The sequence below is a fragment of the Elaeis guineensis genome, chromosome 1 (assembly GCF_000442705.2).
Source record: "Elaeis guineensis isolate ETL-2024a chromosome 1, EG11, whole genome shotgun sequence".
Classification (NCBI taxonomy): domain Eukaryota; kingdom Viridiplantae; phylum Streptophyta; class Magnoliopsida; order Arecales; family Arecaceae; genus Elaeis; species Elaeis guineensis.
In genome coordinates, this window is record NC_025993.2 from 184,606,204 (window position 1) to 184,750,382 (window position 144,179).

The 144,179-nt window shown below is 39.0% G+C and overlaps 4 protein-coding genes and 1 pseudogene across 9 annotated transcripts; all 5 read left to right on the plus strand.

Annotated features, from left to right (window-relative positions):
• Positions 1-10,830: 10,830 nt before the first annotated feature.
• On the plus strand, positions 10,831-11,831 carry LOC109505507 (uncharacterized). The gene is made up of 3 exons (XM_019848308.3): positions 10,831-10,921; positions 11,045-11,123; positions 11,195-11,831. The coding sequence occupies exons 1-3, from the start codon at positions 10,919-10,921 to the stop codon at positions 11,632-11,634; spliced, it is 522 nt and encodes a 173-aa protein (XP_019703867.1). The 5' UTR covers positions 10,831-10,918; the 3' UTR covers positions 11,635-11,831.
• Positions 11,832-33,408: 21,577 nt separating this feature from the next.
• Positions 33,409-43,759, plus strand: LOC105040125 (flap endonuclease 1). Of its 4 annotated transcripts, XM_073250707.1 has the most exons (18): positions 33,409-33,558; positions 33,657-33,773; positions 34,003-34,061; positions 34,187-34,246; positions 34,359-34,412; positions 34,509-34,557; positions 34,663-34,710; positions 35,833-35,898; positions 36,222-36,272; positions 36,352-36,471; positions 36,545-36,629; positions 37,440-37,521; positions 39,923-40,031; positions 40,122-40,178; positions 40,270-40,316; positions 40,394-40,448; positions 43,124-43,245; positions 43,491-43,759. In XM_073250707.1, the coding sequence occupies exons 1-17, from the start codon at positions 33,547-33,549 to the stop codon at positions 43,196-43,198; spliced, it is 1,146 nt and encodes a 381-aa protein (XP_073106808.1). In that variant the 5' UTR covers positions 33,409-33,546; the 3' UTR covers positions 43,199-43,245; positions 43,491-43,759. The 4 variants fall into 4 exon arrangements, with proteins under 4 accessions (XP_073106808.1, XP_010914816.1, XP_010914815.1 ...); XM_010916514.3 differs by lacking the exon at positions 43,124-43,245; XM_010916513.3 differs by lacking the exons at positions 43,124-43,245; positions 43,491-43,759 and adding an exon at positions 42,360-42,721.
• Positions 43,760-46,997: 3,238 nt separating this feature from the next.
• On the plus strand, positions 46,998-50,286 carry LOC105040129 (uncharacterized protein C24B11.05). 3 transcript variants are annotated; one of them, XM_010916518.4, is made up of 8 exons: positions 46,998-47,133; positions 48,223-48,284; positions 48,477-48,542; positions 48,792-48,889; positions 48,979-49,104; positions 49,317-49,640; positions 49,723-49,788; positions 50,015-50,286. In XM_010916518.4, the coding sequence occupies exons 2-8, from the start codon at positions 48,239-48,241 to the stop codon at positions 50,162-50,164; spliced, it is 876 nt and encodes a 291-aa protein (XP_010914820.1). In that variant the 5' UTR covers positions 46,998-47,133; positions 48,223-48,238; the 3' UTR covers positions 50,165-50,286. The 3 variants fall into 3 exon arrangements, with proteins under 3 accessions (XP_010914820.1, XP_029117618.1, XP_073106809.1); XM_029261785.2 differs by having other exon boundaries at positions 47,092-47,208; XM_073250708.1 differs by having other exon boundaries at positions 47,112-47,188.
• A 1,744-nt stretch (positions 50,287-52,030) lies between these two features.
• Positions 52,031-54,795, plus strand: LOC105040127 (pentatricopeptide repeat-containing protein At3g56550). The gene has a single exon (XM_010916517.4). It carries the CDS (start codon positions 52,465-52,467, stop codon positions 54,217-54,219), a length of 1,755 nt encoding a protein of 584 aa, XP_010914819.1. The 5' UTR covers positions 52,031-52,464; the 3' UTR covers positions 54,220-54,795.
• Positions 54,796-58,010: 3,215 nt separating this feature from the next.
• Positions 58,011-114,457, plus strand: LOC105040126 (uncharacterized; annotated as a pseudogene).
• Positions 114,458-144,179: the final 29,722 nt, after the last annotated feature.

Sequence of the window (144,179 nt, forward strand, 5' to 3'; positions counted from 1 at the left end):
CTTTAACACATTATAATCGAACTTTACCAAATGGAGAGCAACATGATCGAAAATGGTTAGTATATTCAAAAGAGTTAGACAAATTGTTTTGTTTTTATTGTAAGCTATTTAAATCAAATGATAATAGTAGTAGAAGTCAATTAGCAAGTGATGGCTTTAGAGATTGGAAACACCTTAGTAAAAGACTTAAAGCTCATGAAACTAGTAATGATCACATTCATAATATGACCATTTGGATTGATTTACAGAATAGATTTAAAAAAAATCAAACAATCGATAAACATATTCAAGAGCAAATTAATAAAGAGAAAGAACATCGGAAAAAAGTACTATTAAGAATAGTAGCTGCTGTTAAATTTCTTGCTCAAAGTTCTCTAGCTTTTCGTGGAACGAATGAAAAAATTTATCAAAATAGCAATGGCAATTTTTTACGATTAATTGAAATGATTGCTGTTTTTGATCCAATTATGCAAGAACATCTTAGACGTATTCAAAATAATGAAATTCAATATCATTATCTTAGTCATAAAATTCAAAATGAGTTAGTAATTGCATTAGCATCTAATATAAAAAATTTAATAATTAAAAGAATTAAAGAAGCAAAATATTATTTCATTATACTTGATTGTACTCCAGATGCAAGTCATCAAGAACAAATGTCTTTGATCATACGATGTGTGAATATTTCAAAAAGACCAATAACAATAGAAGAATACTTTTTAGAATTTTTAAAAGTAGATAATACATCAGGTTTAGGCCTTTTTAATGAATTGCAATCTATTATAGAAACTCTTGATTTAAACATTGATGATATAAGAGGACAAGGATACGACAATGGATCTAATATGAAAGGAAAAAATCAGGAAGTACAAAAAAGATTATTAGAAATAAATTCTAGAGCATTTTATACACCATGTGCTTGTCATAGTCTTAACTTAACACTTTGTGATATGGCTTCATCTTGTAGTAAAGCTAAAACTTTTTTTGGTGTAATACAACGTATATATAATGCATTTGATGGTTCTACAAAGAGATGAAAAATTTTACTTGATAATGTACCTAATTTAACATTAAAGTCATTGTCACAAACACGTTGGGAAAGTCGCATTGAGAGCGTCAAAGCAATAAGATTTCAAACTTCACAAATAAGAGAAGCTTTATATCAATTAGCTGAAATTTGTGAGGATTCAAAAACAAAGAGTGAAACTGAATCTTTAGCAACACATGAGCTTGAAAATTTTGAATTTTTATTAGGAATGATTATTTGGTATGATATACTATTTACTGTTAATTTAGTTAGTAAAAATTTACAATCTAAGGATATGCGTATAGATGTTGCCATTGATCAATTAAAAAGATTAGTTTCATTTTTTGAAAGATATAGAGAGACTGGCTTTACTTCTGCCATGATTTCAGCTAAGAAAATTGCAAATGAGATGGGAATTGATCCTATATTTCGTATAAAATGTTAAGTAAAAAGAAAAAAATAATTTGATGAAAATATTAATGTAGATATTGAACAATCACCAGAAGAATCATTTAGAGTTAATTATTTTTTATATTTAGTAGATCAAGCTATCTTTTCATTGAAACATAGGTTTGAATAATTTCAATTATATGAAAATAATTTTGGATTTTTGTTTGATTTCAAAACATTAATTTCATTGGATGAAGAAAGTTTGAAAAAATTTTGTCTTAATCTTCAAAATATTTTAACAAATGGTAATCATTATGATCTTGATGGGATTGATTTATTTTCAGAATTAAAAGTTCTAAAAGCAATTATGCCAAAAGAAAACAATACTGCTATAGATATACTTAATTATATTAATGAAATAAATTGTTATCCAAATACATCAATTGCATATAGAATATTATTGACCATACCTGTCACTGTTGCCTCTGCTGAAAGAAGTTTTTCAAAATTAAAATTATTAAAATCATATTTACAATCAACAATGTTACAAGAAAGATTAAATGGTTTAGCTATGCTATCTATTGAAGAAGAATTATTGTCAAATATTGATTACAAAGAAATTATAAAAAATTTTGCATTACAAAATGTACGTAGATTAATTTTTCAATAATAATTAATATTTAAAATATATTAATTTTTAATAATTTTTTTTTTATTTGGCCCCAGGCCTAAAAAATATCAGGACCAGCCCTGCTCTCCACCCTGCAATCGTACACCGGTTTGGGTCCCCAAGTGGTACTGCGTTGGCTCCCGTTGCCACCGTTTTCCGCTGAAGCAATGAGGGTAGCTGCGATGCATTAGTAGCTAAAAACTGGGGGGATCTTGTTAACCAGGTCTGGAGGAAGCCTGATGAAGGAATGCAAGAAGGGAGAAGGCAGGCTGTAGAAGAGTGAGGGAGGCGGCTTTGGTTTTCTCACTTTAAAAGATTTTTTGAAAGTTTTTGGTCGCCAGAGTTTCTCGCTCTGGTAGCCACATGATTTTATCGACATCAGTTAAACTCAAAAAGAGGGGATGCAACTTAACCTCCACAGCATCACCATTGGTATCGGATTGGTACAAGATCATGGGGATGAGGCAGCGTGGCAGCAGCCCTATGACAACATCACCATAGATGATTAGACTACCATATGCCGGCAGTACGAGGATCCGGCATATCAGGTTACATATCTAAATTTTTTTTATAATTTAATGACTTAATCATTTATTTTTAAATTAAATTTTTTATCTTCTAATTTTATTGATAATTTTACAGAGATGATGTGCCCAGAATGCGGCAAACCAAACGAGATAGACCATGCCGCATTGTGGGGTTCGAGATCGTTTGCTCGTCACATGGAGCACATGATAGGTAATTTTTAATTTTTAATTAACATATAATTCTCTAGTTATTTAAAATTTTTTAATTAATTTTCAAATTGCAGATAGATGCTGAGAGTGGCGAGCTTCCTGATAGGATCGATATCTGCTAGTGGACCCACTAGCGACAGTCGGGGGAGTGGACGACGGAGAGCCAGGAACTATTTGTAAGTTTTTTTAATTATTTTTCATTCACAATCTGATTTTTATTATAAAATTAAAATAACTATAATTTTAATTTTTAAGATCGCATGATAGAGATTAGATCCCAGCCTACCCCTGAGGGCTCGACCGCACCCACAGATGATGAGATCTGTGATTGGGTGCTCGGTACAAGATCCTGTTATGTTAAGAGTCTAGGGTATGGGATCATTGCTCCTTCATCCTCATGCACATCTAGGATGGACATCTATTCTGCATGCAAGGCTTGACTGATGGAGGTGCAGAGGTAGGCTGCCGAGGATCGACAGTAGACTGTCGAAAATTGACAGTGAGCTCAAGAGTTGGCAGTATGCGTCGACGACTATCAGCGCTTTCAGATCCAGATGATGGAGCGGATGGCGCAGATAGAGCAGACGATACAGCTGACGAGGCAGCGGCAGGCCGACCCGAGCTCTATCGCCGGTCTGAGCTCCATTGAGCGCTCCCCGTCCCCAGCTCGTTCTCCAGATACCGATATTTGACGGCTTACTGATGTACTTTTTTTTTATTTCAAATATCTTATAATTTTAATTTAATATAATAAAATAATAAAATTTATTTATCAATTTATTATGTAAATTTTTTATTTTTATTTTTTTAATTTATAAAAAAATATTATATATATAAATTTAAAATATATATATTCATAATTTTTTTAAAAAAATATGGCTAAATTATTAGCGACGGAATTATTTTCGATGAAATATTCATCGCTAAAAATATTTTACTAACACAATTTAATTTATCAATAAATATATAATTAACAGTGATGAAAAAATATTCATCGTAAATAATATTATTTTTGATGAATTTTTTGTAGCTAATATTATTTAATTTTTTTAAATATTTTTTTTAAATTAATAGTGATGAATTATTTTTGTTGTAAAAATAATTTTTTGTGATGAAAATTTTCATCGCTAAAACTTTAGCAAATAATAGCGACGAAAATTTTTCATCATAAATACTTTTTTTAGATTAAATTTTTTTATCAATTTTTTTTAACGATGAAAAATATTCGTCGCAAACATCTTTTATTAACGATAAAATTTTTATTCGTCATAAAATATTATCAACGATGGAATTATTTGCGACGAAATATTAGCGATTAAAATTTTATCGCTAATATTATTAATGATAAAAATTAGTTATTAATGACGAAAATTTTTTATCACTAATAATCTATTTTATTATAGTGTATATATTATAATTTTTTTTATTACAAAATCGATGGCTCCATTAATACGAGTCTTTGACTTTTAAGCTCTTTTATTAAGATGGACGCAAAGAGGGGCATGCTAAACTCGGAAGCCCACCCATATTTCTTTCTCTAATATCCGTCCCATGTGGTTTTTGTTCATATTATAGTCGGTCCATGTTACATAAAAATTGAGTTGATTAGATTCAATTGATCATGGATTATTTAGATGGATAACTCATACTTTCTAACTTTTTTTTCTTTATTTTGAATTTTGCTTTTTCCATTGATACCTTGCATATCAAAATTATGCATTTCTTCTGATATGAATCTTCAACTAAATAAAGCTGGGGCATAGCATGCAGAAAATTTATTTTAGATGTAATTAAAAATTATCCACCAAATCCATTAAGCTGCCAAACCATGAAAAGCTTGTTAACAAAATTTATAATTAATAATACTTTTTTAATAAAATATTAATGCAAATCAATACTAGTTTAGTATACTAATCAAAACTATAGTATTCTAGCTAGTAAAATATAAAAATTCAATCATATCAATAGCATTAATAATATTGAGAGTATTTTAATAAAATAAAATAATGTTAGTATAAAAACATTTTTACTAATAATAATTTAAAAATAATAATATTTAACAATATACCAATATATTAATAAAATTATATTATATTTGAAACTAATAAAATAATTTATTGATAAAATAAATGTCTTATATATAAATTAAAAATATTATTTTCTAACTATGTAATAAATAAGAATAATATTTTAGAGATAATATATTTTTTCCATAAAAAATATCTCACGTGGGTTATATGCTAATTACCTTTAAAGTTTTGACATGGCTACTTGTCTTTGTGTATTCAACATATAATAATAAAGGTTAAAACAGCGAAAAATAAATCTTTCACGGATGGTAAGGTGATGAAATATCATTATTATTTATTTCTTTCCCTGATAGATCACTGATATGAGTGCCTCTATGCCATCTCTGTGGAAGATGCAAAATACAAGTATATGGCATGCATTTATTTTTCTTACGTGCTGAAGAAATGGTCAAAAACATTAACATTATATTTTGCATCACCGTTAACATTCTGTTTTTAAAATATGAAACCCGAATTTATTCTTGTTAACTTTTAAAAAATAAAACAGAGATGTTAGTTATTCTTTTTTAAATGTAAATTTTTGCAAGTGATGGTGGTAACGGCAGGGTGGTAATGTTGACCGAACATATGTCTCTTCTTTAAAAAGACAAGAAAATAAAAATTTGTCTCGATCATTATATTTTGATTTTTATCAGAAACTATGGTGATATCAAATAGGGCCAACATCTTTTAATCTGAATGTAGTTTGTACTTGTGTGATCTGAATTTTGCAAAGCCAGGTGTTGCTTATTACCAAGCGAGCCACTTGAGACGAAACGACGTGGTTGAGGAGCGCTTGGTGACACGATGTTCCCGCGAACACGCTTTTGGGACCGCATCCGGAGGCAAGCTTACCATCCGAAGCTTGCCATGTTGCCGATCTCGCACGCCTGCGAGGTGCTACTTATTGCCAATTTGGCATCGCCTGCGCCGTTCGCTGCACATGGTAGTTTCGCAAAGAACAGAGCTTCATTACGTACCAAAAAACAAAAGAAGAAGAGAGCTTCAATTTTTTTATTTTATTTTTTTGGGAAGATGATGAGGAAACTTTATTAATAAATTATTTGTGTATGGTGGGTGGTATGAAAAATCCAATGTGGAGTGTACCATTTTATGTGATTGATTCATATAACTATTGCTTCCCAACACACAAATAATACTTGCAGTCCTTTTTTTTTATTTAAAAATTTTTAATAATAAAAATATCTCTATTTTTTGAAAAAAATTATAACATCTTGTGACATATTACGACTTTCTGCATGTAGGATGCCATAATATGGCTCAAAAAATTATAACATCCTATGGTATATTATGATATCCTACATCGAATTATTACTTTCTACAAGCAGGATGTCATAATATAGCCAAGGATGTCATAATATACCACAGGATGTTATAATATAGAAAGGATATTTTTGTCCAAACACTTTTCAATGTGTATTTAATATCTGTAGTTTTACTTTTTTATTTAAAAAATTTAAATAACGAAAATATTCCTGTCATTTGAAAAAAATTATAACATCCTATGGCATATTATGATATATCCTGCGTTAAAATTATAACTTTCTGCACACAGGATGTCATAATATGGACATAAGATGTCATAATTTTTTTCAAAGAGCAGGGATATATTCGTTATTCAAAAATTTCAAACGAAAAAGCAGAATTGCATGTATTAAATGTGCGTTGGGAAGCGGTGGCTATGGGGATCAATTACATAAAACGGTGCGCTCCACATCAGATTTTTTACACTGTCCATGGTGCACAAAGAATTCCTCTTGAGAGCATAAGAGAAGTTTATATGACAGTAAATACAAAAGCCCAAAACTAGAGCCCCACTTATGCAATGAAGGCCCATAACCAAAATAACATATGAGAAATTCTTTATGCACCGCACATGGTGATTGCCTCACGCACGAAGCCGAACAAAAAAAAAAAAATTTTTTTCCGTACTGTTGCCCGACTTTATGTGTGAGCCAATCATCGTATGCGGTGTGCGTACGTCACACACTGCATGCAGTGCACAAAGAATTTCTCATTGTGCACCATGCTCGGTGCACAAAGAATTTCTCATAACATATATAAAAAGGACCCAAACCACCAAACCAATTTGTGTAAAGGGCAAATTCTTTGTATACCTCATATGGTGTAGAAAAAATGCACTGTCCCACTTGATTAGGCTATGTAGCTACTGCTTTCTAGTATATTTAATGTATGTAGTTTTGCTTTTTCATTTAAAATTTTTTGAATAACGAAAATGCTCATTCTCTTCTGAAAAAATTATGTATCTTATGGCTACATAATGATATTCTATAGTTAAATTATGACTTCCTGCATATGATATTATAATTTTTTATATAGAAATTATAAAGAGAGAATGATATTTTAATCACTGAAAATTTATGATACTTTACGATATGAATTTAATGCCTACAGTTCCACTTTTTCATTTGAAATTATGAATGACAAAAATGCCCCTCATCTTCTAAAAAAATTATGATAACTTGTGGTTATATTACGACATCCTGTGGTCAAATTATGACTTCTTATATAGGATGTCATAAATTTTCTTGTAGAAGTCATAAAGAAGAAAAGATTTTTTTATCATTGAAAATTTATAAAATTTTTAAATGATAAAAATGCCCCTCCCTTCTTTATGGCATCCTATGGTCAAATTATGACTTCCTGTGTAAGAAGTCATAATTTGACCACAGGATATCATAATGTGACCATAGGATGTTATAATCTTTTTAAAAGAGGAGAAATATGTTCGTCATTCAAAATTTCAAACAAAAAAATAAAATTACAAGCATTAAATGGGGATTGGAAAGTGATAGCTATATGATCCAATCAAATGGGACGATGCATTTTTTCTACCGAGTGCTGTATATAAAGAATTTCTCCTGTATAAAGACTGTCCATGTACAAACAACATATGCAGAAAGAACCCAAATCACCAAGGAGCAATGGCAGATTCCAACGACAAAAAGTAAAGAACAAGGAAAAGGTAGAACAGAGAAAGAACAACCATAAAGTGTAGGCCGGGTGGAGCAACAGTAAACCACCAACCGAGATTATGGCAACCACCCAAGAATTAATGTGATAACACTGAACTGTGAGCTGAGAAAGGTATCAGCATTCTATCACATGAACACTAGAAAAATCCATATAACAGACAATAACAGACAGGCCGCCGAGCACAAGGCAACTGGCAAGTTGGCCCGATGATTTTTTTTTTAATTAAAAAATATTTTCTTGAATGAAAGAGATGAAGGAAAGTAGAAAAGGAATAATTTGCATCCTCTGCGATGCGATCAGTGCACCATAAAATGCCGTATAATCCTGAATGGCCATCCAATAATATACGTCGTGTATGGCGGTCATCAATCTTTTAACGACAGTCCTCCATAGCTGCATAACATTTTGGAGTCACTATAAAGGTTCTATGGAAAAAGAAATAAGATTCTATTTTATTTCTCATCATGAGATTAGTTTATTAAGCAACGTTTCGATAGCTTCCACCATGCCAAACAGATTATGCGGCAAATTGATCCTTAATTAAACAGGGTGGAGTATCATTTTCCACATCTACCACATGGTAGGGACCATCATCTACAAACTCCTGCAGCAGCCTAGGAATTCTCCTCCTGATGATTATGGGATAATAAAGTTAGTGGCATTTTGACAACTAACAAAAAATTTCGGCAGCCAGATGTTCTCTTATTGTCTATTTCCATATAAAAAATATAATAATATTTTAGTACAATACTATATGATTTGATTCAATTATAATTTTAAATTATAATATTAATAAAATAATATCCTTTTTATTTTATTATAATATTATTTAATATTTTACTTATATTTATCTTATTTTTTAATCAAAATAATTATTAATATTAAAATAATAATATATTATAAGTCTAAATGAAGATACTAATCCCATAATAATAATTAATATGTTTTTATATGATTAATAATTTTATGATTAATAGATATAATTTTTATGGAATATATTAATAAATATATCAATAATATGTGATAATATATTTTATTTAATTAATAAATATATTTCATGGTGGTCAATGATCTTGGATTCCCATGTAATACTAAATAAATTATCTGGGGTAGCAAGTAATTTTTAATCATTAGAACATATCATACCAAATAGAATGTTCTTAGATTATTGGAATCAGATTATTCGAGATAAGAATTAATAGTGATCTAAGATCATCTAATTGTAATCCCATTTGTATCGTTATCAAATGCCATCCTAATGAGTGCTTTCCCGCGGTTCACAAAAAAAATGGGAAAGATGAGAAATAAGAATTTGTCAATGCGACTTAGTCATACCCAAGGTCAACATACATGAGATAATTGCTCTATGGATCATTAGTTTCACCTAGCCCATTTTGTTTCATCGTTTTTCCTTCTTATTTTTGTTTTGTTTTCATCTCCTTTTTTCCAAGTGCCAATTATAATGGTTCTTTGTAATTGAAAGATAACTTGTTTAATTGACAAATTGATCACTGGTGGACTCCAATAGCAAGTTCTTTTCATTTTTTTTTTTTCGCTAAAGCAATATTGAGTGCTTATATTATAGAAATCAACGTTACAAAACCATGTACCAGATTTCAGTGCTAAGAGAATAATAATTTACAGACAAAAAGCTCCGGGAATCATAAACAAGTTCTTTTCATCCTTAGAAGTATATCTTCATGCAAATTTATTCTTCTTCTTTCTAACAAAATAACATGAAAAATATGGATGTATAAAAAATTCAACATATTATGCACTTATGCTGCCAAAATCCGATTCGATGACCTAGACATGAGGAAGGTGTTAATCGATCTATTGCAATGGAAGCCGAAGCATCGATCTTCACATAAAAGGAAGAACAAAGAAGTTCAGTGAATTGATCTAGTTGGAGGGCTTTTGATGCTTACGGTGGACAAAACTTTAGAGAATAATTAAAAAAAAATAAAGAATGATATAGAATAATCTAAAATAAATGCCTGGTACTCTAAGTTTGGGGAGTCCTTGTGTCCTGCTAGGACATGATTATCCATAATCCCAAATCAAGTGAAAAGTTTTTTTTTTTTTTTTTTTTTAATGTATCTGGATCAACTTCGGAATATGAGTCCAACAAAAATTAATTCAAATTCGGATTCTCCACTGTACACCGTACGATACGATGCACAGCATATCATTCATCACACGATGGATAACCATATGAGGATGCACGTCTGTTGCACGTGATCATGCACGATCGTCTATCATATGATGGATGGGATGTACTGTATGGTGCACAACAAAAGATTCGTGCGGAATTAGTTCTCCACTATGTATGTCATATAGGTAGGCCATCATGCATTAAAAAGAAAAACCATAGCGCGACCAGAGATGCCTAATCCATTGTTTGATGTTAGCATCACATGGTACTTTGTTTTTGCGCCAAGTGTTGTCTCATGTGCCGATGCCCCACTAATGTATTCAGAGCCGACGGACACGGATAAAGTTGACGTAGCTAGGAGCTGTATCTCCTATACTCAATTAATAACTCAAATCCAGGCCAACGTGAATTTTATCTCCATCGCCGAGAAAAAAACATTGGTTCGTTTTTGTCCCTTCGTCAAACCTCGGTGAAGAATATATATATATATATCCATCATCGTTGACTCGGTGGACTCGGACATGCACCGACAACGAGAACATGGAGGCATCGAATAGAATATGTATATCCATGTGTATATATATATATATATACATATCAAGTGCCGTTGATTTTGACAGATGGTTTTCGTCCATATGTATGTCCATATGTCAGACCACACATGTGCTCACGTTTTTGTCCATCTGTCAAACCACCCATACCCAATTAATAATAGGATACATGCATCTATATATATTCATGCAAGTATATATAAGTCCAATTTTGCGGACAAGGTGAATTAATTTCTATCTCACTTTGCTAAGCGCCTGCAGAGAAGTCGTCGGACCTCCATTCGTTCTCGTCTGTGCCACCATGGTACGCTCAGATCCTCCTTGCTCTCCCATTCATCTAGAAGTTCGGAAAGATCCGCATATAGCTAGATTCATATACACGAACTCTAATGTGTCTTATATATGTCTTTGGCATGAAACGAATTAGATCAAGCAGAAGATCGTGTTAAAGGTCACCATAACGTGCAAGACAAGCGTCATCATGGCGGCTGTCGCCGAGGTTCCAGGTAGCCAGAAGCTCTACGAGTTAGATTACATTTGCTTTACTCGTCCATTAACCGAGCGGCACTTTTGGCAGGCATCGACGAGATGACGTTGGATGTGGAGAGCTGCAAGCTGACGGTGATCGGAGTTGTGGACCCGGTGTGTATAGTGAAGGTGTTGAGGAAGATCAAGGTGGTGGTCTGCATCGAATCCGTCAATCCCCACCCCCCACCCAAGCCGCCCGAAGAGAAACCCAAGGAAAAATCCCCAGAAACTAAGAAAAAGTGCCCACCACCATGTCCGACAAAGTGTACTCCACCACCATGCCCGCGGCCGTGCTGGTCGGTGCCATGCCACTGTGGCACATGCCCGCCACTATGTCCGCAGCCGTGCCGGTCGGTGCCATGCCACTGTGGCACGTGCCCACCGCCATGTCCGCCGCCGTGCCGGTCGGTGCCATGTCACTGCGGCACGTGCCATTCCGGCTACCAATCCATGGGCTGTGAAGAACCCAGTTGGTGCACCATCATGTAAAACAACGGTCCTGATTGCTATTTCGTTTTGCTTTCCTCCTACCGGAAGAAGGAACCGGACAGTACTGTCTTTCGATTATCGGTTTGTTATAATATGTTTTCCTTGTCCAGTACATGCATGTTTGATGCAATATATTGAAAGCATGTGTTGGCACATGATGAATCACATATAGTCTCTCTTTTTCTCCAGCCAAGCCATACTTAAATATAGAGAGAAAGACTCTCATATATTTCGCACAGAATATCCTGATCCGTCGTTAAGCAGCGTTTCAGGAAACCAATATTATATATATATCACTGGCACGAGCACGGGCATGCAGTGGACCTTCTGGGATATACAGAACCAGACTTGTGAACAGGATGCTAGCTTTGCTCCATTAATTAATTCCAGCCACCCCCCCATGGCTCTTCCACTTGCTCGCAGATCGAAGGAAAAAAAAAAAAAAATCCTCCATGAAAGTCCCCTATAGCGGCAACCCTCAAGTATCTGCCCATTTGTACGGTAAAATGATATCAATAATATGTGCATGTCATTTATTATTGGCAGCGATAATTTTAAAAAATGACCAGGTCAAAAGGAATAAAATAAGACTAAAAATAAGGAATGAAATAATTTAAAGTAAATTAGAGAAGCAAGTAATATGGTGCTGGCGGTATTGATAGACGCGTGATCAGACTAGTTCCAAAATTTCATACTATTCCAGCACCAGAAAATCAATTAAAGAAACAATCTCCACATAATCATAGCTAGAATACATCTAGATATACAAAAATATTTACAACACTAGACATTTCTACAATTCAGCTTTAGAATCGAACCGCTTCAATTCTTAGACTGGCCTAATCAAACATACAATGGTAGCCTGTACTACTCTCTTTCCTCTTTTGTGGTGAATATACCATTCTCTTTCACACACGCGCACACTGTAATTGATGAGGTATTTCTAATCAGCCAGAGAAAACAGAAAACAGAGTCTTTAAATTGCATCGTTATGGAATATTATTAAACTAAATAGTTGATATTATACCCAAAAAAACCTAAATAGTCGATAAAATTCTTATTGCATGAAAAGCCATATGTATTAATAAGCGCATCAGGCATCAACTTCGGGCATCCATGTGTGCAAGAACTATCGATGTCATTGTACTTCCCTCCACTTTCTTTTTATTGACAGGAGCCGATGGCCACTGCAATATTTTGTTCAACAGCAACCTTCTGGCACATTCATGGCCTAATGAATTATTTGATTGGTAACAAATGAAGATTGACACTTGTGAGCAAATATCAAGATAATTTTTTTGACAAGAAATATCAAGACTACTTAGAGGTGAGAAACACGACGAAAGTATTGGTAGTGTTTTGAGACGTTGTATGCGGCGACTACGAGCACAAGCGAGTAGTGAGTAAGGAAAAAAAAAAAAAAAAGGAAAAGACGACGGCTATGTTATATACCTACACACACATAGATATTGTTGCGGTCAATCCCCTCATTGTCTGATTGCAGGGAACGAGCACCTGTAAGAGAAGTCCATACTGACCGAAGATACCTCCGGTGAGAACCCTCTGACGGTCAAGTCAGAGAGAAGACTAGGTGTCACGCCTCCGACCCGAGATTTGAATCGAGGGTCATGGCAACCGCCGCATACTTATAGAATACTTTTTCCATAAGCATGCAAGGCATTTCATGATGATATCTTCACAAATAGTTAAATAAATTTTTCAATATTTAATAATCAAATCTTAATTTAAATAACAAATCAAAACTTAGTGTTCAAAAGAAAGTAACTGTCTGACAAAGTCAATACTAAAAAATAAAACTAAAGGTCTTAAATCAATTCTGAGAAAAATCCTAAATCAAAGAGCTAACCCCATCTCTAATCGATCTCCCAACCGAAATCCCGCATCACGCTAATTTTCTGAATCTGTAAGAAAAACATAAAACTTATCATGAGCTAAACAGCCCAGTAAGCAGTGTATACCTTTAACGGAATAATCAGGCAAATAATACTATGCATAACAATTCAATATGTAATTTCATGAAATCATATTCATACTGTCAATCATATATAAAAGTCAATTCATCATAATTTTCAATTATACTTTTCTTCTTAATTTCATCAATTTCTTAAATTCTTCTTACCAACCATGACTATGACCACATTATCCCTGTGGCAGGGTCATAATACCGCGTATCTGCTTGCGGTGGGCTGCGAATCATCTGGCAGCCAAGTCCTTTGGAACCGCTGGTCTAACTGGCGGTTTTGTCGCTGGTCTATCTGGCGACATGTCGCTGGTCTTACTGGCGACATAAATCCTCAGGACAGTCAATTGCCAACGTATATGCCCCCGTTGGCGGGGTCCTCAACACAGTCAGGTTGTCAATTCTTATTGTTTCTTATATCATAATTCTTCATAAATCATGTTTCATATTCTAATTTCGATAATAAAACATATAATCATGTAGTATCGAGATCAATCAATATAATGCATCATGAAATCAATATATTCAATCATGCTTCATCATAACATTTCAAATAAGATATTTTCATAACAAAATACCATTCATCCAATTCATGCATCGTTTCACAAATCATGTCAGAAGAATACACTATAATTTGTCGATGAATCTAGAAAAGGTGAAACATTACTTACCTCGAACGCATTCCAATAAATCCATAAAATTCTATAAATTTTCTTCCAAAAATTCTGTTCGTAGATCATATCGCGATATCCATGGTCAAACATCCACAATCCTATACAGAATCAATTTGAATAATTAGAAAGAATATGAATACCATATTTCAACGGTTTAGATTGGGTCCGATCATCTAATTTCATCTAATCAAAATCTAATTAGAACCTAAACGATCCAAAGTTTGACTATCAGATCAAATCGGATTCGAAGTGATAGGACCAAGGTTTCTTCATCGATTTCATAAAATCAAGTGGAGAGAGAAAATCAGAGGAGAGAGAATTCATGAGGTACAATTCGAATTGATCAGATGACACAATCCAACATTACGATTGGTCCAATATCTCAATTGGTGAAATCAACATGATCAAATCAAGTCATGGCTAGATCGAAATCATGGATGATCAAATCTAAAGATTCATGGTCTGATTAGGGTGGGTGCCAGTACGTTGTCTGACAATCATGGATCAGGGTTCTTCATTAGAATCAGATCAGACTTATTAAAAGAAATTTCTTCATTCACTAACCTTTTTTTAGAGAGAGAATCAATCAAGAGAGAAAAAATTCTAGAGAGAGAAAATTCTAGAGAGAGAAAACTCATCTTGAATTCTTCAGACAATATGATTCAACAAATCCGATCGATCAGATCAAATCATGCTAAGATTATCATGTGGATAATTCAATAAGATCATGAGAAATAAAATCTAAAAATACCTGATCTGATCAAAGTGGATGTCGGTGTACCATCCGACGATCACAGATCAAAAATCCATCACGAGGATTATTTAAATTCATCATCATTCTTCTCAAAATTTTAGAAATCTTAAGAGAGAGAAATAATCTAGAGAGAGGATTCTAGAGAGAGAAAGTAGAGAGAGAAAGTCTAATTCTAGAGAGAGAAAATACTAGTTCAGGCTGAAGAGAGAGAGGAAAGAGAGAGAAACTCTCTTTCTCATATTTTATTATTTATCTCATTATTTATTAATTAATTTTATTTTTCTCTTTCTTCTTTTCTTTCTTTCTCTCTTTTTTTTTTCTTTTTCTTCATGGAAGAGAGAGGAGAGAAAATCCTATTTATTATTATTATATTATTATTATTTTATTTTTCTTCTTTCTTTTTTTTTTTCCTTTTCCTTTTTCTTTTCTTTTTTTTCTTCTTTTTCTTTTTCTTTTTCTTTTCTTTTCCTTCTTCTTCTTTTCTTTTTCTTTTTCTTTTCTTCCTTCCCGTGGGTTCTTTTTTTTTTGAGCTGAAACAGGGGACCTTGAGGTCCCCTCGTTGGTGTTCCGACCGGCGACGCGGTCGGCGTGAGATGGCCGTCGACAGGAGGAGAGGCAATCCGACGGCAAGAGGAGGCCAAACCCGGTGGTCGGCGGTGACCACCGGTGTCGGAATCAAAGAGAAACGGCAAAAATGAAGGTTACTTCCGCAACAAAATCCGACGACTCCGGTCGCCGACGAGCGTGCACATCAGCACGGGAAGGAAGGGGGAGAAGAGAGAAAGGGGAGGAGGCTTACCTCCGTCGCCGGCGAAGCTTTTCCGGCGAGAAATTGGACGGCACGGCGACGGGTCTCCGTGAGAAATTTCCGACGATTGCCGCCGTTTTGCCTCGGGATTTCTCGATGAGAAGAGAGAGGAGGGTTCTCCTCCTTAAATAGAGCCGGAGGAAACTTGTTTCCGACTCCGATTGGGAGCCGGCGAGAGGAGGAAGAAGACTCCCTTCGGGAGTCTTCTCCCCTGTTTTTCTGTTTTTTTTTTTTTTGTTCGTTTGGGTTTTGGCTGGGATATCACATTCTTCCCCTCTAAAAAAAATTTCGTCCTCGAAATTTTTCTTGCTTGAGTCTTCATACTTTCTTACTTGAATCTCATCCACAAATATTCTAATTCTTGATATAAATTCATTCTTAAATCATTTCATAAGAAAAAGTCGGTACATCAAATATCTATCTGAAATGGAACCATTCATTTTCTTATTTATCAAGATCCACGTCTCAAAGATTTTCAATGTTTCAAGATTTCGAAATTATGATCTTATTTCCTGTAAAAATTAATATTCAATATCTCATGACTCAAATTAAAATCAAATCTATCTCTTGTGAATAGAAGAGGATCAATGTCTCTATTCTTGCATAAGAACTTCATTCATCATTTATTTTATTTCAAAATATTAACCACTCTTAATTTTAATCTATCATAAGATAGGAAAACATACTTCTATGAATCATTGACGATATCCCAATCAATCAAAATTTAAAAATATTTTCTCTTATTCATACTTTCAAAGGTTGAAGATTTATCATTTCAATCTCATTCTCGAACTTTTGATATTTTATTTCTCGATGCAACTTCATCATTAAGTCATTTCATAAAGATCAATATCACCATTGTTGATTGAATCAATATCACTATTTCTAGTCATCGAAATTTTCTTACTCAAACCCTCAAACTCTTAAATATTCTAATTATTGAAGCAAATTTTATCATTAAGTCATTCCATAATGAAAATCAATAACTCAAAATTTTGATCTAAATCAAAACTATATTTTTCTTATAATCAAAATCAATGTCTCTATTCTAAGTAAGTATATCAATTTGCTTTATCTAAACATTCACTACTCTTAATTAATCGATTCATTATCAAATTAATTTATAAATAACTCCAATCTATCTTTTGTAGAACAATCATCAATATCAATAGATAACCTCAATCTTTTCCATTCAGTCAGAGAAATAATAATGATCAAAAGAGTTCTAACTTCAAATTTTATTATACCCTGGAGATAATTATTTGAGTATAATAATCTAAGATCGAAATCATCATTCGATAAACAATCTCAAATTCTTCCTAATAAATAGAGAATTATAAAATTTAATTCTAGGATAGAAAAAAATTTATCTCTAAATATTCTAAATCTAAAATCAAAAATCAAAGGTCCACTCATCCTAGAATTAGGATGCTAATTATTTTTGTAGCATAGTAGGTGGAAGCACTACTTTTAAAAATCACATTAGGATATCTAAGATAATTCAAAATTTTAAAATATTATTCTTTCTAATATCAATAAATTTCTTGTATCAAACCATATCATTTATCATAATTTTTTGACTCAAAGAATCAACATTCCTGACTTACTCAAAGTAATCCAGATTACCATGCTTCCGCTGCGCACTCTGATCTAACAATCAAAATTTTTTAGCTTCACCAAAAAAATTTGATCAAATTATTTCTTTATCTTATCAATAGAAAAGATCTAAAATTTCAAATTTTAATTGAATTCAAAGATTAACTTTCGATTCTCATTCATAATTTTACTGATGTACAATAATTTTGATTAACCCTTGAGTCCAATATCATATTTAAAACCATCATATAGATTTACTAAAATCAATATGAATCAAATCTTAATTCTTATATCAATTTAATTCGATAATTTTTAAACCAAAAATCCTTATAAGTCAAATCATAAAAAAAATCCTTCGATGCTTCACCAAATTTGGACATAATCAGAATATATAAGAATTTCAAATCATTATTTTTTTTTTCTAAAATTTCTATCATCAGGATCTTCAATATCTATCAAATATCCTTTCATAACAATTATACAAGCTTCAAAAAAATCAAATCTCCATTTAATAGTAGATTCAATTAGGGACCTCGTTAACAAAAGCAAAGGAACTCCATATCAATTTCTAAATCCCAAATTTCTAAATTATAAATTCACATGGATCCCTTAATCTGAAATAAATATAAATCAGATCTTTTATCTTAATATAAAGATATCAATTTTTCATTAACAACCTCAATAAATATCAGAAAATCTCTTGATTAACTTAGATACGAAATCTTTAAATTAGAATTTCATACACATCATGTAGTCTCCAAGAGATATAATAAGATCTATTTTCTAGATCTAAAGATGATGATTAAAGATTCCAATATGATGAATATCCTATAATCTCAAAATCAATTTCATCAATAAGACATAGGTTTCTTTGCAATATCCTTAAATATGCATTCATCCTAATATGCCACTTTATATATAATCCACATACCAAATTCAATTTCGATAAATATTCCAATCAAGCATCATAAAAGATTTTTTTTTTTTTTAGCCCATTCTGGAATAATATTTTATCGTCAAATCTTTATCTTACTAATAATAGTCAACTTCTCAACTAGAAGTAATATCATAGTATTATTCTCACATCAAATTTGAACTTACGATTCACTTGAATAACCAATGATCAAATTAATAACCATAATGCACAATAAAATTTTATGTCAATCCTTTTGTGATTACTTTCGATCAAGATCTAACTAATCATATCATGATCAATAGATCATCCATCATATTTTATATTCTATATGTCATAATCTCTTGCGATCCTTTTATACATAATCTCAATGTTTAATCAAAATTTTTAAATATTTCTCCCACTACAATCATTAAAGATCTACACTATAATGTCCCTGGTGTCTATCCACTTACACCCATTCTATATCTGATTCTATGTTTCATAATTCATTCACTTATGCTCTGATACCATATTAATTATCACGCCCCCGACCCGAGATTTGAATCGAGGGTCATGGCAACCGCCGCATACTTATAGAATACTTTTTTCATAAGCATGCAAGGCATTTCATGATGATATCTTCACAAATAGTTAAATAATTTTTTCAATATTTAATAATCAAATCTTAATTTAAATAACAAATCAAAACTTAGTGTTCAAAAGAAAGTAACTGTCTGACAAAGTCAATACTAAAAAATAAAACTAAAGGTCTTAAATCAATTCTGAGAAAAATCCTAAATCAAAGAGCTAACCCCATCTCTAATCGCTCTCCCAACCGAAATCCCGCATCACGCTAATTTTCTGGATCTGTAAGAAAAACATAAAACTTATCATGAGCTAAACAGCCCAGTAAGCAGTGTATACCTTTAACGGAATAATCAGGCAAATAATACTATGCATAAAATTCAATATGTAATTTCACGAAATCATATTCATACTGTCAATCATATATAAAAGTCAATTCATCATAATTTTTAATTATGATTTTCTTCTTAATTTCATCAATTTCTTAAATTCTTCTTACCAACCATGACTATGACCATATTATCCCTGTGGCAGGATCATAATACCGCGTATCTGCTTGCGGTGGGCTGCGAATCATCTGGCAGCCAAGTCCTTTGGAACCGCTGGTCTAACTGGCGGTTTTGTCGCTGGTCTATCTGGCGACATGTCGCTGGTCTTACTGGCGACATAAATCCTCAGGACAGTCAATTGCCAACGTATATGCCCCCGTTGGCGGGGTCCTCAACACAGTCAGGTTGTCAATTCTTATTGTTTCTTATATCATAATTCTTCATAAATCATGTTTCATATTCTAATTTCGATAATAAAATATATAATCATGTAGTATCGAGATCAATCAATATAATGCATCATGAAATCAATATATTCAATCATGCTTCATCATAACATTTCAAATAAGATATTTTCATAACAAAATACCATTCATCCAATTCATGCATCGTTTTACAAATCATGTCAGAAGAATACACTATAATTTGTCGATGAATCTAGAAAAGGTGAAACATTACTTACCTCGAACGCATTCCAATAAATCCATAAAATTCTATAAATTTTCTTCCAAAAATTCTGTTCGTAGATCATATCGCGATATCCATGGTCAAACATCCACAATCCTATACAGAATCAATTTGAATAATTAGAAAGAATATGAATACCATATTTCAACGGTTTAGATTGGGTCCGATCATCTAATTTCATCTAATCAAAATCTAATTAGAACCTAAACGATCCAAAGTTTGACTATCAGAACAAATCGGATTCGAAGTGATAGGACCAAAGTTTCTTCATCGATTTCATAAAATCAAGTGGAGAGAGAAAATCAGAGGAGAGAGAATTCATGAGGTACAATTCGAATTGATCAGATGACACAATCCAACATTACGATTGGTCCAATATCTCAATTGGTGAAATCAACATGATCAAATCAAGTCATGGCTAGATCGAAATCATGGATGATCAAATCTAAAGATTCATGGTCTGATTAGGGTGGGTGCCAGTACGTTGTCTGACAATCATGGATCAGGGTTCTTCATTAGAATCAGATCAGACTTATTAAAAAAAATTTCTTCATTCACTAACCTTTTTTTAGAGAGAGAATCAATCAAGAGAGAGAATAGTTTAGAGAGAGAAAATTCTAGAGAGAGAAAACTCATCTTGAATTCTTCAGACAATATGATTCAACAAATCTGATCGATCAGATCAAATCATGCTAAGATTATCATGTGGATAATTCAATAAGATCATGAGAAATAAAATCTAAAAATACCTGATCTGATCAAAGTGGATGTCGGTGTACCATCCGACGATCACAGATCAAAAATCCATCACGAGGATCATTTAAATTCATCATCATTCTTCTCAAAATTTTAGAAATATTAAGAGAGAGAAATAATCTAGAAAGAGGATTCTAGAGAGAGAAAGTAGAGAGAGAAAGTCTAATTCTAGAGAGAGAAAATACTAGTTCAGGCTGAAGAGAGAGAGGGAAGAGAGAGAAACTCTCTTTCTCATATTTTATTATTTATCTCATTATTTATTAATTAATTTTATTTTTCTCTTTCTTCTTTTCTTTCTTTCTCTCTTTTTTTTTTCTTTTTCTTCATGGAAGAGAGAGGAGAGAAAATATTATTTATTATTATTATATTATTATTATTTTATTTTTCTTCTTTCTTTTTTTTTTTCCTTTTCCTTTTTCTTTTCTTTTCTTTTTTTTTTCTTTTTCTTTTTCTTTTTCTTTTCTTTTCCTTCTTCTTCTTTTCTTTTTCTTTTTCTTTTCTTCTTTCCCGTGGGTTCTTTTTTTTTTGAGCTGAAACAGGGGACCTTGAGGTCCCCTCGTTGGTGTTCCGACCGGCGATGCGGTCGGCGTGAGATGGCCATCGGCAGGAGGAGAGGCAATCCGACGGCAAGAGGAGGCCAAACCCGGTGGTCGGCGGTGACCACCGGCGTCGGAATCAAAGAGAAACGGCAAAAATGAAGGTTACTTCCGCAACAAAATCCGGCGACTCCGGTCGCCGGCGAGCGTGCACATCGGCACGAGAAGGAAGGGGGAGAAGAGAGAAAGGGGAGGAGGCTTACCTCCATCGCCGGCGAAGCTTTTTCGACGAGAAATTGGACGGCACGGCGACGGGTCTCCGTGAGAAATTTCCGGCGATTGCCGCCGTTTTGCCTCGGGATTTCTCGATGAGAGGAGAGAGGAGGGTTCTCCTCCTTAAATAGAGCCGGAGAAAACTTGTTTCCGACTCCGATTGGGAGCCGGTGAGAGGAGGAAGAAGACTCCCTTCGGGAGTCTTCTCCCCTGTTTTTCTGTTTTTTTTTTTTTTTGTTCGTTTGGGTTTTGGCTGGGATATCACACTAGGCAACAGTAGAAAAGAATCAGAGGCTCAGCGGGAGAGAGAGAGAGTCCAGGAGCTTCGAAAAAAACCTCTTCAACACTGTTGCCTTCCCCATTTTTATAGTAGAGCGCGGCATGATCCCGCCATTAATGGCGCAGACAACCGGAGAGTTGTCAAATCGTCGGAGGCTGTCAAAATTGCCGCGGTCTGACAAGTCGCCATGGACTGTCAAATCACTGGGACTGACCTATGTCCTAGGCAGGACGATGTCCCCAGGGCGGTCACATCGCATGTCCTTGTCAGGACAGCAGCCCATAGCAGTCGTACGACATTTGAGGGAGCTAACCGACCATACGTCGGTATTCAGCTGCGGGACATCGGGTGAAGACTCGGGGACACCGTCGGCTAGTCTGGCGCATTGTTGGAGTCGGACGTCAGCTGCCACCCCCGCCCGACAGTGAGCCGGTAATCTGGGTTCCACCGCTCGGCTAGTCTGGAACAGAATGGGCCTGCCTGACCGACACACCTTCGGTCGGATAATGTCGTGCCTCCGGTGGGGACCCTCCGACGGTCAAGTCAGAGAGAAGACTAGGCAACAGTAGAAAAGAATCAGATGCTCAGCGGGAGAGAGAGAGAGTCCAGGAGCTTCAAAAAAAACCTCTTCAACACTGTTGTCTTCTCCATTTTTATAGTAGAGCGCGGCATGATCCTGCCATTAATGGCGCAGACAACCGGAGAGTTGTCAAATCATCGGAGGCTGTCAAAGTTGCCGCGGCCTGACAAGTCGCCGTGGACTATCAAATCACTGGGGCTGACCTATGTCCTAGGCAGGACGATGTCCCCAGGGCGGTCACATCGCATGTCCTTGTCAAGACAGCAGCCCATAGCAGTCGTACGGCATTTAGGGGAGCTAACCGACCATACGTCGGTATTCGGCTGCGGGATGTCGGGTGAAGACTTGGGGACACCGTCGGCTAGTCTGGCGCATTGCTGGAGTCGGACGTCAGCTGCCACGCCCGCCCGACAGTGAGCCGGTAATCTGGGCTCCGTCGCTCGGCTAGTCGGGAACAGAATGGGCCTGTCCGACTGACACACCTTCGGTCGGATAATGTCGGCAGCTACTATCGACAATCGTCGGTCGGTGCGGTCGGTAGAGTCGGGCGTCGGTCGGATAGGTCTGAGGATGAGTCGGCATAAAAGGGGTCGATCGGTATATCCCAACAGTTGCCCCTCGCACTCCTGAGTCGGATGTCGTGCAGGCCAGCATTTTCGCGTGGGCGACGGCTTCGGACGAAAGGAGTGGATATCCATCACATCATGGTCTGACTCTTACGACCGTACCAATGAACGGTCCGACATTAGACGTTCCATTGGTGTCAGATGTCTTATTGGTGTCAGACGTCTCATTGGGAACAGGAACCGTCATTTCCGTCGTCTCCTCGGGAACGCAAACCGCCGTCGGTCAGTGAATCCTGAGATGCGGTTTTTCTATCACGTGGCAGGGGGCCATTGGGCCGAACCCGTTCAGGCGGATGGAGGCGACGTGGCTTGATCTGGGGCAGATGCGTCGAATCGTCGAATCGAGGGAAGGCCCAGATGCTGCCACGTGTCAAGATCCGTGAGATCCTCGTTGGACGTGCTCTTATCCCGACCGTCGAGGGGCACTATATATATAGGGTCATCTGTATCCAAAACTCCACTTTTCACAGTCCTATTGCCGAGACTCTGGTCGAGTGGTCCCCTTGTCTCAGGTAGTTGTCCCTTCCTTCCTCTTTGGAAAGTTTTCTCGAAGCCTTTGTCTTTGTCTTCTTATTTTTTGCTTTTTTAAAATTTTCTTCTTTCTTCTTTCTTATCCTTCTTCTTTGGGACTAGCATCATGGCTAGAACCTCTCCTCGAGGAAGTCCATCGAGGAACCCGACCGATGATTCTCGATCGACCCCGGAGGTGGAGGTTTCTTCACTTTCAGAGTCGAACGTCGATCGGCTCAGGGAGCAGTACAGCATCCCAGAGCAGTTTCGGTTGTTCGTCCCTGGGGCCGACGGTCGGGTTAACAACCCGCCCCTAGGCCAGGTGGCTTTCTATGTTGAGGACCTCTGGGCCGGTCTTCATTTTTCGATTCTGGAGTTTGTCCGAAACATCTTGGACTATTACGGACTTTGTCCAGCACAACTGGCGTTGAACTCAGTCCTGCTGGTAGTTGGTTTTGCCTTGTTGTATCGGCTTTTGCCGATCAATCCTCGTATCTCCCTCTTTCGAGCATTCTTTATTCTTCGAACCCACTCTAAAGTTCGAGGGTGGTGGTTTTTCAATCTTCAGAAGGGTCTTTCCTTCATCACAGGTCTTCCATCGTCAATTCATGGGTGGAAGAACCAATTTTTTTTTGTTTTCTCTTTACTTCCCTGGGGGTTCCCTTCCCGCTGGAGCGACCCCCTGACTCGGCCGAACGAGAATAGCCGAGTGGAGGCAGACGATCGGGAGGATTTTCTCCGACTCAAAGACATGTCGGTTTCGAAGCAAAGAGAGCTTGTTACCGGACAAGCTCTTTATGATGCCGGCTTGAGCTTGGTTCCCTGCCTAGGTACAGTTTGGCCTATTGACTGTTTCTTAGCTTTTCGTCTATCTCCAAATTTATACTAACTTTTTTGTTGAAATTGCATGCATGCTGCCGAGAATGAGGCTGACGGATGTCGAGATTCAGCAACATACGGTAAGGAAGAGGCCGGCACCTGTGGCCGGACCTTTGCGGCTGCCTAAGAGGCCCCAGACGTCATCTCCGACTGTGGCTGTGCAGCCGGAACCAGTTATCGCATTGTCGGTGCCGGAGGTGCCATCCGAGGTACAGCCCAAGGAGAGGACAACGGATGGTGCGGTCGAGGGAGCGTCGGCTGTTTCGCCGACGGAGGAGGTTCGGGTCGAAACTCAGGAGCCTGAACGACCTTCGACGGCTCACGTTGCGGCTTCGGGGGGAGCTCAATCGAGTTCGAGCTTTCCATCTCTCTCCGACTTTCGGGTCTGGGCGACCGGATGAGGGAAGGCTCCAATGGCACCGGGTGACGACACAAGGTCGGCCGGTCGAGCCACATCGTCCGACGTCCAGCTTCCCGAAGGAGCGTCGGCCCTGGCCAACCATAATTTGGCCAGGAGGTTGTGCTAGGCAACCATTCTCCCGACCGATCGGGAGATCATGAAGAGTCGGACGGTGTCCGACATGCTTTCTTCCTTCTTCCCGACTATGATCCAGGTGAGCTCCTTTTCCTTTCTCCTCTTCATTATTATTTTCCATCAATTCGGTTTTCTGATAGCCGGCCTTCCGCCTGCAGCTGATCTATCATATATCCGAGCTGGAGGCTGGGTACCTGAGGTTCGGTGACGTTCTGGCGGCCTGGAAGAAGAAGGCAGAGGTCGCCAAGGCCGAGAGGGCGACAATGGTCGAGCAGCTAAAGCAGTCGGTCAATCGTGAGGCCCGACTCGAGTATGAGATTTCCCGCCTCATCGATGCCCTGGCTGCCTCGGGGGCCGAACTTCATTTGGCCCGCGAGGAAGCCAGGCGTAAAGGTCGTATCGCTCACCAACTGCGGCACGAGCAGGATGGTCGCATCGTCAAGCTCAAGGCCGAGCGCGAGCAACTCCGGGTAGGTCTGGAGAATCTCGCCAAGGCTGAAGAGAACTTATCCACCGCCCAAGCCGACGCAGATATAGCGAAGGCGGAGGCAGAGTCGGCGAGGGAGGCTCTAGGTCGGGCGGTGGAGGACTTCCGCGGCTCCGACGAATATCGCGAGGAGCTCCTGGAGAGTGGCTTCGCCTCATACCGAGTGGGGTACGAGAATGCCCGGGAGGTGGTCCAGGGCCTGTATCCGGAGCTTGATCTTAGCAGCATCGTTCCCCCAGGGTCGGAGGGCCAAGCTGCGGAATAGGTGGCCGACCCATCGTCGGGAGATCCCACTGCCGCGGAGGAAGCCATCCCGGAGCAGGTCATTGAAGGTGAGGCGGCCCCGACCTCCGATCCTACACCGACCCGAGCGGGCACGCTGATCGCCCCCGAACTTCTCCCGGTTGAAGAAGTCGACTCCGGCGAGTAGTCGGAGCATCTTTTGTTTTTGCTCTTACTTAGTGTACTTGTAATCAGGCTTCGGCTCAATTTTATAAATTCAGTTCATACTTGAATGAAATTGAAAACTTTTCAACTTTTTTTTTCTTTATGCATCCTGAAATGTATCTTGGAATGTATGTTTCGCCGAAACACCCCCGAGCATATAAGTCGTAGGCCTGACGTACCTTGCTAGGATGTTCGGTAGGATCTCGGGTAGTTAGCTGAGACAGTTGGTAGCGCGTGCCACGGTAAAGGCAGAGCGAGCTTCGATTATAGATCGGCGTTCTGACTGTCGTACGACCCAACGGTCGAGAGTCTAAGTCGAGTGTCCGTTGCCCAAACCTGAGTCGGGCATGTTTGTCGAGTCGGGTGTCGACCGACCCTTGGGCGTAGCTCTTTGACCCGATCATCCCGTAGAGTCTGAATAGTGTCCAACGCATTCGGTTAAGATGACGATGACAAGTCGGTCATCCATTGCCCGGTTCTTTGTCGAGCGTATACGTCGCGACGTGTGATAAACGGTGGTAAACCGAATACCCTTCGACCGATCGTGACCCGATCGGTATGTCGCGAACACGATATTGGTCGCGTTGGCATTTTGCCTTTCTTGGCGGGAGCCAAGTCGGCAAGTTAGCCAGTCGTCTTGCTCGAGAGTTGACTGTGGAAGGAGCGTGGCTTCAATTTAGGAGGGTTTCATCACCATCGCCGGCCTTCCACCAACGTAGATATATCGGTTCTCGTAAGAGTCCAATATATCGTCGGCGATCGGGCCGCAGATTCCCAATGGAACGTTGGGCCCAAGTCGGGGCGTCGGAGCTCGCACTACTGGTGAGCGCCGGCCCACAATCGGAGAGCCAAAATTCTAGACTCCGGAGCTTTGAAACTGAGTTTGTATTCCGAACAAGGGAACACAGAGTTCACTGGTAGTACAATCTCAGATTGTCGGCATTTCAAGTCCGGAGAATGGCCATTCCTTCTAGAGTCTCCAGTCGGTAGGCTCCCAGCCTGTAGGTGTCTGCTATCTTGTAGAGTCCTTCCCAGTTCGGAGCCAATTTCTCTTGGTCCAGGGGCTTCGAAACTTCTGCCTTCCTTAAGACTAGGTCTCCGGGCCTGAAAAACTTCGGCTTAACCTTAGCATTATAGTATCGGGCCATCTTTTATCGGTAGGAGACCATGCGGAGTTGAGCCTCGCATCAGAGTTCGGGTAGGAGGTCCAAGTCGGCTCTCCGACACTCAGAGTTGCCTGGCTCGCAGTACTGCTCAACTCTAGTCGATGGTAGCCCGATCTCGAGTGGGATCATCGCCTCCATCCCATAGGCTCAACTGAAAGGAGATTCTTCGATCAGAGCACGGGGTGTCGTCCGGTACGTCCACAGGATGAAATTCAATTCCTCAACCCAGAGGCCTTTGGCTTCATTCAGTCGGGTCTTTAGTCCATGCAGAATGATTCGGTTGGTTACTTTGACCTCGCCGTTGGACTGTGGATGCCCGATCGAGGTTAGCCTGTACACGATATGAAATCTCGCACAGAACTTTCGGAAGTCTCGATTGTCGAATTGTCGTCCATTATCGGTGATAATAGTGTGCGGTAGTCCGAACTTGAAGATGATGAACTTCTGGATGAAGTCTTCCATCTTTCGCTCGGTGATTTACGCCAGAGGTTTGGCTTCCACCAACTTAGTAAGTAGTCAATTGCGATGACTATGAACTTTCTTTGGTCAAATGCTGGAGGAAAAGGATCGAGTATGTCGATTCTCCACTGGGCGAAGGGCCACGGGGCGACAATTAGAGTGATTTGGTTGGCGGGTCGGTGTTGTATGTTAGCGTACCTCTGACATGGCTCACACCTCCGAACCAACTCAGCCGCATCCTTTCTCATGGTGGACCAGTAGTAACCCTGCCGTAGGACCTTGTAGGTCAAGGATTTGCCCCCCAAGTGATTTCCGCAGATCCCTTCATGCACCTCTCTGAGTGCGTAGTCTATGTCAGTCGGTCCCAGGCATCTCAGCAAGAGAAGGGAGAACGACCTTTTGTAGAGTCGGCCATCCATCATTACATATTGGGAGGCCACCCACCGGAGTCATTTGGCTTCCGCGGGGTCTTCAGGACTGGTCCCGTCGATCAGATACTGAACGATCGGATCTATCCAGATCGGCTCGGTCACCAGTTGTAGCACCTCCTCGGCCCTATCGATGCTCGATTGCTCGAGACTCTCCACAAGTGTCCGACCTAAAGTATCGTAGGCAGACGTCGCAAGCCTGGAGAGTGCGTCGGCCCGAGCGTTCTCCGACTTGAGAATGTGGGAGATCTCAAAATACTTGAGGTGTGCCACGAGATCTCTCACCTTCTGAAAATATTTTGCCATGATCGGGTCCCGCACCTCGAATTCACCTTTAACTTGTCCCACGATCAGTTGAGAGTCGGAAAAGACTCTGAGGCTGTCGATCTCGAGCTCCTTCACTACTCTCAAGCCAGCGAGGAGTGCCTCGTACTCGGCTTGATTATTGGAGGCTTTGAAGTCGAATCGGAGGACGTACTCGGTAACCACTCCCTCTGAGTTGGTGAGCAAGAACCCGGCCCCGCTCCCTCGAGCGTTGGAAGCTCCGTCGATGTGCAACACCCAGGTAGACCCGGGGTCAGGTTCGGAGATTACAGCCTCTTTGGAGCTCCCGCCTTCCGATCCTTGGTCAGTTGTCGGGCACTCCGCAATAAAGTCGGCCAAAACCTGGGCTTTCAAGGTGGGTCGCGGTCGGTATTGAATGTCGAACTCACTCAACCTCACCGCCCATTTCGTCAGTCATTCTGATGTGTCGGGGCGATGCAAGATCGCCCTCAGGGGCTGGTCGGTGAGGACTACGATAGTGTGTGCTTGGAAATACGGATGGAGTCGTTGTGCAGACACGATCAAGGCGAATATCATTTTCTCCACCTTTGAATACCGAGCTTCAGCCTCATGGAGCACTTTGCTGGTGTAGTATATGGGCTGGTGAATTCAGCTCTCGTTCTCCTGGACGAGCACCGAGCTAACTGCCTCTGAGGAGGTTGCTAAGTAGAGGTACATTATTTCTCCGACTTTTGACTTTACAAGCAGTGGCGGAGAGGCCAGATATCTCTTCAGATCCTCGAAGGCCTGCCGGCACTCGTTCGGCCAAAAGAAGTTCTTTGCCTGCCTCAGGGTTTTGAAGAATAGGAGGTATCTCTCAGCCGACCGAGAGATGAATCAGCTGAGCGTGATGATCCTTCCGTTAAGCTATTGTACCTTCTTTTTGGTGTCCGGGTACCACATGTTGATGATCGCCTTTATCTTCTCTGGGTTGGCCTCAATTCCTCATTGAGAAACGAGGAACCCAAGGAACTTCTCCGAAGTCACCTCGAAGGCGCACTTAGTCAGATTCAGCCTCATCCGATGTCGTCGAAGAGTGCAAAAAGTTTCTTCGAGATCTTGGACATGATCTGAAGTCTGTGCACTCTTCACCAGCATGTCGTCTACGTACACCTCCATGTTACATCTGATTTGATCTTTGAAGACCTTATTGACGAGTCGCTGGTAGGTAGCTCCAGTATTTTTCAGTCCGAAGGGTATTACTTTATAGTAGTAAAGGCCCTTAGCGATCACGAAGGCTATATGCTCCTCATCTTCGGGTGCCATCCGGATCTGATTGTATCTGGCAAAAGCATCCATGAAGCAGAGCAGTCAATGGCCGGACATCGCGTCTACCAACTGATCGATTTTCGAAAGTGGAAAGCTGTCCTTCGGGCAGGCACGATTTAGGTCGGTATAGTCGATGCAGATCCTCCACCTCTCGTTGGCTTTTTTCACCATGACAACATTGGCGAGCCAGTTGGGATACGTGGTTTCTCTGATAAAGCCCATCTCGAGTAGCTTGTCCACTTCCTCGTTGATGGCCTTCTGTCTTTTGGGAGCAAAGGACCGCTTCTTCTACCTCACCGGCCTCATTCCAGGGTCAATGTTGAGTCGGTGAGTCATCGTCTCTGGGGGGATGCCGGACATATCCGCTACCGACCAAGCGAATACGTCAGCATTGGCCTTCAACAATTCTATTAGCTGCCGTTGCTCAAGGTCGGATAATTGGGATCCGACCCAGACCACTTGTTCGGGATTCTCCACTATCGAGATGAAAACTAGCTGTTCGGCCGGTTCGTCCCGTTCTTCCTCTCCCCGTTGGTCCAACTTGTCGGCCGTCAGGGAGTCCTTTGCTTCATTGCCTCGAGTAGAGATTTGGAAGCATCGCCGAGCGAGCTGTTGATCCCCGCGCATCTCTCCGACTCCACTTTTAGTCGGGAACTGAACCAGCAGGTGGTAGGTCGAGACTATCGCTCTGAGGGTGTTTAGTCCGGATCTTCCAAGTATGACGTTGTAGGCCGAAGGTACTTGGACGACCGCAAAGGTTAGGTGGATGGTGCTTTGTCGCGGCTCAGTTCCAGCTGTCATGGGAAGAATAATTTCTCCTTCCACCGTAACAGCTTCCCCGGCGAAACCCACCAGAGGCGTGGAGACTCTCTTAAGCTGATCAGTCGACAATCGCATTCGGAAGAAGGTTGAGTAGAACAAAATATTAGTCGAACTTCCATTATCAACAATGATCCTTCTTACATCATAATTTGCTATTGTTGCCGAGACAACAATAGCGTCGTCATGGGGAGTTTGGATTTTCCGAACATCTTCATCTGTAAAAGTAATTATATCATCTTGGCGCAGCTTCTTCATTAACTCTCCTCCAGCAGTCGTCTCCCGGTTCAGTCGTTTTGAGATCATGTTGATGACCCCGACCGTAGGCTGGTTGTTTGCTGCCTCTTCAGTCGGTTGGGGTCGTCGGTCGGGGATGGATCGAGTCGGCGGGCTCCTTCAAAATTTTTTGAGATACCCTCGGCGTATGAAGGCCTCGATTTCATCCTTGAGCTGGATGTACTGTTCAGTGTTGTGGCCGTGGCCCCGATGAAATCGACAGTACTTTCATCGGTCGAGGCCCTTTGCCTTCAAAGGCGGAGGCCATCGCAGATATTCCTCTCCTTCGATCTCCATCAAAATCTGCGCACGAGGAGCAGAGAGAGGAGTATAGGAGTCATACCTGCGATGCATCAGCCTCAGACTCCACCGTCGGGGCGATTTCGAGCTCTGTAGCTGGGGTGAGACTTGTTTGTCGGTCGGGAGCCCGCTAGGCTCGGCAGGAGCCTGACCTTTCCTTCGCTTCTCCTTCGAGCCCTTGGTCTCAGTTAGGTGCCAGTCGGAAGCTCCTTCGTTTGTGCGCATGTATTTGTACGCCGCTCCAGCAGTTCGGCATATGTCTGAGGGAGGGTCTTGTCTAAGGAGTATGTAAATCGGGACCCCCTCAACCCCCTCTTTGTGGCCGAGATAATCATGTCTTCGTTGAGGTCCCGAACCTCAAGTGTGGCCGCATTGAATCACATCACGAAGTATCGGAGCGTCTCATTTTCTTCCTACTTGAGGGAGAAAAGGCTGTCCGAGGTTCATGACGGCTTCCAGCTGGTGCTGAAATGGGCCACAAAAACATGTTCGAGCTGCCCAAAGGAGTGGATGCTTCCTGAGCAGAGGCCGGAGTACCAGGTCCTGGCAGTTTTGCGAAGTGTGGCGGGGAAGCCGACGCAGAGGAGGGCATCGGTTGCCCCTTGGATCGTCATAAGAGCCTTGTAGCTCTCCAGATGGTCAACTGAATTGGTGGAGCCATCGTAAGGCTCCACATGAGGCATCTTGAACCGACTAGGAATCGACTCGTCGAGGATAAGTTGGAAAAGAGGTTGGGCGATCTGGAAGTCGACGTCGTTCGAAGATTTCTGTCCGTCCATCTGGAGTTGGGCAAACCGATGGTCGATTTCTTCGAACCTACGTTCGTAGTCGTCAATCCGTCGATGTTGGGAGACCCCAGGGGTCGAGTCTCCCGATGAATCTGAGAGGGAGGCGGACGGTGTCTGCGGCCGCTTCTCCTTCCTCGCTCGCTCCAGCTGAGAAGGAGAGGGTCGTCGAGATCGGTAGGTGTCACGCCGTGGCCGCCTCTCCCCTTCTCGGTGGGAGTGCTGAGACAGCTACTCCTGAGGTGGAGACGGAGATCGACGCGGGCGTCGGCGGCTGCTCCTGGATGGCATCGGGTGCACCGTCGGTTGCCCCGCCGGCGAGTGCAGCAATCGGGTTGGTTGTTGTTGAAGGCTCTTGACTGCATCCGTCAGCACAGTTATCTACCGCACGATCGCCGCAATCTGCGCCTCCGTGGTCACCGCAGGATGCGGAGAGCTGGGTTTCGCCATGGAGGGTGGAGGAGAGGCCTTTTCCCGGTGGAAAGAGTGCCTCGTCGATTCGGTGGCTCTCGATCGCTGAGCCCTGCTTCTTGTCATCTCAAAAGGATTTTTCAAGCTTTATGGAGGTCGTGATCCCCCCTACCTGGCGCGCTAAACCTGTTGCGGCCAATCCCCTCGTCGCTTGGTCGCCAGGGACGAGCACCTGCAAGAGAAGTCTACACTGATCGGAGATGCCTCCGATGGGGACCCTCCGATGGTCAAGTCAGAGAGGAGACTAGGCAACAGTAGAAAAGAATCAGGGGCTCAGCGGGAGAGAGAGAGAGTTCAGGAGCTTCGAAAAAAATCTCTTCAACACTGTTGCCTTCCCCATTTTTATAGTAGAGCGCGGCGTGGTCCCGCCATTAATGACGCAGACAACCGAAGAGTTGTCAAATCGTCGGAGGCTGTCAGAGTTGCCACGGCCTGACAAGTCACCGTGGGCTGTTAAATCACTGGGGCTGACCTATGTCCTAGGCAGGACGATGTCCCCAGGGCGGTCACGTCGTATGTCCTTGTCAGGACAGTAGCCCATAGCAGTCGTACGGCGTTTGGGGGAGCTAACCGACCATACGTCGGTATTCGGCTGCGGGACGTCGGGTGAAGATTCGGGGATACCGTCGGCTAGTCTGGCGTATTGCTGGAGTCGGACGTCAGCTGCCATCCCCGCCCGATAGTGAGCCGATAATCTGGGCTCCGCCGCTCGGCTAGTCGGGAACAGAATGGGTCTGTCCGATCGACACACCTTCGGTCAGATAATGTCGGCAGCTACTGTCGGCAATCGTCGGTCGGTGCGGTCGGTAGAGTTGGATATCGGTCGGACAGACTCGAAGATGAATCGGCATAAAAGAAATTGATCGGTATATCCCAACAGGTATAATATAAATGTCTACAAATATGTCGCATGGCATTGATCAGAAGCTTAACTTGATAGCCACAGCCTATACTTTTGGTCCAGTAGCGCATGCTGGGCCAAGGTCCCAGACCAATAGCTGCCAAGGCGGGCTGAACCCGTCCCGGACCGGATTTCACACCGGAGGCGGGAAAAGAGGAGAGATTCTCGCTCACTCGGGTTCGGGCTGTATTTTTATAGAGAAAAATGATTGATCTTCTTTTGGGACTTCGACCGTTGGACTGCTCCCCTCACAATCTAAAAGCTTTACTAACTCGTTCCGCCATTTATCTGTAGAGCTCTCGAAGCGATCCAACGGTGGATTCAGGCGAAGGAAGGTGAATCGTTCGCTTGAGCGAAGGATACAACCCGTGTCCCGCTCGCTTCTTGTCCAGCGTTGGACTGCTCTATTTCGGAGACCCCTCTCTCTTTTCTTGCTGCGAAATCCACCTCCCTCTCCCCTCTCTTTAAGAGCTCCTGCGCTCTACTCCCCGTCGCCATGGGCATAAAGGTTAGAACTTTCGATCATCGACCCCTTTCGAGGCTTAATGCCTCTTCCTCTCGTTGTGATGGCTCTGTCTCTTCTCTCTCTCTCCCTCCCTTTGCTAGGGTTTAACGAAGCTTCTCGCCGACAACGCTCCCAGGGCCATGAAGGAGCAAAAGTTTGAGAGCTATTTCGGCAGGAAGATTGCCATCGACGCCAGCATGAGCATCTACCAGTTCCTCGTTCGTCAATAAGCCGCCTCCTTCTCTCTATCTGATCAGCAATTTAGTTTCGCGGATTCAGTTCTTTCTTTCCCTCCTTCTGTCCACTTGTTTTTTTAAGAGTTTTGAGTCAAAATCTCTTTGATTTTGGCACTGAAAAGAATTGCCCCTTTGTTATATGAGTTGTGGGGTTTTGGGTTTCCAAAAAAGTTTCGATTTTTATTTTCGGCAATCTTTATCTTCTGGCTAGATTGTTGTGGGAAGGACGGGAATGGAAACCCTCACCAATGACGCTGGTGAAGTCACGAGGTGATTTTGCCTTTTTAAAGAAATCCATACTGAATTTTGGTTAGCAGTCTCTACTGGTTCGTCTCAGTCGCTGGGACCTCTCTCTCTCTCTCTTTCATGACACTTGTTGTATTGGTACTTGGTAGTCACTTGCAAGGGATGTTCAACCGGACAATAAGATTGCTCGAGGCCGGAATAAAGCCAGTGTAACTTCCTCCCCTCTTTCTTGAAGGCCATGCATATCCCACAATTCCAATGGTTAATCTTTGTTATTCATAAAAGGTTTTTTCTTGCTGAAGCTTGTAAACTATATGGCAGATATGTTTTTGATGGTCAGCCACCAGATTTGAAGAAACAAGAGCTTGCAAAGAGGTATAATTTAAGAAGTTTGCTTTGGATGACTTTGAAATATTTAGGTACGCTGGGAGTTTGCGTGTGTAGCATTCGGTAAGTTATTGCATTCTACAGGTTCTCGAAAAGGGAGGATGCCACCAAGGATTTGAGTACAGCAATAGAGGTAAGTGCTTGGTTTTATTGACTGCCAATTTAGAATGCTGTGCTCTACCGGTTTGATACCTTTCTTTGTCCTATGTCAAGCAATTTCCATTTTATCCCTTTGCAGGCTGGAGATAAAGAGGGTATTGAAAAGTTCAGCAAAAGGACTGTAAAGGTAGTTTTCAGTGTCCTGCATTTACATCCCACATTTTATTTTTTAGAGAAGACAGGTCATGAATACTATTGCCTTATCCATGAGTGACCTAAAGATTCAAAATTCTGGAAGCAAGGAAATTTTCTTGTATGCAAAAATCTAGTACTCTACTACAATTAGCTTTTTGACTTTTGAACATTGACACTCAACATAGCAAATGCAGAATATTTTACCACGATGGCATGATGGTGTCTTGTTGAAAGATGAAAAGTACTGTGAAGACAAAGCAGATTGAATGTAACCATAAAAACTACCCTGCCATCGGAGGCAACGAATTAGGATCATTTTATTTCCTAGTATCAAGAGATGAGAATATTTCAGATAAAGGTTTTAAATACTGGTGGGGTGGCAGGGCATCCCATGCCCCTGAGTGTTGGTATAGGAAATGGACTGGGATAGGACAAACATCCACTGTTCCGAGTGTTAGGATGCAGGGTGTCTCATTCTATGGAAAAATCGGGATGACGCTGTCCCACAGTATTAAAACCTTCATCTAAACTTGGTGGTTGGTGCTATTATAGAACTGAGGCCAAAGTTACATGTTTAATTATTTCCAGCTCGAGTGTATCAGGCCTTACAAAATGTCATTACCAGTGAGGTTCTTTACCTTAGAAAGTGCATTCTTAGATTGGCTACTACATACAAGTTTGATACACGATCTATGTGCGGCTTAAAGCTGCTGATTCTACCGAGTTATGTGTTGGTATTGGAGAAAGGTACCAACTTTGAGTACTCTCGACTTATGACATCTCAAACAACATTCAGTAGTTCACATAGTGTATCTATTGGCCTTGCCACTGTTGTTGATGTTTGCTTCAGATTCTTAAGAAAATGCATGCCCTTGGCTTGAAGTTTGGTCCAAAGTACTATGCCATTTCATCCTGCAACTTTTTATGTCTATTATAGTGTCTATATTTGTGGGTCATGCAGGTGAATCTCCAGTTTGATACTATAATACATGTATTGGTTACATTTTGGTGATCAGAATTCATAGCAGTAATTTAATACATATGGGGTACTTCTTTCCCCAAAAGATTAAATGATATATTTATGGGTTTTCCTGAAATTGTTTGTTCCTGGCAGGTTACAAAGCAACACAATGAAGACTGTAAACGACTTCTAAGATTGATGGGTGTGCCTGTGATTGAGGTGATGTCAAAACTTGATCCATTTTGTTTATTTTTATTGAATTTGTTCATTCATGTATTTATCAGTCAAAGAGCTACTTCAACATATTTTAGAAGACTTAAAGTTGGCACGACCAGCCGGTAAATGTACTTGTCTTTTTCACATAAGATTCATTTGAACAAAATAAACACGCCTAAAAGTAAAATCCACCATACCAGGATTACAGCTAACCTGTTGGCTTGTGACACTGACAACTCATGACCAAAGACACATGCTATTTTATGCATATCAAATGTTCACCCTTAATCTAGAAATTTTCTTGACCTGCTTGCTATATTCTACAGGCACCTTCTGAAGCAGAAGCAGAGTGTGCTGCACTTTGCAAAAGTGATAAGGCATGAAAACAGTATGCTGGCTAGTGGCTACTATTTCAATATTTATAGTTATCAATGTCATGATTATTTTAACCTCTAGGTGTATGCTGTGGCATCCGAGGATATGGATTCACTAACTTTTGGGGCACCAAGGTTTCTTCGCCACTTAATGGATCCAAGCTTCAAAAAAATCCCTGTGATGGAATTTGAAGTCTCAAAGGTGCCTTATATTGTAGACAGTGTTGTACTTGTTACTTCATCTTGAACTCTCTGATCTCATGTTTAAGTTTCAGGTGCTGGAGGAGCTAGAGCTCACCATGGACCAATTCATCGATTTGTGCATTCTTTGTGGATGCGACTACTGTGATAGTATCAAAGGTATGATGGCTTTATAAATATTACAACTGGCACGACATAATATGTTCACATATTTAATCTCCTGCTCCATCCTTCTCAGCTTAATACTTCTTTTGTTTTTTGAATGAAAAGGAAGTTTTAGTAACTAGAAATTTACAACCAATTGCCAATCTGGGACAACCTACTAATTTATTTTGCCAATATCCCTAATTTAGGCCAACTAGAAGGTAAGTGTAACCACCCAAAAACACTGTGGGGTTGGGGGGATGGGTTGTGTTTCTAATAGTTATAATATAAATATAAATGAATATTTAGGTATAAAAGGAAAAATTCTGGAAATAGAATAAATGTAAATGGTGTCTGCTACTCAAACTTCAGCCAGAAACACTGCTTTTATCCTACTGAATAACAGACCCTTGCCCTCCTAAGTGATTTTTGTAACTCTGTTAGCATTCAGTTATCCTTAACACATCAATCACCATTATATTTTCTATAAATGACTCTAAGATTATTAATGAGAAGTGAAGTTACCGGCCAAGTGTTGATTCTTGGTGTATGCATGTCATTTATGTAGAGTTTGCATGCACATCCATTCTATTAACCACTCTTTAATCTCTTTCTCTTAAGCAGTGTTTGAGTTCCATCTGTAGCTTTCTACCTTGCAAAGGAATTGTGTGTGAAAGTTGATTGATTCATTGGACTGTGAACAAGCTGTTTCTGTTCTGTTGTTGTCATTGTCATGCATTTATTTTTTTGAATTTATCTTTTGATTTCACTCTGCATGCCAAAGAAACTGTATCATAATGCTGTCAATGCATGCCTTTGAAATAGGTATTGGGGGACAAACAGCTTTGAAGCTTATCTGTAAGCATGGTTGCATAGAAAACATATTGGAGAACATAAACAAAGAAAGGTGCATCTTTCAATATGGTTGCATTTTTTTTCTTTTCTGTCTGAGATGTGTTTGCCTATTTTTTTTCTTTTTATTTTTTCTGATAAAAAAATGTTCCTTTTTTTCTGGTATGTATAGAATTGTTGAATACAAACATGATGGGCCACCAAGCTAGACAAACATGAGTTTGTTCTAGAGGATATTGTTGTTATGAGTTCTTGTTATCAATGATTACACAAATTTATGTTCTACATTAGCCAATTTTTGACCTAGTGGAATATAACTTCAATATCCGACAGTTGTGATCCAGTGATTATGCTGCAAAAATATTATTTATCCATATTGAATGTATATCATATATATGAGTGTACATGCACGCATGTTACTTATGTCACTGTAGATGTATAAAGTATCAACCAACTCAGGGGAATATTCTTCCTCTATCTACTTTTCAATATGACGATCACTTGGCTGATTTGCTGGTGGCTGTGCATCTGCAAATCCATCAGAATGTCGTAGCCAATAAACATGACCAGATATTTAGTTCTTTTCCTTGTTCCATTTCACTTTTGGTCAAGTTGTGTTTCCCTTTTAAGAAGCTGCTGCTTAAAACAAAGAAGGGTAATGATCCCCATCAACTAATGGCTATTTGAAGAGAATCTCAAATATCCACTCGAAGTGGATGTCTCACTAGGATAAATTGGCTTCTGCTTATGACATGTTTAGAAGCCAAAACTTGCTCGACAATGGTTGCTTGTCATTCTTTTGTGGTCACTCCATAGCAGATACCACAGCAGATGCCTCCACAATTCTTCATCACCACACCATATTGAAACCTCCATAAGTTGCCTTGGGTCTTCAATATATATTAAGTAACTTCATGACCAAACTATTCTGAATTTTGACTAAAAGAATACTGTATGCTAGCAATATGCTGTTCATGGGCAATGGGTTGTAAAATATGCAAAGCAAAAGTTCAGTGCTGTCCAAATTTTCTTTAGTACCTCAATCGAATTACTTATAATCAATTTTATCAAGCTATGCTCCTGAATTGATGGCTAATCAAGGTTTTACAAACATATACCGGCCTGGGACTGGTTTCTGGCTGGACCGGTATGGTGCCGGGCTATCCTGTGCCGACACACGATGTGGGTCCTCATACTGGTACCATACCAGGATGGCTAGAAATCCTTTTTTTGTTTTTATTACAATTTTGGATTTTTATTTACAATGAAAATGTTTAGGCCAGCTTGCTTTGTATTCTTAATATTTATGATTCAGGAACTCTATTTGATGCTTGGGAGGTGATGTACCTGAATTACATCTGGTAGGTAGTGGCTTAGATTAAAGATTTAAGTGCCTAGGTTGATGATATTTCATTACGTAAACAGTTAATAATGCTATGTGGTTTTCTTGTTGACACCATGTGGAACCAAACATTGATGAAATTGTGCCCATGTATATGGAAAATCTTTTTATTCTTACCATCTTTGGAGGTGCTTTTAGAATAATATTTGGTAACTTTTGTTGATGCTGGGAATTGATAACCTTAAAAAAGAATGTGGCATCTGATGGCTTCAATTAAAGATTTGTCTGCCTAGGTTGATGATATTTCAGTAGGCACACACTTCACAATGCTCTATGATGTTGCAGATTGACTTGTATGGTTGAGGTTGAGAATGGTGAAATGCTTGGTGGAACACATCTACTTTGCAATAATTCTCCTTTCAATCCTTGTGGAAAAAGAATTATCTTTTGTAAAATTGTCGTTTTCCATCTAGTGTGTCATCTATTGCTACTTCATGTTTAGAAGAAAAACAATATACTGTAGCAAAATACTTTGTCATCTACAGAGTGGTTAGATGACCAGAATACCATTTGACCTTTTCCATTCTACATGAATGAGGGCAAGGGTTGCATTGGACATTTCACTTCTCTATAAATATTTCAATATGCTTTATGTTTATTGACAGCTCTTTTATAAATACTCAAATATACCTTACGTTTATTGACAATCCTTTGTCTATAGAGTGGACAAATGGGTAGATACAGTAGCTTGAAGTGTTTTTGTACTCATTGTGTGACAGAGTGAAATTGGAACGCTAGGTTTTATTTGTTCATGTAGCTTGTTTAAATTGCCTATGGAACTGCCTCAATCAGATGAGAAAGGGGTCACAGTCTCTCTGTTAATGGATTTAGGTTGCTTTCTGTAGAATCTCAGCCCAACATGCAAAAAAATGTATGAGTGCACATGTGCATCTGTTGATGGCTTATGCAAAATGGATTTTGTATTTGTTGGCTTTGTTGTTTGAGTTTCTGAAAATGCAAGACTTTGAGCAGTTGGGTAGTAACATTACAGAAATTCTCTGTTTCTCTTCTATGTCGTTAGAATTTTTTTTAAGGCTTTTTTTTTTTTTTGCAGGTATCAAATACCTGAGGACTGGCCATATCAAGAAGCTCGGCACCTGTTTAAAGAACCTATTGTGTCTCAAGAATTTCCAGAGCTCAAGTGGACTGCTCCAGATGAGGAGGTATCTAGTGATATCCACTTTAGCTCATACAGTATCTATTAGTTTGACTTCAAACTGATAACAGGATGTTTTCTTTTCCTCATCTTTTAGGGCCTTGTGGACTTTCTGGTGAAAGACAATGGTTTCAACCATGATCGAGTAACAAAGGTATCCATTCATGCCATAAAGCAGTATTTCCTGCAAGCCTTCCCTCAAAATCCTTGATATCGACTAATTTTTTTTTTTAAATATTCAATAGGCAATAGAAAAGATTAAAGCAGCAAAGAATAAATCCTCCCAAGGGCGGTAAGCACTATAATGTCATTATTTTTGTTTTCCCCCTTTTTTCCTTATAGTCTCTGACTACATTTAGAATTTTGTAGACTGGAATCCTTTTTTAAGCCAGTAGTGAGTGCATCCGTGCCTCTTAAACGGAAGGTATGTGGTACATGCTTATTGCATCTTTCTTTGTTTCTTATTTTTTCCCATCCTTTTGTAACCACAGCAAACATGTTCGAGCATTGCACCTTCTCTGCATTTAAAAGTTCTGCTGTTGTGGTGTTTAAGGTTGGCTTGGACATCTTTGAGACATCCGGAGCGTTAAACTTCATCAGAACTATTTGTCTTTGACCATTGATTTTGAATACCATTGCATTTAACAAATTTATAATTACATGGGGCCGCAGGTTGTTTTGTGAATCCTGTCCCTTGTGCAGCATTTCAAAATGTATAAGGTTGTCTTCAGATGCTTGATTATAGTATACTTTTTCAGTTTTCAGATGCTTGATTATAGTATACTTTTTCAGTTTTCCTTTTGTCAGTACTATGACATGGTTGTTACAAATAGTAAATATATTTTTTTAAATTTTTCGCTAACTAGAAAGGACGGTCACATTAGCATAAAAAAGAATTTTAGGTGACAGAGGCATTGTGAACTAGCTTTCTTAAGTGTTTATTTTGAAAAGCATTAACGTCAATGCTTGTACATATGGAAATGAAAATGAGAAACTATAATTCAGATCAGATGGCTGTATGATATTCAAGTTTTAATTTACCTGTTTGTTCATTTTTTTAAAAGTAAATTTTGTTTTAGAAGTTGAATCCATTGCATCAAAATCCTTCTGCCTGATTTCCAGTACCATTTCTTGTCTGCAATTTCTTAATCACATATTACACTTCTGCATGCATATGCAGCACATACAAATAAATAATCATTACGTGCATCAATGATCCTAGGAAAAAAAAACCAGAATGAATTATCATTCTGAGGATTTATGCATATAGCTAGTTTATAAACTAACTTTAATTTCATGACCTTCTAGTTATATATAACTTTTCCATTAACACATCTCTTAGAATGCTGACAATTAACTTAAATTTTAGAAACATGATTACTTGTGGAAGTTGTCATATCAGCTTTATATGAGAAACTCATGTGTTCAATATTACTACAATCAGGGTTAGTTCAATATCTGTATGTAGTGGTGTATGTACAGGGCCAAAGTTAAGCGATTCTTCTTAGTTTTTATAGGAGTCCAGCATAAAGTTTCTTCCTCTCATCTTTTCTTTCTTTGTAGCATGGCCAGACCTATAGATGATCCATTTCTTGAAACAGTGCCACAAGGGGTGGGTGTGTTGGAGGGTTAACATGTCGTTAGTTGTTCTGGGCCTTCCAGCCCATGATATGGAGTCATCTGGGAGTAAAACATCAGTTTAGGGGATTTATGGGTTACCTCATCTAATGCACTTATAATGACAGCTTTTGACTTGTCAATCTATGAATATTTTCCTAGGCAATAAGGTTTTTGAATTATCTGACACAACCAAGCTCATTTTTGTGAATTGATTGAGGATCAGGTTTTTTGAAGAACCACCATTTTTGTTTAATTTCTCCCTCTTTAATATACTCTCATATCTTTCTATCTGCATCTATGGCTTGCTTTTCTTCCGTAACCCGCCGCACATAAAGAGAACCTAAGACCAGAACATCCATCTGCTTTAATTTTTCCCCCCATTATCACCTGACTGCAATATCCTTCCTCATGTCTTTTCACTCTCTTGCGAATAATGTTGATTAATTTGCAATAATTCTTTTCTTCTGAAGATTAGCTTTCATGAAAGGGCAAAAAGAAACTGTCACTAATGGTGCATAAATTTGTAACAATTTTCGGACAGTCAATGGTCTTGAGGTAGTAATTACTTATTTTTGCTACCCTGAATATGTGGCCCTAGAAAAGTGCTTCGTTGGTTTACTAGGACACATCTTATATCAAGTTAAAGCTTCTGTTATGAATGAGTACGCAAGCTAGAACTGACCGCTCCATGCTCTCCTTGGCACCTGGGTAACAGAAAAGCAAATGCACACTTGGCACTCCCAGACCAGCACTCAAGTGTAGGATGTTCACTCTGCAAGTCTGTATGAGTTCGAGCACCAATACTGGCAGTTTAAAACAGCCAATGTCAGGGCTGCAAGTCAGATGCCGTGAACCGATACCTATGGGCGTTTGTTTCAGCAAATGATGCCGACAAAATTCTGCCGATCCCTAGAAGTAACTGATGAATTGTTGGATCTTATATGTTAAGATTAAAATTTGTAAAGAACATCCTTGCATGGGAAATTCCTATCATATCTTCTGCGGTACAAACATATGTAGCTAGTTGGATTATGTAATTATAATCTTTGTCATTCAACGGGGCCTCGTTGATTGGTCTATTGAGAAAGGTGGAGAATCACTTTATCAATTGTACTCAAACTTCATAGGTTTGAATTTCCAAGGAGAAAGAAAACATAATTTTTTTGCTTACGATATATTTGAGCAAGTACTTCACATATGAAAGAAAATAAAAGAGCGCATCCTCTTGAACTCATGGGCACATATAGATCTTGAAAGAACCAGCTGATTCTCATCCTTTAGCTGATGTGTGCCATAATTGTCATCCTCATCATCATCTTCTTCCGTGAGAAGATTTGTTATAAAATATGACTTTTATTACTCATGCATAGGGGGATGCATGCTTATTATGATTCTCTCTCTCTCTCTCTCTCTCTCTCTCTGTGCCTCGCTCACTCTCATGCACTCATATAAGATTAATTGTTTCTATTAAACTGCTAGGTTGGATTGGAAATACAAAATCGAGAACATGTAAATGGTGCATGGAATTCTGTAATCAGGAGTAAAAGAAATTAGATGGGCAGGGCTTCTTGTGGAGAAATATTCTCGCCTTGGTTCCATATGTATGTGATTTGCTTTGCTTTTGACTAAATATTATTTTTGCTTTTCTAAGATTATATGACATCTCTCTGTCTTGCCCATTTTTGTTTTTGGTACACTCTGCATTGTCCTTCAGTTGTTTGAAAAAGCAATAGCGCAATCTCTTGCTAAATTAGTTGCTTCAATTACATGTTTATTGAAATGGGATTTTGCATTGCCTTTTGCTAATCCTTTGTAATATTTGCCCGTCTGATTTGTTAAATACCAGGAAACACCAGACAAGCTAGCAAAGGAAACAACAAACAAGAAGTCTAAGTCTAGAGGTGGGAAGAAAAAATAGCTAGAAGTGCGGTCGAGATGTGAAAAGTAGGATAGCAAGTTCCGGTGGGCAGATCAGAAACACCGGCCTCAGTCTTTCTTGTTTTTCCTGTGTACACCTGTCGCAATGTCCTCATCGTACACCACAAGAAATTTAGAGTTCTCTCTATCGTGCCTCCGTGCGTAGAGTTTGGCAGTCTTGCCATTCATATTTGAATATTTTTTATTGCTAGTACCATACTCATGTTAGGACTGGCGAATTAGAAATTCTGACAACCGTTGAGATACCCGTGTAACTGTAGGATGCCTCTTCTTGGATGAAGCAAGCCCTCAATGCTTAGGAGCGGGAGAAATCGTGTGCAGAGAATTACATGACTTACAATAATAATCGAGAAACCAAATGGAGTATTTCCGTCGGAGAAAAACGGAAAAAACAAAATCGGATGCAGTTCATGGTGGGTGCATCCTAAGACCTCCCAAACCGGTGCACGATTTATTTCTTCTTCTTCTTCTTCTTCTTAGAAGTATAGAATGTTATGGTGAATGCTATTAAACTTCGCATTGGTTAAGAAGTGCTTCAATCACTTTTGAGACAAATCAAGATCAGGCATATAGATCTGCACTTTTCATTATAGATATTTACCTTGAACTACTGATGATGAAATGCTTTCTTTCTGAGAAGCAGACTCTGATCTACTGACAGGTTATCTCCCCTCACAGATTGTTCTTCTTGATCGTCGAGATCTATTGCTGCCATAATGTGAGAACATAAAATGCCAACAATGTCAAATCCACATGTGAATCTCATTCACCACGCCCTATCTTCAGAACTCAAAATATTGACTCTCAGCCATAAAGAAACTGCTTTCGTTGATCAACGATCAGTCCGAAGCATTTTGGGTTTTATGGTTCTTCTACTTCCTAGCACAAGGCTTGAAGAGGATTCTGTTTGACTAATAGGGGGAATTAGGGACGATCAAGCAAGCATTCGCGTCTAACCAAGCAAGTTTTTCATGTTCGCAATGTTTTAGGATGTCACTCTATTTCTTCTCATGACAACGCTGGAACATAAATGGTTTTTCTTTTTTAAAAAATGAAAAGGAATAGAATAGGATTCTGCTCATATGTATAATTATCAGGAATGTTCCTTCATTAACATTAGTTGGCGTAATTCAAGGCTTGAATTCTGGTCCTCCCGTAAATATTTTTTTTAAAAAAAAATGAAGAGCTGTATGACCCCGGAGGTTGCATTCGGGTCATCGATTCACGTAATTTGTCATTAAATTAAAATTTGGGGGTTTAGTAGATAATGATGGCAAAGTAATGAACAAAGAGGCAAACGACTGATATGATACTAAGTTCCATCTATGCTCATAAAGAATATCATATGTGCAGCCATACGTCCTCATCAAAAAATTATGTCCACTTTCCGAAACGCCCACCTCATACTCTCCCCCCTGAATGTTTATTGTGTGGTATCGCTGCAAGGCCTCATCAAACGATTTGTGAAACGCGACCAATTTGGCAAAGACATCCTGGGTTCTTGAGTTAAGACAAAGACATCCAAGGAAAATGTTTTGCCGTTAAATTGGCTGCCAATTTGGCAGGATCATACATACGGTCTATGAAGATCGCTTTATAACATTGCAATGCCTGTGCATGCGATGGTTGGAAAGATGTGACAACACTAACTCATTATGTTAAATTATTTAGAACTGAAGAAATACAAAAAAAATGATAAGTAGCCCGGAAAATAAAAATTATGATCATTTCTCCCAAGTAAAGGAAAATATAATATATGCTTATCTTCTGTCTTTCCCCCTTTTTTTTTTTTTGTTAAAAAAAAATTGTTATTGCATTAAAAGTGGGGGTGCCAGAATACAAATATAGGATCCACCAGCCCACATGAAACCAACCAACAACACAAACAGATTTGGGTGTTTTTTACCCCTAATCAGGTACATTTTGAGTTGACCCAATATCAATCTGTTTATCAACAGATGGTGTTGAGTTTAGCCTCTAGATCTGTTGGATCACTCAGGATGATGTGGTTCGGAACCAACGACATCCTAGATTGAACATAGTCGATATATGGCGGTTTCTTTATATAGTTAATTCACTTTAAAAAAAAAAAAGAAAAAGAAAAAGAAGAAACTTATAGTGAATGATGGACATGTTGGCTCATATGATTTTAGGATATATCGGCGTATTTTAGCTAGTTTTAGTCTAAATTACTTCATCACCATCATTTATCCTCAATTCCTAAGTTAGTTATGATTATGATAATATATTTTAGATTCTATTTTTTTTGGTTGTGATCTTTGAAATCTACATTTTTCTTTACTTTTTATTTGTACATGACTTTAATGAGAAACCTTAGATGGGTTGGTCAGTAGGGATGGGTTTACATAAAATAACTGGGTTGAATATGTGTTGACGTTTTGTAACGGGACTAAAAATGGGTTGAGAATTTTTCTGACCTGAGCTTGGTCCGACTTGACCCGAAGCCGACGAACCCGACCCATCGCCACGCTTAGCTAAAAAACCTGATCGATTAATTCTAAACTACCTCGAAAGATGGAGTATTCCAATTCACGTGGGCATCTCTGTTAGTCTGTCCTTTTTTTTTTTTTTTTTTTTGGGTAGAAAGTAGTCTGTCGTCGATAATACTCCAAGGATGCGCTGACTAAACAGTCCACCATCCCTGTCGATTTGTTCTACCGGGAAAGGATACAATGGAAAAGAACATGCTAAAAGATATCCCCAGTTTTTTTTTGGCACATAAAGATTTATGGACTTGATTCGCATCCTGACGCCCATCGACAAGCTCCTGCTCCATCTAATCCAAGGAATAATTCTCATCCTCCAACTTTTACATTTGCTGCCACGTTGGTAACTGTCGACTGTCATATACTTCCATGAGGTGCCTGAACAAAGTGAGATGCCCCTGCCATCTAATTGGAATCCAAACACTTGGGAATCAAAACATGAGCCATGTTTCAAAATGGGGAGGAGGAAACATGGTATATCGACACACACACACGCAGAGAGAGAGAGAGAGAGAGAGAGAGAGAGAGAGAGAGAGAGGAATTGGATAAATATTTGGAATCTAAATACAAGAGAATATAAGTCAGTGGCCGTCTGTCAATCCGGGCATCTACAGATAAAGCAAAAGAGATCGGAGTAACTATTATGGTATTTCGCTAGCTTGTGAGACTGTTGAGGGGGAAGAGAGGACTAATCGAGACACTCAGGGAAATAGTGGAAGGATTCCTTTAAGCATATCCATGTGCTCTTTTTTGCATAGGAATAATGGATATATTCTATTCTTGGTTTCGGCCTTTATCACGAGACATTTTAATATGTAATGAACAAGAAACGGAAAAAAAAGGGAATGAAAGGATTGTCCGGACTAATAGAAGATATTCTCCTCCATCACCCGCTGAGACAATTGGATGTGCAAACATGTGTTGCTTCTCCAATACAACCATTCAGTTCTTTTAAATAGACCTCTTAATGGATCAGCTTAAATCATCTATCCATCAGGAGGGCGTAGCCAGTGTTCTTTCAAACTTGAGAGCTTTTCTTCGGAGGTAACCTTGTTCTTGTATTCGGTTCAAGTCATAGCTTCAAGACGCAGAACTGATTGTAGACCCTTCTTCTTCTACGTACCCCTTCTCCTCTTGTTGTGATCATAATATTGCTGACTTGTTTGGGTTGTCTATAAACTGTTCAGATGACTTGCATATTGGAATTTTATAAGTTTTTTTTATGGTCTCGATTTTTAATTGTGTATAAGTTTCTCGACCTTGGACTTATTTAATGCAGTGCGGAAATTCAGAGGGCATTGGTTACATCAGAATATACCTGTTACTAGAAAAAATTACAAATTATTTAGTACTCAGGCGGTCTATCATAGGAGTGATTGACCAACAACAATTCACAGAGCTGGCTGTGAGCTATTTGGAGAAGGCTCCACAGTCATAGTTATGATTAAGAATGCCTCAATGCAACCAGTCCATGACCATGTTTAGAAGAGAGCATGATGCAAATGTCTTAGACGTGAGCAGCAGACACTTTTCCCCATAATACCAATGTTTTAGATGTTATTCATATTCGAATGAGTATTTTCGGTTCTTTTTATCTGCTTGCAAATGCTTCCCAAAATTCTGATGGTTTTATTGGAATAGAGAATCATGTCTAGATTGGTTGCCATAATGCCCAGTGATCTCGATTAAAGCATGTTTTGATGGTTCCCATCTGATCAATGTCAGAAGTTGGCTTGTTAAACTTCTTCCCGCAACAAGTAAATTATTTACTACAAGTATAGGTAAATATTCTATCCATCAAAAAAATTGAATTATTGACGTCTGGTCACTTCACGGAGTAGATTTTAGGGACTTATCCAACCCAGTAGATTTACAGGCCTCAAAAAATGATACATAGTCTGAACAGACATCTTATCTTATGTTGGTCCTCATTTTTGCATGAATGACGCATAATCTTGGGTGGATTCCTGTCCTAAGATGTTTAAATTGGAACCACAATCTGAAAAATTTATGACTTGGCAGGTGCTTTACATTTCCTGTCGATGGACTTGCTTGCTTGTGTCATTTCCCTTTTTGATCGGAATATGAAAACAGTCCATAATTTTTCATCATTTCACTGATGGTCTCTTTCAGGTTTTGATTTATACAAATGGATTCTATTTCAGGCGAAGCAAAATATGAGTGCTTGCTCTTTGGTAGGTGTAATGCCTACCCTTTTTTCAAATAGAAGATTATCTGATAATTTAGTTTACGTTTCAAAAAGACTGCAAGCAGTATTTTATTTCTTACAAAATAAACAGAGCAAATTGTCTTATTTTTGATCGTTAATCTTTATATGACTGGTGATATGATGCATTTGTCATCTTTTGGTGTACCATATTTCTCAGACATGGATGATACCCTGTATCCCTCGAGCTCAGGCATCAACTTGGCTTGCAGGAAGAATATACAAGGTAAGCTTCACGGTTCCAACATGGTTAATTAATTCATGATGTCTTTCCGAGTTTTTTTTTTTTTTCAGGCCTCTGTTATGTCAATGAATATACCAACATAAAGTCACTCCTAAATTTTTAACTGGGACACCTAAAATAGGAGCACCATGGTTAATGCATACCATTGTTTGGCCATTTGTTATTAAATTCAATAGAATTAAATGCATCTGTACGTAGATAGAAAGGTTACTGATGCTTGTCAAATTTTAGACTACATGTTGCATCATCTTCGAATTGATGAAAGCCAAGTTCCACGCATGTGCTTGGAATTGTATAAAGAGCATGGAACCACGATGGCCGGTCTAAAGGTAGAAGCACTAATTTTCTAAAGAGCTTTTGAGAGATTACTTTGTTACTAAAGTTTTGGCTTTCCTAATCTACTGTGATTCCTTTGCAGGCACTAGGTTTTGAGTTTGACAATGATGAATTCCATGCTTATGTTCATGGAAGACTGCCATATGAAATTTTAAAACCCGATCCATTTTTAAGGGGTCTACTCCTTTCAATGCCACAAAGAAAAATAGTATGTTGATCTAAAAATCCCCAAAAACATTAGTTTCATTCTTTATTATGTAGATAAGCGCAACTGACAAAAAATGAGGGATAAATTATTGCTTAGGCTCATCAGAAAAATGCCGAACGATTTCATCTGATGATCAAACCTAATTTATTCGTTACAAGTTTCTCAAGAGAATTATTTTCTCATCAAAAGTTTTAACTTTGTCACTCCTACAGATATTCACAAATGCTGATAAGGCCCATGCAGAAGAAGTCCTGAAAGGGCTGGGCTTAGAAGATTGTTTCGAGGGTGTTATATGCTTCGAGACACTGAATCCACCAGTTCTACCCAATGATAGCAATGAAAAGATCAATATCAATCGGTCGGATGAGTTTGAGGATCAGATACTGAGTCAAGCAAAAGAATCCAAAAGTGAATCACATACTGATTCAAGCATAGCAGATGGCTCAAAAGCCAGGTCATCACGTATTCTTTGTAAACCTTCCATTGAAGCCATCAAACTAGCTATTCAGATTGCAAATATTGATCCTCAAAAAACAGTAAGACACATACTGATTTTTGGAACTTTAATCATTCATTATTTTAACCAAGAGTTGGAAGCTAAAACTTTTCTATTTTCAGATCTTTTTTGATGATAGTGCTCGAAATATAGCTGCAGGAAAGGCAGCAGGCCTTACCACTGTCATTGTAAGCCAATACCTGCTCTGCATCAATTCAACTATGCCACAGTTTCTCTATATTAAGACAAATGCTTAAGAAACTGTATCTTATCTTAATCAGAAACTGATAATATCTAATATGCAATTGGCTAGCCGAAGTGCTTGGGCCAAAATATATACAGAAATCGAAGCCATATCTCTTAAATTAGTCTATACTGTCACTTCTATCTAATGCATGGAAGAATTGAATGCAGGTCGGGAGCTCGGAGCTGGTTCCAGGGGCAGACCATGCTCTCAGTAGCATCCACAACATCAAGGAAGCACTTCCTGAGATATGGGAAGGCTGGAAACAGTTGGACGCGGTTCTTTCATCCACTGCAGTTGAAACAGTAGTCCTTGCTTAAGACTTCATTACCTGAAGACCTACCTACAAAGATATCAAGCTAAAGGGACTGTAACATGTATCAATCAAGGAAATCAAGAGAAAACATTCAGCCATATAACTTCATGACTAATAATTCTTCAATGCTTCCAAGTTCTCTCTATTTTCTTAAACGTTTACAATCTTGCAATCTAAGAAAGGAGCTATAGTCCTAGATCCTTATGTGTGTGTGTGTGTTGGGTGGGGGGGATGGGTAGGAGACTGGATTCTTGGTGAGGAGACTTACTCTAAGTATATTTTAATTTGAAGAAGAAAGAGCTTCTTAATTGCTTGAACTTCTTCATCAACAGATTCTATCTAGATTGGTCAAGGATGCAATGTAGCATGCAATATTAATAAAGAGAATCTATCAAAAATATTATAAAGAGATACGACGCCAGGTCATCAATTCCGCAAATGTTAAGGGAATGCTTCAATTTTAATGAAGGACGAACGTTTTTTTGTTCGCCACTGAAGTAGTAATATATAAAATCGAGTCTTCTAATCACTCCAACCTTGTAAACATTTCAGCATAATACCTGTTTGCAGACTAAAAATAAAAAATAAAATAAAGAGATGAGCAAAATAAATTTCAGCTTACTTGCCAGTTGCAGATTGAAAAAAAAAAAAAAAAAAATCAAGCGGCTCTACTGTAATGCTCCAATGGTGATAAAGGACAGGGACATGTTTTTCTTTATCACTGGGGAGTAGTATATAACATTTTTCTTTTTGAGGAAAACAGAGAAATAACCATCTAGGAGAAGTATTTTATAAAGGTGAGATTGTTCTAAATCATTCTAATGAGAATACAATTGCATTGTAATGCTTTTTTGCAGATTTAAAATAATAAAATACATGAAGAATAAAATAAAATTCAGCCTAGTGGTCATTTATGGATTGAAAATAAAAATAAAATTAAGGACCTCTGTTGTCATGCTTTAATGTTAATAAAGAACAAAGACATTTTTCTTTTCTGTTTCCGAGGAGTATTATATAAAGTTGAGCTTCCTGTAAATCAGTCCAACATTAAAAACATTTCAATGTATTACCTGTTTGCAGACCAAAAATTTAAATAAATTAAAGAGACAACAAAATAAATGTCAGTCTAAAAGTAAAATGAACAAACAATTACATATTTTTCCGCCTAATAGGCATTTATAGATTGAAAATGAAATTAACATTTAAACTGAAACTAAAATCAAGTAGATTTCAGTACCTTTTGGTTTCCAGTCAAATGCTCCACCATTGAGCCGTGGAACCCTACAATTATAAGAAAATAAGTTTTTTAAAAACATCAGTTATGAATCACTTGTACAACTCAAGCAATCTGTATTTTGTATTTTTATTGAGGGATGGTATTAGTGAAAATGCAGTCTCCAAGCTTTCAAAGAGGGCAGTAAGTCTAAAATTACCATCAAGTCAAGGTCTCATCCATATATCAAGGCAAATGATGACTGGCTTTAAAATATCCTTCCAAATTGTTCTTCTTATTTTTGGTTGTAGAATAGGTTTTACCAGGGATATCCTTTGTGTTGTGCAATATATGTCTATTTTGCGAAGCAGGCGTAGCATTTGGTTGAAGGAATTAAGTGCAGAGGAATAAGTAGAGAGAATAAGATGCATTTTATGAGCATTGCATTTTATCGTAGTTTGGATTGTATTGCAAAGATCAGACCACCCTCTCAACCTTTCAAGTATTTATGGAGTGAATAAGGATAAAAAGTTGGCCAAGGAAACAAGGGCAAATCCATTTGACCATGAAGGACCTTTGGCCAACAATTAAAATTAATACCAGAGGAGAAAATAAATAAATATCAATAAGCCATGGAGGACCTTGCGCGCCCCCCCCCCCCCCCCACAAAAAAAAGAAAAAGGCGCACAAGAAAAGAGGAAGAAGATCTATGTTCCTTGACGACACCATCTCTCTTCACCTCTCTTCTTCTTGTTTATTTCGCATACGGAACACACTTCTCTTGGAAAGGAGGGATTGGGTCTTGTATCCCAGTTCTAGCGTTGCTCGGCACCCATCCCCATCCTCCGTCGAACAAGTGCTACCACTGATGGAGATGTTCTTGTTGTGAACTTGTTGATGCTGTCATATATGGGAGTTAAAGGTGATGTTTTGGCTGTAGATTTATGAGGCGTCTTGAATCCCTTCGGCTACATGCGTGTGTATTAATTTTGGAGGGCAGGTATCTGTCCTAAGTTTCGTCCATTCCCAAGGTTGATTTAAATGAACGGCAGCAGAGCATGTCCCGTTCTAAGCTGGCTTGAAGACTCGCAATGTGCCGGGCCGCCAGCCTTCTCACCCACCTCCAGGGCTGCAACAGCATGCGGCGCCTCCGAAAAATCCACGCCCAGGTCATCGTCAACGGTCTCCTCAGCAACCCCGCCGTCTCCGCTAAGCTCCTCGCATTCTGCGCCACCTCCGCCGCCGGCGACCTCTCCTACTCCCGCCTCCTCTTCTCCCACCTCCCTCCACCTCTCCACCTCGACCACTGGAACTCCCTCATCCGCGGCTCCTCCCGCGGCCCCGCCCCTATCGACTCTCTCCGCCTCTACAACGCGATGGCTCGGAGCTCCTCTGTTTCTCGCCCCGATGCCGTCACCTTCTCCTTCCTCCTCAAGGCCTGTGAGCGCTCCAAGGCCACCGCCAAGTGCCGCGAGGCCCACGGCTCGATCGTCCGGATCGGCTTCTCTTCTAGCGTCATTGTCTGCACCAATTTGACCCGTTGCTATGCTGAGAATGGGCTTATAGACGACTCGAGGAAGATGTTCGATGAAATGCCCGAGAGGGATTTGGTGTCCTGGAATTCGATGATCGCGTGCTACTGCCGCGCTGGTTTGCACGAAGAGGCGTTGAAGATATATGACAAAATGAGGGTTCTCGGTGTCGGACTTGATGAATTCACCGCCGTCGGGCTGCTCTCCTCTTGCGCGCATGTTGGCGCGTTGAATTTTGGTATCCAGGTGCAAGAATTCGCCGAGAAAAATGGCTTCTTGGGAAGGAATATCTACGTGGGCAATGCACTGGTGGACATGTATGCAAAATGTGGTAGCTTGGATGGGGCTCGCCAGGTTTTCGATAGGATGCGGAGGCGGGATGGCTTCACGTGGAACTCGATGATCGTTGGCTTGGGAGTTCACGGTCATGGCGATGAGGCGATCTCCTTCTTCGACAGGATGCTGATGGCCGGACTTCGGCCAAACTCAGTTTCGTTCCTGGGATTGCTTATGGGATGCAGCCACCAGGGCCTGGTTGGCGAGGGCATCAAATATTTTCAACTTATGAATTCCGAGTTCAATTTGCAGCCAGACCTCAAGCATTACGGATGCATGGTGGACATGTTCGGCCGAGCGGGTGAGCTTGAGAAGGCTCTCGAAGTCATAAGGAGTTCACCCTGCAGCGCTGATCCTGTCCTGTGGCGTACGTTGTTAAGTGCTTGCAAGATCCACAAGAAAGTTGAGATGGGCGAGACTGCCTTCGAAAATCTTTCGCACTTGTCGGCTCATAATGCCGGGGACTGTGCTCTTCTTGCTGGAATCTATGCCGGTGTAGGAGATAGTCAAGGTGTCGCTAGGATGAGAAAATTGGTCAAGGATCAGGGGATTAAGACTACGCCGGGATGGACCTGGATCGAAGTTCATGGTGAGGTGAGGAAATTTGTCGTCGGTGACACTTCGCACCCTGATACTAAAGAAATCTATGAAAAGCTGAAGGAGATGATCAGCCGAGCAGCTTCGCTGGGTTCTGCAGAAGAGAGATCCAAGGTCCAACCTTCAAAAGAAGATGCTGCCGTGGAGGGGTTGGAGAATGGTGGGGACTGTCATAGTGAGATGCTAGCCATTGCTTTCGGGCTAATGAAAACTTCCGAAGAGACGAGTCTTCGAATTGCAAAGAATCTAAGGGTGTGTAAGGATTGCCATTCGCTTACGAAGATGGTGTCAAAAATCTATGGTCGGGAAATCATCGTAAGGGACCGGGTGCGGTTTCATCATTTCAAGGGTGGATCTTGTTCTTGTAGTGATTATTGGTGAAAATTTGTTGTGGTTATTATGTAGTTCTTCCAGAAATCAATCACAGTTTAATGATGAGAGTTGGGGCCAATGGACAACCAAGGGACACATGCGGTAACATTTCATAAACCATGGCACAATGTAAAAGACAAAGGAGAGCCTCTCTCTCTCTCTCTCAAGACTTCAGCTATATCATCACCACAGGCCGTGTTCTTTTTCCATCAAAGTGGTGGTCGGCTGCAAGCACTAATCTAAAATCTAAATCGACAAGACTCCTTGAAAGGAACTTTTCGAGAGCGGGTTGATTGTGTCAAAGGGACAATAAGGTGATGCGAACTTGATATAACGATTCCTTTCTTGAATTAAGTTATACAATGTTTTCTGAACAATGTCTGCAGCTCCAATTGCGGCAAATTTCTAATGTTTGCTTTTTAGCGCTTGTTTGTCAAGTACAATAGACTCCTTGGGATAGAGGGACTGGGATTTACTCTCTTTTCTTTGTGGTTATTTGATGTTCCAAGGAACCAAATGAATAGTTTCTACCAATGATATTTGTAATATTTCATGACTTCTCTTTATGAAAATTTTGCCAAAGAAGATTGTGCTCTTACAATTTTATGCTATATTTTTTTGTTTATCTTTTTGGAGAAATAGTAATGGTATAAATATTGGCATATCTAATAAAACTATTACTAAACTAATCTTGAAAGTTGAGCATATGTGGCTAATTCAACCCCCCGCACCTCCTACCCCAAGCCTCTTCATTTATTAATAATTGATAGTTTGGTATTTGTTGTATTTATTTATTTATTACTTTGGATTCGCACTTGAGTCCATGATCTTTCATTTTCTTTGAACTGAAACACACATCTATAATGAATAAACCTCCTTTATCCGATCTTTTCAATTATCCAGGTATGTTAAAGTAGCATAATTGATAACGTGCCAATATACTTTAGCCAAGACTTTTTTTTTGGAGAAAAATTTCTACTAAGCTTTGGCATTAAGTAATGGCTTAATTATGCCAAAAATCTTAAATTTTTTAGGGATTTTCAATTTTTATTTAGTACGATCAGGCCATCGAACTTTTAAATTCTTTCAATTTGGATCCTGGGTCTGATTTCCGTCTGTTTGCTGTTATTGGGTTGTCATGTGATACATGTGACCTGTTTATATGGTATTCTTTTATTGATTTATATCTTTTTTCATTTAGGATTTCCATCAATGGGAAGATTAAAAAAATCTTTTCCCTCTGTAATTCTATACTCTCTCCTTTCTATTTTATTGAAATAGAAAGAAGATATTTCATTTTTAGATTGATAGAGATCAAAGCTAATATAACTTTATCTACTCTAACCCTCTTTCAACCCAACTTCACTATTCCACTCATCTCTCATCAATAGAAGAAACCATCTCTTTCACTCATATAAGATCTCCTTCTCCCTTTGTTGGTTAGCAACCCCTTCTTTCTCAAGGGCTTCTCCTTAAGGCCACTTCCTCATGGCCATAATGGGAATGTCATCTCTTTTCTGATTGAAAGTCTAATGCGTTGGACTTGTATATCCTCTGCATCTTCTATGCCTTCTTCAAGGCTTGCTTTATGTGTTTGTAATCCAATCCATTCATCTCCTCAAGTCTTAAATCTTTCATTTTTTTGATTTTTTTGTATTTAATTTAATTTTTGGCATTCTCTATTTGCTTTTTCTCTATAACCTATCTAACCGTTTATATTGTTGTTGTGTTTGGCAAAAGAGAGAATGATGGTGCGGATTTGGGATTTTCCAAGTAGATTGAGGGCTTGCAAAGGAGATCAGGTTTATAAGCTTTGGTTTTTGTTTTCCTATCGATCTCTTATCTCATGATTTATTTACTGTGGGATTTTGATTGTTTGAATTAGGGCTGGTAAAATATGATTCGACCCACCAACTTGATCCGTATTCGGTTCACCATAAATAGATTTGAATTTAGGCTATACAGGTTTGAGTCATAAATAGATCGACTCATTTAACCCATTTAATGTTTGGGTCGGATTTGAATTTTAGATATTTGACTCATGTAATCCGTTTAATATTCAGGTTGGGTTGAGTTAGATAACCTGTTTAAACCACTTAATCTGTTAACCCATTTAAGATTTGTTTAATCTATTTAATTTTTTTTTAACCTATTTCTGACTTATTTAACCCAATCTATTTAATCCATTTAAGATCTGTTTAATCTGTTAAAACCTACTTAGCTTGTTTCTGATCTATTTAACTCGATCTATTTGACCCATTTAATTTATTTAATCTTAGTTGATTTGTTTAATAAATGGATTAAGCGGATCGAGTCGGATTATCTGTTTGATAAACAGATTGGATTCAAATATAAATTTTTAATCTATTTAATAAATAGATGAATTTACTTTGACGATTTTTTGATCCGATCCGCATTGACCTGATCCATATCCGATTCGATCTGATCCAATTGCCACCTCTAGTTGGAATTGATGCTTTTATGTCTACTTCTTTTCCTATATAAGCAAGCCACGAGATAACTATATTACAGTATGACAACAAAAATTAGAGGTAGGGCCCGAATTGAAACAATCTGAAAATTTGATGATCTGATTGCATTAAATAAAAGTTTAAGATGAAATTAAAAATTTCTAAAATATTCAAGATTTTTAGCATAATTAAGCCTTAAGTAACATACCAAGAGTTCGGGTTGTATCTTCTGCGCAAAGGGATAATTGATCTTCTTTCAAGATCTTAGCTGTCGAATCCTATTTTGTACAACTTTCCAAATCCAATGGACCTGTTTCTTTATCACATTACAGATCATGAAGCAGAAGCTGTGCACAGTGCAATCCAACATCTAATGCCATGAAAGAAGATCGATCATTCTTTTGTGTGAAAGATACAATCCGTAATCATAGACCCCTCACAGACCACTACCCAAAGAAAAAAAAAAAACAAGAAGAAAGAGCGGGGAGAAAAAGCAAGTTAAGACTAGGTTGAGCTAAATTATCCGGTTCTTTATGTTAAAGTATCATAACTGGCAACGTGCCAACGTTGCTTCAGCCAAGACTTTGGCATTAAGTAACAGACGCCCACCTCCTCACAAAAGAGAGAGAGAAGAGAGAAGCAAGTTTCTTTTAGTTTTCCTCTTCTCCCTAATCAAGCTGTCTATCAAAATGCCGGATGTAGAATGACGACTCGGAGCAATTCAGGCCCACAGTTACCGGTTTTGATGGTTCTATATTGAATTCTGAAGAAAACGCTGCTTCGTCTAACGAATAATTTTTCAAAAGGGAGGGAAAACTAGGTAAATCTTTTATCCTTAGAATCCTTTGATCTCTTGGGCATAGGCCTCAAAATGCAAGTGGACCTGAGCAGTACCACAATGACTTGGGACTACAAAATATGACGATGGAAAAAGAGGAAAACAGAGCAGCTGAGAGAGAGAAGTTGGAGGGGGGAGGTGCAGTGGTTGGGGTCTGAACCCAGGGGAAAGCAGAAGCAGTGGCGTTGGTGAGAAGAGAAGGAAGCGGCATGGAGCAAAGACGGATTTTTCCTTTTGTTTTTAGTTGAAGGGTTGGCAAGCAATGAGCTACATACACCAGAGGAGGTCACTCTTTTTAGTCCCATTGCCAAGTACCTTGTCAGCTTGATAAGTTGGCCCCCTCCCTTGCTGGAGAGCATTGACAAATTGGCTCCCTCCCATTTCATAACTTCCAGCAACTCTGTACAGTTTGGGACTACGGATTTACGGTTTCTGTTTGTTCTTCGCACAACTCTTGGAACGAAGTTCATAATGCAATCAGCTGTCAACATATGCCAAAGTTACTGTACATCACTCCAACTGCTGAAATAAGTGCTGTGTTTTGGTTTTTGGAATTGCTGGCTTTTCCAGGTGTTTAAACTACCTCTATACTTGTTTCCTGTATACGAGTCTTGTTTGTTTTGGGTTGGATCCACTGTATCATGTTTTACACACTATGTATATCTTCTTCTGTTGTTAATATAGCTTTCCCTGTTCTACCAAAAGAAAAAAAGAAGACTTAGGCGAGCCCATCCAAGAACTGCGTCAGAGTTATGAAACAAACACCATTAGAGAAATAAACACAAAAGTTTTGTTTAAATCTAGTTCACCGAAGGAACCTAAAGCAATAAGCTCCAAGCTTGAAGGAATTAGCATATAAATCTAGAAAAATATGAGAATTAATATGCAAATATGAAATATTGTGAGGATTAAGTTGCAAAAATTTAAAAATAAAGAAAGAAAAGCAAAGGTGACGGGTACTACCACAAGTCACTCGTTTCCTTTATTACTCCGCTTATTTGGTTTATGTAGATGTCGCTTGTTTGTACAACATACAAAGCGGCATGTGGTGTCAATTAGGATCCCCAAGTACCATTTAACCAGTCATGGAGTTTTCATATGAGTCGTGAAATGGATTGGTGATCGAGAGATGTGATTTATACCAAAGCGTCCACATCACATATGAGGAAAATTACTTGAATTGATTTTGCATGTAATTTTGTATTTTATATTTTCACATAAATACTATTTCAGATAATAATTTATATCAAATTTATACCATTCACTGGTGTTACTACTTGTTGACCCAACTCATGATTTGTGTTAACTTCAATGAGAATGACGTACAAGATTACACTCCAATTCACTAATATTTGTCCTATCAAAATATGAATAGTTCTAATGGTTCTAGCTAATTGCAAGGGCATTGTTAATTACACAAATAAAAGAAAGGATACGAATCCAACAAAAAAAAAAAAATGCTAGGATGAAGGAACATTTGTCCCCATGTTATCATAATTCATTGATTTGCTTGGTGAATTCAGATTCATAAGTCGAAATTCATTATCTATAAACAAACTTAATTAAGTAGGATCAGGATTGGAGGGTACATCTCTAACTTATTGTAATTGGAATCCTATTTCATTTCAAAGTTGAAATAAGAGCAACAAAATCCTTTATCACTAATAACGTGTGTCATTTGGTAAAAAATTTAGTAAATTGACCAATTAGTTGTTTTATATGTTTATTATATGGTTTACTTTTCAAATAAATTTGATTTTTTTATTTATTTTGATTTAAAATTTAAAATTTTATTTATAAATTATAGGATGCATTCTCCTCATTTTCGCACGTTTCTTGGCTTATCCTACTCTTATTTCTCTTGCTCTTTGTTATTAGTTACGAGAACATAGTTCATAAAAAAGATTTAGACTTTCTAGAACATAGTTCACAAAAAAGATTGGCTTCCGATATGCCGTTCACAAAAAGAATCTCATAGGTACATTATCTAAATCGGAGTAGGGATGTCAATGAGGATCGATTTCTGAATATTTTATTTCATCTTCGAACCGAATGGGATGGTTTTAACTAAAATTTAATGACGATAGTTTTGATGATATAACTATTGTACTTGTTTTTTTCCCGTACATGACACCCTTTTGTTTGGAATCTAGCTTTAAGCTCCGCCTTTTACCTAAAAAAAATAAAGAAGACAAAAAAAATAAAGCTCTTGTTTGGGATAAAGTTCCATGTTTTGGTGGAGGATTAATCAGCCCTCAAGCACCAGACAGGCCTGCATCCACATATCTATCGTGAGCTTCACCACCGCCAACGAGTCACCTTGGAGATCACCTGTCACAAATCCCTTTCCCAGTATCATATAACTTTGAAATCCAAAATCCAAGAGCCGAAACGGAGACTCAAAAGGAAAGCCCACCATATACCTCCTTTTTTTTTTTTTACTTTATTACGTAAATCTTCCTTATCAATAAATTCTGATGGCATTTGCCTCCTTTATCATCCACCCCCCAAAAAAAAAGAAAAGAAAAGAAAGCCCACCGCCCCTGGAGGAAGATTAGCATGAATTTTCGGATAGGAGAACTAAGCTACTAATGACTATATATATCTATTTTTTGAGAAAATAATTGATAGTGGGTTTCAGTGGGTCGCTTGAAAGTGCATTCAGGCATAATGTTATCTCAAATTTCTCTGCTTTCTATGGGTCACTCCTAATGATGGCTTGGCTCCAATGGAAGATTGTTCACTAGATAGAAATTATAGCTTAATACACGCATTCTTGTAAAGCTACAACCATACGATCCGATTTAATTGTAACAGACTAATTGACAACAGGTGAGATTGTTAAGATGGAAGTCCTCATCATTCTTGTTCTAAGCAACAGCATTAAAATATAATCACTATATAAATGAACGAGCCAACATTGCAAACCCTTCCTGTTTACTCTATCTAATTCCTCAATCCTACTTTGCTATTGATGTTTGTAGTGTATTGAAACATATTGTTAAAATTTAACACTTCGAGATTCAGCCCACATTGAGCCCACGGCGAGGTTCGCGGTGAAAAATGGAGTCCAACGAGATCAAGATCGTCCCAAACGGAGCTCGAACGGAGAAGATACGAGCTTTTGAAGTCGGCACAAAACTCGAGGCGACGAAGGACCGCTGGCGGCAGGCGGCGGGCCGGTGGAGCCGCGGTGGTGCGCGGCCCAGGTGGGGCCAACGTGCGACCCAGGCACGCATCCCAGCCAGGCGCGGGGCCCAGGCGGGCGGATGGCCTAGCCGGGCATGCAGCCCAGCCCGTGCGTGGGCCCACGCACGGGCACGGCCTAGGCCCATGTGCGCGGGCCGACCCAAACCCAGGCGCCCTGCCTTGGCCCTACACCCCGGTCCATGGCTGGGTCTGTGGACCGCGTGGGCATTTCCTATGCGTTTCTCGCGGTCCACGGCACTATTCCGTGGACCGAAGCACGATCAGAGGGTCCAGAGATGTCCCGATCTTGATCCGACGGTCCAGGGGGTTATTTGGCTTTGTTTAGGACTCCTAATCCATCTCTAATCAGGGTTTAAGCCCTTTAAAAGGGCCTATGAGGCAACAGAGAAGAGGTGGTCCGATTTTTTGTAGAGAGTGCCACACGAAACCCGAAGAGAAGGAGAGAGAGGCGTGAGGCCGCTGTGAGAGAAGGAGTTGGGCTCCTGGACAGCGGACGCCGGTCACTTCAGGGGTTCAGGGGATCTTCTAAGAGAGAGAGAGCTTTTGAGAGGAAAACTTCTAGAGAGAGAATTGGGTGTACAAAGGTTGAGGGTGAGGTCTCCTCTTGTAAAATTTTTTTTTCATAGTGAAGTTTGCATGCTCTGTGGAGGCGAGCCCTTTTGTGGCTGATCCACGTATTTTGATTGTTTTATTTTGTTTCTTCTTTCTTCCTGCTGCATCGCATGGTACTGAAAGGATCTTGGGAGGTGGTGTCCTGGTCAGACATCCACCCAATAAGTGGTATCAGAGCAAGGCGATACAAGGACGCAGATTGCAGCGGTGGTGAGCAAGACTGAAGATGGAGAAGACAAGAACAATCAAGATGGAGATTAACAAGTTTGATGGTAAGAGCAATTTCTCCTTATGCCAGGCAAGGGTGAAGAACGTGCTCATCCAACAAGGGTTGATTGATGCTCTCTTGTGCGATGAGAAGCCGACCACCATGAAGGTGTGGGATTGAAAACGACTACAGATACAAGTGGTGAGTACCATCCGCATGTACCTGACGGATGAGGTGGTGATCCCTGTGCTGAGCGAGACTTCTCCGATGGTGCTGTGGTCGAAGCTCGAGGAGTTGTACATGGCGAAGTCTCTCACCAACACTCTTTTCCTCTGGAGGCAGTTCTACCAACTGCGGATGACTGAGGGACAGAGCGTGCAAGAGCATCTAAGCCACTTCCAGAAGATCCTCACCGACCTCCTCAGCGTTGGCAAGAATGTTGAGGAGAAGACAAAGGTGCTGGTTTTGCTGGCGTCGCTTCCTCCTTCGTACGAGTCTTTGGTGACTGCTCTTCTAGTGGGGAAGAGCACCATCAAGATGGATGAGGTCACCGCGGTGATACTCCAGAACGAGGTTCTCAGGAGGGAGAACCCAGCTTCGAGCTCAGATGGCGGTAGCTCAGCTTTGGTGGCTTCTGGAGGAGCAGGAGGTGGTAGACGGAGTGACAGGAGATCACAACGAGGGCGGTCTAAGTCCAGGAGGGACTTGAGCAAAATTAGGTGTTACCGGTGTGAGGAGTTGGGGCATCTAGCCAGAGATTGCCCTCAACTTAAAAATCGGACGGTGGCTGCTGTAGCGAGGCCGGCAGCGATTCAGATGGAGATGTCTTAGAGATATCTGACGAGGTATCTACTTCTTCCCATCAGTGGATATTAGATTCTGTATGCCCCTATCATGTATGTTGCAGAGAAGAGCAATTTGACTCCCTGAAGAACAGTGAGGGCACTGTATATCTATCGGATGGATCAAGCTGTGTGATCAGAGGCATTGGGACGGTCAGTTGGAGGACACATGACGGTGCAGTGAGAAGATTGGGGGAGGTCCGATACATATCCAATTTCAGACGGAATCTTATCTCACTTAACAGACTAAATTCGAGAGGCTACAGGATAGTAGCTGGTGGAGGAATCCTGAGGGTGCTATGCGGTGATAGGATTGTGCTGGAGGGGAAGAAGGGGAGTAGAGGATATTATTACCTAACGGGGAGTCCAGTGTGAGGTGGAGTTTCAGGAGCCAGGTGGAGCCCAAAGCGAGGTAGAACTTCAGGAGGTGGATCGGGTACGAGACAGAAGACTCGGGAGGATGAGAGGCGACGTCGCAAGATGAGATTCCTATTGTCGCAAGATGATGCCCCGAGCAGGTCTCAAGTCAGGAGGAGCACAGCATACGACGGAGATGGGATCGAGCAGCTTGGCTTGACTCTCATGTTTGCCCATCCATGATCAGCAGGCGATTGCCTCAGGGCATGGGGGCGAGGAGATCCAGAAGCTCTCAAAGTTTGGAGGAGACCGAATATCGAGTCGAGGTGGAGATTGTTAGGATTTGATGCTTCGAGATTCAGCCTACATTGAGCCCACAGCAAGGTTCGCGGTAAAAAATGGAGTCCAACGAGATCAAGATCGCCCCAAACAGAGCTCGGACGGAGAAGATACGAGCTTTTGAATTCGGCACGAAACTCGAGATGGCGGAGGACCGCCGGCGGCGATGCGGCCGCAGGCGGTGGCGTGCGGCCCAGGCGGGGCCAACGCACGGGACGTGCGACCCAGGCGCGTGGCCCAGCTCGTGCGTGGGCCCGTGTGTGGGCGTGGCCCAGGTCCGCATGCGCGGGCCGGCCCAGGCCCAGGCACCCTGCCTGGGCCCTGCACCCCGGTCCACCATGGATCGGGCGGTCCACGGCTGGGCTTGTGGACCGCGTGGGTGTTTCCCACGCATTTCTCGCTGTCCACGGCACTATTCTGTGGACCGGAGCGTGATCGGAGGGCCCAGAGACATCTCGATCTTGATCCGACGATCCAGGAGATTATTTGGCTTTATTTAGGACTCCTATTCCATCTCTAATCAGGGTTTAAGCCCTTTAAATAGGGCTGATCGGTAACAGAGAGGACGTGGTTTTGGTTTTTTCTGCTGTGGACGCCGTACGGAACCGAGGAAAAGAAGGAAGCGCGCGTTGCTGAGAGAGGAGCAGGAGACTCCTGGACAGCGGATGCCAGGCACTTCAGGGGTTCAGGGGTCTTCCAAGAGAGAGAGAGAGCTTTTAAGAGGAGAACTTCTAGAGAGAGAGAATTGGGTGAACAAGGGTTGAGGGTGAGGTCTCTTCTTGTAAATTTTTTTTTTCATAGTGAAGTTTGCATACCCCGTGGAGGCGATTCTTTTTGTGGCTGATCCACGTATTTTGATTGTTTTGTTTTGTTTCTTCTTTCTTTTTGCTGCATCGTGTGGTACTGAAAAGGTTTTGGGAGGTGGTGTCTTGGCCAGACATCCGTACAACACATATTATATATTTGAATTGCAGTTTATGCCAACAAAATTCATTGCTTTTGCTTCTCTATTGCCATTAGTATATTATTGTGATGTTGATCAGTCAAATTTGTCAATATAAAACTTATGTCTTCTGTTACTCTCGAATGAGCACCCTTCTGCTTTTTAGGATCGTCTCTGTTTGGGCAGAAGCCAGCCTTTGGGAGCTTTGGGTCATCACCCAGCCAATCAAGTCCATTTGATAGCACATTTCAGCAATCACAGCCAGCATTTGGCAGCAATCTTTTTGGTTCCTCCACACCATTTGGTGCATCGAGTCAACCTGCATTTGGTGCTACAAGCACCCCTGCTTTTGGTGCCACAACCACCCCTTCCTTTGGTGCTACATCTTCTCCAGCCTTTGGTGCCACAATTATGCCAGCATTTGGTTCGACAACCACCCCAGCATTTGGGTCCACATCAACTTCAATATTTGCCAGTACAGGAGCAGCATTTGGGGCTTCGAGTACCCCAACATTTGGTTCTACTGGCACCCCAGCCTTTGGCACTTCAAGCACCCCAGTGTTTGATTTTTCAAGCAACTCCAGCATTTTGTGCATCCAGTACTCCAACATTTGGATCTTCGAGTGTTCCTGCTTTTGGTTCCGCACCTTCATTTGGTCAGTCAACATTTGCACTTGGCAGCTCACCATTTGGAACAACTTCATCTCTTTTTGGTGCTCAGAGTTCCCCATTTGGTGAGTTTTTCCCGCAATAATAATTTATTTCATGCCGTCGTACACAATCTGAGATGATTCCTGTTTAGTGGTTGTGCAGCCAACAGGTGGTTGAAACTAGGTTTTTAGGCAATTCTTTTTTGTTTTTGTTTTTAATGATGGGTCATGAAGTCTTATATAATGGTCTACCACATTTCCTCTTCTGCTTCCTCTCCTATTTTAGCTCCCTTTCTGCGTTTCTTTCATTCTTTTTTTCTTTTTTGCTTTCTTACTTTTATCTCCTGTTTCTGTGCATTAATGCCTTGCAGGTGCTCGGGCAACAACACCAACATTTGGTAGCCCAGGTTTTGGGCAGTCAGCTTTTGGAGGTCAACTAGGAGGAAGCAGAATAGCAGCTTACACCCCAACACCTGAGGTTGATGGTGACAGAAATGAATTATTCTGAACATGTTTCATTGGCATAGTTGAAAAAACTTTTCTTTCCTTTTCTATATCATAATTGCGACAGAAAATTCTTGACGTTAAGGGGCATTCTTTTTTATTTAGTGCGAGCATGCATTTTGTGTGTGATAGGATTATAACTTTACATCAGCGTTTTTGCATGTGGCCATAAAGATCTCTTTTTGTTAGCTTTGTAAGAGTGTAATAGGATTACAAATAACGACTTAATGTGAGCTTGCTTTCTTAGTAAGCAACTCAGCAATGTATTTTATCTTCTCTCAATAACCAATGTATTACTTGAGACACTAGGTTCGTGGTTTCTTCCTTATATTTTGGTTCTATACTTTGCACTACTTCATGAACTATTGTAGTTTGCAGTCTGTCAGCATGTCTAGTTTTTATCTTATTGTTTAGATTTATTTCTCACATAGCCCTTTTCTATTAGTCTATTCACATTATAAGGTTTTAATGTTAAATTTCAGGTGGACTGAGCCCTTCGGGACAGCCTGCAGGCGGGATTGGTTTTTTTGCTCCAACAAAATCAAGCACTGTTGGTTCTACAGTCACATTTGGTCAACCTGCTGCTAACCCTTTTTCACATCTTCTAGCCCCTTTGCACTTAAAACACCAACTTCTGGTTCATCTGGTTTTGGTTCCTCATCCAGTTCGATTTTCAGCTCCCTGTTTAGTTCTTCCTCATCAAGCCCTTTCGGTTCAACCTCTTCTATGACACAGTTTGGGGCTCCAACTAGTGCCGGGTTTAGTCCAAGTTCTTTGCCCTCGATTTTTGGTGGAACCACCACACCTTCTCTCAGTTCATCACCCTCGATTTTTGGTTCTTCAATGGCGGGATCAAGTTCATCCTTTGCTAGTGGCCTGTGTTTTAGTGCATCAAGTCAACCTGCATTTGGTGCTGCAAGCACCCCATCCTTTGGCTCTACAAGCACCGCTGCTTTTGGTACAACCACGCCAGCATTTGGTTCAACAACCACCCCAGCATTTGGGTCCACATCAACTTCAATATTTGGCAATACAGAAGTAGCATTTGGGGCTTCGAGTACCTCGGCTTTTGGTTCTACCGGCACACCAGCCTTTGGTGCTGCAAGGACCTCAGTGTTTGGATCTTCAAGCACTCCTACATTTGGTGCACCCAATACTTCGACATTTGGATCTTCGAGTGCTCCTCCTTTTGATGCATCAAGTGCTCCTTTCAGCTTTGGTTCCACATCTTCCTTTGGTCAGTCAACATCTGCATTTGCTAGCCCGGCATTTGGAACAACTCCATCAACTTTTGGTGCTCAAAGTTCTTCATTTGGTGAGTTCTTTCCTCAGCAATAATTTACTTCATGCCGCCATACACCGTTTGAGATGATTCCTGTTTTGTAGTTGTGCAGCTACTAGGAGCTTGAAACTAGTTTTTTAAAGTAGTTTTTCTTTTTCTTTTTTTTTAAATTTTTATTTTTAATGAGATTCATGTGTCTTGAAGAATTATAGTCTTGAAGAATTATATAGTTATCTACCACATTTCTTCTTCTGCTTTCTCTCCTATTTTAGCTACCTTTATGCGTTTCTTTCTTTTTCTCTTTTTTCTCTCTTTTTTGCTTCCTTACGTTTATCCCCTGCATCTGTGTATTAATGCCTTGCAGGTGCTCAGACAACAACACCAACATTTTTGTTGCGCAGGTTTTGGGCAATCAGCTTTTGGAGGTCAACCAAGAGGAAGCAGAATAGTAGCTTATACCCAACACCAGAGGTTGATTGTGGAAGTGGTACATAGCCTGCTGGAAAACTGAAGTCAATATCCGCTATGCTTGTCCAAGCATTATCGTCTGGATGCTTGACTCTTTTTTTTTTTTAATTTTTTTGTCTAGCAGAAGAAGTGGGGCAAACTGAAGAAGGTCAGCCTTAGGAAGCTTCTAAACCCACTAAGTCTGCAACCCCGGCTGCACGATCTTGTAAGGCTCGAATATCGGACAAAGACCTAAATCCCTTCAGGCCTCAGAAAGTTGTTCAAACTGCTGAACCTGCGATGCCTCCTATGTGCTCATGTCAGTCGCCTGTATTCAAGGAAGAAATAAATCCTTCAGTCCAGCTTGAGGAAGCCATTCTATCTACTGAGCCTGTGATCCCTACTACCGGGTTAGCCCAGGGCCAGATACCGAAAGAGGGCCAAAACCTTGCCTAGCTTCAGGATGCTGTTTTACCGACGGAACCTGCAATCTTTACTGCTAACTTGGGTCAGGCCATGATACTAGGAAGGTGTTTGGTTCGCGATCGAAATCAGAATCAGAATCAGAATAAAAATCGAAATCGAAAAGGTCAAATCCTTCGAAGCGTTTGATTCATGACTGGAATCGGAATCAGAATGGACGATTTTCATTGTTGTTTTTTAGTTCATATTAAGATAGGAATCGGAGTCAAGTTTTTATTTTTATTCTCAACTAAAATTTTTAAAAATTAATTATTTTTAAAATTAATATTAAATAAAAATGAAACATAATAATAATATCTTTAATTTTTTTAAAAAATTATTATTAAAAAAATATAGATAGTAAATATTATTTTATCATGAAAATATTATTTTATAAAAAATTATGATGATTATACATACTACAATAGTAATTGGTTTATTTTATATTATATTTAATATGTCAAAATTATATGATATTAACTTTGAATGGTTGGGAAGCGGTGCAGGAAGAATGTCTCAACTAATTTGGGTTACAATAACGCCAATTTAGGATTTTAGGGTGGTAGCTACTTTCCAATGATCATAGCCTGCTATCTTTCCTAAACCCTCTGCTCCCAATTCTTGGTCTCAGAAGAGAGAGAGCAAAATGTGGAGACCGTCGTGCACCCATCTCTTCTTCGCCCAATCCTCCGCCGCTTCCTGCCTTCTTCCCCTTCTCCGTCGCCACATCCTCTCCTCGTTACCGCCACTGCCCCATCTTTCTCCTCCCAATTCACTGCCGCTGCCTCTGAGGCCTCTGATGACCCCTCCATCCATCTCCTCCGAGCTCGTCAAGCTCTCCACCATCGCCGATCCCTCCTCCTCCTCTTCCTCCTCCCACCTTGACCTCCACCACCGCAGATAAGCAAGGCCGTGCGGTGGCTCGTCATCGAGCTCCAACACGGTGTCGGGTTGCCGCTGGCACTGGTCCCCATCCCCACATCTCCACCAGGCTTCTTCTAAGACTCCATCGCAGCCAGCCCTGGATCTATGAACTACAAGAAGAGGGCTAGGATCGTCGCTGGCGACGGTGGCCAAAACCCTAGGGAAGGGGGAGGGGTCTTCTTGCGGGAAGGCTTCTTGAGGCGGTCATGGTTCTTAACGATGAGGTCGGCAAGAGAGATGGGGAAGCCGGTTTGGACGATGAGGGAGGCACTGCGCTTGGGCTGACCGATGCTGGAGATGATTTTTTTTTTTTTTTATCTCATTCCGTGGGAGTGAGATTTTAACTTCGTGGGGATAAGTCCAGATTCGGTTACTTAAGGAATGGATCATTCCCATTTCTCTCTGAAATGAAAATCAGGATAGGACTCTCTCTAACCAAAAAGAGTTAGGAAGGGAGTTATCCATTCTGATTTTCATTCCAAGTCTTAATTATCTCAACCAAACGTCCCCTGGATGAAGGCTTAAATCCTGCCTGGCCTCAGAAAGTTGTTCCACCTCATGAGCCTGGAGCACCTGCTGCCTGCTTAAGTCATGCCCCCATGTTGGACAAAGGTTTAAGACCTGCCATGCTGGCTCCCCCCCAATTCTCTCGCACGGCTGAAGCTTCTTCATGCTTGACCTTGACAAAGCAAGTAGCGCCACGGGCTCACCTAAAGAGAGACGTCGACACTATTAAGAAAATGCTTGAGGAGCAGCCTAGGCTAACTATCTATGTTGAGGAGCTGTTACAAAACATGATAGCTGAAGAGAACTTATCAGGGTATTGCTTCAAAGATTTTTGGGATTGTGTGTCACAAATTCTGAATGAAATAAAGAGGCAGCAGTTAATGACTCAAGGCCCAGTAGTGGAAGAATTGACTGCAGCAAAAAATAAGAAATTCTTCAAGATACAACAGCCTATTAATCGGTACAAGTCTTTGATGCGAGATCATGAGAAAGAACTAGTGACTGAGATCAGTCGCAAAGAAGAGCTTGTTAAGAACAGGGGAGAAATAATGATCCGGATGACCACCTTGGAACAGGAACTTGAACAAGCTAAGACTGAATTGGCTAAAAATGTGGCACAAATTCAGAAACAAGATGAAGCAATTAGTAAAGGAAGAGCATCGGTGATTTCTATTTCCCGGGAAATTCAAAAAGCTGAAGAAGAATCCAGACAAGTGGTGGAGACACTTGAGTTGGAGGACGCAGAAGCAAAGATGAGAAAGCAGCTGGAGGGGCTGCAGTCTGTAATAGCAGTGTTGCTTAAGTTTGAAATGCCGCAATGTCTCCCCAGGCTTCTTGATTTTGCATTTATTCTATGTATTTTCTTTTTGTTTTGACAAATCATCAACCTGAGTGGTTGCCCGTGTAGTTCTTTTGCATATCAGCGAAACTTATTACTTAGGCTCATCAGAAATGAGGGATAAATTATTGCTTAGGCTCATCAGAAAAATGCTGAACAATTTCATCTCATAATCAAACCTAATTTATTTGTTTTTGATGAAGTGGGAGGTAAACCACCCCTAATTCATTAGTGATAAAGCATTTACAGGGGATGGTGCGTCAAGCTGCGGAAGTTTGACACCAAGCCCGATGGTGTAGAGTGACAAGTTCAATTACACCAAGCCGAGCTTGGTAGCGTGAGCTCGCGACCCGAGCGGGGGCGATGGGTGGCTCGAACGCTGGGTTACGCCTGTGGGTCTGGGTACGGCCGGTGCGTATTGTAGGCTCGTCCGAACCTAATTTATTTTTTACTAGTTTCTCAAAAGAATTATTTCCGTGTCGGAAGTTTTAACTTTGTTACCCACAGAGAAATTCTTTGGGCACCACCGGTAGAACCGTCAAAATGGCCGTAGCTTGCAGGCCGATCCGTTTAAGCCTTCAAAATAGTAAGGCTAGATTAGTATTTTGGCAGTTTATTTAACAAGAAGACTTTTTAGTTTGATCCGTTTATGGCCCAACCCGTGAAGGACCGACCCGTATAGCCCGTAGGCCGGTCTATTTATTTGAAAAAAAAATAATATAATTATATAAATTATTAAATATTAAAAAGAAGATTTAATATTAAAGTCAGTCTCATGATTGATTTTTTATTTAGCCCTTCTTTTTTTCTTAATGTTTTAATTAAAAATTATCTAAAATATTCTAATGGAAAATGGGGATTGAATTTCAATGTTGGATTCAATATTATTTGAACAATATTTATTACTTATTGGTTTCTTTGATTTTATGAAGTTTAATTAGTTTGTGATGTTTTTTTCTTATAGAGAATGGAGATTATGATATTATTATAAATTTTTTGGAGTTATTTCATATTTACTTTTGATGTTTTAAAATTTGATGTAGAGATTGATTTTATTTATTTATTTGATAAAATATTATATTTGAGAGTTTTTTAATTTTTTAATTTTTTAAATTATTTTAATTATTTGGTGAGCTATAAGGGCCGGCCCATTTAGGCCCTTCATTTATAAGGGCTAGTACTGGGCTGCCTATTTGATAGCCCATTTATCAAAAGGACTTTTTTGGCCCAGCCCTAATGGGCCTGGCATGTGAAGAGCCAGCCCTCCACGGGTCGGGCCGATCCATTTTGATGGCTCTAACCATGGGCAGTGTAGAAAATCCAATGTGGAGTATACCATCTCGTCCGATTGATTCACGTAGTCAGCACTTTCCAACGAGCATTTAATGCTTGTAGATCGATTTTTTAAAAAAAAATTTATATGATGAAAATATGTTTATCTTTTGAAAAAAATTATGATATCTTGTAGCGTAATATAGTCCAAGATGTTATAATATGGCCTAAGATATCATAATATGAGAGGAGCGTTTTTGTCTAATCACTTTTCAATGCGCATTTAATGCCCGCAAGTCGACTTTTTCATTTAAAAATTTTAAATATCGAAAATACTCATATTTTTTTAAAAAAATTATGATATCCTGCGCATATTATGGATGCAGGATGTCATAATATGGACATAAAATGTCATAATTTTTTCAAAAGATAGGGATATTTTTATCATACAAAATTTTTAAATGAAAAAGCCGACCTGCAGGTATTAAATATGCGTTGAAAAGTGATGACTACGTGGACCAATTGGATGAGACGGTGTATTTCACGTTGGATTTTCTACACTGCCTACAATGCACAAAGAATTTTGCTATTCACAAATGCTGATAAAGCCTATGCAGAAGTCCTAAAAAAACTGGGCTTAGAAGATTGTTTCGAGGGTGTTATGTGCCTCGAAACATTGAATCCACCAGTTCTACCCAATGATAGCAATAAAAAGATCAACATCAATCACTCGGATGAGTTTGAGGATCAGATATTGGGTCAAGCAAAAGAATCCAAAGGTGAATCACATACTGATTCAAGCAGAACGGATAGCTCAAAAGCTAGGTCATCACGTATTCTTTGTAAACCTTCCGTTGAAGCCATCAAAATAGCTATTCAGATTGCTAATATTGATCCTCAAAAAATTGTAAGACACATGCTGATTTTTGAAACTTTTAGTCATTCATTATTTTAAGCAAGAGTTGGAAGCTAAATATTTTCTGTTTTGAGATCTTTTTTGATGATAGTGCTCGAAATATAGCTGCAGAAAAGGCAGCAAGCCTTACAACTCTCATCGTAAGCCAATACATGCTCTGTATTAATGAAACTATGCCATAGTTTTGTTAGATGTATGTCCTAAAAGTTAATATAGCTAACACATTGTAATAAATATAGGACACAATTTTATACTTAATTCATTAATTTGATCAATAAAAGGTAAGTTTTATTTTCATTCAAGATTGATGTGTCCTTGAATCGTCTATGAAATTAATATTTCGATATATATTCTCAAAGTATTGAGAATTAAAAATATATATATATAATTTCTAAATACTCTAAGTCATAGTATCATTATGAAAATGGTGATCGAATCGGATAGACAGACGCACAGATTGCTTCTTTTAGGATAGATGAGTCTCTGATCTACAGTATAGAGATACTGAATGATGAGTGCGGATAGTTGTTAGAGAATAATTAGTACCGAGCATGACCATACGAGAGATCACTTGAATTTTTACTCAATCATCAATGATTATCTTAATACTGTAGTTGTGTGAATGTCCTTTGATCTGCGATGGTTCGACTGCTCGTAGTGAGACTGCTGGAGTTTGACCGACGCATGAACATGATCTCAATGAGTCTTTATAGTGAATGTTAGCGATAGTTAGTCCACTATAGAAGTAGGATGTGTATCTAGATGGAATCTATCGACTTTGATAGAGAAGAGTAGTCATATGAGATTTGAGAGGCTAAGTCCGAGAGTCTGTGGCTACAGCAATATAATTGATGAAAAAATATTTTCGTAAGGATCATAATTAGACTTGAGCTAATCGAATCTATTATATGATTGATGATGAGGTTTAACGATTTATCCATGACCTGCCATCTAGTCGGAACTCACGATAGAGGGACTGAATCACATGTGAACTACACCTTAAGATTTTCTTTTCAGTTTTGTTGGGTTGCCACTACATACTGCTAGGTGTCACTGGTGAATGGTGAGAACTCATGAGGGTTGCTTAGGATCGATAATCCTTGATGAGTTAGAGTGAAATTATTCCGATCCATTGAAAAGAGTTTCAATGATACTTTGATAAAGATCATTGTATATCTCACTATCAGATAAAATTGAACCTATGGGGTCACACAACAAAAAAATTAGATCTAGAATAAGTAATTGGATTGATGAAGTCTCAATTGAATTTAGAGAAATCCTATTAGATTCAGGATAACCTTATTAGCATATGATTGAATCTAATTTTCTCTTTGTATTTGAATTTCTTATTTGATAAGATTAATTCAAGTTAATTACCTGCTAATAATCTAAATAAATTAGATTCATTGGATTCTAATTGTTGGATGCTTAGGGTTTTGGATCAAATGAATTAAGGATTCAAACCCTTAATCAATTTTTTTGATAGTTTTGATTGGGTGCCACTTGATTTGATCAAGTTGGGTATGCACACACTAGAGAGGGTGTGTGGACCTGATTGGAGCGTCCCATTGCTGTCATGTGGCGTGTGTATTTGTGGGTACAAGGGCTCCAAAAGTTGGCGCCTAAAGGATCTCCTAAAGGGGGTCAAATAACTAAAGTAAAGATTCTTAATGCAAGTGGGACTTGTATTAAGTGGTTGTTTGGTTTTGAATAGGATTCAAACTTTATATCTATTTAAAGAGACATTCCCTAAGATTCCTTAGCATTAAATTCCAGCAGCCTATGCCTCCCTTAGAAGCTCCCCACGTCCTCTCTCTCTTCTCCCTCTCTTCTCCCCTTAAAGTCCAATGCCCAAAGGGGTTGGGCATCCCATATCTCCATGCCCAAAGAGAAGCTTGGGCATCTCCTTGCTTGCTAATTTTTAGATCTTGATTGCTTCATAATCAAGAGAAGAAAAGCAAGAGAAGAAGAGAAAAAAAGATCAGAGAAAGGATCAAAGAGTTGATCATGATTCAGACCTCGTTCAGGTTCGCAGGCTGATTGTTCTTAGAGAAGAAGGATCTATTGGGAATAGTGTCCCAAAGTCAATCGTCAGCCTGTTGACGGTTGTGCTCCTTTTGTATTAGTACATGAATTATAAATAAATAAAAGTTATTTTGGTATTTTTTCATCACAAATGTTTCATCTTCTAATGAACTCCTGTGTTGTGGTGAAGTCCTTAGGACTATTTAGACTCGACAAAGGAGGATTTGTCGCTTAGTCCTTAAACATGTTCGCGACCAAATGATACGTTGTTACCAAGGACGACAACATTTATCGAGCATAGATCGTTGTGTGCCATATGGGTTGGTTGTCCTCATAACCAAAGAGTGTGGAGACACTGGTATGGCATACAGGTGAGATGTAATGGTACATCTGCACTGAACGTGACCAACTCCGGAGCTATTTCTGCTGTCAAGATTTGCTCCGATGGGATATGGGTATAAATGTCCCTCCGACCTGAGACCGCCACGGTGACTTGCAAGCAACTCACTGCACTTAGGCACTGGACTACCTGAATTTCTAATTCAGTGATGGAAGGTTGCTGGGTGTAGTCAAGTACTTGACTTGTCGGTGCGTGTGTCAAGATGAGATTGACCACTCCAGTTTAGGAGCTGTGTACAGTCGTGTTTCAATTTAGCAAAACCTTGGCCAGGGTAGTCCTAGTGAGGAGTCACAGGACTAATTGAGTTGAGCACGATTCGGATGATATCATCAGGGTTGACGGTTTAACCCTGAGTCATCCTAAACACAGGGGTCAAAAGGGATGAATTATACGGTAACCATATTCACGTAGGTTCTGAATGTTGCGATTGCGATTATTCGACCTATCCGGTCGTCGGGTACCATTGCTAGATGGTCACTTCGATTAGTACAGAAATTGGTTCCTGTGCTACCGGCTTAGGTTCGAACCTGCGGGGTCACACACATTAGAGGTTCCTTTCTGATCTGATGGCTGATTATGAGTCTTATCTATCTGGAACTCTATGATTGAGAATTAGGATTATCTAATCATGAGTTCCACACATTTTGGGTACCGGGGTCAAAATTTTGAATTTCGAATTTCGAATTTGAAATTTGAACTCTTTGATCAGGGTTTCATATCGATGGTCTCTGATGCCTGATTGCCCATCGGATTTGGACTCAACATTTATGAGAGGTTTAATTAGTGATTTAATCACTAATTAACTCAATTTGATTGAGTAATTATTTTTGGATCAAGTCCAATTGAATTGGATTCAGTTTGGATTGACCCGATTAGGTTAAATGTTGACCTAATCGCTAAGGTGGTTTAGTCCCTGATTTGATCAGGGATTAGGTTTAGTTAATTCTTGATTTGATTAAGATTTTATTAAGCCTAATTAATCCTAATTATGTTGGATTTAATTTGGTCTAATTGTGCTCAACCTATTTTAAACTAGGTTGGCTCAATTTGAATCAAACCACCTTGTTTTGTGCGCCACATTACTTACACGAGAAAAGGTTTCTCGTGAAACTTTTTCACGCACAAAGAGCCACGCCCCTTCTCTTCTCACGCCCAAAAGGATAGGGATAAGTTGGTTTTCGTTTGAATTCAAATTTGATTTGAATTCAAATGTGTAACCTCTTGTCTTTATCCTCTCACGCGGATAAGACACGTTCGACGTTGTTTTAAAAAGAGGAGAAAGGTGGGACGTGCGTAGAAAAATTAGGAGAGAAACTTTGGGGCGTGAGGAAGGCTTCTGCACAAGGTGAAGGTCCAAAACCTTCCGAGAGAAAAAGAAAGAAAAGAGAGAAAATTGGGCGCAGGGTTTTTGGTGTGTACCCTAGGGTTTCTACCTAGGGTTCGGAAAGTGAGATTGGTGTGCCACGAGTGTCGTGAGTCTACCAAATTTTAGAGAGAGATCCATCAACCTCTCAAGTAACTGTGCAGACGATCTGGAGCATCCGAGAAGTCGATACACATCGATCGAAGGAGTTCGATCAACATCTGCCATCAAAAGGGTGAAATCACGAACTAGCATTCGTGAGGAGCTGATCAGACGGGAGCTTCGTGTGGATGATCCGCAGAAGCCAGACAGTTGGGTGGCTGCGACGTGACGATCAGAGCCCTCCGATGGTGATCAGATTGCGGTGATCGACTACCCGCAAAAGGTGATGTGTTCTGAACACAGTACTGTAAAATGTTTACTGATTCAAATTTGAATTTCAAATTTAAATGCATGCTGTTGTATCATATTTAGATCCTAGTGTAGGGTTAATTAGTATTAATTAATGAGATTAATTAATAATTCCACTGTAAAATAGTAATTTTGAAAAAGTTTTAAAATTACCATTTTGCCCCTGCACTAAATTTTTGCTTCAATTGGTATCAGAGCAGGTTCTAGAATATGATATACATATGCATGCGTAGATTAAGGTGTAATCTATAAGTTTAAATTTGAAATTTAAAATTTAAAATTCGAAATTCAAAAAGATTTGAAATTTGAAATTTGAAATTTGTTAGAAGTTTCAAATTTGAAATTCAAAATTTGAAATTTGAAATTTGGTTGAAATCTCAAATTTGAAATTTGAAATTTGAAATTTAAAATTTGAAATTCAAAATTCAAAATTTGGAATTTGAAATTTGGTTGAAATCTCAAATTTGAAATTTGAAATTTGAAATTCGAAATTTGAAATTTGAAATTCAAAATTCAAAATTTAAAATTCAAAGATTGAAAATTCAAAATTTGAAATTTGGTTGAAATCTCAAATTTGAAATTTAAAATTTGAAATTTGAAATTTGAAATTCAAAATTTAAATTTTGAAATTTGTATATTTAGATATACATGATCCAAGTAGCAAGTAATCTAATTGGGTTGGTTGTCATGGCCGTCCGGTCATAGGAGAAAAGTAGGGTTTAAAGGCCCTCTCTTCCCATTCGATGGGGTCTCCTATGGCGGTAGGGGTGCCGATGCAATTATATCCCATGCCGATGAAGCAGCGAAAGGACTTAATTAAGAAATTTATCATGAATGTGTTAGATTAGATCTAAAAGAAAATTTATGATTTATTTTGAGTTATTTTCTGTTATGAAATGAGCAATAGAATTGCTGTTTATGAAATGTGCTGACCCGTTTGTGAAATGAGTTAACACATTTGGTGAACAGAAAATAAAATCTTTCAAATTTGAAAATTGTTTTCGAAATGCCAAACCCTGACCCATCAGCCCAAGTACTTAATTAAAAGAATTAAGTGTTGTCTAGTAGGTCTAGAATTGTGAATTAAGACCTAAGACAATTGCATAAACTTTTGGGTCAATGGGTTAGATGAATTAGGTCCATAATTGGGTTAGACCTAAGGTTAGTTTGAAAATGGACGAATTGGAGTAATTGGTCAAATCTAATCAAAAGTTGAATTAGATTAGGTCAAGGATACTCTAGACTCAACTTCAATAGTTGTAGTTGAATGGGTCCATGTCTTTAACTAGACCAAGATGGACTTAATTCATGGCTACGTGGTGGAGCTCTATTTACTAAGTTGATCAAAATTAAAACTAATGAACCGGTTGGTGTCTAAGGTAAGTTCGGCAGTTTTGACCAGTGGTTCTTAAGCGAGAGCTACTCGCATTGATTCGATCATTGACGAGTTAATGGCAAATCCCCACCACTGATCTCACTTACCTGGCCAATCTGGTAAGTTAGATTTTGATTAGATCACTTGGTGATTAGAGCTCACCCATGTCATTAGGTAAATCAGTAAGACTGATTTAGGTGCTCCTAATGCCAGCTTTAATTAAATCCTTTTTAATCTGACTTGGTGAAGTCAGTGGGAGGATTGAAATTGGCTGGATGATTTCTTCTCTACTATTCTTTAATAAAATCCTCAAAATTATTAGGTCCCTAAAATGATTAAGTTATAATGATAACTAAGTCATAGCCTCCCATTAAGTGAATGATAATGAGTCCATTAGTTCAATGATCAGTGGAGGCCCAAAGGCCTGGTGCTCATTGGCCAATGGAATTATTATTCATAATATGATAATTTGATTGAGTCTTTCTGATGGTGGTTAGGTTGGCCGGCCAAAGTCGGGCCTGATCATTTATTGGTCCGATTCACTAAATTAAGTCATGTTAATGGTTGGACCTAACCAGATCTTTTCAGTAGAGGCCAAAGCCTACTGATTAGGTTCTGGGGCAAAATCAATTACTAGAAGTTGTTTAGAGAAACAACTGGTTAAGAACCTACCCATAGATGCACATGGGTTGACCAACCAAAGTTGGGCTCATGTGTAGTCTGTGTGGATTCTAGTACCCATTAAGGAATTAAAGTAATTTCTCGAATTGGAGGATGAGGCTACCAGTTCGTAAAAATATTGAGAAAAACTTTAGACTAAAGTCCAAGTCTTTAGTATTAATTTATGTACTAATAGAGGTCTCGTTTTCCTTTAAGCAGCTATGGCCACTACCCTGTCGCTCCGGTCATTATTAGATAATGACAAGCTCATGGGACCCAATTTCGATAGCTGGTATCGAAAATTAAAAATCGTCCTTGAGCATGAACGGATCCTTTATGTAGTAACGGATCCAGCACCTGAGGAGCCAGCTCCGAACGCTAGTAAAGCGATCAGAGACACTTACTTGAAGTGGCTCAATGACCGCACCACCGTTCGATGTATTATGCTGGCAGCAATGAATGACGAGTTCAGCCGAAGGTTTGAGAACGCCCAGCCACAGGAGATGCTTCAAATGTTGAACGACTCCTTTGACATGCCTGACGACGTTGAAAGGCACAAAACTAGTTGTGCTATTTTCAATGTTCGGATGAGGGATGGGGCCTCAGTCACTGATCATGTACTGTATATGATCGAGATAATTGAGCGCCTAAGCAAATTGGGCTTTCCTCTGCACGAGCAGCTCGGTAAGGATGCGATCCTTAATTCCTTGCCCAAGTCCTTCCTCCCATTCCTTACTCATTTTCGAATGACAAAGCCTGCAGTAAACTACCACAGATTGTTGGGGTTGCTGCAGAACTTTGAGAAGGATCACCAACTCCATAAGGAGTCGGTGAATGTAGTGGGAGGGTCTTCTTCTCGTCGTCAACCCTTTGGGAAAGAGAAGAAGAACAAGAAGAAGAAAAATAAGAAGGTGCAATCTCATGCTGGGACAGTAGCACGGGGTCAGACCAAGAAGCGCAAGCATGACCAGAGCCAGGCGGAGTGCTTCTTTTGCAAGAAGCACGGGCATTGGAAGAGGAACTGTCCTCAATACACTGCCTCCCTGGACCCGAACAGGCCAAAGAAGAAGCAAGGTAATTATATGATAACTCCTTGCAACTTTTCGATTTGTGATACTACTGCCTGGATATTGGATACCGGAAGCCCTTATCATATTTGTAATTCGATGTAGGGTCTGCAGGTCAGTAGGAGATTTGATGAAGGCGAGAGGTTCCTGAATGTTGGAGATAGAAGCAAAGTTCCAGTTCTAGCTTTAGGAATCATGAGTCTTGTAATCAATTCTCGTAATGTAATTCTGAGTGAATGTCACTATTGTCCAAGTTTTTTATTAAATATTATTTCTGTAGGCCTTTTGGCCATGTACGGTTATGATTTTTTAATAAAAAAAAATATTTGCAATATCATTTTGAATGGTGTTACAATATTTGTTGGACAATTAAATAATAGAATTTACTTACTATCACAGCCTGTTAATGTGGTTCAAAAATTCGGTAAACGCTCTAGAATAGATAATGTGTCAGAAGTCTACCTTTGGCACTGTAGGCTAGGTCATATCAATAAGAATAGGATAAACAGGTTGGCTCAAGAAGGAATTCTTGAAGTTAGTGATTGTGAATCACTTCCAACCTGTGAGTCCTGTCTTCTTGGAAAGATGACCAAGTCACCTTTTACTGGAAAAGGTGAGCGAGCCAGTGAACTCTTAGGTCTGGTACATTCTGATGTATGTGGACCCATGAGCTCAAGTGCAAGAGGTGGATTTTTCTACTTCATAACCTTCACAGACGACCTATCTAGGTATGGGTATGTCTATTTAATGAAGCATAAGTCGGAATCATTTGAAATGTTCAAACTATTCCGAAATGAGGTAGAAAAACAAACTGGGAAGTGTATTAAAACTCTTCAATCTGATCGAGGAGGTGAATACCTTTCCAATGAGTTTCTGACGTATCTAGGGGAGAATGGGATTCTCTCTCAGTGGACTCCTCTTGGAACACCACAGCATAATAGTGTGTCTGAAAGGAGGAATCGGACCCTGTTAGACATGGTTCGATCCATGATGGGGTTTGCTGGTCTGCCGATCTCCCTCTGGGGATATGCACTCGAATCGGCTTGTTACCTTCTAAATAGAGTTTCGAGTAAGTCTGTAGCCAAAACGCCATATGAGATATGGATAGGACGTAAGCCAGTACTCTCGCACCTTAGGGTTTGGGGGTGTTTGGCTTATGTTAAACGTTTAATTACAGACAAGCTTGGACCTAGGTCTGACAAGTGTAATTTTATAGGGTACCCAAAAGAGACCAAAGGGTATTATTTCTACCTTGCTGATGAGCAAAAGGTGTTTGTCAGTCTTAAGGCAATCTTTTTAGAAAAGGAGTTCCTTAATGAAGGAACTGTTGCCTCTAAAGTCGAACTTGACGAAGTTCGACAGGTGGAAAAACCGACACATGTTACTGAACCTGAACTGGATTTGATTAGATCAGATCCGGAGCCCATTGATTATGCACCCTTAAGGCGGTCTGGTAGAGTACCACATCAACCGGACAGATACTATGGTTTCTTGGTCCGGGATGGTGATCCTATCGAACTTGATGAAAATGATGAGGATCCGATCACCTACATGGATGCAATGCAGAGACCTGACTCTGAGAAATGGCTAGAGGCCATGAAATCCGAAATGGAGTCCATGAAGGTCAACGATGTGTGGACATTGGTTGACCCACCCGAAGGAGTAAAATCCATAGGGTGTAAGTGGGTCTTCAAAAGGAAGAGGGGCGCAGACGGAAAGGTGGAGACCTATAAAGCCCATCTGGTTGCCAAGGGATATCGTCAACGTTATGGTATAGACTATGACGAGACGTTTTCTCCTGTGGCAATGCTCAAATCCATTCGGATTATGCTTGCGATAGCTGCCCATCTGGACTATGAAATCTGGCAGATGGATGTGAAGACAGCTTTCCTAAACGGAGAGCTGGACGAAGAGGTGTATATGATACAACCTGAAGGGTTCACATCCACAGATGAGTCTAAGGTGTGCAAGCTACAGAGGTCCATTTATGGACTTAAGCAGGCATCTCGGAGTTGGAACATACGTTTTGATAGGACGATCAAAACATATGGCTTCGTTAAGAACGGAGAAGAACCCTGCATTTATAAGTGGGCTAATGGTCCAGCAGTAGTATTTCTTGTATTGTATGTGGATGACATTCTCTTAATCGGGAATGATGTCCCTGCATTATAGGGAATAAAGATTTGGCTATCGTCACAGTTCTCCATGAAGGATCTGGGAGAAGCTTCCTACATCCTAGGGATGAGGATCTATAGGGATAGATCCAAAAAGTTGCTTGGCTTATCCCAGTCCACGTACATTGATACTATGCTGAAAAGGTTCAGCATGAAAAATTCCAAGAAAGGCTATCTACCGATAGGCCATGGAATTTCTCTCTCGAAGAGGGATTGTCCGACAACACCTCAAGAGAGAGAGCGTATGGATAGGATTTCATATGCTTCGGCAGTGGGATCTATCATGTACGCCATGACATGTACACGACCAGATGTGGCATACTCACTAGGGGTAGTGAGTAGATACCAATCTGATCCAGGAGAGAATCACTGGAAGGTTGTTAAAACCATCCTGAAGTATTTAAGAAATACTAAGGACCAGTGGCTTATATATGGTGAATCGGACTTGAGACTTATAGGGTTTACAGACTCTAGTTTCCAGTCTGATCGAGATGATAGCAAGAGTGTATCAGGATTTATTTTTACCCTTAATGGTGGGGCTGTCTGCTGGAAGAGTTCCAAGCAGCACACTGTGGCTGATTCAGTATGCGAGGCGGAGTATATTGCTGCATCAGATGCTGTCAAAGAAGCGGTGTGGCTGAGGAAATTCATCATCGAGCTCGGAGTAGCACCCTCCCTTGTTGGTCCAGTTCTGCTCTACTGCGACAGCTCTGGAGCCATTGCTCAGACGAAGGAACCAAAGGCACACCAGCGGACGAAGCATATTCTGCGCCGCTACCATCTCATCCGGGAGATCGTGGATCGAGGTGACGTCGACCTTCAGAAGATCGACGGGAAGGAGAACCTGGCCGACCCATTCACTAAAACCATTGCGGTGAAGGAGTTCAACGACTACAAGTCGAAGATGGGTATTAGATACTGCACCGATAGGCTTTAGGCCAAGTGGGAGATTGTTGGGAATAGTGTCCCAAAGCCAATCGTCAGCCTGTTGACGGTTGTGCTCCTTTTGTATTAGTACATGAATTATAAATAAATAAAAATTATTTTGATATTTTTTCATCACAAATGTTTCATCTTCTAATGAACTCCTGTGTTGTGGTGAAGTCCTTAGGACTATTTAGACTCGACAAAGGAGGATTTGTCGCTTAGTCCTTAAACATGTTCGCGACCAAATGATACGTTGTTACCAAGGACGACAACATTTATCGAGCATAGGTCGTTGTGTGCCATATGGGTTGGTTGTCCTCATAACCAAAGAGTGTGGAGACACTGGTATGGCATACAGGTGAGATGTAATGGTACATCTGCACTGAACGTGACCAACTCCGGAGCTATTTCTGCTGTCAAGATTTGCTCCGATGAGATATGGGTATAAATGTCCCTCCGACCTGAGACCGCCATGGTGACTTGCAAGCAACTCACTGCACATAGGCACTGGACTACCTGAATTTCTAATTCAGTGATGAAAGGTTGCTGGGTGTAGTCAAGTACTTGACTTGTCGGTGCGTGTGTCAAGATGGGATTGACCACTCCAGTTTAGGAGCTGTGTACAGTCGTGTTTCAATTTAGCAAAACCTTGGCCAGGGTAGTCCTAGTGAGGAGTCACATGACTAATTGAGTTGAGCACGATTCGGATGATATCATCAGGGTTGACGGTTTAACCCTGAGTCATCCTAAACACAGGGGTCAAAAGGGATGAATTATACGGTAACCATATTCACGTAGGTTCTGAATGTTGCGATTGCGATTATTCGACCTATCCGGTCGTCGGGTACCATTGCTAGATGGTCACTTCGATTAGTACAGAAATTGGTTCCTGTGCTACCGACTTAGGTTCGAACCTGCGGGGTCACACACATTAGAGGTTCCTTTCTGATCTGATGGCTGATTATGAGTCTTATCTATCTGGAACTCTATGATTGAGAATTAGGATTCTCTAATCATGAGTTCCACACATTTTGGGTACCGGGGTCAAAATTTTGAATTTCGAATTTTGAATTTGAAATTTGAACTCTTTGATCAGGGTTTCATATCGATGGTCTCTGATGCCTGATTGCCCATCGGATTTGGACTCAACATTTATGAGAGGTTTAATTAGTAATTTAATCACTAATTAACTCAATTTGATTGAGTAATTATTTTTGGATCAAGTCCAATTGAATTAGATTCAGTTTGGATTGACCCGATTAGGTTAAATGTTGACCTAATCGCTAAGGTGGTTTAGTCCCTGATTTGATCAGGGATTAGGTTTAGTTAATTCTTGATTTGATTAAGATTTTATTAAGCCTAATTAATCCTAATTATGTTGGATTTAATTTGGTCTAATTGTGCTCAACCTATTTTAAACTAGGTTGGCTCAATTTGAATCAAACCACCTTGTTTTAAATTCCCTGCGTCACCCAACTTCCTTGCATCCATTTGAATTCACGAGAAGAAACTTCTCGTAAAATTTTTCTCACGTAAAACCCTTCCCCACATCCTCATTTGTGCACCATATGGATGGATAAATTAATTAGTTAGCCATTCAAATTCAAAGCATGTTTGAATTTGAATGGATAACTTATCACTTGCCCTTTCATCCTTATCCATTTTGTGCGCCACATTACTTACACGAGAAAAGGTTTCTCATGAAACTTTTTCACTCACAAAGAGCCACGCCCCTTCTCTTCTCACGCCCAAAAGGATAGGGATAAGTTGGTTTTCGTTTGAATTCAAATTTGATTTGAATTCAAATGTGTAACCTCTTGTCTTTATCCTCTCACGCGGATAAGACACGTTCGACGTTGTTTTAAAAAGAGGAAAAAGGTGGGACGTGCGTAGAAAAATTAGGAGAGAAACTTTGGGGCGTGAGGAAGGCTTCTGCATAAGGTTAAGGTCCAAAACCTTCCGAGAGAAAAAGAAAGAAAAGAGAGAAAATTGGGCGCAGGGTTTTTGGTGTGTACCCTAGGGTTTCTACCTAGGGTTCGGAAAGTGAGATTGGTGTGCCACGAGTGTCGTGAGTCCACCAAATTTTAGAGAGAGATCCATCAACCTCTCAAGTAACTGTACAGATGATCCGGAGCATCCGAGAAGTCGGCACACATCGATCGAAGGAGTTCGATCAACATCTGCCATCAAAAGGGTGAAATCACGAACTAGCATTCGTGAGGAGCTGATCAGACGGGAGCTTCGTGTGGACGATCCGCAGAAGCCAGACAGTTGGGTGGCTATGACGTGACGATCAGAGCCCTCCGATGGTGATCAGATTACGGTGATCGACTACCCGCAAAAGGTGATGTGTTCTGAACACAGTACTGTAAAACGTTTACTGATTCAAATTTGAATTTCAAATTTAAATGCATGCTGTTGTATCATATTTAGATCCTAGTGTAGAGTTAATTAGTATTAATTAATGAGATTAATTAATAATTCCGCTGTAAAATAGTAATTTTGAAAAAGTTTTAAAATTACCATTTTACCCCTGCACTAAATTTTTGCTTCAGGATCAATATCAAAAAAGACTGTTCTAAGCTAATCCTGAGTGGATACTCATAGAGATCGGATACTTATACAGCTAAGGGAGAATCTACTCTTTTTCAGATCCAAAATTGAAGAAAGAAATTGTGAAACAGGTATGTGATTCGATCACATATTCAATTTTAGCATAAAATTCAATATGTGTTCAATTTTAGTATATGTAGTAGATCCTTATATTCTATATTTTATATATGCATGATTAAGATTAAAAAATATTTTAATCTTCTATTTCACTGTATTGTTTAGAAAAAAAAATTGAAACATATATGCATGTCCCGACATGAAATTCCAATAGTGATATCAGAGCCACGGATTTTATATGCATGAAATTGACATTTAAGTTTTGAAAAAAATTTTAAAATTTAATTTTTCTTGATACATGAGATATATAGATAATTACTTTAAATCTAAAATTTATTTTAGATTTAATTTTTAGATCATATAGTTGATATTTGTTAGTATGCATAGATCTGAATTTTATTCTAGAATGATTTTTAGTTCATATTTATGCGATATGTAGATGCATGCATAAATTTAAAAATTAATTTGACTTGATTTATGATTCATATATGAGATATGTGATTGCCTATTTAAGTTTAAAAATTAATTTTAATATGATTCATGATTTATATATGATATCATGTTAAGATATAAATTTTTGTTTAGATCTGAATTTTACATATATATATGAGATATATGCTTGTATGTTAAATCTGAAAATTAATTTTATGATTTAAAACTTACTTTTCATATAAAAAATTTAGATTTGAAATTTAATTTTAGAATCTGAGATTTGTGTTATGCATAAGGATTTTGATTATGAAAAAATCAAAAATTAAATCATGTAATTGATTGCATCTAGAGTTTTTGATTTGAACACAATGGGTCTAATTTGATTAAGTAATTGATCATATCGAATCAAGTGTTGATTAGGATTAGATTAATTAAGTTATGAGATCAAGTAATTATTGTTGATCAAATCGATTGAATCTCTACGTAGAATTGATTAACCTAAGGACCTAATTCGGCTCGATGACTTGAGCCTGATTCGCTTAAGCTAACCTATTTGGATCAATTGACTTATTGGTGTATAAGGTAAGTAATTGAGAGATAGTTATTTAATTGGTTTCCTTCACTGACTTAGCCAATTTATTGGTGTCTAAGAAAAGCAACAGGGAGATTCTCACCGATCTCTACTTACCTGGTCAATTTGAAAGATTGAGTCCTGAATAAGGTTGCTTAGCGATTTGGTTTAGCAAATACCAATTAAATTGGTCATATGATGACTAATTAGATGAGACATAAATCTGAACTTCTTCATAAATATTAAGTGAATAGGTCTTCCACCATTGTAGATATGTGGACGTGCTACTAGTGTTCATTGTTCTCGATTGGTCACAGTGGTTCAGTTGCATCGAGAACATGCAACCATTCTATTAGCAAAGAGTTGCTCTAGGGTAAAGATGGGGTTAGGCCCAATAACTGTTAGAAATTATGTTCTGAAATTAATTATGCGACAATTGAGTTTCTTTTTGTATATGAATTATTGATAAATGAATAAAAATTATTCTAATATTTTTCATCATGAAGTTACATCTTCTTTGTAGAACTTTTGTGTTGTGATGAAGTCCTTAGAACTATGTTAGTGAACGATAAAGAGAGGATTTATCATATAGTTCTTAAACATATTCGCGATCAAATGATACGTCATTACAGGATGATGACATTTATCGAGTTGAGGTCAGTATATGCCATATGGGTTGGTTGTTTCCTTAACCAAAGAGTGTGGTGACTTTGGTATGGCATACAGATGAGATGTAAGAGTACATCATCACAAAATAAGTGACTCATCTGCTGAGCGTTCTGCTGTCAAAAATTACTCGCGAAGCATATGGGTATAAGTGTCCTTCAGACCTGAGATCACCATAGTGACTTGCAAATAACTCATTGTGCTTTGATGCCAGACTATCTGAATTTCTAATACAGTGACGGAAGGCTACTGGATATAGTCAAGTACTTACAAAGTCTGTGTGTGGATCCAGATGAGATTGACCCCTTCGGATTATTGAAGTTGATGTATCACTGTATTTTAATTTAGTAAAACTTTGATCAGAATAATCCATGACATGAATTTGAAAGGTTGAAATATAATATGGATGAAGCAATCTCGGTTGACAGTTAACCTGAGACCATCTTAGAGCATTCAGGATCAAAAAGATGAATTATGCGGTAACCATATGTATGGGTTCTGAAATATTTTTTTGTGATAGTTTGACCTATCTGGATGTCGAAAACTATTGCTAGATGGTATCTCGATTAGTGCAGGAATCGGTTCCTGTGCTACCGACTTAGTGTTTGAACCTATGGAGTCACGCACATAAGTTAAACACCATAAAAAAGTATTGGCCTATGTTTATATGTCCAATTTGAAAGTACTTGACTTGATTGAACATATAAGCTAACTTGATTATAAATTAAGTTATAGATCAAATGGGATTGAAGAGTTGACTATGTCTAGCTAGCACTACACATGAGGTTTCGGTTCAATTTTGAGGATGAACAATTTTTGATGTATGATTCATGAAGCATATGAGATATTAAATTTAAGTACTGATTAATTTTAGATTAGATCTGAATTAATTAAATTTAATTATACTAAAAATTCAAGTTAGACTTGGTGTAAAAGTCCTAAAGAGTTTGAAATTAACAGTCTTTCGAAATTATTTTGATCCAGTTTCGAATTGGATTCGAATCGGATCCGTTTTGGATGAGATACTAGAAATCCTACTTGCACTGAGATTCTCCTCTCCCTTGGGCTAACCAACATCTGGAAAGGTGCTGGTTGTGGGCATCCCATATGGGTGTGGGAATGGGTGCATTGTGGGCGCCTTGTGTGGTTCCAATTCTATCTCATATAGGAGTCCTTCTTTCATGAGTATTGGACTGTTTTAAAGCATGCTTGAGTTAGGAGTCCTATACTTATTGAGTCATGAAAATCATCTATAAATAGAGAGGATCTCTACCTATCGATGCATATAGAAAACAAATCAAATTGAGAGAAGAGAGAAAGAGAAAGAGAGAGAAGCGTGAGAAGAGAGAAGCCCTTCCTTCTCCCTTGGCATCTCCCTTGTGGTCGCCGCTTTCTCCTTGCTGTGGGATCCATCTTGGGTGTCCTCCTTGTTGGTGCGAGGCATCACACCAGCACCTCTCTTCCCTCATTTGGTTGGATTGCGAAGGTGATTTGATTGGAGTTCATCCTGCTTTCCTGCATTGTCTGGCGTGAATGTGAAGTAGAGAGTCTGTACTTTCAGACCTTCACAAAGATTGATTCTAGATTTTTAAAGATTTAATCTCCTATTCTACTGCTATCCAGATAAGGATTTGATCCTTATTCATGTAGATTTATAGAAAATTTTAGATGTAACCTAGACTATCCGAAGAAAAATAGTTTTCCTTCCCTTCAGCATCTGCTTATGAACGGTAGATTATGCTTAACTAAGAAGTGTGGTTAATAACTGTTAGGCGAGCCCATATGACTTAGAAATCAAGTTGCTGCAACATACTTAAAGAAGCATTTGGGCAAAGAGTTATCAACGCATCGATGTGCGTATTACCAATAACTGTTAGGTGAGGTATATGACATTGTTGGGACCGCAGCATCCACTAGAAATTTAATTATCATGTCAGAATTTTTATTTTCTATCTAGAGAGTGGAAGGATCCAAAAAATTAGTGAGAGTTATTGTTTGCATCTTAAAATCTCTAGAAACAAATATAAATTTAAGGTATAAATGTCTAACTTGAATCTTTACTCTTACAGTTAAACAATGTCAGCCTCAAATCCTCTAGCAAGCATCCTTGAATCTAATCATTTGATCGAAACAAACTATAAAGACTAGCTAAAAAATCTCAGGATTATCCCGACTTCTGAAAAATTAGGTCATGTACTCGACCAAAAACTCCTAGTGTTATCAAACCATCCTACTGCAGAGCAAAGAACTGCTTATGAAAAGTAGACGGATGAAGACAGTCGGGTCGAGTGCTATATACTAGCATCTATGATAAATGAGTTGCAGAGCCAGCATGAGCGTATACCCACTTTCAGAGCTATGATCACTCACCTATAAGAGTTGTATGGTGAGCAGAGCCGTACAACGTGCTTCAAAGTATCCAAGAGACTATTCAATCTGAAGATGAGTGAAGGACAGTCAGTCCATGAGTACTGTATGACAGTGATCAAGAACACCGAGGGATTTGGGAAGCTTGGGCTTGATATGCAAAAAAAATTACAGATGGATTTGATCCTTCAATTCCTTATTAGTTCATATAGTCAATTTATTATAAATTTTCATATGAATAAACTTGATTGCATTATATCCAAACTGGTCAACATATTGGTCACTACAGAGAGAATCTTGAAGAGTTCAAGGGGCACTGTTCTCATTATGAAGCGGACTTCTTCCATCAAGAGAAAATCTGGTTGGAAGAAGAAGAATAAATTCACTAAGAAGCAGAAGAAAGAGAGCAAGCTCAAGAAGGATATTTCAAAGAAGGCTGAAGCAAAGAGAAAGTGTTTCCACTGTGACGCTGACGGCCATTAGAGGAGGAACTATCCACTCTATCTGAAGAGCCTAAAGACCAAAAAGGTTGATAAACCTTCAGAAGGTATGCTCATAATTAAATCTAACCTTACGAATTCTTCTACTTCTAGTGGGTATGGGACTCTAGTTCGAGTACTCATATATATAACTTAATCCAGGATTTAATAGAAAGTAGGATGTTGAGGAAAGGTGATATGATCCTTTGGATCGGTAATGGAGTAAAAGTTACTACAGAAGCTGTTGGTATTTATTCTCTTCGATTACCATTAGAATTTAGATTAGATTTAAAAGATTATTATTTTGCTCCTATAATTGGTCAAAATTTGATTTTCATGTCTATGCTAGCACAGGATGATTTTGAATTTAATTTCAATAAAGATTTTTATTTCATTTATTTATGAAATAAATTGATTACACGTGATCTTTTAATTGACAGTCTATATCACTTGCATATTGATGCGAATGTGAATTTGAACAAGCAAATAGCGAGTGCCGTAGGTCAAAAGAGATCCAGAGATAAAATTAATTAGAAGTACTTATGGCATCATAGACTAGGCCATATTGGAGAGGACAGGATAAATAAATTGAAAAAGGATAGGATCCTTGGCTTTCTTGATCCAGAGTCATATCCAACTTATGAATCTTGCTTTCAAGGAAAAATGGCCAAGTTACTCTTTGTAGGATATGAAAAAAGGGCCACCGAGTTACTTGCTCTGGTACACATTGATATGTATGGGCCAATTGATGTGCAGATTAGGAATGGTTATAGCTACTTCATCATCTTTACCGATGATTTATCTCGGTACAGATATATGTATCTGATGAAACATAAGTCTGAAGTCTTTAAAAGATTCAAAAAATTCAAAAATAAAGTAAAAAAATAAACAGACAGATTCATTATAGTTTTTCAATCTGATCGAGGAGGTGAATATCTTAGTCAAAAATTTTTGAGATATCTTAAAGACAATGACATATTCTCTCAATGGACTCCTTTTGAAATATCTCAGCTCAATGAGATATCCGAAAGGAGAAATAGGATCCTATTAGATATGGTCAGATCTATGATGAGCTTCACTAATTTATTTTTATATCTTTGGAGACATATCTTATTAACTATAATTCATCTATTGAATAGGATTTCATCAAAATCAGTTCCTACCACACCATATGAGATATGATACGGTAAGAAGCTAGCCGAGTTTAGATTATCTTCAGACTTGAAGATGTCCGGCCTATGTCAAGAGATAGATGGCTGATAAATTAGAGAATAGATCTGTAATAGCTCATTTTATAGGATATCCAAAAGAATCAATGAGATACTACTTCTACTTTTCACAAAATCATAATATGATTGTGAGTCGGAATACCATATTTTAAGAAAAATAGTTTATCCAGGATGGTGGCAATGGGAGGTTAGTTGAGCTTAGAGAGAATGTCTCTTAAGAGCAACGAGCTATAAATCCTCAAGAATCCATCCATGATGAGCCAGTAGTTAATGTTCCACCTTCACCTCGTAGATCAAGTAGAATCTTCTATCTTCTTAAAAAATATATGGATATGTTGAAAGAAAATGTAGAGGAAGCATTCCTTATAGGAGATGGGGGTCATGGTGATGATCCTAGTACTTTTGGTGAGGCGATGTCTGACATCGATTTCAAAAAATAGTTAGATGCAATAAAATCACAGATTGATTCGATGCACTTGAACCAAGTATAGACCTTAGTAGATCCATCTGAGGGTATAGTACCTATTGGGTGTAAATAGATTTATAAAAAAAAAAGGTGCTGATAGTAAAGTAGAGACCTATAAAGCTAGGCTCATGACAAAAGGTTATAGTCAGTGCGAGGGTATTGATTATCAGAAAACTTTCTCGTTCGTAGCCATATTGAAATCCATCCGCATTCTGTTTGCTGTTGCAGCTTATTATAATTATGAAATCTGGTAAATGGATGTGAAAACTACTTTTCTGAATAGATATCTTGAAGAAGATATCTATATGGAGCAGTCTTTGGGTTTCACATCTGGTTATGGTAATCATAGAGTCTGCAAGCTGCAAAGGTCCATATACGGATTAAAGCAAGCTTCTCAGAGTTAAAATCTTCGCTTTGATGATGTGATCATTTGGTTTTATCAAGAACGAAAAGGAACCTTGTGTATACAAAAGGATCAATAGAAGCATAATAATATTTTTCGTATTGTATGTGGATGATATTCTCCTCATTGAGAATGATATTTTCATACTGATCTTGATCAAAAGATAATTATCTAAAAAATTCTTCATGAAAGACTTAGGGGAAGAATCTTATATTCTTAGAATAAAGATCTATAGAAATAGATTTAAAAGGATGCTAGACCATGTTACAAAAGCTGTACATAGAAAAAGTGCTGAAGAGATTCAGCATGAAAAATTCTAAAAGAAGACTTTTACCTCTTAGGCATGGTATTCATCTTTTCAAGACGATGTGTCTGACCACATCTGAGAAAATTTAGCATATGAGTAGGATTCCTTATGCCTCAGCCATAGGGAGCCTTATGTATATCATGCTGTATATTTGATCTGATATTGTCCTTGCTGTGAATGTCACGAGCAGGTATCAGTCGAATCTAGGGGAGGAGCACTAAATAGCTATGAAGAACATCTTTGAGTACTTAAAAAGAACTAAGGATTGGTTTTTGATCTTTGAAAGAGGTTCTGAGTTGTGAGTCGAGGAGTATACTGATTCAAATTTTATGTCTGATCCTGATGATAGTAAGTCTACGTCAAGATATGTGTTCGCATGCAATGGTGGCGCAGTTTGCTGGAAGAGTTTCAAGCAATCCATCATAGCAGATTCGATCACGGAGGCTGAATATATCACTACTTCGAATGTTGCAAAGGAAGGCTTCTGGTTCAAGAAGTTCATCACGGAGCTTGATGTAATGACATCTGATGCCATACCATTTTATTGCGACAACAATGAAGCCATAGCACTTGCTAAGAAGTTGAGATCTCATCAGAAATCAAAGTACATCAAGCGATGGTACCATATCATATGCGACTACTTCGAAAAAAAATATGTCGAAGTGCGAAGAGTAGATTCCATGGACAACATGACAAACCCGTTGACAAAGCAATTAAGCCAACCAAAGATGAAAATCCACCTTGAGAAGATGGAACTTAGATTAGTGGCTAATTGATTTTAGTCCAAGTGAGAGATTGTTAGATGTATGTCCTAGAAGCCAATATGGCTGACACATTATAATAAATTTAAGATATAATTTTATATTTAATTCATTAATTAAATCAATAAAGGATAAGTTTTATTTTCATTCAAGATTGATGTGTCTTTGAATCATCCATGGAATTAACATTTCGATACATATTCTCAAAGTATTAAGAATTAGAGACATGTATATAATTTTTAAATACTTCCGATCATAGTATCATCATAAGAATGGTGATCGATATAGATAGACCGACATACAGATCACTTCTTTTAGGATAGATGAGTCTCTGATTTACAGTGTAGAGATACTGAGCGATGAGTTTGGGTAGTTATTAGAGAATAGCTAGTACTGAGCGTGACCATACGAGAGATCACTTAGATTTTTACTCGATCATCAATGATTATCTCGATGTTGTAGTTGTGTGAATGATCTTTTGACCTGTGATAGTTTGACTGCTCGCAGTGAGGCTACTGGAGTTTGACTGACATATGAACATGATTTCAATGAGTCCTTGTAGTGGATGTTGGCGATAGTTGGTCCATTGTAGGAGTAGGGTGCATATCTAGATGAAATCTATTGATCTTGATAGAGAGGAGTAGTCCTATGAAATTTGAGAGGCTAAGTCTGAGAGTCTGTGGCCACAGCAATATGATTGGTGGAAAAGAATTTTCGTAAGGATCACAATTGGACTTGAGCTAGTCGAATGTATTATATGACTGATGATGAGGTTTGATAATTTATTCATGACCTACCATCTAGTCGAAACTCATGATAGAGAAACTGAATCACATGTGAACTACATCTTGAGATTTTTTTTTTGATTCTGTTGAATTGCTACTATATACTGTTAGATGTCACTAATGGATGGTGAGAGCTTATTAGGATTGCTCAGGATCGACAATCTTTGATGAGTTAGAGTAGACTTGTTCTGATCCATTGAAAAAAATTTCAATGATATTTTGATAGAGATCATTGTATATCTCACTACCAAATAGAATTGAACCTATAGGATCACACAACAAAGATATTAGATCTGGAATAAGCAATTAGACTTACAAAGTCTAAATTGGATTTAGAAAAATCCTATTGGGTTCAAGGTAACCTTATTAGCACATAGTTGAACCCAATTTTCTTTTTGCATTTGAATTTTTTATTTGATAAGATTAATTCAAATTAATTATCTGCTAATAATCTAAATGAATTAAATTCATTGGGCTTCAATTATTGGGTGCCTAGGGTTTTGGATCAAATAAATTAAGAATTCAAATTTTTAATCAATTTTCTTGATAGTTTTGATTGGGTGCCGCTTGATTTGATCAAGTTGGGCATGCACACGCTAGAGAGGGCGTGTGGACCTGATTGGGGCATCCCATGGTAGCCATGTGGCATATGTATTTGTGGGTACAAGGATTCCAAAAGTTGACGCCTGAAGGATCTCCTAAAGAGGGTCAAATAACTAAAGAAATAAGAATTTCTAATATAAGTGGAACTTGTATTAAGTGGTTATTTGGTTTTGAATAGGATTCAAACTTTATGACTATTTAAAGGGGCTTTCCTTGAGGTTCCTTAGCATTGAATTTCAGCAGCTCACGCCCCCCTTAGAAGCTCCCCACGCCCCCTCTCTTTTCTCCCTCTCTTCTCCCCTTGAAGTCCAACACCCAAAGGGGTTGGGCGTCCCATATCTCCATGCCCAAAGAGAAGCTTGGGCATCCCCTTGCTGGTTTTCAGGTCTTGATTGTTTCATAATCAAGAAAAGAAAAGCAAGAGAAGAAGAGAAAAAAAGATCAAAGAAATGATCAAAGAGTTGATCATGATCTAAGCTTTGTTCAGATTCACAGGTTGATTGTTCTTAGAGAAGAAGGATCAATATCAAAGAGGACTATTCCAAACTAATCCTGAGTAGATACCCATAGAGATCGGATACTTACATGGTGAAGGAAGAACCTACTCTCTTTCAGATCCAGAATTGAAAAAAAAATTACAAAACAGGTATGTGATTCGATCACATATTCAATTTCAGCATAAAATTTAGCATGTGTTCAATTTCAGCATATGAAGTAGATCTTTGTGTTCTATATTTTATGCATGCATGATTAAGATTAAAAGATATTTTAATCTTCTATTCCATTGCATTGTTTAGAAAAAAAAATTTTAAAACATACATACATGCCCCGACATGAAAATTCCAACAAGTTTCTCTACATTTTGTTTATCTTTCTAGAGAAATGTTAATGATATAAATGTTGGGATATCTAATGAAACTATTACTAAACTAATCTTGAAAGTTGAGCATATATTGCTAATTCAAACCCCCTCCTGCCCCTAGTCTCTTCATTTATTAATAATTGATAGTTTGGTTTTTGTTGCATGTAGGGATGCAAATGGGTTGGATCGGACCGAATCATGAGTGACCCTGATCTAATCTGGTTCTTTGATCAGATCTGAATATTGGACGCAAACCCAGCCCAATAGAAAATCGGATCATGTTAGGTTGAGTCCATGTATAATTTGATCCCGATCTATGAAATACGGATATGATTCGAATTTGGATCCGGATCGGTTCAGGTCTGGATTATAAATAATAAGATCAATAAATCGAAGATCTATAAGCAACCTTATTTGTATAACTATCAAACTTAATTAAAATTTTGATCCTGATGCATGAGACTATTAGAGCCCCCATGTTCCACACTCTTCACCCAAGGACTCAAAAAACCTAATCATATTTTCCTCAACACTGTCCTTGACTTGGTTAATCTACATTCAAAATATTCAGATAAAATTTTAAGAGATAAGGATCTAAAAATTAATAGAATGCACTTTCAAGAGTAATAGATATTGAAGCAAGCCTCGATTAAAATTAATATTCATGTAACATAAGAATAAAGAGAGATGAGGGAACCTTGATAGAACAAGAGCATGTACAGAGTTACTTCTAGTGTTGTATGTGATCCAGCATGCTTTTATTACATAAATAAAAATATACGAACATATATGAAAGATATGCTTGGGATCCCTTAGATGAAGCCCTGAGCAAAAGTTCTATCATATTCCTGACCTTTCTTCTTCAAGTCTCTGTATTTTATTACTAGGAAAGTAAATAACATCAAGGGAGTTCCTCTGAATTTAATATAATCCATAGAACCATAACATCTTCTGTAGTGATTGTCCATATGCAATATTTCCTATAGTCAAAGTAATGAGATGTTGGCTTTATTGACAATAAGAATAAACGCTATGGATGTGATAGTAGGAAGCGCTTGCATGTGTTCAAAATCAGCACTACAAAAAATTATTAGCCATAGCCTAGTGATCTATATAAGTCATAAGAGGCTAAAACATTGGTAGTAGCAGATGCTATAATGGCATCTAGTTATAGAATTAAATACTATTACACCTAAGAATGACTATTACAAAATGGGCGGATGCTAGCCTGTGCCTCATCGACAACTGCAATAGAGGGGGGTATGCATGTAGCTTTCTCCATATTTCACTAGATTTTCTAGATGAGGGAGACGACCAGCCAACCTATAAATGAGAGATGTTACATATTAGAAAAATAAGCTAGCATGACTTCCCTGAAACACTAGCTAGAGTAAAGAACTCATCAAGTTCATAGGTATTGGCAGCTACATTAGTAGCAATTTTGGTAGATATCTTTTTTATATTTGTGAAGGAAGGATAGATCAATCCTTTATCGAATTATTAGGTTCGGATCAGGTCGGATTGGATTGGATCATTTATCTCAAGATTCAAATCAATCCAAAAGTTTCCATGGATCGAATTGGATCAAAATTCAGTAAGTTTAGACCTGACCTAAAAAATGAAATGGATCCAATTTTAGAATCCGACTTGAATCCATGAGTCCTTTAAAATAGATCGGATCGGATCCACGTAGATCAGATCAGATTGGGTCATGGGTCAACCCAACCTATTTGTAGCCTTAGTTGCATGTATTTATTTATTTACTAACTACTTTGGATTCACACATGTGTCTATGATCTTTCATTTTCTTTGAACTAAAACACACATGTATAACAAATAAACCTCCTTTATCCCATCTTTTCAATTATCCAGGTATGTTAAAGTAGCATAATTGGTAACGTGCCAATATACTTCAGCCAAGACTTTTTTTCTTCTGCCAAGCTTTGGCATTAAGTAATATACCAAGGGTCTGGTTGTATCTTTCATGCGAAGGGATGATTGACCTTCTTTCATGACCTTACTCGTTGGATTGCATTTTGTACAACTTTCAGAGTACGAAGGAGTTGTTGCTTTATCACATTACAGAAGCAAAAAATGTGCTTGAGAAGCTATGCACAGTATAATCCAACGTCTGATGTTGCGAAAGAAAATCACTCGTTCTTTCGCACGAAAGATACAACCCGTACCTATAGACCCCCACAAACCACTACCCAAAAAAAAAAAAAAAGAAAGAAAGGAAGAAAGAGAAAGAAGAGAAAAGCAAGTTAAGTCTAGGTTGAGCGCGAAGACGCACATCTATAACAAATAAACATCCTTTTTCTGAACTTTTCAATTATATGGTTCTTTTTATGTTGAAGTAGCTTTGGCATTAAGTAATAGACGCCCCCGCTCCCCCACAAAAGAGAGAGAAGCAAGTTTCTTTTACCTTTTCTCTTCTCCCTGATCAAGTTGTCTATCAAAATGCCTGAATTTAGAATGACAACTCGGAGCAATTCAAGTCCACAGTTACCGGTTTTGAATGGTTCTATATTGCATTCCAAGAAAACGCTACTTCGTCTAACAAATAATTTTTCGAAAGGGAGGGAAAACTAGGTAAATCTTTTATCCTTAGAATCCTTTGATCTCTTGGGCATAGGCCTCAAAATGCAAGTGGACCTTGAGGAGGAGTACCACAATGACTTGGGACTACAAAATATGACGATGGGAAAAGAGGAAAACAGAGCAGCTGAGAGAGAGAGAGAGAGAGGTTGGAAGGGAGAGGTGGAGCGGTTGGGGTCTGAACCCAGGGGAAAGCAGAAGCAGCGGCGTTGGTGAGAAGAGAAGGAAGCGGCATGGAGCAAAGACGGATTTTTCCTTTTGTTTTTAGTTGAAGGGTTGGCAAGCAATGAGCTACACTAGAGGAGGTCACTCTTTTTAGTCCCATTGCCAAGTACTTTGTCAGCTTGATAAGTTGGCCCCCTCCCTTGTCGGAGAACTAAGGAGACTTGGGCAAACCTATCCAAAAACTGGGCAGAGTTATGAAACAAACACCATTAGAGAAATAAACACAAAAATTCTGTTTAAATCTGGTGAACCTAAGGAACCTAAAGCAATAAGCTACAAGCTTGTAGGAATTAGTATATAAATCTAGAAAAATATGAGAATTAATATGCAAATATTAAATATAGTGAGGATTAAGTTGCAAAAATATAAATGTAAAAATAGAAAATCAAAGGTGATAGGTACTACCGCAAGTCACTCCTTTCCTTTATTGCTCTGCTTATTTGGTTTGCGTAGATGTAGGCTTGTTGTGCAACATACAAAGTGGTAAAATGGATTAGGATCCCCGAGTACCATTTAACCAGTCGTGGAGTTTTCATGTGAGTCGTAAAATGGATTGGTGATGGGCGCATGTGATTTATACCAAAGCATCCACATCACATATTAGGAAAATTACTTGAATTGATTTTGCATGTAATTTTGTATTTTATATTTTTACATAAATACTATTTCAAATAATAATTTATATCAAATTTATACCATTCACTAATGTTAGTACTTGTTAACCCAACTCATGATTTGTGTTAACTTCCATGAAAATGACAAGATTACACTCTAATTCACAAATATTTGTCCTTTCAAATAGCTGTTGATGGCTAGTTGGCGGCTGACTTGGTGATGAGTTGGCCGCTGATCAGCTACTGATTTGGCAGTAAGGTGGTGGCTGATCAGTTCTCCTCTTCTCTTTTTATAAGTTGAGCTGAAGTCTTCGAATGTTCGGACTTCATTTTAATTTGAATTCGGGCACGAGTGTTGGTGCAGGTGTGCTGTTCGGCTTGAGCGTCGGTGCAGGCCAGCGTGCTGTTCGGCCTTCAGCCTTTTGTCGGGTTGGGTTAGCTTATAAAAGGAGACGAGGTGTAACACCCGGCCCATTTGGGCCCTGGACCAAGCCCAAAAGCCCAAAGCCCATACCAAAATAAATAAATAAAATAGAAAATGGGAAGAAGACTCCCGATGGGAGTCTTCTTCTTCGATGAATCTCGATCGGAGAAGGGTTCTAGGACTCTTGAAACTCTAGGACCCTCTATAAATAAGCCTCCCCTCTCCCTCTCGAGCCTCCACCAGCGATCTTCAAACTTGATTCCTCCTCTTTTTCCTTGGAAGCTGCGGCACCCTCTTCTTGTATTTGTCGGAAATCGAAGGTCGAAGAGGCTACTGGAGTTCAGGTAAGGGTTCAATGTTTCTTACTCTCACTCTTTTCTTTCTTCCCATATTTTTAGACTCCTCGCTGGCCGTCGAGATCACCGAAAATTCAATAAAACATGAAACCCCTGTTCGGTCGGAACCTTTTCCTCTCTTTTCCAGCCACCAGTGCCATCAGTTGCGGTGTCTCATTCCCGAGACCGGACCCTCATCTTTCTCTCTCTCTCTTCCTTTGAGTGCTTGGCCACCGGCGACCGGCCAATGATCGAAAATCATGAAGAAAGGGGATGGATCTCCTGTTTTTCGAGAAATTAAAAAAAAAAACTTCGCCGACCGAACCTCGCTGTCGGTCGGCCTTGCTCCATTGCCGTCGACTGGACGCCACCCACCTCATCGAAGCCCGGGTCACTGGGGGGACCTCGTCGGTCTTCCCCTATTTCGGCCTAAGAGAGGGCCGTGGGAAGAAAGAAAAGAAAAAGAAAAAGAAAAGAAAAGAAAAAAATGAAAAAGAAAAAATGAAAAAGAAAAAAAAGAGAAAGAGAAAGAGAAAAAAAAAAAAAAAAAAAAAAGAAGAAAGAGAGAATTTCTCTCTCCTCTTACTCTTTCCTCTCTCCTCTCTCTACTTTCTCTCTCTAGATTCTCTCTATTTTCTCTCTCTAGACCTTTCTCTCTCTTTATGGATTTTATCTCTCTAGAGTCTTTCTCTCCCTCTCTGATTGCATCACGGACTCTAGGATAAACTTGAGATAAAAACTTGAGACCTTTCTCTCTCTTGATCAGAGATTGCTCCGAAATTCATGTAGTAAATTAGATCCCAATCCGATCCATATTCGAAATTGATAACATCAATCATGGTTAATTCATATTAAGTCATCCTGATAGGACCTCTGACGATCTCAATCATAATTTATTCATCTGAAAGATATGAAGATTCTCTCTCTACTTTTTCTCTCTACTCTCTTTAAAACTTTCTCTCTCTAGAATTTTCTCTCTCTTCATGGATTTTCTCTCTCTAAAAATCTTATAGATTAGTGGAGGGTCCTGACATATAGACAAATCTTAATTTTGGTTAATCCTAAGAGAGGTCCTAGATTTGTGTTATTAGGATTGATTATCGGATAATTTTCTCTATATATAATTTTTATATTTGATTAGGATCATGAAGTGATATGATTGTCTGTATAAGATGTCAAATGGAATATTTTATTTTCAAAATTCATAAATCGAAAAAGAATATTGATTTCTATGCTTAGATCAGTCATCGATAAAGGTAAGAATCTCTGTACATGATCACTATTATATATGCTATTTTATTGTTGATCTTGCATCATTGATTTTGAATCGTTGGATTTGAGATTGATAAATTTGCTATATTCGAGACACCATTATTTGCTTATATGATTTTAAGTATGAGTATATTATGTCAATATATATATATAAGAGATTGATGGCATGATTATATGGATATGACATATCTAAATTGATCATAATGCAAGTCAGAATTGATTTGATGAAATTAACACATAATGATTAAATAAAAAAAAGAAAGATATGGTATGGACTAGCCTTGTCATGTGGAACAGCCCACCAGGAGCTTATACTTGGGACAGCCCATCAGGAGCTTATGCTTGGGACAGCCTCTCACGGGCTTTCGTACGTCGAACAGCCGGCCCGGAGCTCATCCTGGGACAGTCTTGAAAGGCTTTTATGTGAAAATTGATTCGGATGATGACTGAGGTATAGACTTGGTTAGTCCAGAAAGAAAAGATTAAAAATCATGTGATTATGAAAAGAGAAATGAAAGATAAGACATAAAATAATTGTTGAACAAAAGTATTTCACCTGTTAACATATGATGATTCATTTCTTTTGACAAGACAGATAATTTATAGATATTGCAGTATTTTGAATATTGAACATGAGATTTTATGTTTTATTACTTATTCTTATTTTCAGATTTATTATTATATCAGTGTGATATGAAAATTCTTACTGGACTGTAAAGCTTACACCTCTTCATCTTTCTTTTTCTTCTCAGAGCTACAGGATGTTTATGATTGGCTATGGCTTGAATTTACGGGTGAGCAGATGGATAGATAGAGTATCATAGTATCTGATCAGAGGATTGAAAAAATTTAATTTATAATTATGCAAGATTTTATGAATTATTGTTGAAATTAATTGTTATGGATGTTAAGGTTGTAATGATTTAATTTGGCCTTGCATATTCTTTAGGGCTTGCTCTAAGGAGTGTGTGGCCATCACGTATCCGAACTGGCTCTTGGGTTCGGGGCATGACAGAATGGTATCAGAGTTTAGGTTATGAACATTGGAGATTATGATATAAGTGATAGGATATGACAGAATGGTATCAGAGCCTAGGTTATGATCATTTGGAAACTAGGATATAAGTGATTAGGATATGATAAAGTAATATTAGAGCTTAGATTTAAGATCACTAAGATTATGAAGTGATATCAAAACTTTATGTATGATTAATAAGATGTGACAGAATGATATCAAAGAATATGACTGAAGTAGTATTAAAACTTTAAGGTCATTAGGGATCATGACATTTCTAGGATTATAATTAATAGAGTATGATAGATAATATCAGAGTTTAAGGTTATGATCATTAAGAATGTAATAGAATGATATTAGAGTTTATATTATGATCACTAGAGAATATGATTTAAGTGGTATTTGAGCTTAAGGTTATAATTATTCAGGATTGTGACTCTAGTGATATTTGAACTTGAGACTATGATCATGAGGAACATGATAGATATAAAAGAAAAAATTTAATATTTAGATTTTAAATCAATAGATACTATGATGAAATTTATGCATAAGTGGTATATGATGTCTATAATAAAATTGATGAGTATATATTGGATTTCAATTAGTAAGGTTGATCTAAGTATAAGAAGAGTTGACCCTGGAATGAAGTGCAAGATATTGATAAGTTATGTTGAGTATACTAGATAATTTTGAAATGTTAAACTTATATGATTGAAGATCATGATACTTTTTCTGATTTCGATGTTAATTATATGAGTATTATAAATTTTAGACTTATCAAAAGAAAGTTAATTAGGATATGGTCTAAGAAAAAATTTTATTATACGAGAGAAAAATATTTTTGAGCATTGAACCTATAAGAGGTCATATATAAAACTCAATTTTAGATGAAATATATACTTGAATTTTATTATGAGAATATGAGATATACATCTTGGTGAAATCTTTGATTATTCAAAATATCATATTTAGATTTAATTTGCAAAGTCAAAGGTTACTTTTCTAAGTGGATTTAGGATATTTTGATATTGTTATTAAATTAAATATGAAGAATTAGTTTTGTTAGAATATGATATATACGTTATGATGAAATCTTTAATAATTTATATTACCATCTTTGGATTAGATTCTTTAATTTTTCTTGTGATTGTTGAAGATGGTGAAGTGTATTAATTATTCAAATCAAAGTTCGGATTTCTGAATTGAACTAAGATATCTTGCTAGTGTTAAATTTTGAATGACTTATACAAAGGACAAGATTTTGTATGGATTTATCGGTTAATATTAAGGGTTGTGATGAAGAGAGCTCTAGAAGAAATAATCAAGTTGATTCTACTTACAAGGATGTTGGCTTGAGTTCTTCTAGTTTGTCAAGTTAGAATTAATTCTTCTAAATAAAGAAGATTGATTTGAAAATTATCTAAATAATTGTAAGGTAAATCTAAGGTTAACTCTAATTAATTTCAGATATATTGGATTCTTGAAGAGTGATGAAACTTATGCAATGATTTCAAACATAGGAAGTAGATCCAGATTTAATTTTGATATGCTATGCCCAACAGATAGTAAAGACAAAGAAACTTAAAGTTTTGCTCTAAGTTAAATTTGAAAGTTGGATCTACCTATAATTGATCTAACATACAAAGATATTCTTATCTTTCGATAAACTTATATAATTTGCTAAATTAATATCAGAGTGTACAGCAAAAGTATGGTAGATTAAATTGATTAAAAAATATTAATTTCATGATTCAAAAGATATTATGAAGGAATACATTAATTGCAAATAAGGAAGAATTTTATTGATAATGAAAGTATGCTATAGATTTTGATCTAATCTGATCGTAGCCAAATAATTTTTGTCAGTAGGTTGCTTCATTGTAGATGATGCTAAGAAATCCTAAATATCTCAAGTTTATTAACAGCTTGATAGTTCTGTTATTAGTTCAAATCTAACATATCTTGACACATATCTCATATTTTTTCAAATTTAATATTATTACTCGAACTAATATAGAAGATTGAGATTTTCTTAAGATGAAAGTCTATCTATTAAATTAATTAGAAGGTCAAGAGAAGAAAGAAATCGATGATTGTGAAGATCTTCCTTTATTTTTCCATCATAGGTAGTCTGAGATAATTATGAATTTTGAGTAGAATATATTGGAATAAATAACTGTGGTATATTAATACAAGTTTAAAATATTACTGTTCTTCAAAAAAAAAAAGAAAAAAAAGAACCAGTATGAATAGAATGAGTTTGAGACCTCACATAATTTTATTATATCAAAATCTTATGAAACAAATATTATGTAAAGTAGACTATTAAAAGCTTGAGAATGACATGAAGAATGTATACTTTGAAATATGTATCTCAAACGACATAACTTAATTTCGAGGACAAAATTATTTGAAGGGAGGAGAATATAACACCCGGCCCATTTGAGCCCTGGACCAAGCCCAAAAGCCCAAAGCCCATACCAAAATAAATAAATAAATAAAATAGAAAATGAGAAGAAGACTCCCGATGGGAGTCTTCTTCTCCGATGAATCCCAATCGAAGAAAGATTCTAGAACTCTTAAAACTCTAGGACCCTCTATAAATAAGCCTCCTCTCTCCTTCTCGAGCCTCTACCGGCGATCTTCAAGCTTGATTCCTCCTCTTTTCCCTTGGAAGTCGCGGCACCCTCTTCTTGTGTTTGTTGGAAATCAAAGGTCGAAGAGGCCACCGAAGTTCAGGTAAGGGTTCAATCTTTCTTCCTCTCCCTCTTTTCTTTCTTCCCATGATTTTAGACTCCTCGCCGACCATCGAGATCATCAAAAATTCTATGAAACATGAAACCTCTGTTCGGCCGGAACCTTTTCCTCTCTTTTCCAGCCACCGGTGCCGTCGGTTGCGACGTCTCATCCCTGAGACCAGACCCTCATCTCTCTCTATTTTTTTTTGAGTGCTTGGCCACCGACGACCGGACAATGACCAAAAATCATGAAGAAAGGGGACAGATCCCCTGTTTTTCGAGAAATAAAAAAAAAAAACTTCACCGACCGAACCTCGTTGTCAGCCGACCTTGCTCCGTTGCCGTCGATCGGATGCCACCCACCTAATCCGAGCCCGTGTCACTGGGGGGGACCTCGTCGGTCTTTTCCTGTTTCGATCCAAGAGAGGGTCGTGGGAAGAAGAAGGAAAAGAAAAAGAAAAAGAAAAGAAAAAAATAAAAGAAAAAGAGAAAAAGAAAAAGAAAAAGAGAAAGAGAAAGAGAAAAATAAAAATAAAAAAAATAAAAATAAAAAGAAAGAGAAAATTTCTCTCTCCTCTCTCTATTTTCTCTCTCCATCTTTTCTCTCTAGATTCTCTCTCTATTTTTTCTCTCTAGACCTTTCTCTCTCTTTATGAATTTTATCTCTCTAGAGTCTTTCTCTCCCTCTCTGATTGCATCACGGACTCTGGGATAAACTTAAGATAAAAATATGATGATCAGAGATTGCTCCAAAATTCGTGCAGTAAATTAGATCCCGATCCGATCCATATTCGAAATTGATAACATCAATCATGGTTAATTCATATTAAGTCACTCTGATAGGACCTCTGATGATCTCAATCATAATTTTATCTGAAAGATACGAAGATTCTCTCTCTACTTTCTCTCTCCACTCTCTCTAAAACTTTTTCTCTCTAGAATTTTCTCTCACTTCATGAATTTTCTCTCTCTAAAAATTTTATAAATCAGTGGAGGGTCCTGACATATAGACAAATTCTAATTTTGGTTAATCCTAAGAGAGGTCCTAGATTTATGTTATTAGGATTGATTATCGGATAATTTTCTCTATATGTGATTTTTACATTTGATTAGGATCATGAAGAGATATGATTGTTTGCATAAGATGTCAAGTGGAATATTTTATTTTCAAAATTCATAAATCGAAGAAGAACATTGATTTCTATGCTTGGATCAGTCACCGATAAATGTAAGAATCCCTGTACATGATCACTATTATATATGCTATTTTATCGTTGATCTTGCATCGTTGGATTTGAGATCGATGAATTTGCTATATTTGAGACACCATTATTTGCTTATATGATTTTGAGCATGAGTATGCTATGTCAATATATATGTATCAGAGATTGATGGCATGATTATATGGATATGACATATCTAAATTGATCATAATGCAAGTCAGAATTGATTTGATGAAATTAATATATAATGATTAAATAGAAAAAAAGAGAGATATGGTATGGACTAGCTTTGTCATGTGGAACAGTCCACCAGGAACTTATGCTTGGGATAGCCCGTCAGGAGCTTATGCCTGGGACAGCCTCTCACGGGCTTTCGTACGTGGGATAGCCGGCCAGGAGCTCATCCTAGGATAGCTTTGAAAGGCTTTTATATGAAAATTGATTTGGATAATGATTGAGGTATAGACTTGGTTAGTCTAGAAACAGAAAGAAAAGATTAAAAATCATGTGATTATGAAAAGAGAAATGAAAGATAAAACATAAAATAATTGTTGAACAAAAGTGTTTTACCTGTTAACATATGATGATGCATTTCTTTTGACAAGATAGATAGTTTATAGATATTGCAGTATTTTAGATATTGAACATGGAATTTTATGTTTTATTGCTTATTCTTATTTTCAGATTTATTATTATATCAGTGTGTTATGGGAATTCTTTTTGGGCTGTAAAGCTCACACCTCTTCATCTTTCTTTTTCTTCTCAGAGTTACAGGATGTTTATGATTGGCTATGGTTTGGATTTACGGGTGAGCAGATGGATAGATAGAGTGTCATAGTATCTGATTAGAGGATTGAAGAAATTTAATTTGTAATTATGCAATATTTTATGAATTATTGTTGAAATTAATTATTATGAATATTAAGGTTGTAATGATTTAATTTGACCTTGCATATTCTTTAGAGCTTGCTCTAAAGAGTGTGCGGCTATCACATATCCGAACCGGCTGTTGGGTTCCGGGCGTGACACGAGGACCCTTAAAAATGCTCTCCCAGTTTGCTTTATTTCACACATTAAAAGGGAGCAAAACCAAGCTGCAGATTGGCTTTCTAAATATGCACTAAGCGGTGGCTTTTTCCTTGGTGTTAGGAGACCCTACTCCTCCTCTCTGACACAAATTTTACACAATGATAGACTTCAAAATGAGCATAACATTTTATAATATCATAAGTTTATCTCTTCTTGCCTGTTGTTGTATTGACACACAGGTACTTTTCTTCAAGAGGGCTGCTCGTATCATGGCTCGCTCTGATACGGGTCGGTTACCTGGCTTTGCTCTACCTTGTACATATTCCAAGCGCGTGGAACTGATATGTGCCTCCAGCTTTAATTCAGAAAAGGGAGAGCTTGCATATGCTAGGCTCCCGAAGTCTGAACTGTTATGCAACTCTACTCTGACAATAATTATATTTATAGATTTATCTAGCAGGGGAATCTTCATATGTCAATGGATATTGCGGGACCAACATAAGGTTCAAATGACATCGGTTTACTGGTTCCTGGCCTTCTCAAACTTGGGTTTTTTGGTCGCCAACATAAGCTTCAAATTACATTGCTGTTTACAATATCAAAGCCTCCTCTCCTGTTCACATGTCAGCATATGCTCTTTGCATTCATCCCAGATGATGGTCTCTTTGATGGGATCTGTATCTTTTTCTTATGTCCTTCTTCTACTCTATCATGAAGTTTTGATACCTACTTTTCTACCCTCCCACATGATGTTCTCCATGGTTTTGTTACTGATGGGAGTTGGTCTTTCTTTCAAATGTCCATTTTACATCAGGTAGTGGTCCAGCATACACAGTTCAACCTCGATGATGTTTCACATATTGTTTGGCATATATTGCAAATGGGGTATATTTTGAATGCTTTTTGCAGCTTATTTGAGCCCTATTGCTGTTTACATTTCACCCCAAATGATGTTTCTTGGCAAATGGATACTGAGGGGTTTAAGCATTCGGATAACTTGCCTTACATTATTGAGGTTGTTGATTGCAATGACTTTTTTCTCCCAAATGATGTTTAACAGTTTAATGGATCCGATGGGACGGGCCCCTATACTATGGTATCTCGAGTGTGGAAGACATTAAATTATTTGCATCGATACATCTCTAATATTTTTTATATGCCTTTCACATTGGTTAAGCTGCATTTTATCATGAATCGGCACTTTGTTTTTCTACATAATTCCTTCATTCTCCACCTTGTACCTGTTATCTCTGCTATTCTGCTTATTTTCTTCAGAGTTTTACCCGGATGCTGGGCTGCTCTTGCGTTGGAGTTAGAAATGAAATCTATGGGGTTCTGTTGCTGTCCGATTTTTACTATATTACTCTTAGATTTCATGGGCGGTGTCTACTTATCAGCAAATTGGTGGAACGTTTTTCTTCTGTATCTGACGCTGCCTCTCATCTGGACTGTTTGCTGTATGACGCTATTCTTGGCCTTAAAAATGCAGCTTACTATGACATCTGGTGGTTTTCATCTTCATTCAGCTGTTCAGCAGGTTTTCCCCTACTATAATATCTGGTCACTCCTACTTTGTTACATGTATTTGTATTTATTCCCTAATGTTTTTTCTTGCTGCCTCTTGTGGCTCTGTCACCCTGCTGGGTTTTTTGTTATATGTTACCGGTAGGGAAGACTGTTTTGGGTTGTACTAAGAGTTCCCTATTAATGACTCTTGCCTTTACCAAAAAAAAAGAGGAGAGGGGAACATCTTTTCTCCTATCAATAATATTCAAATGATATTCCTTCGAGCTTTAACTTGTCTTTTTTGTATAATGGTTTTGCAGCAATTCTGAAGTACCTTGAGAATAATATATATATTTCAATCCGCTGTAAGCCATGTTCTCTATATTCACGGAAATCAAAATTAATTTCATGAAACAATCTGCTCTGATCTTCCCAATGAATTTTGAGACAAAAAGCAACATGTAGTTGACCTACCCTATGAAAAGTCATTTAATGAAAAGAAAATCCCAACAGAAGTCATTTAAACTTTGTCCCCATGTTATCATAGTTCGTTGTTTTGCTTGGTGAATTCAGATTCATAACTCGAAATTCATTATCTATCAACAAACTTAATTAAGTAGGATCAGGATTAGAGAATACATTTCTAACTTATTGTAATTGGAATCCTTCTTCGTTCCAAAACTGAAATAAGAGCAACAAAATCCTTTCTCACTAATAAAGTGGGTCATTCGATAAAAAGTTTAGCCAATTCATCAATGAGTTATTTTGTATATTTATTATATAGTTTACTTTTCAAATAAATTTGATTGATTGATTTATTTATTTATTTTGATTTAAATGTTAAAATTTTATTTATAAATTTTATGTTCATGATAATCAGGCTCTGATATCACTTGTTGGGGTACACTCCTCAATTGCGGAACACGGATCATCCGTCCAAGATCACAACAACATCCGAGAAGCGGATGTTGATACCACATGAGAAAAAAAAAAAATAATAAACAAACACCATAAAAATACGTGGCTCGGTCTCAAGCCTATCTTCACGGAGCGTGCAAGCTTCACTATGAGAGAAATAAAATCAAAGAATATAAAAGGAACTCACCACTCCACCCTTGTACAAAAGTCTCTCAATAAGAAGCTTCAAAATCTTCACAAAAGCTCTCTGAAATCTCTCAAAAAGCATCTCTGTACGACCAGGATGTCATTAGCTATCTGAGGCAACAAACGACTTATCAATGGGAGTTATATAGGCTCCGAAAATCATAAAATAGTGTTTTATTAGGAGACTAAGTCTAAATCAAACTCAAAATCAATTCTGGCCATTCGATCATGATCGGCTCGAACCAGAGCCATCTGATTGTACAAACTATGTCCAGATCATGTTCGAATTTGATCTGGGCCATTCGATCCCCACCTACTACAACATCAGCAGTCAGATCGTGTCTTTGATCCATGTGCGGCTTCGTGAGCCACGATATCCCATGCGGTCCATGGTGGACCGCGATACCCAGGCGGGCCTGAGCACCCACATGCACGCTCGCGCCTGTCTGGGCCAGCCTAGTGTGCTACTGGCCCACGTGCTAGCGCGCTGTTGGGCCTTACCTGCGTTGCCATCGGCCTATGTCGGTCTGTGGGTCGTACCAGCTGCTCCTGACTTTCTCTCACATGTATCTTCTCCATCTGAATTCTGTTTGGACTATTTTTGGACTTGTTGGATTTCGTCCGTCATGCTCGACTTTGTCTTAGGCTTATTGTGGACTGAATCTAGAAATATTTTTTTCAACAATCTCCATCTCGACTCGATGTTCGACCTCCACCTATCTCTGAGAGCTTGTAATCTACCTCACCCCCATACCCTGGGGCATGCTTGCTGTCTCATGGATGGACAAACATGAGAGTCGAACCAGACCGCTCGATCTCACCTCCATCATGGACTGTGTCCACTCTAACCAAAGACCTGCTCGGAGAAGTCTCCAACGGTAATAGGAACTTCAATCTACGATGTCGCCTCTCATCCTTTCAAATCTCCTATCTCGTGCCCGATCCTCTCCACTTGGAGCTCCACATCGCATTGGACTCTCCCTGGCTCCTGAAGCTCCAACTTGCACTGGGCTCCCTATCAGATAGTAATATCCTCTTCTGCTTACTTTCCCTCCAATATCGCTTTATCGCCGTATATGACCTTCAGGATTCCATCACCAGTTATCCACTTGTAGCCATTTGAATCCAGTCTGCTCAGTAAGATAAGATTTTGTCTGAAATTGGATATGTATCGGACCTCATTCAATCTCCTCACTACACCATCATGTGTCCTCCAGCTGATCATTCTGGTGCTCTTGATCGCACAGCTCGATCCATCCGACAAGTGAACAATGCCCTCACTGCTTTCCAAGGAGTCAAACAGCTTTTTTCTGCAACATACATGATAGGTGCATGCAGAATCTAAAATATATTACGGAAAAAAAGTAGATACCTCATCAGATATCAATAGGACATCATCCTCTGACTCGCTACTGGCCATCGCTGCAGTAGCTCCCATCCGATCTTTGAGTTGAGGGCAATCTCTAACAGGATGCCCCAACTCATCACATCGATAGCATCTAATCTTGCTAGGGTCCCTCATCTTGGACCTGGATTATCCTCTTCACGATTCTCTGCCACTCCGTTTGCTGCCACCTATTCCTTCAGAAATCATCAAAGCTGAGCTGCCGCCATCTGAGCTCGAAGCTTGGTTCTCTCATCTGAGAATCTTATTCTGAAAAATCATCATGATGACCTCATCCATCTTGATGGTGCTCTTCTCCACTAGAAGAGCAGTCACCAAGGACTCATATGAAGGGGAAGCGATGCTAGCAAGATCAATGCCCTGATCTTTTTCTCAACCTTCTCACTTACACCTAGAAGATCAGTGAGAATTTTTTGGAAGTGGCTAAGATGCTCCTGCATGTTCTGTCCTTCATCCATCTACAGTCGGTAGAACTACCTCTATAAAAAAAGAGTATTGGTAAGGAACTTCATCATGTACAACTCTTTGAGCTTCGACTATAGCACCATCGGAGAAGTCTCATCAAGTACATGAATCATCACCTCATCCATCAAGTACATATAGATAGTACTCATCGTTTGCATTTGTAGCTGCTCCCAAATTTTCTCCTTCATGGTGGCCGGCTTCTTCTCATTCAAGAGAGCATCAATCAATCCATGTTGGATGAGTACGTCCTTCATCCTCGCTTGCCACAAGGAGAAATTGCTTTTTCGATCGAACCAATTGATCTCCATCTTGATTGTGCTTGTCTTTTCCATCTTCTATCTCGATCAACACCATCTTTGTCTGGACCGTCTGATATCACTTGTCCATGGTAATCAGGCTCAGATACCACTTTTTGGGATAGGTTCCTTAATTGCTGAACACGGATCACCCGTCTGAGATCACAACAATGTCTGAAAAGCAGTTGTTGACACCATATTAGAAAAAGAAGAAGAAAGAACAACAAACAAATATAATAAAAATATGTGGATCGGCCTCAAGCCTATCTCCATGGGGTGTGCAAGCTTCACTATGAGAGAAACAAAATCAAATAATACAAGAGGAACTCACTGGTCAACCTTTGTACAAGAGTCTCTCAATAAGAAGCTTCGAAACCCTCATAAAAGCTCTTTAAAATCTCTCAAGAAGTCTTTTTGCATGATCAAGATGTCATCAGCTATCTGACCTAATAAATAGCTCGTCAATCGGAGTTATATAGGCTCCAAAAATCTTAAAACAGTATTTTACTTGGAGACCAAGTCCCAATCAAACCCAAAATCAATTTTGGTCATCCGATCGTGATCGACTCGAACCAGAGCCATCCGATCACGCAAATTGTGTCCAGATCTCTCCCAGATTCGATTTGGACCATCTGATCCCACCAACTGTGACATCAATCGTTGGATTGCGCCTTCGATCCACGTGCGGCCCTGTGAGTCACGATATCCCACGCGATCTATGATGGACCGCGATACCCAGGTGGGCCTGGGTGCCTGTACGGCCCTCGTGCGCGCGCTTGCTCTTGTCTAGGCCAGCCCAATGTGCTGCTAGCCCACGTGCCAGTGCACTGCCGGGCCTAGCCCGCGCCACCGCCAGCCTACGCCGGCCTGAGGGCTATACCAGCTGCTCCCAGCCTTTTCTCGTGCGTATCTTCTCCGTCTGGACTCCGTTTGAACTATTCTTAGACTCTTGGATTTCGTTTGTTGTCTTGAACGTTATCTTAAGCTTATTATGGATCGAGTCTCGAAATATTTTTCTCAATATTTTAATAATGCATTCTCCTCATTTTCGCACATTTCTCAGCTTATCCTACTCTTATTTCTCTTGCACTTTGTTATTAGTTACAAGGACATGGTTTAGAAAAAAGATTTAGACTCTCTTGAACATAGTTCACAAAAAAGATTGACTTCCGATATGCTGTTAATCATAATTTATTATATGCGGCTTAAAATCTCATGGGTACATCGTCTAAATCTGAGTAGGAACGTCAATGAGGATGGATTTCTGTATATTTTTTCCATCGTGGAATTGAATGGGATGGTTTAAACTAAAATTTAATGATGATGATTCTGATAATATAACTATTGTACTTTATGATACTTTTTCCGTACAATATTCTTTTGTTTGGAATCTAGCTTTAAGCTCCGCTTTTTACCAAAAATAAAAAAATAAATAAAGAAGACAAAAAAAGAAGGCTCTTGTTTGGGATAAAGTTCCTTCCTTTGGTGGAGGATTAATCAGATGGCAAGCACCAGACGAGCCTGCATCCACTTACCTATTCGTGAGCTTTATAAGCCTCCACCGCCAGCCAGTCACCCTGGAGATCACCTGTCACAAATCCCTTTCCTAGTATCATCATATTATTTTGAAATCCGAATCCAAGGTCTTGCCAACAGCCAAAACGAAGACTCGAAAAGAAAGCCCACCGCCCCCAAGAGGAAGATTGGCATGAATTTTCGGGTAGGAGGAGAAGCAAGCTACAAGACTGTTGGGATCAGGTACGAGGTCTTGAACACTGATAGTTAAGTGATCCACCTCCCACTGCTTGCCACATGAGCACTCAAGTGGGACCCACGTGACAGGCCACTGGAATGCTATCTCCGGCGCGTCATGCATATAAAAGGCCTCGTTATCATTTGCTGTTGGATTTTGTAATTTAATTTAGTTGAATAAGAATAGTTGGTGGAAGGTACGGCTTGTAAGTTTGATGTCCTGTTGGATTTTATATGTTAATTTAATTCAATTCAGCGTTCTTTTTAAAGCTAAAATTGGAGGTGAAAACCTTTGGTCTGCCGCATATATATAGCAGAAGACTTGTCACGAAATTAACCGATTTGTACCTTCTATCGTCGCAGATCCAAAAATTGTTCATCTCAGCGATCGAAGAGAGTTCGCAGCCATGTTCGTCTCCACCAATCGTATTCTCTGTGTCTCCCTTCTTCTTTTTTTCTTTTTTTTTTTTTTTTGATTGCTGCTTTTTATGGCTTCTAGCTGAGTTTTTGATCCTATCATGAGCGAGAGTACTAGATTGGTTTGTGGAATTTCTTAGTTTGATTCGATTCTGTTTGGTTTTGCTTATTTTATGCTCTCATGGTGTCTTCTTTCGGAAGGTTTGGTTTTGCTGAGCTGCTTGCATGTCTGCATTCAAGCAGTAGGAATTATTATTATTATTATTATTATTATTATTATTATTATTGATGGAAAAGGAGATTAAAGAGGTGGGAAAACCTCCCTAATCACCAGATTTTCATTAAAGAATGCAACCATACAAATACAAACGTAGTGTACAGGGAATCCTTACAACATTGGAGAGAAACAGGGAAATCTCACCAGTAGGAATCTCAAGTAATAGGACTTTTGGTAGATTGCTTTATTCCTCCTAGTTCGACTTGGTAAAAACGTCTGAAGTCTCTTCATCAGTCTTGATGAAAAGTTTTTCGAGTGAAAGGAGGAAGCAATTGCCTCCTCTTGATTTATTAACGGCATATATACGAGACAAGATTACATAAGTCCAAGACAATGGAGGGAGCAATACAGAAACAGAGCAACAACACTCCCCACCTTATGCCCCAAGCTCGCAAATCCAACAGAAATACTGGAAAAAAGGAGAAGAGGCCACTTATGATCTCACGATTGCAGATCCCCCGAAGAGGAAGGCTCCAACGGAGGTTCACCAAGATCCAGCTCACTTTTGGACAGCAAATCCCCAGAGCCAGAATGCTGCTCCCAAAACAATAGAGGTGTGCTGAGAAAGGCAAGGAAGATTCACATTCTGGAAGGCAAAGACAATCTTTCCACCAGTCTTGATGAACTCAAGTTAGTTTCTCTTCATCTTGCTTCCTTTTGCGGTAGTTAGTCACCGTAGTTCGCATGCTATGATTGAAATCTCTCCAGCTTGATGACTTATCTTACCATTTTCAGTTTGATTTTACCTCCAATTATGAGTATGATATTTGTTGACGATGAGCAGCATGAGATATTTTACTTATCGCTTTGGTCTGCAGCATGGTAACAAATTCTGAGGGTTTCTCGTCTTGTGGAAGTTCTATACCTGCCTTTGGGGCATCAACTGCTCCAGCATTTGGTACTTCTTCCCCTTCATTTGGTGGTTAGTATTTTCTTTTTGCACTTATTCAATATATTTTCCTTTTGTTTTGACAAATCACAAACCTGAGTGGTTTCTCGTGTACTTATTTTGCATATCACTGAAACTTTGATCTTCTTTACAACTCTGATGGTTTGTTGATATATTTTTCCATCGTATTGCATTCAAGGTTTCCAGTTGTGTTTTTTTTTCCTCCGTTACCAACAGATTTGAAAGGACTATCATAATTGACACTATTTTTTAAGTTGTTGCCTTGTTGGGCATTCGATGTTTCCAAAGAAAAAAAGAAAAGAAAAGAAGATTTTATGATTATTCAATGTCCTCCAATATTTCATAATCTTTTTCCCCCCTACTATTATGGAGTATTTGCCAAGCAGTATATTTCATGATGTTACAGAGTATTGTAAAATGTAAGCTAAGCATTATGATGCATGAAAATTTTGATATATTGATCCTTTACATAACATGCTCGACTTCACCCAAGCAAGGTTTCATGACCAACCAACCACCCTGTTTTTAGTTATTTCTACAAGTGTGCTGTGTTCTTTAAGAAATAAGTTTTAATTCCCAGTCTAGATTGTATGACAAGCTCAAAACTGCAACTATTCAACTAAATTCACAACAGATAAATATCCTTGGTGGAATGAACCTTTTCCTTATATATAATTGCCCTTTGATTAAATAGCATGACTTAATTCCAGTTAAAAGATTTTCTTTTCGTGGACTTTCGCATGAACATATAAGCCAATCGTTAGTTTGGAGCTAATAACAGAACTTCCATACTGTGGAAGCGGACAACAAGCTTGCTTCAGGCGAAGTTTCTTCTGAACGTGACTGGTCTTAAGTTAGTGGTGGCCTAACCAGGCATAAAGCATCAGACAAGCTTAGGCATTTGTGGGCTTGAACCAAAGCACCACCAACAACAAGGGGGTGGCAGTAGGTTGGGTCAGGTTAAGTGCAGCAGATGCAGGTTTGGGTCGACAAGAAATATTGCGCTAGGATCCGGTACCACAAGATGCAGCAAGAAAAAAAAAAAATAAAATATAAAACACCATACGAATATGTGGATTGACCTCAAGTCTACCTCCACGGGGCGTGTAAGTTTCACTATGAGAGAATAAAATAAAACTAATACAAGAGGAACTCACCACTCAACCCTTGTACAAGAGTTTCTCAAGAAAAAATCTCAAAACTCTCATAAAAGATCTCTGAAACTTCTGTTGAAGCCTTTCTGCACCTCCAGAACATCACTAGCTCTCCAACGCAACTGACGGCTCGTCAATCAGAGTTATATAGACTACAGAAACTTCAAAATATTGTTACACTAAGAAACAGAGTTTCAATCAAGCCTAGAATCATCCATGGCCATCCGATCGTGATCGGCTCACACCAGAGCCGTTCGATCACGCACATCAGGACCACTGATCACCTGATCAAACTCAAAATCAACCTCAGTCATTCGATCGCGATCGGCTATGATCTGGGCAGTCCGATTGTGTAAAAACAGTCTGAACCGCGCATGGACCGCGTGTTCGGTCCACGCGATCCCATGGACCGCCCAGCACCCCGCGGTCCACGGTGGACCATGCAGGGGCATTGGGTCTCCTGCACATGCTGGGCCGGCCCATGCGCTGCCCGTGCTGGGCTCGCCCGTGCGCTAGGCCGCGAGCGCTTGCACGCGCGCATCTCCCGCAGGCCCGACAGTGCCACCGCTGGCCTCCACTGCATCGTGCACTATGCCGTCCTTCTTTCGCACATATTTTTGTCGTTTGGACTCTCGTTGGACTCCATTCTTAGGCTCGTTGGACTCCATTCTTGGGCTCGTTGGACTCCACACCCTGGGGCATGCCTGCTGTCTCATGGATGGATAAATATGAGAGTCGAGCCAGGCCACTCGATCCCACCTCCATCATAGGCTGTGTCTTCTCTGACCAAAGATCTACTCGAGATATCATCCTGCCGTAATAAGAATCTCATCTTGCGATGTCGCTTCTCATCTTTCCAAGTCTCCCGTCTAGTGTCCGATCCACCTCCACCTGGAGCTCCATCTCGCTCTGGACCCCTCCTGGCTCTTGAAGATCCACCTTGCACTGAGCTTTTCGTTAGTTAGTAATATCCTTTCATCCTCTTCTTCTCCTCCAGAATAATCCTATCGTCGTCCAAGACCTTCAGGATTCTTCCACCAGCTACCATCCTATAGCCTCTCGAATCCAGTCTGCTCAGTGAGATAAGATTCTGTTTGAAATTGAATATGTATCGGATCTCCCCCAATCTTCTCATTGCATCATCATGTATCCTCCAGCTGACCATCTCGATGCCTCTGATCGCATAGTTCGATACATTCGGTAGATAAACAGTGCCCTCACTGCTCTCTAGGGAGTCAAACTGCTTATCTCTGCAATATACATGATAGGTGCATGCAGAATCTAAAATCCACTGCTGAAAAGAAGTAGGTACCTCATCAGATATCTCTGAGACATCATCCTCTGACTCGCTACTGGCTGTCGCTGTAGTAGCCCTCGTCCGATCTCTGAGTTGAGAGCAATCTCTGGCTAGATGTCCCAACTCGTCACACCAATAACATCTGATCTTGCTCACATCTCTCATCTTGGACTTGGATTGCCCTCACTATGATCTCCTGTCGTCATATCTGCCGCCTCCTGCTCCTCCAGAAACTACCAAAGTTGAGCTGCCGCCTGAGCTCGAAGCTGGGTTCTCTCTCCTGAGAATCTCATTTTTAAGAATCACTGCAGTGACCTCATCCATCTTGATGGTGCTCTTTCCTACTAGAAGAGCAGTCACCAAGGACTCATATAAAGGAAAAAGAGCGATGCTAGCAAGACCAATGCCCTGGTCTTCTCCTCAACTTTCTCGTCAATGTTGAGGAGGTCGGTGAGAATCTTCTGAAAGTAGCTGAGATGCTCCTGCATGCTCTGTCCCTCAGTCATCCGCAGCCGGTAGAACTATCTCCAGAGAAAAAGGGTGTTGGTGAGAGATTTCGTCATGTATAACTCCTCGAGCTTCGACCACAGTATCATCGAGAAAGTTTCGCGAAGCACATGGATCACCACCACATCTACTAGATACAAGCGGATCATACTCACCGCCTGCATCTGGAGCTGCCTCTAATCCTGCACCTCTATGGTGGTCGACTTCTCATCGCACAAGAGAGTATCGATCAATCTTTGCTAGATAAGCATGTCTTTCACCCTTGCCTGTCACAAGAAAAAATTACTCTTTCCATCAAACCTGTTGATCTCCACCTTGATTGTGCTTGTCTTCTCCATCTTCTATTTCGTTCACCACCACTGCAACCTATGCTCTGGCACCACCTAGCTCTGATATCAATTGTTGCGCCAAGATCTGGTACCACAAGGTGCAGTCGAAAGAAAGAAGAAACAAAATAAGAAACATAATATAAATATGTGGATTGGCCTCAAACCTACCTCCATAGGGTGTGCAAGCTTCACTACGAGAGAATAAAATAAAATCAATATAAGAAGAACTCACCATTTAACCCTTGTACAAGAGTCTTTCAATAAAAAGTTTCAAAATTTTTACAAAAGCTCTCTGAAATCTCTGTTGAAATTTTTTTGTACCTTCAGGACATCACCAGCTCTCCAACGCAAGTGACAGTTCGTTAATCGGAGTTATATAGACTCCAAAAACTCTAAAATTCTGTTACAATAGGAAACAGAATCCTAATCAAATCTAGAATTATCCGTGGATATCCGATCGTGATCGGCTCGCACCAGAGCCACCCGATAGCACATATCAGGGCCACTGATCACCTGATCAAACTCAAAATCAACCTCAACCGTCCGATCATGACTGACTGCGATCTGGGCCATCGGATCACGCAAAAAATAGCCTAAATCGCACGTGGACCGCATGTTCGGTCCACGCGATCCCATGGACCGCCCAGCGCCCCATGGTCCATGGTGGACCGCATAGGGGTGCTGGGTCGGCCGCACGCACTGGGCCGGCCCACGCACGCGCCCGTGCTGGGCCAGCCCACGCACGCGCCCGTGCTGGGCCAGCCCATGCACGTTGGGCCGCATGCACCTGCATGCGCACACGTCTCCCCCAGGCCCAACGGCACCACCATCGGCCTCCATCGGCCTACCGCTGGCTGTCGTTGCCTCGTACATCGTGCTATCCTTCTTTCATGCATATCTTCGTCGTTTGGATTCTGTTTAGACTGTTCTTGGACTTGTTGGACTCCATTCATCATCCTGGACTTCACTATGGGCTCAATGTAGATCGAATCTTGAGGCGTATTTTCTGACAAGAAAAAATTTCAGTCCAACCCAACCCTGCCTATTGATAATTGGGGTAGAAAATAAAAATTCATATCCGACGCACTTATCTTGTATAATCCTAGACTCATTCACCAACCCATTTAAACTTTTACACTCAACAAATATAATATAGCATGCCAACATCCAAAAAAAATATATTTTTAATCACAAGTTATCATCACGACCATAAAAGTTTAGAAATTTAGGATATATCACAATCAGAGTGTAATAACGATGAAGAAACTAAATTGCAACAATTAGATTATTGTAGATCATAAGAACTTCCTTGCTTTTGTTGGGTTGGGTTTCTCTGCTATGTGGAGAATGGCCTAGGGTTAAAACCCATATGAATGACTTATTTTAATTTGCTCCAAAAGAGATCTTAGCCGTCATTATACTTTTAGAGAGCACCCACAGTAGAGAAGAGTGTTGAAAATCAGCAAAACTGAAGATAAGTCAATAGAAAATGAAAAAACAAAAAGCAAAAAAAGAAATTGCAGAAAACAAATTGTTCTACTTTTCAGATCAGACAATGCAATTTTCACAAAAGTGATCATCGAGAATTTGTTTACCGTTAGATCGGACTGAAATTTGGTCTGCACATTCTCGATACCTAATCTTGAATTTGAATGGTGGAGATCGAAATTGGAGTCTTTTAGTATTGATTTCTACTTGCATTTTTCTTGAGAATTTTTTTTTTTCAGGTGATATTTCCTCAACTTTTCTTGTTGCATCATTAGGTGTTTGTGACTGCTAATAATATTGATTCTTGATGATTTATTGTGTTGAGAAGTTGATGTATGCCTCTAGTTGTTGATAACTAGAAAGGAACCTTGTGTATTCCCATTATTTGATTATAATAGAAGTTGTGGGTGTCGGGCGTGGTTTTTACTCCTCACATTAAGGGGATTTTTCACATAAATCTTGGTGTTCTTTGTGTTTGGTTTGTTCACTGCATCTTTCACATATTTTGCTTGATTTCTCTACTCATTAAATTTTCATCAGTAGTATCAGAACCAGGTTGGCTGATTTATTGTCCTGTGTTGAACAATAATAGAAGTTAATTCAAGTAGAATGATCAATTTGAATGGGTCCAGTTATGCTATTTGGAAATAAAAAATGGAGGATGTTCTTTATGTGAAAGGGTACAATTTGCCTATGTTTGCTTCTGAAAAATTTGCTGATAAAACTAATGAGGAGTGGAACTTGATACATAGACAAGTGTGTGGATACATCAGATAGTGGGTCGAGGATAATGTTTTGAACCACATTATTAGGGAGACACACGCACAAACTTTGTGGACTAAGCTTGAGCAGTTATATGCAGAGGACTAGAAATAATAAGTTGTATTTAATCAAGTAGATGATGTCTTTGAAATACAGAGATAATACCCTCATGATAGATTATCTAAACACCTTTCAGGGAATCATAAACCAGTTAGCTACTATGGATATTAGATTTGATGAGAAAGTACAGGGCTTATGGCTTCTTGATACACTACTGGACTCATGGGAGACATTTATAACGTCATTGTCTAACTCAACTCCTGATGGTGTGATCACAATGGATATGGCTAAAAGTAGTATTTTGAACAAAGAGATGAGAAGAAAGTCACAACATTCCTCTTCACAGTCAGATGTTTTAGTTACTGAGACCAGGGGGAGAAGTAAGAGCTGTGGACCGAAGAATAGAGAATGTAACAGAAGCAAGTCCAAAAATAAGTTTGTAAATATTGAGTGCTATCATTGCAGCAAGAAAGGGCACACCAAAAGATTTTGCAGACAGTTAAAGTGAGAGAACAAAAATTACAAAGAGAAACACTACTACAGAAAGGAGCTGTGGCCGTCATCGTAGGGCTATGGCAATGGTTGTCGCAATCACTGTCATATATAGATTATAGCAGCGGTTACTCAATAGCTGCTATAACAAACTGTGTAGCAGCGGTTTACCAACCACTGCTATAGATTGGCTATAGCAGCGGTTATAAAACCACTGCTATAGCATTATAACCGCTGCTATAGCTTTCTATAGCAGTGATTTTCTAACCGCTGCTATATCAATCTATAGCAGTAGTTCTCTAATCACTGCTATAGCCATCTGTAGCAGTGGTTATCTAACCGTTGCTATATGTCAATCTAAGACAGCGGTTATACAACCACTGCTATAGATGTACGGCAGTGGTTTATCAATCGCTACCATAAATTATGACAATAGTTAACACAAAACTATGGCAGCGGTTAGCATGGCTACGGTCGCGATTGTACAACCACTGTCATTGCCTGTTGACCATCAGAAAGAGCATAAATTTATCATTTTTTATCTTTTTTTTTACCTGATAGACATAATTTAATATATAATTACTCAAATTAAAACTTGCAAGAATAAAAAATTTTATATAAAACTTAATAACAAGCACAATATTTCTCAAATACTCAAATTGTATTACAATATTTCTCAAATAAAAATAAAATATATCAAAAATTAGTCAAATCAAAATTCTCCTCTCCAAGCATCTCGTCATCATCGGAAAGGGCTGTAGCAGGATCGAAAGGAATTGTAGCAGGATCGGGAAGGGTTGTAGCAGGAGCTGGAGGGGTTGGAGTTGAATAACTAGCCAACATATCCTGAATGCTTGAAAAATTAGCTTCAAGAGTAGCAGAGAGCTGTGTCACCATAGCGGATATGATGCTCTGTAGCTGGTCTGTGTGCTCCTGAGCTTGAGTTACCTACGTCAAGACCTCATCAAGCTGCTCTCGATTGATAATCCCGGAAGCGTGTGAGATGCTCACCTCAGATCAGTAGTTGGTCGATGGATGATCGGATCTACAACGAATCCTCCCAGAGTGCTCAGGTCTCAAGACCTAAGATAAATAGTCATGGGGGCCAGAGGTGTCCAGGCCCTCACTCGCAAGTGCGTCTAACGGCTCCTATAATTACAAATTTAAATAAAATCTTAAAAAATTTTGGCATTGACATGAGTAAGTAAATCAAAGCAAAATGAGTGAATTGTAAGAAATTATAACATGCCATTATTACTTACAAAAATTCTTTCGATTGTGGCATTCATCGGTCTGCCTTTCTTGTCCGTATGACTCGATCAAAAGATGACACTACGGTTGGGCATCACCCCCTCTCTCATCAGCTATAATAATTAATCAGCTTGTTAGAAATATTTAAAAATAATAATTCAATAATTTGTAAACTAAAGGATCAGAAATAATTATCTCTCTATGTACACGACTGGTCATAGACTCACGGTCGAGAGTGTGTATGTACTCCTGAGCAATCCGATTCCTTCGATTCTAAAGAGATACGATCTAAAAAATATTTAAATCATATAAGTTAAAATCAAATATAATTGTCAGTGTAATAAAAAATTCATAAGTTACAAATTAAATCTGAAACTTCTGACTCCTCCAATGCCTGACCATCCCCTTCCATATACTTGAGGGACAGTCCTAGATCCAAGGAACAAGCTCCTCCTCTGTGTTCCTACGGTGCTCTAGCCACCTTTTGTGGAGCTTGATATTGTAGTTTCGATACAACTCTCCAATCTTCTGTAGTCGAGCATCTTGAGTCCTCTCATGATCTGAAAAATCATACCTTTTCTGTACAAAGTTATCAGAAGTCAGTTATGAAATTATTCTAATCAAATATAATGTAAACATATCACACATATATATATATATATAAGATACACTTATCCAAACCTCCTCCCACACCCGATCCTTGACACTAGCATCCATCAATCGCTAGTCTATGGGCAGTACGAAAATAATGTTAGACCGCCTTACAAACACACCAAAAAAATATATATGTCTCCCATGCGGTCTCCCCTATTGGCCTTCCTTTTGAGTCGTACTCCACCATAACCAGATGCTGGCAGTTCCACACATGCGGCATGCATGTGGGACCATGAAAGATTCTACTGGATGATGCACCTGCAATGAAAATACATTACGAATATATAAGAATGTGCAATAACTATATAAAAAATAAATAAATAAATAAATAATATAATAAAAATCTACTCTCATTGAGATCATGCGATGTAGATGTCGATGGAGCCTCATGATGTATTGCATTTTTATAGTAATTATTATTATTAGTTTTTAATGATTTTGATGAAATTGGTATAATAATTAACTAAATAAATATAAGAACCTGATATGTTTTATGTCAATTACAAGTAATTGAGCCAGATCACACTTAATTGGGCTTAACCATGTTTTAAAGGTCAAATTAAGTAAAATTGGTTGAGTCATATTCAGCAGGATTTGTCATCCGGAGTCATCAGATCTTGCATCAAAATCAGAGTCCATCTCAAAGTAGAATAATCAAATCAAGATATCAATGGATCCCACACCTTATCTTTTTTGGCATCATCAGTCAGAAAAGAAACTAGAGGTGCAGGAAATAAATCAAGCAGTTAATCTCTCCCATCTAGTCAACCAATCTAAATTCTGGATATTTTGGTGTGAGGATCCCTAAAAGGTAAGCTACAGGACTCTAAATTGAGCAAGATTAGATCCTACAGAATTTTGAGAGAAGCAAGAAAGGAACATAATTTACAGAATTGAATTTGGATTCTAGATGAGGTAGCTACAGTAGGTTGAAGTTGGTAACAATATTGGACACAACAAGAAACACCCGATACACCCAGATTCTTCTTAGTATTTCTTGGCACAAAGATCTGATATGGCAACCAATTTTGGGTGGAAAAGAGCTATTTTGGAAAGAATTAAATGAAAAAAAATCAGAATCCAAACTAATTCTGCATGAGGAGCAAACTTAGAAAGAATTGGAACCAATTCTTGGTAAACTTGATTTGGGCAGTCGAAACCTTACTTTATTTTGCAGATTTTGCGGATCCAGGAAGAAAGAAATTCTTCTCCTCTAATTAATCATGCCTCCTTTCCTTCTTTTACTATATAAATCATAATAAAATCAAAAAATTTGGGCAGCATAAGGAGTAGATGGCTGGTGGTTGCTTAAAGCCTATCCAAAGGAGGAGAGATTCTATACCAAATAGAAAGAATGATATATAGAATAAAATCATGAGAAAAATACCACCTTAACCCTAGCCCTAGCCCTATTTAAGGATCTTAAAACACCAGCAAGAGGGAGAGGAGAATCATCTTTGAAAGCTAGAAATCAAGCAAGGAGAGTTTGGAGTATCTGGAAGATTTGAAGAGAGGATTCATTCGGCTCTGCAATTTCTTCAGAGTTTTTAATTCTTTCTTTTGTTTATTTTGAATTTATTTTTTAGAACTCATTGTTAGGATGATTTTGGAGTTTTATTCAAGTATACTTGAGTTTGATTTTGATATGATGAAAAGCTAAATTTCTAGCTAGGGTACCTGATGTAGCTTAGATTTAATTTCAATTCTAGAATCTTGTATTAATTTTCTTTGTTAATGCAATTGTTTGTTATTTGCACTTAATACTTTTAAGTATTATTATCTTTGGTACTTGATTGATTTCGATTTATAATTGGTATTGGAAAAGAAGATTATAAATTGGAGTTAATAACAAATATCATAGGAATAATAATTGGAGCGGGAGCAGAAGATTTGACCTGTGAGATTTTGAAAATAATCACTGTACTTATTGAACTAATTAAAATCTATTTTACTATTGGAAGATAGATTATAGGTTTTAATTAATATATTTAATAAGACTCGAAAGAGATTATTAAATAATTTAGGATTATTTATCCTTGCATTAATAATTAAATTTAGATTATTAATCAGAATAGCTAGAATTGATAATTGGTCCAAGTGAAATCAGATATACCCTAGTGCTTTATCAATCGAATTTTGATTCAACTTTCATTGAGTTCTTTAGAGTTAATTTTATTTTTCACTGTCATTCAGTTTCGATCGTTTAGATATTAGTAAAATTAGTATTCATTTTTGGTAATTAAACTCAGTCCTCATGGGAACGATCTCTTATTTATCATTATATTACTTGGGTGATTTTGTGTACTTGCGAAATAGGCTAACACCTCATCGATGAGTGGAGTATGTGTCGGAGATGCATAAGCTGGCGACGTGGCTGCCGGTGGAGGCTCAGATGTGCTGGTGGGAGGAGTATGTGCCTGCAAAATTGAAGCTGATGTGGAGGTGGATGAAGTATGCACCGGCAGTGACTCAGATGTCGAGCTCCGCATAGCCTGTCGAGGGGCGAGGATTAAAGCTAGATGGTATTTCGGTACCATCATGACCTGCAACGTTAATAAATATTAACAAATATAACATATTGAACAATAATATTAGTAGAGTATCAATAAATAAATACTAATATTTATATCAGGATGTTGAACTCATCACCTACTGACATCTACAATATAGACATCATCATCTCTCTTAACAAATGTATCTGAAATCTCGATAACACCAGGTAAGTTTTATATTAGAGGAATACTTTGTATGCATGATTCAACATCATCATCAACCTCGGTGTTGTCAAAGAATTGCCTAGGCACCATCCTCACAACAACACTCTATTGAGGCTCCAAGGGATCACTAACGTAGAAGACTTGACTAGCTTGGGAGACAAGTATATATAGTTTTTCAGTATGCAGATGTCATTGCATGTTGATGAGAGTAAAACTGCACTCATCAGTCTTCATCTTTGACTGAGATAAGGTATCAAATCAATCACATTTCATTAATGCAACCCTCTCTTTAGAATAATAGTCCAGGATGACTATCTTCTCTATAATTTCATAATAGTTCAGATCCTCCGTATGAGGCTATGAATCCCTCGAGCTAGCATAACACTAATAGTGGCACTCAACATCATGCCACTATTTTGTGTTATCATGTTTTGGGCTCAGCTGTGAATATTGAACCTGTAGTCGTTGATGATGAGCTATTTGTACTCACGCATGGTATGATTAGGTTTCATTGATAGAGCATGCATTTCATGGCTCATATCACCGAACGGTAATCTCCACACCTAAGAAGATGACATCTAATTAGTAAACATGTTCAAATAGGATGTACAAGATAGAAATATATACTCGCTTACATGATCTTTGAACCACTCAGAAAACTCTTTGCTATGCATTTTTTCTTTTTCCCCAATACTTAAAGTGCCATATATTACTCTTGTGACCTCCTTGTGTTTGCTGCATAAGGAACAAATTTAGATGTAATGGAGTATTTTCTTTTAAGTAATAAAAAATAAATAAAGCTGAGTGACTCACCTTATGTATGGCTCAATGACATTACAATTGAATAATATGTAGCGGTGCATCTTATCCCTTTTCTCAAAGCTCAAATCAGTGAGGCGGTATGAAGTAGGAAGTCCACCTAACTATAGAATGGACTCAAATGTAGGCTCAATCGGCTCATACTGATCATCCTAATTCTTCATTGGCCGGTTACAATGTGTCTCGAGCTTGTTTAAGTATATGATATAAAAATTCATATACTTTTGACTTAAATAACCTTCTGCTATGGATCCCTCCAGATGATTCATATTTCTTACATAAGATTTCAGCATTTGAATATTTTTCTCGATGGGATACATCCATCGGTAGAACACTGGGCCTCTAAGTGCAACTTCTCCCATAAGGTGCATGGTGAGATGCATCATAACTGTGAAATATGATGGTAAAAATATCTTCTCCAGATCACATAATATAGTCATCACCTTTGTTTTCATTTTTTTCACATCTTTCTTAAGTAATCTCTTCATACAAATTCTCTATAAAAATTGTAAAAAATGAATAACAATCATTCTCACATTTTTTGACAACACACATCGAATAGCTATTGGGATGAACTTCTACATCAACACAAGGTAATCATGAATTTTCAATCCATCAAATCTCACATCCTTACTATTCACACACTTTGATATGTTGCTTGAGTATCCATCTAGGATCTTTATGTTCTCTGATACACAAAGAAAAATAGACCATTCGGAGGCATTCATAACATAGCATGCATGAGGGAGCCTCCACTATTCTCCCCTTACCAGCTCTGATGGAGTGATTTCCTAATACCCTATTCTTTCAAGTCAAATCAAGAATTCAAGTCATACTTGTTCTTATCCTTAATGTTCAAGATCATTGCCAATAAGAGCTCGCACATGTTCTTTTCAATATGCATGACATCTAAGCAGTGGCGCAATAAGTTTGTCTCCCAATATGGCAAATCAAAGAATATATTTTTTTCTTCTAATTAAAGTATGTGTCATCTATCTTTGATCGATGCTTCCTCTTCTTACCACTAATCGGATCATCTTTCCTAAATTCAACACTGAGACCATCTAACTCTCTCAATACATCACTTTCAGACATTCGGCTAGATACCTCACCTTCTTCAACAGTACCATCGAAGGAGCATGCATCCTTTCTGTATGGATGCTTTCGATAGAAGGAGCATCGATGCCCCATAAAGTTAAAAACTCTTTTGATGTGTCAACCTTTTAGACTGGATATTTTTTTCATAAATCGAACACGCTAGCTCATCTTTCGTACTCCAACCCAATATTAGGGCATTAGCTGGAAAGTTATTTATTATCCACATAAACAGCACGCGCATGGAGAATGACTCATTCATCAAAGCATCAAAAGTTGGAATACCTTGAACACTCCATAACTGTTTCAACTCTGCAATAAGAGGCTGCAAATAGACATTAATGTCATTTCCTACCTCCATCGATCTAAGGATGAGCATTGTCATGAAAGCGAAGGATTTTTTCTTATACATCCATGGTAGGAGGTTGTAAACATGAGTAAACACTGGCTATACATTGTGGTTGGTATTTATGTGCTTGAATGGGTTAAAACCATCGCATAACAAGTGCAACCTCACATTATATATCTCTTGTGCGAAGTCAGAATGTATTTCATTAAACTTTTGTCATGCCTCTCTATTGGCTGGATGCCTCAATGCATCATATTTTGTTTGCTCCTCTTTATGCCATCTTATATCTTTCGATATCCTTACCAACATAAATGACTTTTGTAGTCTCGATATCAAAAGAAAGTGCCACATCAATTTTTGAAGAACTCGAGTCGATATGTTATCTTTGTTTTATTTTTATCTTGATACACCACACCTCATGTACTCATTTCGATTGGCATTCCCCTCCTAATAGAGCATGCAATCATTAGGGCATGCATGTATTTTGTTGTAAATAAAATCTAACTATTCAATAATCTTCGATGTCTCATAATTATTCTTCGAGATTTATTCATTGTCCGAAAAAATATCTCCCAAAAATTCTATTATACAGTTTATTCCATTATTACTGAACCCATTAGAGTATTTCGCATGATACAATCAGATTAAAAACTCAAGCTTTGCCATCTTTTCACATTCGGGATACAACTGAGCATTAGCGTCTTCCATCAACTTATGGACTTTCTCCACATTCTCATTGTTTGTCATTTCACCAATCACGAGATCAGACATGGATGTAGATGCACCGTCATTGTGGCCAATAAATAAAAGAATATCATGAATCATTGGTTCCACTCCCCCATCATGTTGATCACCTCCTTGGGGCCTGCACTTACCATATTGATCCCAATAAATTTCATAGCCAGATTTAAAGCCATAAATAGTGAGGTGATTATTTACATTTTGACAAGGTAGCCAAAGCCCACCCATACACTTCTTACAAGGATATTAGAAAGTCCATGGTCTTTGAATTTTTCTATAGCAAAATCAAAAAACTTTTAAAATCCAACCTCATATTCTGACGAGAGCCTATTCAACTTCATCCACCCCTTATCCATTATAAAAATGGTGATACTACAATTAAATTGTGTGTGGAAATGAGACACAACATGATAACATCAGGATAATTTGATAGTAATTGCTCATAATTTATGCACACATACCAATGCTTAGAGTTTATAACATCATTATATAGGTAAACAAAATATGTTATTTCAATCATGACAAGTTGAGAAGGACTAACCAAATATTGCATGCATTATAAGCAAATATTTGAAGGAATAAAAATATATTAAATATCATTTTTAGATATATAATAAATACATCCTATCATCAACTAATAGGTAAAGAAATATCCTATTTGATTCAAAAATTATATTAATTTTATAGATCAATTACATTAGTCAAACGATATGCAATAGGAACTGAAAAAAATTTTAGCAGTATTTTTTCTTAGTTCTTCCATATAAGGAGAAGAAAAGAAAAATATTATCTAAAATTTTTTTCGAACCCTCAGCATACAATTTTATTACTGTAATGACCTATAGAATTACTTGTATTTTTCAAACTATCCATATTAGACAATCAATTGATCAATATATATAGTTCTTCTATCCATACAAAAATATATAAATGTACAAATATCATAAAATATGTACATTAATCAAAAGATAGGTCTCTAATTCTATGCAATGTAAAAGAACAAGAAATTAGAAAGTAAAGAAAATAAAAGTAAAAAGGAGGCTCAGATTCATCATTTAATCATACATTACAATGTTACTTTCGATATCCGCTACAACTAAACCAAATCGACTACGAACGATTGTTTGCTAAATAGCCACAGGCCATCCAAGATGTCTTGCCATTCGAAATTATTAAAATATTTATAAAAAAAAATAAGAAAAAAATATCACTAAAATCATGCTAAGAATTAACCATTTTTCATTAAAAATCATCGCAGCCTCTTTATAAAAAAAGAAAGAAAAGAAAAGAAATACTTTTCATAAAGTGGCATCACTCAGAACCCATCGGTACAGCCTAGAACCCATCGACATAGCTCAGAACCCGCTGGCACGGCCCAAAATAATAATTCTAAAAGCAATAATTTGCTTGGTGATAAGAAAAAATATCAAAAAATTTGTTATTTTAAAAAATATTAGAGAGGACTTTACCTTCGATCAAAGAAGACGGCGGCATGGCTAAAGGGACTAAGGCTGAGGGAGGCGGGGCCAAAGGGGGCTGGGGCTAATGGAGGCAGGGTGCGAGGCTGAGGGAGGCCGGGGTCGAGGGAGGCGGGGGGCTGGGCTGAGGGAGGCAGGGCCAAAGGAGGTCGAGGCCAAGAGAGGTAGGACACGGGGCCAAAGGGGGCCAAGACTGAGGGAGCTGGGGTCGAGGGAGATGGGGCCAAAGGGGTCAGTGCTGAGGGAGGTGGGGCCAAAGGGAGCTGGGGTCGAGGGAGGCTGGGCATGGGGCTAAAGGGGGTTGGGATCGAGGAAGGTAGGGCCAAAGGGGGTCAGGGCCGAGGTAAGCGAGGCCAAAGGGAGCCGAGATCAAGGGAGGCTGGGTGCAGGGCCAAAGGGGGCCGGGATAGAGGGAGGCGGTGTCAAAGGGGGCCGGGGCCGAGGGAGGTAGGGTCGAAGGGGGCCGGGCCGATGGTGGGGCTGGTCGATAGCAAGGAGGATAGGATTCTCGGATAGAGAGGAGAGAGAGAGGGAGGAATTAAGATGAAATGATACACAAAATGAAGGAGGAAGGAGCGTGAGGCAAAATATTTGATCAAACCTACAATAGCGGATTTTAAAAATCATCGTCATAGATCTATACCAGTGTTTATCAACCACTGCAAGAGATCCTATAGCAGTGGTTGATGCCAATCACTGCAATAGAACCTATAGTAGTGGTTATAGCTAAACGTCTGCTATAGAGATAGAAAATAAATTTTTTTATATTTTTTTTTGAATATGATATAATTTTAAAATTTAAAGTCTATCTTCACTATTTATGATCTAAATAATTATCGTTAGATTGTCATCACAAAAGATCAACTCAATCTGATAGTCCTAGCTACGTCGATTAATAAAATTTGATTTCGATGGTCATGAACGATCATATAATGATCTGATAGATAAAGATCACTAATGAATCTGAAAATTTGTAACAATGATCTCGATGATGTTTGTAGCACACTATCAAAATTTTATTATAATCGAATATCATTATCATGATCAATTTAGCATAGGATGATTTCGATTGTTAAATAAAAAATAAGTAATCAAAATATCAAACAACGTCTGATTATAAGATAATTTTTTAGATAAATAATCTTTGCTACTATTTTAATTATTTATACGATGATGATCATAAAATTCAAATCATGCCTATATGAACCATTTATATTAAGCTGATCTTACAAAAGCACAAGCATAATTACTTAAGGACTTTAAGAATGAATATCAAAAGACATATAGTTTTGGATCCTTCATATATGCATGATTTGAATTTTACGATCACCACCATACAAATGATCAAAGTAGTAACAAAGATTATTTATCTAAAAAATCATCTTATAATCGAATGCCGTTTGATCTTTGGATCACTCATATTTCATTGCACGGTCCAAATCATTCCATGCTAAATTGATCATGATAATGATGTTTGATTGAAATAAAATTTTGATAGTATGCTATAAATATCATTGAGTCATCGTTGTAACTTTTTAGATCTATCGGTGGTCTTTATCTATCAGATCAATATGCGATCGTTCGTGATCATCAAAATCAAATTTTATTGATCGACATAACTAAAACTATCGGATCAAGATGGTCTTTTGTGATGACATTCTAACGATAATTATTTAGATAATGAATGATGAAGATGGACTTTAAATTTTAAAATTATATCATATTCAGAGAAAAAATAAAAAAAATTATATTCTATCTATATAGCAACGGTTGCACAAAATTACTGCTATATGTCTATAGCAGCGGTTAGATAACCGCTGTCATATATTATGATAGCGATTATGTATTACTGATACTACAGATCAAACCTATGGCAACAGTTATGCATAACCGCATCCGTAGGTCAAACCTATAGTAGCGGTTAATCAACCACTGTAATATCTCAAACATATGGCAATGATTATGTATAACTACTGCTATAGGTTTAACTTGTGGCAGTGGTTATCCGATAACCACTGGTATATGTATCCTATGGTAGTGGTTATCAATAAGCGCTACTATAGGTCAAATTTATGGTCGTGATTATATATAACCACTGTTGTAGACTCTATAGTAGCGATTTTCGAATCGCTGCAATAGTTAACACTGTCATAGATTCTTTCTGTAGTAGTGAAAGTAAAGAATAATGATGATAACAATAATAAAGAATGAGTTGCCACCACTATTGAAGATTTTCTTTTTATTTATGACAATGATATTGTCAACCTAGCATATGACGAGAATAATTGGGTGATTGATGGTGGTGGTTGCACGCATACTAATTCTCGAAAGAAGTTCTTTACATCTTACACAATCGATGACTTTGGGGTTGTGAAGATAGATAATGATGCTGTTGCTAAAGTTGTTGGCATTGAAGATGTTTGCTTAGAGACAAACAATAACACTAGATTAGTTCTCAAACATATGAAGTATGTTCCAGACATTCGTTTGAACTTGATTTTAGCAAGTAAACTGGATGATGATGGTTTTTGTAATACTTTCTCCAACGGCCAGTGGAAACTCCCCAAAGGTGCTATGGTTATGGCTAAAGGCAAGAAGTCTTCGACTTTACATTTGTTGCATGCAAGGCTCTCCAAAGATGTTGTTAATGCAATGAAAAATATGAGTAAAACAGAGTTGTGGCATTAGAGACTTAGTCATATGAGTGAGAAGGGAATGGCTTTGTTGGTCAAGAAGAATCTTTTATATGGTATGAAGAGTACACATTTGTAGAAGTGTGCTCACTGCTTGGTAGGAAAACAGAATAGAATATCTTTCAAATCACACCCTCCTTCTAAACAGTAGAACATACTTGACTTGGTACATTCTAACTTGTGCGGTCCTACGAAGATAAGTGCACTTGGTGGTTCACTTTACTTTATTACTTTCATTGACGACTACTCAAGAAAGTTGTGGGTTGATACTTTAAAGCATAAAGATCAAGTATTAGATGTCTTCAAATAGTTTCAAGCTTTAGTTGAGAGAGAGATAGGAAAGAAGTTGAAATGTATCCACACAGATAATGAGGATGAATATTTAGGGCTATTTGATGAATATTGCAACAACAAAATATTCAACATCAAAAAACACCATTAAAGACACTACAGTTGGATGGGCTAGCTGAGAGAATGAATAGAACATTGGTTGAAAGAGTCAGATATTTGCTTTTATGAGCAAAGCTACCCAGATCCTTCTGGGGAGAAACTTTAAACACAATTGTTCATATATTAAATCTCTCATCATGTGTTCCTTTGTAGTTTGATGTACCTAATAGAGTTTGGACAGGCAAGGATGTTTCTTATAATCATTTGCCGATCTTCAGATGTAAGGCATTTGTGCATATTCCCAAAGATGAGATATCCAAGCTCGATGTGAAGACAAAGTAGTGTGTTTTTTGTAGGTTATGGTCAGGATGAGTTTGGTTATAGATTTTATGATTTTATTAACAAAAAACTCATTAGAAGTCGTGATGCTGTGTTTATGGAGAATCAGACAATATAGGATATTGACAAACTAAGAAATCAGTGTCTTAATACACTGATAATTTGATTGATCTGGAGATAGTTTCTTTCAAACTAGTCCTTGAACAAAATACAGATGAGCTTGTAAACGGTGAAACAAATGATAATGATCATGATCAGTTAGTAGTAACAGAGATCTCTCCAATAGTGCCACTCAGCATAACTACTAGAATACGACAGCCGTCTATCAGGTATTCCACTAATGAATATGTCTTATTGACTGATGGAGGAGAACTTGAGAGTTTTGAAGAGGCTATAGATAGTGAGCAGAAAAAGGAGTGGATTGAGGCCATGTGAGATGAAATGAATTCCTTGTATTAGAATAAAAAATATGAGCTAGTGAAATTACCTAAAGGAAAGAAGGCTTTGAACAATAAGTGGATTTACAAAGTAAAGCACAAAGAACATAACTCACACCATGATACAATGCCAGATTGGTGGTTAAGGGATTTAGCTAGAGAAAAAGAATTGACTTTGAAGAAATACTTTCTCCTATTATGAAGATATCATCCATTCGAGTTGCTCTTGGTTTAACTGCTAGTCTTGACTTGGAGATTGAGCAGATGGATATAAAAACTGCTTTCCTCTATGACGATTTGGAGGAGGAGATCTACATGGAATAGCTTGAGAGTTTTAGAGTAAAAGGGAAAGAAAACTTTGTGTGCAAATTGAACAAAAATCTTTAAGGTTTGAAGCAAACGCCCAGACATTGGTACAAAAAGTTTAAATCAGTTATGGAGGAATAAGGCTACACAAAAACAATGACTAATTATTGTGCTTTCATGCAAAAATTCTTTGATGATGTTTTTATTATCCTTTTACTCTATATTGATGACATGTTAATTGTTGGTAGGAATGCTTCTAGAATTGATGGCCTGAAGAAACAATTGAGCAAGTTCTTTTCCATGAAAGACTTAAGGCTAGCAAAGCAAATTCTTGGCATGAGGATCACTAGAGAAAAAATTGCAAAGAAGCTGTATTTATCACAGAAAAAATATATTGAAAAGATTCTTCAAAGATTCAAGATGGATAAAGCTAAAGCGGTTAGCTCTCCTTTCTCTACTGCTACTAGATTGAGTAGTAAACAAAATCCTTCTACTGATGAAGGAAAAGAAGATATGCAAATCATGCCTTATAGTTCAGCAGTAGGTAGTTTGATGTATACAATGGTATATACGAGGCCAGACATAGCTTATGTAGTTGGCATGATAAGCCGTTTTCTTTCAAATCCAGGGAGAGAACATTTGAATGTGATGAAGTAGATCATGAGGTATTTATGAGGTACTTCTAGTCCGAGTCCATATTTTGCAAGTGAGGAACCTGTATTAGTTGGTTACACAGATGTCGATATGGCTAGAGATGTTGATTCTTGTAAGTCTACCTCGAACTACTTGATCACCTTTTTAGGGAGAGCTGTGACTTGGCAATCAAGATTATAGAAATATATTATACTTTCTACTATAGAGGCAGAGTTTATTGCAGCTGCTGAAGCTTGCAAGGAGTTGCTATGGATGAAAAAATTTCTTCAGAAACTCGGCTTCAAGCAAGATCGGTATGTCCTTTTTTTGTGATAGTCAAAGTACTATTCACCTTACTAAGAACTCTACTTTTCACTCGAAGTTGAAATATATTGATGTGAGGTACCATTAGATTAGAGATGTATTGAATGCTAAGTTGTTGCTACTTAAGAGAGTGTTCACTGATCATAATGATTCGGATATATTGACAAAGATATTGTTGGAAATTATGTCCTAAAATCAATCGTGTGATGATTGAGTTCATCTTTGTATATGAATTATTGATTAATAAATAAAAATTATTCTGATATTTTTCATCACAAAGTTATGTCTTTTTTGAACTCTTATGCTGTGATGAAGTCCTTAAAACTATGTTAGTATATGATAATCGTATAGTTTTTAAACATGTTCGTGACCCAATAATACGTCATTACAAGATGATGACGTTTATCGAGTGGAGGTCGTTGTATGCTATATGGATTGGTTGTCCTCTTAATCAAGAAGTATGGTGACACTGGTATGGCATACAAGTAAGATGTAGGAGTATATCGTCACTGAACAAGTAACTCACCTGCTGAGCATTTGGCTATTAAGAGCTGCTTGCAAAGCATATGGGTACAAGTATCCTTGAGATTTGAGATCACCATAGTGACTTGCAAGCAACTCACTGTGCTTTGATGCCGAACTATTTAGATTTTTAATACAGTGACGGAAGACTATTGGGTACAGTCAAGTACTTACGAAGTCTGTATGTGGATCAAGATGAAATTGATCCCTCCAGATTATTAAAGTTGATGTATTGCTGTATTTCAATTTAGTAAAATCTTAGCTAAAGAAATACATGAGATGGATTTGAAATATTAAAATACAATGTGGATGAAGCAATCTCAGTTGATAGTTAACCTGAGACCATCCTAGAGTATTCAAGGTTAAAAAGATGAATTATACGGTAATCATGTGTATGAGTTCTGAAATATTTTTTTACGATAATTCGACCTATCAAGATGTCAAAAATTATTGCTAGATGGTATCTCAATTAGTGTAGAATGGTATTGTTGGTGCAAAAATCCGCCTGCGTCGGAGAAGCTGGAGTCGAGGGAGTCGCGGTCGCCGCCGGAACCTACAAAAGAAGTCTAAATCGGAGGTGGGGTTGCTCCGGCAAGACCCTCCGATGCTCAAGTCAGTTCTCTGCCTCAACAAGAATGGAGTGCTCGAACGAAAATTTTAGCAGAGTTTTGAGATAGTAAATGGAGCTTATAGAATAACGTATCTCGGGTTCCCCTTTTATAGATGGAGAGGGCAACAAATTGACAGTGACGTCTGTAACCGTCCGATCATAGGCCGCCCAGAGTCAGGAGGAATTTATTGCGGAGGGTAGTGGAGCGGGATTGTGGCTATCGCTGTGGCTCGCCATGTGGAATCAGTTATGGAGAGTGGAGCGGCATCCGCTGTCGTGACTTGTCAGGGAGTGGTGGAATCGCACAGAATCCACCGCAGGGAGTGGAGCAGAATCGTGGCCGTTAATATGGCCTGTCAGGGGGTAATGGAGCGACGCAGGGTCTGCCGTAGGGAGTGGGGCAGAATCATGGCCGTCATAGCGGTCTGTCAGGGAATAATGGAGCCGTGCGAAATCCGTCGCAGGAAGTGGAGCAGGATCGTGGCTGTTGCTGTGTCACGTCAGGGAGTGCAGACCCGTCGGCTGAAGTTCGGCTGGAGCGTCTGGTGGTTAGTTATCCACTTGAGAGGAGCCTGAAGTCCGACCCCAGTAAGAGTCCGGACAAGGTCTTCCTCTAACCGAGGTCGGGGATGAGGTCCGGCCCCCGTAGCGGTCCGGCGGAGTTTTCCTGCAATCAAAGTCAGGGGCGAAGTTTGGTTCCCATAGGAGTCCGGACGGAGCTTGTCATCAGTCAAAGTCGGCGACAGAGCTCGGCTCCCGTAGGAGCCTGGGCGGAGCCTTCCTTGCAGTCGGGGTTGTGGGCGGAGTTCGACTCCCGTAGGAGTCCGGGCGGAATCCTCTTGCAGTCGGAGCTGGGGACGAGGCCCGACCCCCGTAGGGGTCCGGGCAGAGTTTTCCTGCAATCAAAGTCAGGGGCGAAGTTCGGCTCCCATAGGAGTCCGGATGGAGCTCATCATCAGGCGAAGTCGGCGACAGAGCCCGGCTCCCGTAGGAGCCTGGGCGGAGCCTTCCTTGCAGTTGAAGCTGGCGATGGAGCCCGGCTCCCGTAGGAGTCCGGGTGGAGTCTTCCTTGCAGTTGAAGCTGGCGATGGAGCCCGATTCCCGTAGGAGTCTGGGTGGAGTCTTCCTTGCAGTCGGAGTTGTGGATGGAGTCTGGCTCCCGTAGGAGTCCGGACGAGGTCTGTCTTGCCGTTGGCGTTGGTGACGGAGCTCGGCTCCCGTAGGAGCCCGGGTGGGGTTTACCTGCAATCAAAGTCAGGGGCGAAGTCCGGCTCCCGTAGGAGTCCGAACGGAGCTCACCAGCAGTCGAAGTTGGTGATAGAGCCCGGCTCCCATAGGGGTCCGGGTGGAGTCTTCCTTGCAGTTGAATCTGGCGACGGAGTCCGGCTCCCGTAGGAGTCCGGGCAGAGTTTACCTGCAATCAAAGGCAGGGGCGAAGTCCGGCTCCCGTAGGAGTCCGGACGGAGCTCACCAGCGATCGAAGTTGGTGACAGAGTCCGGCTCCCGTAGGAGTCCGGGTGGAGCCTTCCTTGCAGTTGAAGCTGGCGACGGAGCCCCGCTCCCGTAGGAGTCCGGGTGGAGTCTTCCTTACAGTTGAAGCTGGCGAAGGAGCCCGGTTCCCGTAGGAGTCCGGATGGAGTCTTCCTTGCAGTCAGAGTTGTGGGCGGAGTCCGGCTCCCGTAGGAGTCCGAACGAGGTTTGTCTTGCCATTGGCGTTGGTGATGGAGCCCGACTCCCGTAGGAGCCCGGGCAGGATTTACCTGCAATCAAAGTCAGGGGCGAAGTCCGGCTCTCGTAGGAGTCCGGACGGAGCTCACCAGCGGTCGAAGTTGGTGACAGAGCCCGGCTCCCGTAGGAGTCTGGGTGGAGTCTTCCTTGCAGTTGAATCTGGCAACGGAGCCCGGCTCCCGTAGGAGTCCGGGTGGGGTCTTTCTTGCAGTTGAAGCTGGCGACGGAGCCCGGCTCCTGTAAAAGTTCGGGTAGAGTCTTCCTTGCAGTCAGAGCTAGCGACGAGGCCCGGCTCCCGTAGGAGTCCGGGCGGAGTTTACCTGCAATCAAGGTCGGGGCAAAGTTCGGCTCCCGTAGGAGTCCGGACGGAGCTTACCAGCGGTCGGAGTTGGTGACAGAGCCCGGCTCTCGTAGGAGTCTGGGTGGAGTTTTCCTTGCAGTTGAATCTGGCGACGGAGCCCGGCTCCCGTAGGAGTCCGGATGGGGTCGTTCTTGCAGTTGAAGTTGGCGACGGAGCCCGCCTCCCGTAGGAGTCCGGGTGGAGTCTTCCTTATTGTCGGAGCCAGAGACGAGGCCCGACTCCCGTAGGAGTCCGGGCGGAGTTTACCTGCAATCAAGGTCAGGGCGAAGTCCAGCTCTCGTAGGAGTCCGGATGGAGCTTACCGGTGGTCGGAGTTGGTGACAGAGTCCGGCTCCCGTAGGAGTCCGGGTGGAGTCTTCCTTGCAGTTGAATCTGGCGACAGAGCCCGGCTCCCGTAGGAGTCCGGGTGGAGTCTTCCTTGCTGTCGGAGCCGGAGACGAGGCCCGGCTCCTGTAGGAGTCCGGGCGGAGTTTACCTGCAATCAAGGTCGGGGCGAAGTCCGGTTCCCGTAGGAGTCCGGACGGAGCTTACCGATGGTCGGAGTTGGTGACAGAGGCCGGCTCCCGTAGGAGTCCGGGTGGAGTCTTCCTTGCAGTTGAATCTGACGACGGAGCCCGGCTCCCGTAGGAGTCCGGGTGGGGTCTTTCTTGCAGTTGAAGCTGGCGATGGAGCTCGACTCCCGTAGGAGTCCGGGTGGAGTCTTCCTTGCTGTCGGAGCCGGAGACGAGGCCCGGCTCCCGTAGGAGTCCGAGCGGAGTTTACCTGCAATCAAGGTTGGGGTAAAAGTCCGACTCCCATAGGAGTCCGGACGGAGCTTACCGGCGGTCGGAGTTGGTGACAGAGCCCGACTCCCGTAGGAGTCCGGGCGGAGTTCGCTTGCTGTCAGAGCCGGAGATGAGGCCGGGCTCTCGTAGGAGTCCGGGTGGAGTTTACCTGCAATCAAAGTCGGGGCGAAGTCCAGCTCCCGTAGGAGTCCGGACGGAGCTTACCGACGGTCGGAGTTGGTGACAGAGCCTGGCTCCCGTAGTAGTCCGGGCGGAGTCTGCTTGCTGTCAGAGCCGGAGACGAGGCCCGGCTCCCGTAGGAGTCCGGGCGGAGTTTACCTGCAATCAGAGTCGGGACGAAGTCCGGCTCCTGTAGGAGTCCGGACGGAACTTACCGGCAGTCGGAGTTGGTGACAGAGCCCGGCTCCCGTAGGAATCCGGGCAGAGTCTTCCTTGCAGTTGAATCTGGCGACGGAGCCAGGCTCCCGTAGGGGTCCGGGTGGGGTCTTTCTTGCAGTTGAAGCTGGCAACGGAGCCCGGCTCTCGTAAGAGTCCGGGTAGAGTCTTCCTTGCTGTCGGAGCCATAGACGAGGCCCGTGAGGGTCAATCCTGTTGAGAACTTCGGCTAAGTGTATTTTATACCCAACAGGTATGTTCCTGTGCTATCGGCTTAGTATTTGAGTCTATGGACTCACACACATAAGTCAGACACCGTAGGAAAGTATTGACCTATGTTTATGTGTCCAATTTGAAAGTACTTGACTTAATTGAACATATAAGCTAACTTGATTTAGAATTAAGTTATGAGTCAAACGGGATTGAAGAGTTGACTATGTTTAGCTAGCACTACACATGAGGTTCAGGTTCGATCTTGAGAATGAATAGTTTCTGATCTATGATCCATGGAGCATATGAGAGATTAAATTTAAGTACTGATTAATTTTAGATTAAATCTAAATTAATTAAACTTAATTAAATCTAAAATTTTAAGTTAGACTTGGTACAAAAGTCTTAAAGAGTTTGAGATTGACAGCCTTTCGAAATTATTTCGAACCAGCTTTGAATTAGATTCGAATCGGATCCATTTTTGATGAGATATGAGAAATCATACTTGCACTAAGATTTTTCTCTCTTATGGGCCGATCAACACCTGAAAGCTTCCTTATTGTGGGTGTCCCATGTGGGTGAGGGATTGGATGCAATGTGGTTGTCATATGTGATGGCAATTCTATCTCATGTAGGAGTCCTTTCATGAGTATTAGACTGATTCAAAGTATGTTTAAGTTAAGAGTCCTATACTTATTTGGTCATGAGATTCATCTATAAATAGAGAGGGTCTCTATCTATGGATGTATAGCAAACAAATCAGATTGAGAGAAGTAAGAAAGAGAGAGAGAGGCGTGAGAAGAGAGGAGCCCTTCTTCTTCTCTTTGGCATCTCCCCTTTGGTGCCGCCCCTCCTCCCTTGTCGTGGGCCCTCTTATGGGCGTCCTCCTTGTTAGTGTGAGGCATCACACCAGCACCTCTCCTCTCTTATTTGATTGGATTGTGAAGGTAATTTGATCAGAGTTCATCTCGCTTTCCTGTGGCGTCTGGTGTATATGCGAAGTAGAGGGTCTGCACTTTCAAGCCTCTGTGAACGATTGTTTCAGATTTTTAAAAGTTTGATCTTTGATTTTGCTACTAATTAGATAAATATTTGATTCTTATTCATGTAGATTAATAGAAAATTTTTAGATGTAACTTGGGTTATCCAAAGAGAAATAGTTTTTCTTCTCTTCAATTGGTATCAGAGGATGTTTGAAATACATGCATGCATATCTAATTTTTTTTAAATTATTTACATATTGTATGTAATTAAATTTTTATATGAGATATTAATTCTAATTTAAATCTATTTATATAAAATTTTTAATCTAATTTTGATTGGATTAGATGAGCCTAATCAGTTGTTGATTTAGCTTGTTATAATTTTATTATAACAAAATTTTACTGTTGCTGAATTTTTTATGAAATAACAACGTGAATTAAAATTTATTTTAAATTTATTTTAATAAAATTTTAATATTATTATTTTTATTAAAAAGTAAAGTTTATTTCAGATTTAAATTAGATTCATTTTGATAGATCTGAATTCTATCGAAATTCAGCACTGTATGAAAATAGATTTTATCAAAAATTTATCTATTATGTATTTATATTTGCATCTAATTAATTTTCTATATGATATCAAATTTGAAATTAATATTTTATAATCAGTATAAGATATGTTTTAGATCTAATATGATGTATATAATGTATCAAATCTAATTAACTTAGATGAAGAATATAATTGATAAGATCAAGAATATGTTCATGATATAAAATTATTTTGTCAATAATTGCATGTTGATGTAATTACATATGAAATTAGATTTTAGATCTTAGTAGTCTCGTACTCGGATTGATGAGATCACTAGACCGTCTGGTCATTAGAGATTGAAGAGATTAATCTCTTTTTTATCTATTTGATAGATTTTTTTATGACGTGTAGGGGTGTTATTGTGATTTGATTTCATAAAAAAGAAGAGCGAATCGATTTTTATCAATTATTTTGATCATAAATATATTTAGATTAGATCTAAAGTAATTTATGATTTATTATAATAAGATAAAATTCAGATATAAAATTATTTTAGATATGAATAGCATATTACATGAGATGTAATCGGTATTGATCTAAAAGTTATCATCATACATATATCATACCTATGCATGTTTAATTGTTAAACATATTATAAAAATTTATTTTTATGGATTAAAATATATGGTATGCTTCACATGAAATCCTAGTAGAATAGTTTTATAGACTGAAATACACATTTCATACACTTAATTTTAAATTAAGTTTGAATGATCTAGATTTGAGAATTGAAGATCATTAAGACATCATATAAATCGATAGGTAATAAGTTAGCTTAAATCAAGTCCTTCTAATGGATTAGACATAGGATTAAAAATATATATGGATCAAGTAGAGAAATTGATAAAATCTAATCAAGTGTTGAATTAGATTAGGTCAGAATTTTTCTAAATTAATCTCAATAGTTGAAGTTTGATCAAGTCCATGTGTTTGACCCTTATAAATGGACCATGATCACGGCACCGTAGTTGAATCTGAATCATCTGGTGGACCAAATTGAAACTAATTAACCAGTTGATATCTAAGATAAGTTTGATAGATTCGATCAAGTAATTTTTAATTGGGAGCTATTCACTTAGATGCGTCTATGATGAGTTAAGGGCACATCCCTCCCATTGATCTCACTTACCTGACCAACATGGTAGATTATGTTTTAATTAGATCACTAGTCAATTCGTGCAGACCCATACCATTAAGATGAATCAGTATGACTGATTTAGGTGTCTTTAGACCAGCTTATGTCTAATCTTCTATATGACTTGATGAAGTTAGTAGGAGGATTTACAGCTTGCAGATCATCTTCTTCTCTTATTCTCAAGGTCAACGAAATCAAATCCTCTAAATTATTAGGTCTATAAAATGATAAAGTTGTGAGATAACTTGGTCATAGCCTCCCATTAAGATGCGTGATAATGAGTCCAATATTCTAAATAGGCATTGAAGGCACCACACGCCTAGTGTCTATTACGTATTGAAATTGTCATTCATTATATGACCATTATGATGTACCTTCAGATCAATGCTCAGGTTGGTCGAACCACACTCGGACCTGAACATCTATTTGTTGGATGCACTTGATGTTGTCATGTTAATGGTTGGACCTAATCAAAATTTTCAGTGAAGGTGCCACACGCCTGCTGAAGGAAAACCTGTGGCAAAATCTAATTGTTAAAAATTATTTGGAGAAATAATTGGTTATGAATCTACCCATAAATACACTAAGGTTGGTCGAGCCACACTCGGATCTGAATACAGTCTGTGTGGATTCTAGTATCTGTTAAGAAATTAATATAATTTTTTGAGTTAGAAGTAGAGACTACCAATTCATTAAAAATAGTGGGAGGATCTTTAGACTAAAGTCCATATCTTTGAGATTAAAAATAATTCATATACTAATATGCTTATATTTTTCTTTCAGTTATGGCCAACACACTATCCCTCCGTATGCTATTGGACAGCGACAAGTTTACCAGACCCAACTTCGATAGCTGGTATCAAAAGTTGAAGATCGTCTTGGAGCACGAGAAGATTTTATATGTCCTTATGGACGAGGTACCTAAAGAACCTGCAGCCAATGCTCCTTGTGCCGCTAGAGACACTTATATAAAGTGGCTCAATGATCGCACGATTGTGTTGTGTGATGAGGGCAGCAATGAACGACGAACTTAGCCGTAAGTTCAAGGATGCATAGCTAGAAAAAATTATTCAAATATTGAATGAGTCTTTCGATACCTCTGAGGATGCAGAGAGATATAAAACCTCCTACGCAGTATCCAATGTCCGTATGTGAGAGGGAGCTTCAGTCACCGATCATGTATTATACATGATTGAGCAGATTGAACACCTTAGCAAACTTGACTTTCTGTTGCATGAACAGTTAGGCAAGGATATTATTCTCAATTTGCTACCGAAATCTTACCTACCCTTTCTCAGTCATTATAGAATGAGGAAGCCTGTAGTGAACTACTATGGTTTGCTAAGGTTACTGTAGACTTTTGAGAAGGATCACTAGCACCAGTGAATTTAGTGGAAGGTTCATCTAAAGGACGTCGATCCTCTAGGAGAGAAAAAAAAAAAAGATACAAAAATCCCATGCTGCCGATCCTAAGTAGAGCAAAACGTCAAAAGTTGATAAGAGCCAGACATAGTGTTTCTTCTGTAAGAAGTTGGATCATTGAAAAAGAAATTATCCTACTTATATAACCACCCTTAATCCAAACAGGCTTAAGAACGAGAGAAAGAAGCAAGCAGTTGCTTCACAAGGTACTTATATGATAACTCCTTATAATTTCTCTATTTGTGATATTATTACCTGGATATTAGATATCAAAAGTTTAAATAATATATGCAATTCGTTGCAAGGACTACAGGTAAGTAAAAAGTTTAGAGAAGACGAGCGATTCTTGAATGTTGGAGATAGAAGTCTTGTTCCAGTTCTGGTCTTGAAAACTTTACAGCTTATCTTCGAATCCAGTAGTGTCATGTTAGATGATTATCATTATTGTCTCTTCTTTTTGATGAATATCATTTATGTAGATCTTTTGGCCAAACTTGGTTTCAAATTTATAATAAAAGATGATTTTTATGATATCATTATAAATGATACTATAATTATGCGTAGATAATTAAAATATGACATATACATAATATCACGGCCTATTAGTGTAATGTATACAACCAGCAAACGTTCTAGATTAGATAATGTCAGTGAATCCTACTATTGACATTGTAGGCTTGGTCATATGAATAAGAATAGGA

Coding starts and splice junctions, on each gene's coding strand:
- LOC109505507 (XM_019848308.3), top strand. Junction 11,124..11,194: donor GGCTGTCGCCGAGGTTCCAG/GTAGCCAGAAGC, acceptor CACTTTTGGCAG/GCATCGACGAGATGACGTTG.
- LOC105040125 (XM_010916513.3), top strand. Junction 34,062..34,186: donor GACGCTGGTGAAGTCACGAG/GTGATTTTGCCT, acceptor GGTACTTGGTAG/TCACTTGCAAGGGATGTTCA. Junction 36,273..36,351: donor CACTTTGCAAAAGTGATAAG/GCATGAAAACAG, acceptor TTTAACCTCTAG/GTGTATGCTGTGGCATCCGA.
- LOC105040129 (XM_010916518.4), top strand. CDS start 48,239: ATGGATTCTATTTCAGGCGAAGCAAAATATGAGTGCTTGCTCTTTG. Junction 49,105..49,316: donor CAATGCCACAAAGAAAAATA/GTATGTTGATCT, acceptor TCACTCCTACAG/ATATTCACAAATGCTGATAA. Junction 49,641..49,722: donor ATATTGATCCTCAAAAAACA/GTAAGACACATA, acceptor TTCTATTTTCAG/ATCTTTTTTGATGATAGTGC.
- LOC105040127 (XM_010916517.4), top strand. CDS start 52,465: ATGTGCCGGGCCGCCAGCCTTCTCACCCACCTCCAGGGCTGCAACAGC.